The sequence below is a fragment of the Brassica napus genome, chromosome C2 (genome assembly GCF_020379485.1).
Source record: "Brassica napus cultivar Da-Ae chromosome C2, Da-Ae, whole genome shotgun sequence".
Taxonomy (NCBI): Eukaryota; Viridiplantae; Streptophyta; class Magnoliopsida; order Brassicales; family Brassicaceae; genus Brassica; species Brassica napus.
The window spans coordinates 53,867,451-53,990,034 of NC_063445.1; the positions used below are offsets into that span (position 1 = coordinate 53,867,451).

At 38.4% G+C, this 122,584-nt stretch overlaps 16 protein-coding genes, 3 non-coding genes and 1 pseudogene across 32 annotated transcripts; 13 read left to right on the top strand and 7 right to left on the bottom strand.

Annotated features, from left to right (window-relative positions):
- Positions 1 to 3,746: 3,746 nt before the first annotated feature.
- LOC125581860 (E3 ubiquitin-protein ligase ATL31-like) lies at positions 3,747 to 5,295 on the top strand. The gene has a single exon (XM_048747991.1). The coding sequence runs from the start codon at positions 4,042 to 4,044 to the stop codon at positions 5,152 to 5,154; it is 1,113 nt and encodes a 370-aa protein (XP_048603948.1). The 5' UTR covers positions 3,747 to 4,041; the 3' UTR covers positions 5,155 to 5,295.
- An 18,238-nt stretch (positions 5,296 to 23,533) lies between these two features.
- LOC125581862 (signal peptidase complex subunit 3B-like) lies at positions 23,534 to 25,449 on the top strand. The gene is made up of 6 exons (XM_048747993.1): positions 23,534 to 23,764; positions 24,023 to 24,070; positions 24,633 to 24,695; positions 24,815 to 24,868; positions 24,969 to 25,055; positions 25,140 to 25,449. Exons 1-6 carry the CDS (start codon positions 23,639 to 23,641, stop codon positions 25,263 to 25,265), a joined length of 504 nt encoding a protein of 167 aa, XP_048603950.1. The 5' UTR covers positions 23,534 to 23,638; the 3' UTR covers positions 25,266 to 25,449.
- A 129-nt stretch (positions 25,450 to 25,578) lies between these two features.
- On the top strand, positions 25,579 to 27,964 carry LOC125581861 (mevalonate kinase-like). Its single transcript, XM_048747992.1, has 6 exons — positions 25,579 to 25,702; positions 26,078 to 26,214; positions 26,450 to 26,699; positions 26,772 to 27,019; positions 27,097 to 27,504; positions 27,605 to 27,964. The coding sequence occupies exons 2-6, from the start codon at positions 26,082 to 26,084 to the stop codon at positions 27,709 to 27,711; spliced, it is 1,146 nt and encodes a 381-aa protein (XP_048603949.1). The 5' UTR covers positions 25,579 to 25,702; positions 26,078 to 26,081; the 3' UTR covers positions 27,712 to 27,964.
- Positions 27,965 to 28,875: 911 nt separating this feature from the next.
- On the bottom strand, positions 28,876 to 37,801 carry LOC125581864 (pentatricopeptide repeat-containing protein At5g27460-like). Of its 5 annotated transcripts, none has more exons than XM_048747997.1 (4): positions 36,948 to 37,801; positions 36,673 to 36,728; positions 31,303 to 36,088; positions 28,876 to 30,718 (listed from the first exon to the last, which is right to left on the bottom strand). In XM_048747997.1, exon 4 carries the CDS (start codon positions 30,251 to 30,253, stop codon positions 29,369 to 29,371), a length of 885 nt encoding a protein of 294 aa, XP_048603954.1. In that variant the 5' UTR covers positions 30,254 to 30,718; positions 31,303 to 36,088; positions 36,673 to 36,728; positions 36,948 to 37,801; the 3' UTR covers positions 28,876 to 29,368. The 5 variants fall into 5 exon arrangements, with proteins under 5 accessions (XP_048603954.1, XP_048603957.1, XP_048603956.1 ...); XM_048748000.1 differs by having other exon boundaries at positions 31,303 to 31,358; positions 31,929 to 36,088; positions 36,673 to 37,801; XM_048747999.1 differs by having other exon boundaries at positions 31,303 to 31,358; positions 31,578 to 36,088; positions 36,673 to 37,801.
- A 428-nt stretch (positions 37,802 to 38,229) lies between these two features.
- Positions 38,230 to 40,680, top strand: LOC111199959 (serine--tRNA ligase, cytoplasmic-like). The gene is made up of 10 exons (XM_048747995.1): positions 38,230 to 38,379; positions 38,479 to 38,633; positions 38,720 to 38,790; positions 38,874 to 39,035; positions 39,105 to 39,219; positions 39,304 to 39,497; positions 39,571 to 39,674; positions 39,739 to 39,922; positions 40,009 to 40,188; positions 40,279 to 40,680. The coding sequence occupies exons 2-10, from the start codon at positions 38,501 to 38,503 to the stop codon at positions 40,489 to 40,491; spliced, it is 1,356 nt and encodes a 451-aa protein (XP_048603952.1). The 5' UTR covers positions 38,230 to 38,379; positions 38,479 to 38,500; the 3' UTR covers positions 40,492 to 40,680.
- Positions 40,681 to 43,935: 3,255 nt separating this feature from the next.
- Positions 43,936 to 48,938, top strand: LOC106452554 (annotated as a pseudogene).
- Positions 48,939 to 49,225: 287 nt separating this feature from the next.
- Positions 49,226 to 53,026, bottom strand: LOC125581863 (kinesin-like protein KIN-14S). Its single transcript, XM_048747994.1, has 12 exons — positions 52,764 to 53,026; positions 52,581 to 52,664; positions 52,217 to 52,326; positions 52,041 to 52,140; positions 51,701 to 51,964; positions 51,356 to 51,635; positions 51,111 to 51,272; positions 50,815 to 51,030; positions 50,685 to 50,722; positions 50,434 to 50,597; positions 50,232 to 50,345; positions 49,226 to 50,156 (listed from the first exon to the last, which is right to left on the bottom strand). Exons 1-12 carry the CDS (start codon positions 52,948 to 52,950, stop codon positions 49,383 to 49,385), a joined length of 2,493 nt encoding a protein of 830 aa, XP_048603951.1. The 5' UTR covers positions 52,951 to 53,026; the 3' UTR covers positions 49,226 to 49,382.
- A 1,948-nt stretch (positions 53,027 to 54,974) lies between these two features.
- LOC125581865 (protein ALWAYS EARLY 1-like) lies at positions 54,975 to 60,569 on the top strand. Of its 3 annotated transcripts, none has more exons than XM_048748001.1 (18): positions 54,975 to 55,199; positions 55,546 to 55,656; positions 55,819 to 55,917; positions 56,023 to 56,088; positions 56,218 to 56,295; positions 56,573 to 56,753; positions 56,985 to 57,214; positions 57,307 to 57,544; positions 57,720 to 57,791; positions 57,916 to 58,133; positions 58,246 to 58,548; positions 58,626 to 58,801; positions 58,867 to 59,143; positions 59,227 to 59,400; positions 59,491 to 59,613; positions 59,776 to 59,853; positions 59,941 to 60,177; positions 60,254 to 60,569. In XM_048748001.1, exons 2-18 carry the CDS (start codon positions 55,558 to 55,560, stop codon positions 60,416 to 60,418), a joined length of 2,814 nt encoding a protein of 937 aa, XP_048603958.1. In that variant the 5' UTR covers positions 54,975 to 55,199; positions 55,546 to 55,557; the 3' UTR covers positions 60,419 to 60,569. The 3 variants fall into 3 exon arrangements, with proteins under 3 accessions (XP_048603958.1, XP_048603960.1, XP_048603959.1); XM_048748003.1 differs by having other exon boundaries at positions 59,500 to 59,613; XM_048748002.1 differs by lacking the exon at positions 54,975 to 55,199 and having other exon boundaries at positions 55,528 to 55,656.
- An 803-nt stretch (positions 60,570 to 61,372) lies between these two features.
- LOC125574906 (cyclin-H1-1) lies at positions 61,373 to 64,070 on the top strand. 2 transcript variants are annotated; one of them, XM_048748007.1, is made up of 13 exons: positions 61,373 to 61,575; positions 61,723 to 61,773; positions 61,836 to 61,917; positions 62,013 to 62,125; positions 62,223 to 62,296; positions 62,475 to 62,595; positions 62,678 to 62,746; positions 62,974 to 63,015; positions 63,114 to 63,191; positions 63,308 to 63,366; positions 63,455 to 63,539; positions 63,621 to 63,712; positions 63,804 to 64,070. In XM_048748007.1, exons 1-13 carry the CDS (start codon positions 61,516 to 61,518, stop codon positions 63,883 to 63,885), a joined length of 1,008 nt encoding a protein of 335 aa, XP_048603964.1. In that variant the 5' UTR covers positions 61,373 to 61,515; the 3' UTR covers positions 63,886 to 64,070. The 2 variants fall into 2 exon arrangements, with proteins under 2 accessions (XP_048603964.1, XP_048603963.1); XM_048748006.1 differs by having other exon boundaries at positions 61,379 to 61,587.
- A 740-nt stretch (positions 64,071 to 64,810) lies between these two features.
- Positions 64,811 to 69,552, top strand: LOC111203399 (acyl-CoA-binding domain-containing protein 5-like). Of its 2 annotated transcripts, none has more exons than XM_048748004.1 (18): positions 64,811 to 65,122; positions 65,270 to 65,340; positions 65,691 to 65,754; positions 65,843 to 65,914; positions 66,117 to 66,311; positions 66,410 to 66,487; positions 66,634 to 66,744; positions 66,913 to 66,979; positions 67,081 to 67,142; positions 67,380 to 67,519; positions 67,680 to 67,806; positions 67,879 to 67,993; positions 68,144 to 68,232; positions 68,335 to 68,418; positions 68,496 to 68,681; positions 68,789 to 68,935; positions 69,016 to 69,075; positions 69,176 to 69,552. In XM_048748004.1, exons 1-18 carry the CDS (start codon positions 64,958 to 64,960, stop codon positions 69,356 to 69,358), a joined length of 2,016 nt encoding a protein of 671 aa, XP_048603961.1. In that variant the 5' UTR covers positions 64,811 to 64,957; the 3' UTR covers positions 69,359 to 69,552. The 2 variants fall into 2 exon arrangements, with proteins under 2 accessions (XP_048603961.1, XP_048603962.1); XM_048748005.1 differs by having other exon boundaries at positions 66,120 to 66,311.
- Positions 69,553 to 70,698: 1,146 nt separating this feature from the next.
- LOC111203400 (probable histone H2A.5) lies at positions 70,699 to 71,450 on the bottom strand. Its single transcript, XM_048748008.1, has 2 exons — positions 71,191 to 71,450; positions 70,699 to 71,109 (listed from the first exon to the last, which is right to left on the bottom strand). The coding sequence occupies exons 1-2, from the start codon at positions 71,398 to 71,400 to the stop codon at positions 70,864 to 70,866; spliced, it is 456 nt and encodes a 151-aa protein (XP_048603965.1). The 5' UTR covers positions 71,401 to 71,450; the 3' UTR covers positions 70,699 to 70,863.
- Positions 71,451 to 79,399: 7,949 nt separating this feature from the next.
- LOC111203401 (heavy metal-associated isoprenylated plant protein 36) lies at positions 79,400 to 81,067 on the top strand. The gene is made up of 3 exons (XM_022697224.2): positions 79,400 to 79,634; positions 79,734 to 79,809; positions 79,887 to 81,067. Exons 1-3 carry the CDS (start codon positions 79,509 to 79,511, stop codon positions 80,762 to 80,764), a joined length of 1,080 nt encoding a protein of 359 aa, XP_022552945.2. The 5' UTR covers positions 79,400 to 79,508; the 3' UTR covers positions 80,765 to 81,067.
- A 559-nt stretch (positions 81,068 to 81,626) lies between these two features.
- On the bottom strand, positions 81,627 to 82,631 carry LOC106380032 (40S ribosomal protein S21-2-like). Of its 3 annotated transcripts, none has more exons than XM_013819859.3 (4): positions 82,506 to 82,631; positions 82,187 to 82,273; positions 81,974 to 82,106; positions 81,627 to 81,828 (listed from the first exon to the last, which is right to left on the bottom strand). In XM_013819859.3, exons 2-4 carry the CDS (start codon positions 82,234 to 82,236, stop codon positions 81,763 to 81,765), a joined length of 249 nt encoding a protein of 82 aa, XP_013675313.1. In that variant the 5' UTR covers positions 82,237 to 82,273; positions 82,506 to 82,631; the 3' UTR covers positions 81,627 to 81,762. The 3 variants fall into 3 exon arrangements, with proteins under 3 accessions (XP_013675313.1, XP_048603966.1, XP_022551323.1); XM_048748009.1 differs by having other exon boundaries at positions 82,429 to 82,537; XM_022695602.2 differs by having other exon boundaries at positions 82,477 to 82,530.
- A 97-nt stretch (positions 82,632 to 82,728) lies between these two features.
- Positions 82,729 to 82,800, bottom strand: TRNAE-UUC. Its single transcript has one exon. It is a non-coding gene; the product is annotated as a tRNA-Glu (tRNA).
- A 637-nt stretch (positions 82,801 to 83,437) lies between these two features.
- On the top strand, positions 83,438 to 86,132 carry LOC106382567 (heparan-alpha-glucosaminide N-acetyltransferase-like). Of its 4 annotated transcripts, none has more exons than XR_007319632.1 (10): positions 83,438 to 83,731; positions 83,808 to 83,945; positions 84,028 to 84,109; positions 84,395 to 84,471; positions 84,557 to 84,672; positions 84,752 to 84,986; positions 85,075 to 85,315; positions 85,405 to 85,486; positions 85,577 to 85,688; positions 85,810 to 86,105. XR_007319632.1 is itself a non-coding variant. In XM_022697225.2 (10 exons), the coding sequence occupies exons 1-10, from the start codon at positions 83,594 to 83,596 to the stop codon at positions 85,821 to 85,823; spliced, it is 1,245 nt and encodes a 414-aa protein (XP_022552946.2). In that variant the 5' UTR covers positions 83,439 to 83,593; the 3' UTR covers positions 85,824 to 86,105. The 4 variants fall into 4 exon arrangements, 2 of the variants coding, with proteins under 2 accessions (XP_022552946.2, XP_013678054.2); XM_022697225.2 differs by having other exon boundaries at positions 83,439 to 83,731; positions 85,405 to 85,496; XR_007319631.1 differs by having other exon boundaries at positions 83,441 to 83,731; positions 85,577 to 85,720; positions 85,810 to 86,132.
- A 7,632-nt stretch (positions 86,133 to 93,764) lies between these two features.
- On the bottom strand, positions 93,765 to 93,871 carry LOC125582677. Its single transcript, XR_007320133.1, has one exon. It is a non-coding gene; the product is annotated as a small nucleolar RNA R71 (small nucleolar RNA).
- An 8,768-nt stretch (positions 93,872 to 102,639) lies between these two features.
- On the top strand, positions 102,640 to 106,056 carry LOC111203402 (replication factor C subunit 3-like). Its single transcript, XM_048748010.1, has 11 exons — positions 102,640 to 102,880; positions 102,963 to 103,073; positions 103,257 to 103,289; positions 103,538 to 103,706; positions 104,120 to 104,301; positions 104,709 to 104,845; positions 104,950 to 105,048; positions 105,119 to 105,188; positions 105,279 to 105,353; positions 105,518 to 105,563; positions 105,670 to 106,056. The coding sequence occupies exons 1-11, from the start codon at positions 102,797 to 102,799 to the stop codon at positions 105,726 to 105,728; spliced, it is 1,065 nt and encodes a 354-aa protein (XP_048603967.1). The 5' UTR covers positions 102,640 to 102,796; the 3' UTR covers positions 105,729 to 106,056.
- Positions 106,057 to 106,534: 478 nt separating this feature from the next.
- Positions 106,535 to 107,952, top strand: BNAC02G39850D. Its single transcript, XM_048748011.1, has 3 exons — positions 106,535 to 106,769; positions 107,085 to 107,175; positions 107,598 to 107,952. The coding sequence occupies exons 1-3, from the start codon at positions 106,700 to 106,702 to the stop codon at positions 107,725 to 107,727; spliced, it is 291 nt and encodes a 96-aa protein (XP_048603968.1). The 5' UTR covers positions 106,535 to 106,699; the 3' UTR covers positions 107,728 to 107,952.
- Positions 107,953 to 108,404: 452 nt separating this feature from the next.
- Positions 108,405 to 108,566, top strand: LOC125582564. The gene has a single exon (XR_007320021.1). It is a non-coding gene; the product is annotated as a U1 spliceosomal RNA (small nuclear RNA).
- Positions 108,567 to 117,957: 9,391 nt separating this feature from the next.
- Positions 117,958 to 119,883, bottom strand: LOC125582494. Its single transcript, XM_048749240.1, has 2 exons — positions 119,386 to 119,883; positions 117,958 to 119,340 (listed from the first exon to the last, which is right to left on the bottom strand). Exons 1-2 carry the CDS (start codon positions 119,881 to 119,883, stop codon positions 117,958 to 117,960), a joined length of 1,881 nt encoding a protein of 626 aa, XP_048605197.1.
- Positions 119,884 to 122,584: the final 2,701 nt, after the last annotated feature.

The following is a 122,584-nucleotide window of genomic DNA, read 5'->3' on the forward strand; positions in this document are numbered from 1 at the left end:
GATAAACTAAAAACTAAGCCAAAGAAACACTAAGCTAGGACAATGCAAGATACCGCATTAGAATTAGCTAGGGCAACGATGAGCCGATGAAGTTAAATTTTATTTTATATAATTAGAAAAGTATAATACACAAAAAATATTATAGTGCACCGTATAATAAAACTTTACGACAAGGTTCAATCAAAGAAGATTAATTGTGAGATGATAAAGTACTTTGGAAATAACCTTGAGAAGCAACGCGTTTAAGTTTATAAAACTCGAAGCACTGACTTCATTTGATGAGCATACCTCTGTGCGCATGAGGTAACCGCTCTTCTCGTTTATTATAACTCTTTCCTTGTTCCTACACATATCAAAGATTATGCCACAGAAGAGACTGAATAAATCATGACATTAAACTCTTCTTCTTTCTACTCTGTACCTAAGGTAAGCGCCATAGATTCTCAGTTCTGATGTAAGTTGATCTTTGTATATGGTAAACGTCTTCACGCAACAAGAACACGTTTGACACTTTTGGGAATATACTCTGCATTAGGATATACGCAGCGTTTATTTCCCTCACATCATCTCCATAGATGTTGTTTCTTGAAAGAATCCAATGATATACGCTTAGAATATGACGAGAACATTCTTATAAAACCCAGACCCGATATTTGATAGAATATAGTTACTTACTGATTCAAGCGGATAATCTGTGGGAGCATAGGCTGATCTGAAGTAAGCCACCGCGACTGCTTGGACGCCACTGCAACAACAAGAACTCTTTACATAGTTTCCAACAATAGATGCTATAAAAACGGCAATGCAGAAAACTACTTAACAGTTCACAAGGGTTCTGTCCTCTTGTACACGCTCTTCATTTTCCACTTCTTCTAAAGTCTTCGTGATGGTTACAACATTGTGTGTGCTTGAAGTTAAGGAAGAACACAACACCTCTTTGTAAACGACCATGCCAACCGCTCTGAAACAAAGAAACATTCTATCTTTAAACATAAAACCTTCGTAAACTAGGTTGTTGATTCTTGATTCCAGTATTTTTTTATCACAGTCAATAATGTGATATTATTCGCTTTGAACCTAAGCCATCACGGAATTGTTCATGTGAACGAAAAACCCTCATACTAAATAGAGTTAGACTAGACTTATATATTAGATTTTCTTTGGTCTAATATCTGATGTGAGACTTAGATTGCCTACTTATTCTAACTGTCTAGCCCAAGATGATTCCCATAAGGTCGAAGCAATGACCTGCAAACAAGGGAAAGAAGTAAGAAAATGTAACTTTTAGCTTCAGTTTGATATATAATGCAACAAAAAGGACAGATTATTCAGATACAACTACAATAAACCTCCTCAATAACGTACTAGCAAATGTTCTATTTCTTTCCCTGCATCAAGTTATATCGGTGATTATGTGTTATTAGGACACCATTTTAAGATGATTTGTCTATACTTATAACGACACAGATTGAAAGAAGCAATGCCAACGTCGACGATGCAATCATGCATGCTTGACAAGGGTGGCTTTGTCTCTGAAACTTATGCAACCAATTTCTAAGGTCACGAATAGGCTCAGATGGAGTATTTACTCTCTGAAAATGCCTGCTGAATCTGTATGTAGCATTTGAAAACTAATGTTTGATGCAGTATTATGGTGAAGAAAGGTTGAGTTCTCACTCATGCAGATTACCGTATTCCATGCATTACCCGAGCCACTGTAAGAGAGAAGAAGATTTAACATTCTTGTTTCTAACAATGACTATATAACATAACCAAACTTTAGAACACTTGCGTGGTTTGTTTCATGACGCTTATTAATTCGAGTTCATTGCTCGGTGAAGAAAAAGCAGGACTGGTAACAAGAAGATTGAAAATTTTTCAAAGCGCTTACAAGAAACTAATGGATGATTTTAGAACCATATCTTCGATGATAGAACACAGAAGGTAATTCACATTGCTATGTTACTTCACGATTCTTGCTTAGTATTGGTTTAAGCTATGTACAAATGTTAATAAAACGTCATTGGTTTTATACTATAACCATAACGTTAAACAAAGGGAACATTCTTTTGAAAAAGTATTCAACTTTCACATGATTCATCAATTATCATTTCTACATATGAAGTCAAAACTCAAATGGTTTTTTTTTTCTGTAGAGAGTGAAAAACATGGCATACGAACAAACGGCACGTAGTTTTATATGGCGAAGAACAGTGGTTAGTCACGTAACTCCATAGAAAACAATGTGTCGTCTTTCCATTGCAAGTAGAAAGTACGTGATGTTTTTCACTCATGCAAGTCTGGGTCAATGTAATAACAGTTGGTCGCCAGACTCGCCACCGGCGACCAAGTCAAGTCAGCTGCTTCTTGTTCGACTTTCTTTCTCTCTTCACAAGAATGATAATGTTTGACCCAAATATATAACAATATTATCCGTCTTTACTCTTTAATGTTTCATAGATCTTATTTTCTTTACAAATATAATCGTTGTTTCGTTAACTAGGGTGTTTGAGTAGAAACTTAAGTAATTCTCTAGAGAATTAGTACCGAGTACCCACGAATAATTCAACCTTAAATTTTCCAGTAAAACCTAGAACATTTGCCTAAGCTATAGTAATATAGTTTCTCGCATATATAAACTCGATATATATAACAGACAGTCTATTAAAATTAGTTAATGTACTTGTTGGTTTTTACTAATTCAAATCTAAAATGATATGTAACTGTTGTTTTAGAGACTAACGATGGAGCGACCGATGCATATACTTAATAGTTAATACTATGATTCTACAATTTTTTGCTGTTGTAATTGGTTAAAAATTCAAAGAAAAAACTGAACTGCCGAATAATTTTACTCATTACGCCGACTACTAACTAAAGTGCGTAAGTTATAATTAAAAAACTTATGAGTTCGTACTTAGCAGTGGTCGCGATAGACCTAATGAAGCCGCGATGGCTAAGACCTTTCTAGAAGGATGCAAATATCAAATTAAAGTAGGACCTACGAAAGATGGCTACGATTAGTAAAGAGAAAGTTCTCTTTTTTGGGTTGAAAGTTTGGTTTATTCATGTTTGTTTTGTCTTTGCCATCACATTTGATTATCTAATTTCAATTTGATGATCTTTCCCTCCCTTCTGTGTGGCAACTGCAAATTCTTGGTGATAACTCATAAGTTTCTTACCTATTTCTTTGCTTCCTGCTACTTTACAATTTATTTTGATAATTTATTTTGATTCGGTTCATCGTGTGTCTTGTTTTGCAAGCCTTGTTGGTTCATTATTGCTTATATCCAATTTGTATTTCAAGCGTAAACCCTTATAAAAAAATCAGTGATTGAAATTGGATAATTATACTATAAATATTTAAATATTATAATAATTTGAATTTTGTAAAATTGATAAAAATGTTTTTCATAATTGAGATAAAACATCGTTATCATTTCTTTTACTTAAGTTACGTACATATTTTTTTTGAAAAAAAGTGTCATTTAGCTTTTTGTTTAACCAATTTTTTGTTTTAACATAATAAAAACGAAAATAGCATGGTAAAAATGTCACTAACTTGTTCTAAAGCTGATGAAATCTATAAACCATAAGATGCAACTTATTACACTTTTCAAACTAAAAATTTAAAATGTCAAGAGATTTCAGTAACACTATGAATGAACATTGCAAATGCAAGGGTAAAAGAATATGAAATTGACCACTTTTTTAAATGATTCCTTTCATATAATATAGTTGATAAATGAAAATAAGACCATGTCAACCTATTCAAAGTCACCGAACTATTATGACTTTCACTGCCACCTCAATTGGAAAAGTCTCCCTGTCTACGTGGAGCTTAGTTAGTGACACATTTGCTGATGTCATAACCCCCAAACTGGTCCCACCACCTTCTTTGAGTCGTTCCTCCTCTCTTCTTCTCCAAGCCTTCAACTTTTCAAATAATAATACCTCTCTATAAACTTCACATTCTTCTCCTCATAACTAACTTCAATTTTAAAAATAAAAACTTTACTGTGCTTTTGTATTTCCAAAAGCATGAAGCAACCATCTTTACCAATTGCTGTCCTGTTTCTGTTACTAACCATGTCGGAGCTAGCTTCTGGTCAACCGAGCCAATCCGACCCAAACAACCGGTATGACTACGGCGGCAGGTTAAGTCCCGTCATGGCTGTTGTCGTGGTGGTCGTGATCGCTCTTCTCTTCTTCATGGGCTTCTTCACCATCTACCTCCGTCACTGCACTAGCGCATCCGACGGCGGCAGCGTTAACCCACGTGTAGGAGCGAGGAGAGTGATAAACGCGACGGTAGCGCGTGGGCTAGACGCGGAGATGCTCGAGACGTTCCCGACTTTCGTTTACTCTGAAGTTAAGACGCAGATGATAGGTAAAGGCGCGTTGGAGTGTGCGATATGTCTGAACGAGTTCGAGGACGACGAAACGCTGCGTTTGCTGCCTAAGTGCGATCACGTGTTCCACCCTCACTGCATCGACGCGTGGCTGAAGAGTCACGTGACTTGTCCGGTTTGCCGGACCAATCTCGCTGAGCAAGAGCAGACAACAGCTGGGCCGGTCGAACCGGAAGTGGTTACCGAAATTGATCTCGAGTCCCAGCAAACGGTGGTTCCTGAACCGGCGGTGGAAGACGGGAGTGTGGCACGTGTCAAGCTCCCGAGGTCGCACACGACGGGGCATTCGGTGGTGTTGCCTGGAGAATGTACCGAGCGGTTTACGTTAAGGTTACCGGAAGATTTAAGGAAGAAGATAATGGCGAATTGGAAGATGAACCGGTCGAATAGTCTTTTGGTTCGATCGAGGAGTGGTAAACCGGTTGAACGGTCAAGGGCTCGGTCGGACCGGTGGTTGTTCATCAAAACACCGTCGTTTTTGTGGAGGAGCAGGGACGATGGTTCGATTAGGCTAGGTGGTAACGGTAGTGTCAAAGCAAATGCAGTAACAAGTCCAACCGGTGATTCGGTACGAGCAGAACGATGGAATTTTCTTAGAAACCCGTCTTTTATGTGGAGGGGTACGCCGGTTCCTTCGCCGAGAGTTGAAGTTAATAAAGACGGTGAAGGAACATCATCGGTTCAAGGTCAACATACGGGTACAGTTGGTTTATCTAGTGGTTCCGTTAGATTACCGGTTTAGGTGGCTTCTGTCGTATTCTATCAAAAAAAAGTTTGTGTTGTTCATACAAAAGATTTTACGCAATTCTTTTATTTTCTTTTTCCTTTTTTGATGTAAGATATTTAATGTCAATCCCATGGACAAGGAGATTGTATTGTTTTATATTATGTTTTTTTCTTCAGAAAGAAATCAATCATTAAAGTCAAACAAAGAACAATGAGTAGTATTGGGTGGAGCTTGACCTCTCAATTCTTTAAGAAACAAACAAGAAAGGTCTTATTCGTCGACCAAGGGTACATAGGAGAGAAGATATAGAATATACTTGTTGAATAAAGGCTTCCAAAGATATTTTAGTAGTTAGAAATGTAATAGTTTGGTTTGGTAGTGTATCTTAGCAAAATGTAATGGATTTGATTGTCTATTTTAATTTCGTATGCTACCAATATTAGTATGTGTTTTTGAATAGTTAGAATTGTCAGCTTTTAATCATAAATTTCATTTCTAAATAATTAAAAATCACTAACATGATAATTATTTTACTCAACGAATACGATAATTCATAATTAATAAATTTGTTAACAACTTACTTGTTTAATTTTTTTGGGGCTAAAGTGTTGTACACGGATTTAATAAAAAAAAGTGTACTCATGTTTGATCTGAAACTTACTCCATGTATTAATTACAATCATACAATTCATATAATCTTATCCTCACAGAGCTCCGACAATTAATCATTTGAACTTTCTAGTACGAGATTCCCGTTACATGGGGCCAAAAACAGTCGGAGACAATCTTAATCTAATTAAACTTGGAGTATCAAATATGGCAACTTCATTCCCTATGTATGTCATCTAGATAGACGATGACTTTTGACAGCCAAAAAAGATGGACAAAGACTTGGTCGCCGCCTTTATACGGATCCGTAAAGGTAGCTTGTTCAACAAATTGACGTATGAAAATTAATCAAATTTGTTCTAGATTGATAATGTGTAAATTGTTACGAAAGACAAGAAAAGATGAGCCGTTTTCGTTGAAAATATAAAAGATGTGGGGCCCGCTGTACTATTTGTACAATAAATTTCCTTCTATATATACGAACGTTTGCGTTCGTTTGTAAACACACCATCCTTCTCCTTCAATAACACATCATCTCTTCTTATCAGTATTATCTCCTTCGTACGGGTATAAAATTTTGCTTTATTTAAATTCCTGCGATATAATAAAATTCCAGTTCTTTTTATAACACGTTATCAGCACGATCACTCTGCGATTCGGTAAAATTTATTTGTATCATTTATACCCTGTTATAATGGCCGGAATACCGCCTATATTATTTACTATTAATTTAATTTATTTATTGGTCGGCCGAGCCGCCTTATATTCTGTTTATTGTTTATTGGTCGGCCGAGCCGTCTTATATCCTGTTTATTATTTATTGGTCGGCCGAACCGCCTTATATTCTGTTTGTTATTAATTGGTCGGCCGAGCCGCCGTATAATTTATTTTTATTACTCTGCATTGATCGGCTGAGCCGTCGCATGATTTGTTGTCATAACATAAATATTTCATTGCCATAATTTTTACTTTTATGAAATTTTATAGATTTGATTGACTGTTTAATACGATATTTTCAGACTAATTTTTAGTGCACTCGATTTAACCCCAACGGTCACAAAGAAATTTTTACAAAAATTTCCCCTTTCTCCAACGGTCATGAACAGTAATTTTCATCTATAAATACAACTCATTTTCACTCCATTTCATCATCCAAAACATTTCATCTTCTCTCAAAAATTTCAAATCGCTCTCCTCCGATTTTTCATTTCAAGAAAGATGATTCGCGCACTTTTGTTTTTATGTGCCATTTTTATTTGTGTTTCTATTTATGGTTTATTCGTTGGAGAATTTACTCCGAGTGAATTTAAGATGAATATCGGTTTAATTTTCTTTACATCGCTTCTCCTTGTAATTGCTTGCATGATTAATGTAAACGGTTTTTAAATTATGAAGTTCTAATAAAATATTTTATTTTGTGTTTTAGAAATACAAATGGCAAACATCGAGAAACTCCAGTTCCCGGCTCTGAAAGTAACCGGCGAAAATTATGTCAGATGGGTCACAAATGTGAAACCTTATCTTGTAATAAAAAAGATAACCGAAGCGATAGAAGTCGGTAACAAATCGCCACCCGAGCATATAGCCGAAGCGATAATCTTCCTGAAGAAGCATTTAGATGAGAATCTAACTCACGACTATGGAGACGTTGAGGACCCAGCCGTACTATGGCAAGCCTTGAAAGATAGGTTCGATAATCAAAAGGAAATCAATCTCCCTCACGCTCTTGAAGAGTGGAAAACCCTGAGGTTTCAGGATTTCCAAAGGGTTAGAGATTACAATTCCACTATCTTGAGGATAGTTGCACAATTAAAATATTGTGGTAACCCTGTCACCGAAGCAGAAATGCTTGACAAGACATACAATACTTTCCACAAAGAACACAACGTCTTATCCCGAATTTACAGAAAATGTGGGTACACCAAATTTTCTGAATTGATGGTAACACTCATGTTGGCTGAAAAGAACGATGAGTTACTAATCAAAAACCATAATTCCCGACCTACGGGAGCCAAGGCATTTCCCGAAGTGAATGCTACGGCGGTAGAATATTCGGGAAGGAGAAACCAGACCAACCGAGGTCGTGGTCGGCGTTTCAACAACAAACGTGGAAAGCCTTACTATCCTAAAAGTATTAGATCTAACAAATGGGTTAGATCTGAACAACCTCCTAAAGGCAAAGAAACCGAAGAGGATACCACAAAGAAAAGTGAGACTGTATGTTACAGATGTGGATGTAAAGGACATTGGTCATGTACCTGTCGTACTCCCCCACATTTGTGCAAGTTATATCAAGAGTCCATAAAAGGAAAGGCAAAAGAGGTGAACCTCACGGAAAATGTTGAACGGACCTCATACCTTGAATCCTCCAACTTCGCTAATGAGCTGGACTAGATTACTCCTGAAGAGAATCGAAATGCCTATGATAAGAGTATTGAATAGTTTTCAGTATTACCATGTATAATTATATATTTCATGGTTTAAACAAATAATGATGTTTTTAACGTCATCTTATTGTATAATTATTATGTGTTTCCTTATATGAATGAATTTTATGTTTTTCTTTTATTAATATTTATGACAATTTCAGAAATGGATCAGAATACTAATGAAGCAAAATCCAAGAAACGGATTCGTGAAATATGCATACCAGATAGTGGAACAACGCACACTATTCTGAGACAAAAGAGATATTTCTCTGATATAAAACCGACAAAAATTGTCGTCAATACAATATCAGGTCCTGCAGACGTGATTGAAGGAACTGGTAAAGCAAACTTTACTTTACCGAATGGAACAAAATTTTCCATAAATAATGCTCTATATTCTCCAAGTTCTAAAAGGAATTTGTTGAGTTTTAAAGACATATATCTTCACGGATATGATACTCAGTCTGCAACTGAGGATGGAAAGAAATACATGTATGTAACTTCTGAGAAATGTGGCAGAAAACACATATTGGAAAAGTTTCCAGAGCTTCCTTCGGGGTTACATCATACTTATATCGATGAGATCGAATCAAATCTTGTAGTAGAACGGAACCCAGAAGAGTTCACGTTATGGCATGATCGCCTTGGCCACCCAGGAACTACAATGATGCGTAAAATCATAGAAAGTTCACATGGTCATCCACTGAAAATCCAGGAGATTTCTCAAGGGAATAAAATGACATGTGTTGCATGTTCTCTAGGAAAATTGATCGTAAGGCCATCGCCAACCAAAATCGATAAAGAATCACCAAAGTTCCTTGAAAGAATTCAAGGCGATATATGTGGACCTATACACCCACCTTGTGGACCATTCCACTATTTTATGGTATTAATTGACGCATCCAGTAGATGGTCACACGTTTGTCTATTATCATCTCGAAATGTGGCATTTGCGAGATTTCTAACTCAGATAATCAAACTGCGAGCACAGTTTCCTGATTATACTATTAAAAGAGTTAGACTAGACAACGCTGGTGAATTCACATCCCAAGCATTCAATGACTATTGTATGGTAATGGGAATTGAAGTTGAACATTCGGTTGCTCATGTTCATACGCAAAATGGTTTGGCTGAATCTTTAATTAAGCGTCTGCAATTGATTGCAAGACCATTGATCATGAGATCAAAACTTCCAACCTCTGTATGGGGACATGCCATTTTGCATGCAGAAGCACTCATTCGGATCAGACCGAGTGCATACCATAAGTATTCCCCACTACAGTTAGCGTTTGGTCGAGAACCAAACATTTCCCACTTTAGAATCTTTGGTTGTGCGGTATATGTGCCTGTAGCACCACCACAACGTACAAAGATGGGACCACAAAGAAGATTGGAAATATATGTTGGTTTTGATTCCCCATCAATTATAAGATACCTAGAACCACAGACTGGTGACGTCTTTACAGCACGTTTTGCTGATTGTCATTTTGACGAAAATGTATTCCCAGTTCTAGGGGGAGAAAACAAAAATGTTGGAAGTGATATAAAATGGAGTGTACCATCATTGTTATATCTTGATCCTCCCACTAAAGAGTCAGAACTAGAAGTTCGACGAATTATGCATTTACAGAGTATAGCTAACCAGCTACCTGATGCATTTGTAGATACCAAGACGGTAACTAAATCTCATATACCAGCTGCAAATGCTCCTGCTCGTATCAAAATGCCAAATGAACAAGAAAAGGAGGATGACACACGAGAGCCAAAAACACGCCTGAAGCGTGGTAGACCTGTTGGTTCTAAGGATAAGAATCCTAGGAAACAGAAGAAAGCTGAAATATATGATGCACCCAAAATAGCAGAAAATATTTTGGAAGAAATAAATGATAAGGATTCTGATGAATCAGAGCATCATGAATCAGAGCATCATGAATCGAAAGATAATCATGAGATTTCTATTAATTACATCCATAATAAAAGGATATGGAATAGAAATGAACAAAATGACCTTGATGATGCTTTCTCATATATTGTGTCAAGTGAAATAAATGAAGAAATCGATGATCCAGAACCAAAATCTGTCTATGAATGTCAAAAGAGACATGATTGGGAACAATGGAAAAATGCAATACAAGCTGAACTTGATTCGCTTAATAAACGAAAAGTATTTGGATCTATTGTGCTCACACCTGCAGATGTGAGACCAGTTGGGTACAAATGGGTTTTCGTTCGAAAGCGAAATGAGAAAAATGAGATTACGAGATACAAAGCTCGTCTAGTGGCTCAAGGTTTTTCTCAAAGACCTGGAATCGATTATGAAGAAACGTATTCTCCAGTTATGGATGCCATCACATTTAGATTCCTGATGAGTCTAGCAGCTGATAAAAATCTAGAGATGCGTCTCATGGATGTTGTTACAGCTTATCTATATGGATCATTAGATACTGATATCTACATGAAAGTTCCTGATGGATTTAAAATGCCAGAAGCATTAAGTTCCAAACCTAAAGAGTTATGTGCAATAAAATTGCAAAGATCATTATATGGGTTAAAGCAATCTGGACGTATGTGGTATAATCGTCTCAGTGATCATTTAACAAAAGAAGGATATGTGAATGATCCTATATGCCCATGTGTTTTCATCAAGAAAACAATATCCGGATTTGTAATAATCGCGGTATATGTTGATGATCTTAACATTATCGGAACTCAAAAGGAAATACAAAAGGCATCAGACTATCTCAAAGGAGAATTTGAGATGAAAGATCTTGGACAGACACAGTATTGTCTTGGCCTACAAATAGAACATTCACAAAATGGTATATTTGTGCATCAATCCACATACACTAAAAGAGTGTTGAAACGATTTAACATGGATAAATCAACTCCTCTTAGCACCCCGATGGTCGTTAGGTCACTTAATATTGAAAGTGATCCATTTCGACCACCTGAGGAAAAGAAGAGATACTTGGTCCGGAAGTACCATATCTAAGTGCAATTGGAGCGCTGATGTACCTTGCAAATTGTACACGGCCTGATATATCATTTGCTGTGAATCTTTTGGCAAGATTCAGCTCATCTCCAACTCGAAGACATTGGAATGGGATTAAACATGTTTTTCGTTACCTCCAAGGGACCATTGATTTAGGCTTGTTTTATCCTAAAAGTTCAAAAGGTCAAATGGTTGGTTTTGCAGATGCAGGATATCTTTCAGATCCACACAAAGCCCGATCGCAAACAGGATACGTTTTTACGATCGGAGGCACTGCTATATCTTGGCGTTCTCAGAAACAAACGCTCGTGGCTACTTCTTCAAATCATGCTGAGATCATTGCACTCCATGAAGCAAGTAGAGAATGTGTATGGCTGAGATCAATGAGCCGACACATCTGTTCAAGCAGCGGAATTGACGAAAATATAGAGCCAACTATTTTATATGAAGATAATGCAGCATGTGTTGCTCAAACAAAGGACGGATATATCAAAAGCGATAGAACGAAGCATATTCATCCGAAGTTCTTCTCATACACTCAAGAGCTCGTGAAGAAGAAAGAGATTGAAGTAAGATATGTCCAATCATGCGACAATGCAGCTGACCTCTTCACAAAATCACTTCCGACTTCGATATTCAGAAAATATGTTCGTAACATTGGAATGCGTCATTAGAAGGATCTATGACTGCTCATTCGAGGGGGAGCTTACGTAGTTGTACTCTTTTTACCTTACTATGGTTTTTCCCATTGGGTTTTCCTAGAAAGGTTTTTAACGAGGCAACAAAGACGTTAAGCGAGAGCGGATAGTGACACCGGCCCCCAAGGGGGAGTGTTACGAAAGACAAGAAAAGATGAGCCGCTTTCGTTGAAAATATAAAAGATGTGGGGCCCGCTGCACTATTTGCACAGTAAATTTCCTTCTATATATACGAACGTTTGCGTTCGTTTGTAAACACACCATCCTTCTCCTTCAATAACACATTCTCTCTTCTTATCAGTATTATCTCCTTCGTACGGGTATAAAATTTTGCTTTATTTAAATTCCTGCGATATAATAAAATTCGAGTTCTTTTTATAACATAAATTACCAAAACTCATGATAACGGGAACCCAATAATCCCATCCTTCAATTCCAAGGAAGGTTCCGTTGACTATACAATAATTCTAAACGTGAATACAAAATCATCGTTGTTGCCTATATTCTTACTACACGATGACGTGACAAACAAGATATCATTGTAACTCTTTTTAGTATATGTGCTTGCCACTTATTGTAACCTTTTCTCTTAGCATCTTCAAACTCCAACCATCTTTTTATCAAAAACAAAAGTGTATATCCTTGATCTTTCAGTGGAATGTTTATTTCAGTGAAACTGCTGGGGTTGATCCTTCTGTGGAAAATTTTAGTAAGAGGCTACAAGAGTGGTTACAAAAGTGCTTAGCCATGATAAAAGGATATATACATACGAGAGAAACCAAACCAAAATCCTAATAAAGTAAAAGGTTGATTACTCACTCCCCTCCACACTACATGCAGCTTGTTTAGAGATGATCTTATAGTGCCATCCGATCGTTGGGCAATCACAAACACGTCCAGGGTCTGATATATGTATAACCCAATAAATTATTGATTTTGACTTTCAATTTTTGTAGAGATTATATACATAGAAATAAGATTCTAAATTATGATTTTTTCTTTTGGTTAAACTTTTTAATAAATGTTAATTACTTTTCAAAAACCCATATCTAATCCTGAACACAACAATATTTTTATCTTTTTGGTTTGCCACAATGTTGGGGGTGGATTTACATCCTCCCTCAAAGCCCATTAGACACTTAATTAGGTCCACTTCCTTATGAAATCCTAGCCATCTTTATTCTATAAATAAGGAACTATCTCCTTATTAGTGGAGGGTCTTCTCCATTTTACACTAAGAACACATCTTGTAAAGAGTTTATGGATTATTAGATTTACTTTACACTAGTAATCATACTTGTAATACAATCTTTGATCAATAAACTCTTTTATTATCATTTCCCATTTGATTTCATCTAAAGATTTCTCCTAAACCTCAAGAATCTAATTCTCATTCTTAGATTCTTTTATTGTATTGATTCAACCAAAACCACCAACATAAACACCATTTTTAGATCAAACAGTTGGCGCTAGAAGGAGGGGGCTAAGGAGAACTATCATCGAATCAAATCGAACTTGGGAGAAAATCCTATATCTGGTCGGTTTCTACATTCGATCTTCACCAAAAACAACCCAGGCTGTTTGGGCCTAAAAAAAATGTTGTTTTGAAAGCCCAAGTGAAACCCAAGAGATGACGTAATCACCTCGTCCTCGTCATTCACTCTGGCGAGATCCCGACGACGGAGCCGTACATGAACAATGGCCATCGGCTCCAAATCATCAAAACGAGCAGCGAAGACTAAGCGGCAGAGGCGTTATCAGCATCACTCTCGTCGAGAAATCAGCCCTAGCTTGCTCCGCTCCCGATAAAGCCGGAGACTTTCTCGCATTTGATTGCTGCGATGGAGGTCCGGTTGCTTCCTTAGCTCGTGCTAGCTTCAACCTCCATTCGTTCCTCGCTGGGGAGCTAAACAACATCGAATCACCTGGATACAGACCTTGAGCGACTCTCAGCCCAACGGTGACGGAGGCCTGGTAAAACGGCGATCGACAGCTTATTGACGACTTGAGCTATGTTTTTCTAAGATTTACTCTTTACTGAATTGAGCTCCAAAGTCGACAGCTTCTTCTCTCCATCAAGGCGAGCTCAGTGGTGGCAAGGCCCTGCTTCTCCGCTGAAGATCTCGAGACGAGCTTGCCTAATTGGCAAAACCTTCTCGTCGTAAACTCATTGAAGATTGCGGCTTGAGCTTTGTTGTGATACGATGCTCTGTCTCTTCCTTGCGACAAGATCACCGTAACAAGTTCTGTCTCTTTTAATCTCGACAACGAAGCTACGCATTTGGATTCAACGCCGAGCTGTTTTGGGCCTCCATCTCTAATCTCTTTCGCTCCAGCAAGAGCTCTGATGGGGCGATAAACATGACGAGGACGAGGAGCTAAGCGTGCTGAGGAAGATAAATATGATAGAATCAGCAAGGTTTAATCATGACGTACTTGTGTATTCTCTCAGCCACTGCTCCAAGATGAAGAAGTCTCTTCTGTTACTGTCCTTATCCAGCAACAGCTTTACGGATTTTTAAGAAGCCATGAAAGCGTTGCGACATTGCAGAAACCTCTCCACTCTGTTGCGACAATGCAAAAAAGTTTCAGCAAACATGGTGATTCTGCTCGGCAAAAGTGGTGCGATGAGGACTGGAGATCAACTCTTCTCGATCCATAGCTTTCCATCTCGCATCTGGTGATCATAAACAAAAATCAAAGAGATCGCAGAGAACTCATCTATCCAGAGACTTCACTTCTCGGCTTGAGTTTACGTTCAGACTGGTTCGTCGTAATCTCAAGACTGGTCTTGGTGTAACCTCAGCAAGTACACTACCTCGGCAAAAGCGGGGAGCAGTTGGCGTGATCTCCTCAAAACGCCCATCTTGAGATCATGTTCATCATCCTCGTAGCTGTTGCCATGACAGACAAATAAATCTGATGAGATAAGTTTTCTCATCTACTTAGTTAATTGTTTACGTCGTATATCACCGCTTTATACTTTGTGATAGAACAAAATCTTCACTTAATATTTTGTTAGTAAGGTTGATACTAAACGTGATCTCCCATATTAATAATTTATATGCTTGCTTGTGTCTTAAGACACAATTTTCAATACGAGATCAAATTAATTAAGTTTAATTTTCTTTGTATAGTAGAATGAAGTGCTTTTGTACGTGGAGCAAATACAGGAGGTCACAACTTTTCTTGTATCCTGTCTCAGCATGAACAAATTCATATTGTCATCGCACAGACGAGATATGAGCACTCTTCTCTTACACAAGCGAAGTGGAGAAGATGAAGAATATGAGACCTTCTTTGCAACTGGCGCCAACTAGATCACAGTTCTCACAACTCTTGGCGACTTGCCAATCACGAGCTCGCACTCATCACACCAGTGAGACCACGGCAGTCTAGTTTCGATCTCAGCAAACAACTTCTATGCCGACTACACCAGTCACGGCAACGCGCGGATCAACAAAACAACTTGCTCGGCACACACGATCTCAACACGAGACTTCGGGTTCGGTAAACTGGTACTTTAGGCACGAATTTAAATTGAACTTGCTTGTTATTAGGCACAAATTTGCAATCGACTCGCTTATCGTTAGACACGAGTTTACAAAAACTCGTCTTTGGCTAGGCATGAGTTTATAGAGACTCTCCTTCTACTAGGCACGAGCTCTCAATAAACTCGCCTCCGTCTCGGCATGAGTTTAGTAAGCTCGTCTTTCGCTAAGCACGAGTTTAAAGCAAATTTGCTTTTTATTAAGCACAAGTTCAAAGTAAACTCGCCTAAATCATCATAGGCAGGAATGTGTCTAATTAATTGTCTAATAAACCCTATTCGTAAAATTCATAGAGATCGACTTCATCTCTCTCTACGAACTTGGGGGCTTACTGTTAGGGGTGGATTTATATCCTCCCTCAAGGCCCATTAGACACTTAATTAGGTCCACTTCCTTATGAAACCCTAGCCATCTTTATTCTATAAATAAGGAACTATCTCCTTATTAGTGGAGGGTCCTCTCCATTTTACACTAAGAACACATCTTGTAAAGAGTTTATGGATTATTAGATTTACTTTACACTAGTAATCATACTTGTAATACAATCTTTGATCAATAAACTCTTTTATTATCATTTCCCATTTGATTTCATCTAAAGATTTCTCCTAAACCTCAAGAATCTAATTCTCATTCTTAGATTCTTTTATTGTATTGATTCAACCAAAACCACCAACATAAACACCATTTTTAGATCAAACACACAAGACGATAAAGATTATCAATAAACTGATTTCCTAGCTGCAACAATCAAGTTTTAAGATCGAATCGAACTGGATCAGTGAGCATTTATTTATACTCCACTCTCCGCATCAACTCTTACAGTTTTATGTCTAGTTTTGGATTTTGATTGGTAGATCTTTTATAAAAGAATTATGTTTTTTTATCATCCAATTAAACTTTTACAAAACATTTAAAAGATGTAAATGTATAGAATTAAATTACTGTTATGAACCAGATTGTGGATGACTCATAACCAAAAGATTATGATTTGTAATCTTTCCATTTATCTATGACGGTGTAATCTCCTATATAAGGAACATCTATGTTATGAATAAAAATAGACTTTTCCATTACTTTTATAACACGTTATCAGCACGAAACTCTAAATCCCTAAGCTAATACCCAAATCAAAAACCCTAAAACTCTAACCCTAGCCGACGATTCGACGAACCCTAACCCCCGATCGCGTCTCTTGTTCCCGCATCTGTTCCAGCTCGCATCCCCGATCAGCTTCAGCCCAAGGCGTTCCTGATCCTAGCTCAGACGTTCGCGACCCGAGAGCAGCTCAACCATGCGACCTCTTCCTCGTTCGCGACAGCATCAGACAACTCGCGTTCGGCGATCAAGACGTTCCCGATCAAGCAACAAAGGACATCCGCGACCCGATAGAAGCGACTCGATCCATTCCAGCTCGCGTCCCGTTCATGTCCAGCTCGCGGCTCAACTCCTTTGAAATCAAAACTGTTTTCGGTTTTGATCATTGAGATTTTAAATCTGATTGAATCTAATGCTATGCTTCTAGAATTGTTTGACCGTTAAATTGATAGATTTATTTTCTCATCCTGCTTGGTTAATTGTTCATCTGATTTAAAATTGTTTAAACCGACCAGCCAGTTAAAACATTGATTGAATCCGATAGGTTGCTAGCTTGCTTTGCTTATATAATCTGATAGGTTGATAGATTGATTGAGGTTTACTTGTTTAAAATCTGAATGATCTGATTGCATGATTCTTGAGGTTTAATACCATCTGCTAGGATTGATAGTTTTGTAATCTGATCTGTTTTAAATAGAAACCCTAAATAATTCGTATGATAGGTTATATTGATCTGATTTGGATGTCTTTGAGAATTGAGAATCCGTATGCTAGGTTGATAGACTCATGATAAAATCTAATGTCTTAAGGTTTAAGATTGTATGCTAAGTTCGATTAAATTGATTGATCTGATTATATGCTTTTGAGGTTTGATAAATTCAGATACTAGATAAATTATTTACACATGGTTTATGCTAAATACCAATCAGCCTTGAAACTGATTCATTGAAATTCATGTTTGAAATCTATATTCTAGTATTGCTAAAATCAGCATTGAAACTGATTCATTGAAATTCATGCTTGAAATCTATATTCTAGTATTGCTAAAATCAGCTTTGAAACTGATTGAGTGATTAATAAATCTTTTTACTAGTCTTGCTAAAATCCATTGATTGTTAAATCCTAATTGCATAATTAATTGAATCCGTTTTTGCTAGTCTTGATAAACCATAATATTATGAGCACATAGAAATAGTATTGCTGAGACTTGCTATAAATTGACTGATTGATTAAATGCCTTTAATATTAATAGTCTCATTGTCTTCACAAGATTGAAATCCGAATTGATTGTTTTTAAGAGTAAGGCCGCATGAAAATTATACCTAAATATTGAGTGATATATGATTTGAGATGTCGAAAATAAACCTGGATTTTGCTGCCCTAAATCTCTCTGAAGATAATTATTTACGGTGTGCATTGGATACAAAGATTATCCTAAAGTCAAAAAGACTTCGTAAATGTATCATAGAAGGCAATAATACCAATGAGAAAGATTGATACATGGCAATATTAATTATTAGTCATCATCTTATTAAGAGTCTCAAAGATTAGTATATGACTATAGAGAATCCTCTAGACCTTTGGACATAGTTAAAATTCGAGATATGATCACCAAAAAACGGTGTTATTACCAAAGACCCTATTTGATTGGAGGAATCCCAGAATCCAAGACTATAAGTCTGTGGATGAATCTATTGCTGGCTGGGCAAAATAATGGATTACTGATGAGAAACGGTGAATTGAGACCTCATGGATTAACCTCATTACCTGATACCAATAAGACCGCAGAAAAAAAAAAGGTAACCACGTCCAGAATGATAGACCACACGGTCATGGCCGTGGAGGGTGGAAAGGACGTGGCCATGGCCACTATAAAACATTTGGTTGTGGGAATCACTATGGAAGAGGCCGTGGGTATCAACCCAATTTGAGCCATGGTCAAGGCAGTAGCCGTGGTATATCCTTTAAACCACAAAGCTCGACCAAATCAGTATATCATAGATGTAGAATGGGGAACCATTGGGCTAAGATACGAAGGACTCCCAAATATTTTGGTGACCTCTATCAAAGAGAGTCTGAAAGGGAAGAATCTTGAAACTCATTTGGTCTATAAAGATGGTGAAAATAATTTCAAATATGATCAAGATGATCTTATGGAATATGAGTGCCTAAAAGAATCAAGTTGATAATCTGATTTCGACATCAAACTTGTGTGATTGCTTTGCTTGTATGCTTTCTCTGATTTTTATCTCCTTGAATTTATTTCTATTACATTGTCTGCTTAGATTAAATGAATGAATGAGTTTTCTATATGAGTACACTGAAAAACGCCAATGTAAGTACTAAAGCAGGTATCGCCAGTCTGAAAGAAGACTATGGCTAGGCTAATACCCCCTCCGTTTCATAATAGATGATGTTTTGAAGAGTTATTGATGTTTCAAAATACATGATGTTTGATATTTTTTAATTAGTTTAAAAGTCATTGAAAACTGTGTGACCAATGATGTTTTATAGTATTTTTGATGATTGGCTGGATTAGATTTATTTAATATTTTTAGTGTTATTTTTTAGGAAAATGTGTATGTCTTAATTCTTGAGCCTTCATCCAAAACATCAACTATTTTGAAACAGAGGGAGTATATTAGTGCCTAAGGGTATGCATCTAGAAATCAGTGATGCCTTATATTCACCCAGCTCTAAGACCAAGAGCAGCCTATTGAGTTTTAAAGATATAAGAATGAATAGTTTCCATATTGAAACAATGGGCGAAAGAAATAAAGAGTTTCTTCAGATATATGTATAAAATCGCCCATGGCCATAATAAGTCCTAAAGACTATACCTGCATCTTCTACTGACCTAGACTATGCATAGATCAGTATGATAGAGGCTAAAAACCTGCGAAAATATACACTTTATGGCACGACCGGATTGGCCATCCTGGTCCAAACATGATGCGAAAATTGATATTCAAAAGGCACACATTAAAAGATAAGAAGATTTATCCCAAAGAATCTCACGTGTGTAGTATGTACACAAGGGAAACTCATTAGGTCATCACCAGTAAAACGGCTACGAGCCTCTTTTTCATAATAAAGACTATATGCCTAGATAATACTGGTGAATACATGTCCCAAGCGTTTAAATGATTATGGTATGTCCATGGGGGTAAGTGTGGACAATTCTGTGATACATGTCCATACCAAGAACGGCTTGGCTGAAATCTTTTAAAACACAAATAGCTGATTGATAGACCATAACTTATGAGGCAAAACTCCCATTCACAGCTTGGGCCACACGAAATTTACATGCACCTAAGTTAATACGCATCAGGCCATTTAGTGAGCATAAATATTCCCTATCACAATTATTAACGGGTCAAGAGCCAGACATACCCCATCATAAGACATTTGGATGTGCTGTCTATGTACTAATTGCTCCACCAAAGAGAACTAAGATGGGACCTCAAAAGGAGGATGAGGATACATGTTGGATATGATTCTCCCACAATAATAAAGTACTTTGAGCCAACTATGGGTGATTATATTTGAGGCCAGGTACACGGATTATTTTAAGACCAGGAGGAGAAAAATAATAAAGCTGGTAAAAGAATGGTAAAAAAATAGAATGGAATCAACCATCAATGTCTTGGCAAGATCCTCGGACTAAAGAATGTGAAATTGATGTCCAAATATTATACATTTACAAAGCTAGCTAATCAAATGCCAGACACATTTGCTGACCCGAAAAAGAATGACTAAGTTATATATAAACCAGCTTGTAAAGCACCAACAAATTTGATGTCCAAGAAGAGACACCGTCAAGTTACTACAGAGTCTAGACAACGTATGAAACGTGGTAGACCAATAGGTTCCAAAAGATAAAAATCCTCGGAAACAAAAGAAAGGTGCAGAGAATGATAATCAAAATCCAAATCTGAAGTTACTAAGGAAACCATCCCAGACATGGAGATAAGGCCGGCCGGCTCTAAGGTACAGGTACCAAACAATGTAGCTTAGGACGCCAAGCTGCAAAGTATTAAAGGTCCTGATAATAATGAATCTCAATCGATTACATCATGTCTGGAACATAATGGAACCAATAAGGAATGTCGACATAAGATGATTTATTTGCATACAAAGTAGCACTTGAATTTATGAATATAAGCGAGGATCATGAACCCACGTCAATATAAGAGTGCGCACTCGTAGAACAGATTGGATTGAATGAAAACGTGGGGTTAAATAGTTTAAAGAAGAAATGCTTATTTGGCCATATGATTAAGATGTCATATGATGCTAAAACCAGTGGATATAATTGGTCTTGTGAGGAATAAAAATCGTGAGATATAAAGCTGATGTTGCACAAGGATTCTCACAAAGACATGTAATAGATTATGAGGAGACATACTCTCATGTGGTGGATGCAACTACTTTTAGATTTGTCATAAGTCTGGCTATATAAGAGAGATAATTAGACTTGTAGCAAATTGATGTAGTGACTGCATATTTATATGGTCCACTGGAAAACGAAAGTACTAGAGGGTATTGAGCTGAAAGAACAACAAGTTCTCGAGAACAATACTTATAATCATCAAAATATATGATCTGAATATCCGAGGAACCTTTGGATACAATTTCTCAAACAGTTGAATATCTCAAGAACGAGTTTGAGATGAAAGATCTTGGAAAACAAAGTTTTGTTTGGGATTACAGCTTGAGTACATTAACAATGAAATCCTTGTGCATCAAATAGTATATACAGAAAAAGGTACTCAAGAGATTTAATATGGACCAGTCTCACCCATTATCTAGTACACTAGGTGTTTTCCTGCACCATGTGCAGTAAATAATTTTTTAATCTAACTTATATTTAAAAATAAATTTTATTAAATATTATAGATTTTACTATTTTCTTACTAATATTTAATATTGATTTGATATATATTAAATCAATTTGTATAAAACTAATAAAAATGATATAAAATTGTATAACTATCAAAAATTTAGCTTAAACAATGTTTATAAAATTTGTAGGTATATAAAAAACTAATGATCTTACGATTAGATATTTCAAATTTTAAAAAATTGTATGAATTTTTGAAAGCTTTAGTAATACAAATTGGATAATTATACAAAAATAATAATATTTTGAAATTTGAAATGTTATATATGAATATATTTATTTTATAGATGACGTATGAGCTATTACCATATTTAAAAAAAAAAGTTTACCAAAAGGAAATATCAATATTAAATGTAATATATGAATTATTACCATATTCTAATAAGTTTGCCAAAAATATAAATCAACATTAAATGAAATTATCCATATCATATTTTTACGGAAGCCATGTCATCAATTTCAGTAGTCATGTCATATTTGTTTTGTGAAATTGATTGTAGAGATGACATGTGACAAAATCACTTCGCAAATATAGTCTAGGGGATGGGCATGAGATCACTTGTTTTGGACATTGACCCATTCAGTCCAAAGGTGGACGATAAAGAAGTCCATTTAGTCATGAGATAGACGATGCAGAAGTCTTGTTTTAGACACTGATCTGATTAGTCCATAAGAAGGACGATGAAAAAGCCTTTGATTTTGGTTTATTTTATACTAACCAGCCCAAAGAGAGGTTATTTGGTTTTGTTGATTTGTTTTCAGACAGGTTATGTTTTACACATAGTGGTACACGCATATCACAGTAACATCATCCATGATTTCGTGTGTGTATTTGAGGTCGATGACTCAATATTAGGCCTGGGCAAAATAACCGGAACCGAAGAACCGAACCGGAACCGAACCGAAATACCCGAAACCGGAACCGGACCAATACCCTCAAATACCCGAACGGTTCCTATATTTTTATATCCGAAATAACCGAACCGAACCGGAACCGAACCGAGAACCGAACGGGTACCCGAATATATAAAAATATTAATTATATATACATATAACATCATTAAATATATATTTAAAATTTAAAATTCTATTAAAAGTATCTGAAAATAGTTGATGATAACTAAATTATTATAAAGTATCCAAACTACCCGAAAGTATCCGAAAGTATCCGGATAGTTTTATCCGAAATATCCAAAGTAATCCAAAATATCCAATTTTTTTATGTAAATCATCTTAATTATTTGATATTTTACCCTAAATAACCGATATTTTATCCAAATTATCCGAACTACCCGAACTATCCGAACCCGAACCGGATCCAAATGAGAACCGAACTTTTTCCGGATATTTTCCGGTTCCTATATTTACTATCTGAACCGAACCGAACCCAAAACTATCCGAACCGAACCGAACCGAAAATAGGTCAAGTACTAAATGGATCCTCTAGCCCCTATCCGAACTACCCGAAACCCGAAATACCCGAACCGAACCGAACCGATACCCGAAATGCCCAGGCCTACTCAATATGTTCGATCAGATTGTGGCATGGCCAATGGTAAAGAAGAACCAACTATAATGTTCGAGGACGAAACATATTCTGCCCAAGATCTTCGTCACCCACGGATTGCAGAAAATTGGAGAGGTCCAAGGGCCCGTCAGTAATGTCCAAATTAGGGGGAGTAATGTGTGTTGTAATTTTTTTCTTTCACCATGGTTTTGTCCCAATTGAGTTTTCCTGATAAGGTTTTAATGAGGCAACATTAAATCACATTACAAGTTCTAAATAGTTATGACATCCAAGGGGGGTGTTATGAACCAGATTGTAGATGGCTCATAACTAAAAGATTATGATTTGTAATATTTCTATTTATTTGTAACGGTGTAATCTGCTATATAAGAAACTTTTATGTTATGAATAAGTATAGAATTTTCCTTTACTTTTATAACAATTACCGATTATTCGGACAATTTTCCCCAGCGAGACATATCCGATCAATCAATTTTTGAACCGGGGATATTGTAAACAGCAATGCCGGTTTATATCACATCAGTACTCTACGTGGCTTGGCCAATCACATTGCAGCATATCAGTCAGTCAAGGAAATAAATAAAACATTAATTTTGTTTTTTTTAAAAATAAAATAAATAAAAACGTTCTTCTTCTTCTTCTTCTTCTTCTTCCTTCCGAGTGGAGAAACGCTTCGACGAGTGATTTAAAGAAGATGCATTCTTTTGGGTACAGAGCGAATGCTCTCCTCACATTCGCTGTCACGATACTTGCCTTCATCTGCGCGATTGCGTCCTTCTCTGATAACTTCAGTAACCAAGCACCCTCTGCTCAGATCCAGGTAAGCGTTCGTTTTTTTATTTGCATAGATCTCTTAGTGCGTACTGGATCTATATGTGCATGATACGGTTAAGTTGTTTTAGATCCCTAATTGTGTTAGATTCTCTAGCCTTTGTGGTTGGAAACTGTTAAAGGTTGAGACTTTCTGGAAATTTGTTATATGGGTTGTGAAAAAGCTTGAATTTTTATATATGGGTCTGTGAAAAGCTTGAATTTTTATGTAATGGGTGGTGGTTAATGGTTGTGATGTGGTGTGCAGATATTGAATATCAATTGGTTTCAGAAGCAACCCCATGGGAATGATGAGGTTAGGATTCATGATCTTAACCCCTCCTTGTGTGTATTTTCTACTTAATCAGATAATTGCTTGAGTGTACCATCTATGGATCTGAATTTATGTTTTATCTGATCACTCTTGGCGAGTAAATCAATGCTTATTTCATTATGAATACCTGCCTTGTCTTATCCTATGTGAAATTTAAGTTCAGATCTTGTGTTTGTGTTTCGTTTCATACTCTTCTTTAGTTTTGGCCTTCTTTAAATAAGGTTTTATTCGAAGCAAGGAAACCAAAATTTTGGCTATTTTCTTGATAGCTGAACAGGGTTTAAGAGTCATTACCTCTAGTTTTGGTATGGGATTTTATAAAAGCTTAGTAGTATATATTCCATTAGCTTACTATTGAAAATCATAACGCAAATTGTTGAAGTTGATTATTATACCTCAGATGTGATATTAGTTAATAAGTATATACTTTGGTTGATTTTTCAGCTTATGCACACACCACTAGTTTTATCTAGTTCCTCACTCATCAGGCTGCCATTTATCTGTTGCATGTATTGTAAATGCTTACCATTTTATTTGTTTTCAGGTCAGCTTGACAATGAACATAACAGCGGACTTGCAGTCATTATTTACTTGGAACACAAAGCAGGTATAGTATCTGAAGCTTTAACCTGAGGTCTCCCTAATTCCATACTGTCTTGCTGGATACTTCTTTTTGTATATTGGTCGGACCAACACAAAACCCTCATAAACGATAACATTTTGCAGGTATTCGCTTTTGTAGCAGCAGAGTATGAAACCTCAAAGAATACCCTGAATCAGGTATGAATCTACTTTGCTTTACGTGGTTCTTGTGTGTTGATGCCTCTAATGCAAGATCAGGACCCTTTGTTGACATGCCATGAACTTGACGTTTTCGCAGGTTTCTCTATGGGATGCTATAATACCAGAGAAAGAGGAAGCCAACTTCTGGATTCAAATCTCAAACAAGTACCGTTTCATAGACCAGGTATATATACAAAAGAAACTTACAGAACTCTTACTGGGGCAAGATAGTATCTATGATATGTTGTTGTGAATGGGATCTTTATAGGGACACAACCTCCGAGGGAAAGACTTCAACTTGACACTCCACTGGCATGTCATGCCCAAGACTGGCAAGATGTTTGCTGACAAAATAGTCATGTCTGGTTATCGTCTACCGAATGCGTACAGATGATTATGAAAGAGGCGTCATGGATATCATCTAGGAATGAAAGAGAGTTTGTTTGTTCAGTTGTTTGAAACATGGTTTTGTAATGAACTTATGAGCTAATAACTCAAAAGACTTGATCCTTTGGCTTGTCATCGACTCTTTTAGCATTGCTAACTTCATAAAGATTATAGATTTTTTTTTGCAGAAACCATAAGTCCCATAGAACTAACACAAACGAAAACAAAACTGGTACTCTGTTGCGCAATTTATGTCTTCTTGTTTCTCGTCTAATGCGAATAGCCGTTGTTGCTAAATGCGTATGGGATTGTGTGTGTCTCCTACGTTTCTTTCCATTCCAACCTGTTCATCTTTAAAACACGTGTGTGAAAACCAAAATGAAAAGTAAGATTGAGGAGGCTTCTCCAGACAGTGTCCATCTTCTTCTAGGGGTTCTGTTCCAGGTACACGATCTCTCTGTCTGCTATTTTTTTTTGTTTTCTTTTCGCTCAGCTGATATTGTTTTAGCTGAGAAAATGAACTCAAGAGGAAGAATGAATATTAAAGTTTCGTTTTTTCGATCAGAACAGCTTTGATCTGATTCACATTTACCATTTTGGTTGTAAAGTCCAAAGCTTTGGTCTTTAGTTTGATTCAGATCTCAAATATACGAATACCCTTTGGTCTGATTCACGTTTTGTAACAATGTCACTTATGTTTCTATTCTTGAGTTTATGTTCAATTCATAGTTGCTAGAATCTGGATTCTTGGCTCCATTGTTGTTAGTGGTTTTGTATGTTTCCTTGACATTCTGTCCTGTTTATGTAAAATTGATTTAGAGAAATGGAAGTGAAAGCTAGAGCTCCGGGGAAGATCATACTTGCAGGTGAACACGCTGTTGTCCATGGTTCCACAGCTGTAGCTGCAGCCATTGATCTCTACACTTACGTCACTCTTCGCCTTCCTCTTCAATCAGGTTCCCTTGAGATCACCTTGCATCTGCAGGATACTCTTTAGTTTACATTTTCTCATACTTGATTTGGTTCTAGACTTTGGATGTTTCATGTTTCCAAGTAAACGTAATCTTTTTTTGGACATTGTGTTGATGTAAGAGTCTAGAGGCATGTGGAAGAAGAACATTGATGGTTGTTCCCAGTGTTGAAACAACTCTGAAAGCATTTACATTCTCTCGTCTTTTTTTTTTTTGACAGATGAAAACAATGATAGGCTTACACTTCAGCTCAAGAACCTTTCCTTGGAGTTTACTTGGTCTGTAGCAAGACTCAAAGAAGGGATTGCTTACGATTCAAGCAATGTTTCACCTTCAACGCCGGCTTCATGCTCCAGCCAGACACTTAAATCAATAGCTGTTTTGGTTGAAGAGCAAAACATTCCAGAGGCAAAGATCCAGCTCTCCTCTGGGATCTCCACCTTTCTCTGGCTTTACACCAGCGTCCTAGGGTAAAAACAACAACTTGTGCTCAAAAGAGATGTCCCAAACCTTATTTTTTTTAGTCTTGTTGTGCTTTTTAGATTCATTCCGGCTACTGTCATCATTACAACTGAGCTTCCATACGGATCAGGCCTCGGTTCATCAGCAGCTTTCTGTGTAGCTCTCACAGCTGCTCTCATTGCATCTTCTAGTTCAGACAAAACTCGTGGTGACGGTTGGTCTTCTCTAGATGAAACCAATCTCGAGTTGCTGAACAAATGGGCGTTTGAAGGAGAAAAGATCATCCATGGGAAGCCTTCAGGGATAGACAACACCGTCAGTGCATACGGTCAGTTCCAACTCTTAAAACATCTAAACCCCTCTCGTCAAATGAAAACCATTTGTGTGTGTTTGTGATTGTTGCAGGGAACATGATCAAGTTCTGCTCAGGGGAGATAACTCGGTTAAAGTCAAACATGCCTCTGAGGATGTTAATCACCAACACTAAAGTTGGTCGGAACACGAAGGCTCTGGTCTCTGGTGTGTCAGAGAGAGCGGTCAGACATCCAGAGGCGATGAACTCGGTGTTCAATGCTGTGGACTCTATAAGCAAAGAGGTGGCTGCCATCATCCAAACTAAAGACGAGATGTCTGTTACAGAGAAAGAAGAGAGGGTAAAAGAACTCATGGAGATGAACCAAGGCTTGCTGGAGTCAATGGGGGTTAGCCACAGCTCGACTGATACCGTGATACAAACCACTCATAAGCACAAACTTACCTCAAAACTGACTGGAGCTGGTGGCGGCGGATGCGTCCTTACTCTCTTACCTACACGTATCCTTAATCAGAAACTTTCAATCATTCTTTATTGAGGAGTTTGAGTTCTTGAATTTTATTTGTCCCTTGACGCTGTATCCTTCTTTGGTAAATGAAGTGGTTTCAGGGACGGTGGTGGACAAAGTGGTGCAAGAGCTAGAGTCCAGTGGTTTTCAGTGCTTCACTGCTTCAATTGGTGGTAACGGAGCTGAGATTTGCTTTTGATCAGACTGGAGTATCCCTGATGCTTTGTGGTTAACAACATCATATTTGGCTCTCCACCAATCACCATTCTTAAAATTGCTCACTGTCTACTAGAAGGCTGCAACTAGATGTTCAAAGAGTTGATTTTTTTTTTACTATTATGTAAAATGCTTTCTCCCCATGTGAAGTCTCTTCTCTTTTTGTAGAAATTAATGCATGATTATGGACATGATTGGAAGTTGGATTCTCTTGAAAGAAGTATGAACTGACTATGTTTTGTTACGTAAAGATAACTAGATTTTGATTCGCGCTTTGAAAGCACGGAATCGTTTTATAAAAAATTTCATTTAAATTAATAAATATTTGTCTAATCTATATTTTAATAGATTTTATATTTGTTTATAGTCAATTTTTATAATATTGTCTTCTTTATTTTTAATTATTATTATAATAAAAATGTTTATTTGTGTACTAATTAATTAGTTAAAAGATTTTAAAATGGTAAACTTCCACTCAATAAATTTAATCATATTGTGATTATATATTTGCTAAGGTTATTTATTTATAATTTTAACTTATTAAATAAATATTATATGAAAAATGTAATGTCTTCATTCTACATATTTTTAATTAATGCATAAATTTTAAATTATAATAACACAAATATTTCATAATAATTATGTGTTTAAATTGGTTTATAGTTGATTTTAAAAGAAAACACTGTTGGGCTTCGTTTTGGTTAGGATTTATTTTGTTTAGAAGATTAAGGTTTAATAACTTGGCAATACTTATGGTAACATAATATCTTTTATGAGTAACTATTTACCAAGAAATAATATATAATCATCAATTTTGTTACAGTGTTAAATATCTAACTACTGCGTTTTTTGGATACACTGGTGCACAATTTTAAAAAGTATACACTTGTTATAATCATTCGAGAACAACCAAAAACAAAAGAAGTAATTGGAAAAGTCAGGGGCAGAATCGTAAGAGAGATTCTACTTTAATAGTATTGACTAGGCATGGTTCGGGTAGTTTGGTTCAACATAAATCTTACCAATCAACCCAAAATAAAGTTCGGTTCGGTTTTTAAAAATCCTACCAAATTTTTTGATTTCAATTATATTTTGGTTTAGTTATGTTGAAATTTCGGATAAGTTTGATTATTTTCGGTTAAATTTGGTTAGTTTAGTTATTTTGGTTTGAAATTTGGTTAGTTCGGTTTGATATAGTTTGGTTATAATTTCTTTTAGTTTTTTTTTTTAATTAAAAAAACCGAAGTAACTGAATGTTGAACCAAACCGAAAAACGAACTATTTTTAAAAACCTATTGAATCAAACCCAACTCCTTACCGAACTAACCAAAAATTCCAGTTAGGTTCGACAAGTTCAAAATCCCAGCCCTGAAGATAATTATCTATGCAAGGGATGTGAACCTTCCTTCTTTTACGGGGAAATCACATAAAACTCTGAATGTTTTATCTACCGACATTTTAAACCCTCAAATTTTTTTGCTATTTTTTTAAACATTTAAAATGACATTTGTTTCATAAAAAAAACTTCAACGTCCTAACTTGTTCATCAAGTAAGAAGATGACTTGTTGTACATGTAAAAGTTGACTTGCTGTACACGTAAAGGTTTCTACTAAGGTAACATTCTTTAATGTGTGTTCCCTTAACTTTCTCTATCCATTATAATTTTGTCCAACTTCATCATTTCATAGATGTCAGAAGCTGGCCTCTGGACATGTTCAGGCATTCTAAGTAATAATCTGTATAACGGCAAGCTTGCAAGACCTAAACGATGTAAATCTCTAACATATCCGTTTGCTTCATCCATCTTCGCCTCCTTCTCAAAGTACTCAGCAATGGCCATGACAATCTTTTGTGACGGTCTCCAATGACAGTGCTTCATAACTTCGAATGCTCGGTGCATAGCATCAATGGCTTTCTCCATACTCTGGCACTTCACAAACCCCTCCATCAAAATCTCCCAAGTCTTATAGTTTGGAGTACCTCCTCTCTCCAACACACGGTGGTGCAACGCCTCGGCTCTGCGGATATCTCCACCACGCATGTAAGCACCCAAAAGAACATTGGAGACTCTAACATCATAGTTAAAACATGTCTCCTCCCATTCACTAAACACCCTTTCAGCCTCTGCAATATCACCAAGTTTCACCAAGGATGTCAACACGCATATGTAGTTTGCACAAGTAGCCCTGCCGGAAACAGACTTGGAAGCTTCCCAAAGCTTCACAACTCCTTCCTTGTTTCCTAAAGATGCATAGAGTTTGATGAGGAAGAAGTACCCAAGCCTATTGCTTCTATTCAACTTCTTCTCCGCACTCTCAAGCACCAAACTCGCCTTCTCAACAAAACCACCTTTAATATAAACATTCGCTAGAGTACACAAGGAGCTCCACCCAACTTCAACGCTCGTGTCATCAACCATCTCCATGTAAACAGACTCCACACCTGCAACACCGTTTACCTCACAGCACGCGTTCATCCAGAGATTGTAAGAAAGAACATTTCTCGGTATCTTGTTCCCTTTCATCAAAGAAATCACTAAAACTACTTTCTCGTACTGGCGAGTGGGCTTCGTAAAGCTTCATCATCTCGTTGAATGGGTGAGGAGTGACGAGAAACCCCAATCCATTCAGCTTCTCCATGAGAGATTCACCTTCTTGAACTAAAAAAGAAAAATCTAAACATTTTCTTTTGAACTAAAAAAGAAAAATCTAAACTTTATGTATCCAACATCATTGTTGTTTGGTAAAGGGAGAGACTTTCTGTGACACCCGTCACCTCCTATATGGAGGACAGCGTGTCACCCCCGACGCGTCATCATACAACAATGTGACACCCGTCTCCCTGACACTAAGGACGACGGGCCACCAACAATATCTCGTAATATAAAAGCCCATAAACCCGACAACTCTCACCCATGCCCAAATAAAATCCGAAAGAAAAGTCCAATAGCACCAAGTCCGTCCAAATATCACATACTTGTTTGTCTCACCTGAAAAGGGGAAGAGTGAGGGGTGAGCGACAGGGGAATCGCTCAGTGAGGTATAAGATGCCACCCCGAAGTCCATGGACCCGGACATAGCACTCCGAATAAATATAATTTAATTCTAATGCATGTCAAACACAGTACCTAAAGTACTCAGGCAACAAACAATGGTCCTAGCGAGGTGCACACTCGCCGCCCACTAACAGGCCAAAACACTACCGAAAAGGTGCTCGGTTCATACACACACCGAAAAAGTGCTCGGTAACACACGCCCGTAGACGATTTATCGACACTTCCAGTCTACGGCTCAACCGGTCGACTAAAGTTGGCCGTGACCTCCATACAATCCGGCATACAGCAGTCCGTCTCTGTATCCGTCTCCAAGCAAAAACAATCCTAGCTAAGAATTTACATTAAGTGAAACAATCAATGTGGAATCCTCTAACCCCCTAGTTCCGGTTTATGCAAAGAACCTAAAACTAAACAAGCAATGACAGACTCGATTTCAAGCAGACGGAACACATTAGAAATAAATTATACTTATTCGAGGTCCTAAGCCGTGTAAGAGGAGTTCGGGAATAGACCCTCACCTTAGCAATAGAAAAGTGTTTTCTATGAACTCCAGCTGCTCAAATAGACTCCATATCTGAAATCAGATCGAAATTCTGAGTCAGAACGCCTTTCGAACGGTCGAAAACGGAACTGGTCAAGGTTTTCGGAAAAGTCAACCCGCTGGTCAAAGTCAACCCGGTCAAGCTTTGACCAGAAATCGATTTGACTAAACCGACCGGTTTACCCTAACCGAACCGAAATCAATTTAAACCGGCTAACCGATCGGTTAACCGAGTCAACCGAGTTGACTCACTGAGTTGACTCGACCGAGTTGACCGAGTCGCCGACGAGTCACCGGTGTCGGTCACCGGCGGCGACGGCGGTATTCCGGCGGCGGTTGTTGGCGGCGACGGCGGTATTCCGGCGGCAGGGACGGTGGTCCGGCGGTGGCGACGTTTTCCGGCGGCGGCGCGTGTACTTCACCACGCGCAGAGGCGAAACTTCCGGAGGCGCGTGAGGCTTCGTCCGGGCTCCGATTGAGGCGTGGTTGGTGTCTACGGCTTCGTCTCGACGAGAGGAACACGATGGTGGTCTTGAATGCACGAGATTCGCAACGGTTAGAGAGTTATCGGCGAATTAATTAACGGACGAAACTAAGCTTAACTGCATGGCGGTTTCCGGCGATTCTAAGCTGCAGCGAACGGTGGTGACGAGCTCAACGTGGTCTCGAGGTGCGGTGGCTCCGGTGGCAACTCAGGTAAGCTTTCTCCCTTCCTCTTCTCTCTCTTTCTCTCTCTCTCTCTCTTTCTTTCTTCCTTTTAAAAAAAACAAGTTGGCCTTTGGAGATACCTTGGGGTTGGGGTCATTACAATTCTCCCCCACTTACAAGGAATTCGTCCCCGAATTCAAGTCATAAGCTGACATACACAATGTCAGCATAACAAAACCTCGAATACTAATCATCGCTCGGCCTTTCAGGTCTCCTCCTGAGTCTTATCTCCCTCTCAACGAACTCTAACAAACACGGTCGACATTCCTGGAACTGTTTTCTCTTGATGATCCAAAATCTTCAATAGATGATAAGGTCCATAAAATCTTTATGAACTCACTTGACGTCTACTGCAAAATAATTATAGCGCCTTCTCAACTTTTGCAATGCTGTCATATGAACCAAGTCTTAGAAGGCTGATATACTGCTGATAAAGTAACTGCAAGCAACTAATCCAATCCACTCCAGTGCAGGATACAATTCCATGTGTCTTGGTCTAAGCTCCTTTATCTTCGGAGTCTTAGGGCCCTCCTAAAATGTCCTTAGTTTCAGGTATATTAGGTGCCCATATGTAGCTCCAAATCCTTACGGCGCTTAGCTGCATAAATCTTTTGACGTCATGGGCTTCCGAAAGCCAATCCTTGAGCATGTCCTTTGCTCTACTGTCTCTTGAACTATTAATAGTTCTAACTCATATTGCTCCCCCACTTTGGTCCAACAAAGTGGTATACTATAAGGTCTACCATAAATAACCCTCATATAATAATTTTTTTTAATACTCAAAAGATAGCTGTCGATGTAGGCAAACTCTGGTATGGGTAGATGCTTTCCAAAATTCCATCCCACACAATCTCTGAACATATCCTTTAAGTTCTGAGTAGTCCTCTCTGACTGACAATATGTCAACGGGTGATAAGATGTACCCATATGATCTTTGTCCCAAGTGCCTTCCGAAAGGCTCTCTGAAATGTAGATGTGAACTTCGATTCCCAATCCGATACAATGTTGACATCCATGAAACTTCCCAAACTCAATAATGTAGGTCTGCTCCAATTGATTAGCCCTGATTATCTTCTTAATTACGTAGGAAATGGGCTGACTTGGTAAGTCTATCCATGACTACCCTTGTGGCTCCTTTCCATATATGGTGATTTAAAATCCAATAACAATGTCCATAATCACCATGCCTCATTTCCACTCCGGCAAAAGCAAGCTCAAAAATAACATAATAGATAACTGATCCTCTGTCATTGCCCTATAACATGTCTGGCACCGCGACGTAATGTAGTTACAAACATCTTCATACTACACCAATTATAGTTAACTCTTCATATCTTTGTACCCTTTGGTGTTCCCGATGGGTAGAGAAACACGAGTGATATGTTTGTTGTAAGATTCCTTTTCTTAACAACTTATCGTCCAATACACAAACTCGGTTTCGGTACAAGTATATCCTGCTCAAAGTTGTATGATATCCAATACTCTCAATCTCGATCTGTTCAACCAAATCCAATGCTAACTTGTGCTTGCGTATCCTCCATAGCAAAACTGCATGCTCCAATCCTCAAGGACATCTGTCTCTCCATTGATAGTAATGGCACTCAACCTGAGACTAGCAAATCTCCCAGTAAACTCATGAACCTTTTTGGTTCCTGAGATACAGCACATACGCCTACCCAAGGCATTTATCACCTGGTTGTCCTTACCAGATAGTATGTGATATCAAAACTATAGCTTGCTACAAACTCAATCCAACTGCAATGTCCAAGTACAAGTTTTTAATAAATGAAGATAAATTTCACATTATAATAATCCCAGAGAATCTGAACTTCCTTCCCGTACAATTATGATTTCCAAAACTATAACGCAAATACCATTACAGCCTCTATGGCGTGATGCATATGAACGACTTAATCCTCATACCTTAATTTAAATCCAATCCAGTATCTGACACATCACAGTAAGCCTCTGCCTCTGTAGAACCCAAAACTGGTGTCTTCATTAGTTGTGCTTCAATTCAGTGAAACTCCTCGAACAAAAATCTATCCAACCACACTTAACGTCTTTACATGTAGACCGCGTCTTTAACATTACTATACCGGTGAAACCCTTGATGAACTTCCAGTAGTACACTATTAACCCAAAAAGAACGGCAGATCTTTGTAGCGCTCTTAGGTTTCGACCTTCCCGAAACGGTATTAATCTTCTTTGAATCCATCAAAATTCTGCTGCCAAAACCATGTTACCCAAAAATACAACATTCCTCTGCCAGAAGCTACACTTCCTCAACTTAGCGAACAACTGATGCTCTCCAGGCTTATCCAACGCAACCCGCGAAATGCTCACAAATCTCCTTTCTACTCCAAAATAAATCAGGATGTCATCGATGAATACAATCGCACACCTATCCAAATGTTCACGAAAACGTCATTCATAGCTTCATGAATGCAACAGTGCCTTTGTCGACCCAAATGGTATCACTACGAACTCGTAATATTCATGACGGAAATCTGCATTCCGTACATACTCCTCAGCTATAGCAATCTGATGGTATCTTGATGCCAAGACAAACTTCGAGAACGATGAACCTCCATTAAGCTCTTCTAACAACTCGTCGATACGATGGTTACCATGTTCAAGTCTATGTAGTCGATACAAAATCTGAAACTCCCACATTTTTTTTTTTTTACAACAACAATGATGCTCCCCATGGTGAAGTACTCGATCTGATAAATCCCTTATCAAAGAGTTTCTCCAATTGCTTTCTCAACTCAGTCATCCCTGCTCGTGATTGACGATAAGAAACTCGTGAAACCAGTGTTGTTTGCTCCAAACAATTCGCAAGAGTATCTCATGTGTCTTGTAGTGGCCTTTCCAAATGTCACAAATATATCCTCATACTCTGCAATAACCGGAAGATCCTGCAGCACATGTTGTCCATCATCTTTAACCATTGAAATGGTAGCCAAAAATCTCTTTGTTCTTATATCCCATAACTCCTCAGCATGTAGAATTCATGCAATAAAAACATCCATTTGCTCCAGCAATAGGAACTCTTGCCCTCAAAAAAATACAACACTACTCGATGCCGCGACAGCCAATCCATCCCAAGGATAACATCGTAAAACATAGCTCCATCTCTGATGACTATCCGAACAAATCGGCCCTCCAAGCATAACTGGTACACTGCATTGAATATAAATAGCTCTCAACATCCTATGTCAGCTGTCCGAACTGACACATCTCTGAAACGATCAACAATGCCAAAAACTGGCAAACATACCAAAGTGTAACTCCAACACCCACACAACGCAAGCTGCTGCACCCCAATTCAAAAGCGATCTCCACGAGTTCACAAAACAAATATATCTCCAAAATAGTCAATATACTCGTACACACAACAACACATGCCAACCAATGGCTCATACCACACACCACATAATCTCCAGTAACAAAACTCGTGGAACGATTGCTTGAAGTGGGCTGGTGGCAGAAACGTCACATATCCACTCCTGGATATCCTCGAAATCATGACCGAAGAAACTGATAACTCCCGAGAAAACTGGCGAACTTGGACTTCACGCCACTGCTGAACATCTGTCGAGAACCTTGATAGTCGAAGGACGAATGACGATGATTTTACTCATCGTCATAGAAAGAGACATTTGAGTTAGTAATTACTGGACAGAATGGTGCTAAAAGAATTTTGAAATGTATAAATAAATATATATATATTTTTTTTTTTTAAGTTGAAAACCGATGAAAACCGAATCCCCTGACCGCCATCCCGGACGGAACCGGGATGGAACCCGCTCTGATACCAAATTGTGACACCCGTCACCTCCTATATGGAGGACAGCGTGTCACCCCCGACGCGTCATCATACAACAATGTGACACCCGTCTCCCTGACACTAAGGACGACGGGCCACCAACAATATCCCGTAATATAAAAGCCCATAAACCCGACAACTCTCACCCATGCCCAAATAAAATCCGAAAGAAAAGTCCAATAGCACCAAGTCCGTCCAAATATCACATACTTGTTTGTCTCACCTGAAAAGGGGAAGAGTGAGGGGTGAGCGACAGGGGAATCGCTCAGTGAGGTATAGGATGCCACCCCGAAGTCCATGGACCCGGACATAGCACTCCGAATAAATATAATTTAATTCTAATGCATGTCAAACACAGTACCTAAAGTACTCAGGCAACAAACAATGGTCCTAGCGAGGTGCACACTCGCCGCCCACTAACAGGCCAAAACACTACCGAAAAGGTGCTCGGTTCATACACACACCGAAAAAGTGCTCGGTAACACACGCCCGTAGACGATTTATCGACACTTCCAGTCTACGGCTCAACCGGTCGACTAAAGTTGGCCGTGACCTCCATACAATCCGGCATACAGCAGTCCGTCTCTGTATCCGTCTCCAAGCAAAAACAATCCTAGCTAAGAATTTACATTAAGTGAAACAATCAATGTGGAATCCTCTAACCCCCTAGTTCCGGTTTATGCAAAGAACCTAAAACTAAACAAGCAATGACAGACTCGATTTCAAGCAGACGGAATACATTAGAAATAAATTATACTTATTCGAGGTCCTAAGCCGTGTAAGAGGAGTTCGGGAATAGACCCTCACCTTAGCAATAGAAAAGTGTTATCTATGAACTCCAGCTGCTCAAATAGACTCCATATCTGAAATCAGATCGAAATTCTGAGTCAGAACGCCTTTCGAACGGTCGAAAACGGAACTGATCAAGGTTTTCGGAAAAGTCAACCCGCTGGTCAAAGTCAACCCGGTCAAGCTTTGACCAGAAATCGATTTGACTAAACCGACCGGTTTACCCTAACCGAACCGAAATCAATTTAAACCGGCTAACCGATCGGTTAACCGAGTCAACCGAGTTGACTCACTGAGTTGACTCGACCGAGTTGACCGAGTCGCCGGCGAGTCACCGGTGTCGGTCACCGGCGGCGACGGCGGTATTCCGGCGGCGGTTGTTGGCGGCGACGGCGGTATTCCGGCGGTGGGGGACGGTGGTCTGGCGGTGGCGACGTTTTCCGGCGGCGGCGCGTGTACTTTACGCGCGCAGAGGCGAAACTTCCGGAGGCGCGTGAGGATTCGTCCGGGCTCCGATTGAGGCGTGGTTGGTGTCTACGGCTTCGTCTCGACGAGAGGAACACGATGGTGGTCTTGAATGCACCAGATTCGCAACGGTTAGAGAGTTATCGGCGAATTAATAAACGGACGAAACTAAGCTTAACTGCATGGCGGTTTCCGGCGATTCTAAGCTGCAGCGAACGGTGGTGACGAGCTCAACGTGGTCTCGAGGTGCGGTGGCTCCGGTGGCAACTCAGGTAAGCTTTCTCCCTTCCTCTTCTCTCTTTCTCTCTCTCTCTTTCTTTCTTCCTTTTAAAAAAAAACAAGTTGGCCTTTGGAGATACCTTGGGGTTGGGGTCATTACACTTTCGAACCTGGAGTGCGAGATCGTGGCGGTTAGATTTAATGAGGCGGTTGGTGATGAACCGGAGCTCAGGTAACGTGACGGCGTGGCCCGAGTCGACTCGTTGCTGGAGCAGGGAAGGGACGCTGAGTCGTGGACCGTTCTTTCTCAGTATCTCCTCCAAGCTATTATGATGAGATAAGGATGACGTGTCCGTGGAGGCGCGTGTGATACGCTGGTGGTGGAGAAAGTCTTATTTGCAGCAAGACGAATCCTGCTGTACATTGACACTCGAATACGCTGGGGCTGTACATTCTCACATAGTTGAAGAAGAAAGAGACATATTGGGTTTCTCTACCGTATGTTTTTGAGTTTTATTGGGCTCTCAAATGTATCTGGGCTAAGCCCATAAGCAAAATTATCTCCAGGACTAATGTCATGCAACTATGCAAGTGCGTGATATATAGTAAGGTTCCAACAGTAATGTCATGCAAGTGAGTGATATATAATAAGTTTTGTTTATATTTATCTCATGTCAGAATTGAAAAGATTGACGATTAGATTAATTTCAGATTTACATAATTTCACTTCGTTGAATATACTATTTCTCAACCTTGGTAATGCCACGACGTGGAAAAGTTACAATAATATACACCGATTTAATTTACTGAGATACAGTAATTAGACCTGAAGATTGTTGATGGAAAGAAAAGGGTTTTTTTTGTATATATCCGAAAGTTTTGGGTTATTTCCGTGATTTAGTGAAATACACGGGACGTGTCGGTTATTGATTTAAATAAAGAAAATCAATTTACACAAACCCTAGATAGAGTTTCTCCGCTTCAGAGGTAAAAATCATCGCCGCAGAGTCGTCTCCTTCTTCTTCTTCTCCACAGTCCTACGTAAGTTATCGCTTAACGTTGTTGCTTCTCATCTCCAAATCCCTAACTGTTGATTTGAGCTTTTGAGATTCATATCCTCGTTTCCGTTTTCATTCACAGAGAGAAGAACGCACACAAAAACATGTTGGACATCAATCTATTCCGGGAAGAGAAGGGAAACAACCCCGAGATCATCCGCGAATCCCAACGCCGGAGATTCGCCAGCGTCGAAGTCGTCGACGAGATCATCAGGCTCGACAAAGAATGGCGCCAGCGTAAAACCATCTCATCCCCTTTTAATAACTCTCAAGAATCGATCTTTGATTGCTAACAGACGTTTTCTTGGCGTGTGTTGGTTCAGGTCAATTCGAAGTAGATAGTTTCCGCAAGGAGTTCAACAAGCTGAACAAGCAAGTCGCCAAGCTCAAGATCGTTAGTAACTTCTTATATCTAGCTTCCTTGTGTTTATTACTTAGGATGATTAAATGAAACTTTTTGGTTTTTGTTTGGGATAGTCTGGTGCTGATGCGAGTGAGGTGATTCAACAAACGGAGAAGAACAAACGTGATGCTACTGAGAAGGAGGCTGAGGTTCGTGAAGCTTACGCTGCGTTGAAGGCTAAGTTGGAGACTGTTGGGAATCTCATCCACGACTCTGTTCCCGTTAACAACGATGAGGTTTGTTCTTTTTGTCTGCATTGTGAAAGGAGAGTGCTTTATACAAGTGTATGGTGTTTTCATTTGCAGGCGAACAATGCTGTGAACGATGCTTGGGGTGAGAAGCTTGTTGCTTCCCCTGGTTTTAAGCTGAAAAACCATGTGGATCTCGTTGAGCTTCTTGATATCGCAGATACCAAGAGAGGTACTAGCATTGGCTTTACACATTTTGTCACGTCCTGAATCCGTATTGTGGAGTTTCATTAGAATGCTGTTTTTTTGACATCAGGTGCTGAGATTGCTGGAGCAAGAGGCTTTTTTCTGAAAGGAGATGGGTTGCTACTTAACCAAGCTCTTATCAACTTTGGACTCACCTTCTTGAAAAAGAGAGGTTTCACTGGACTGCAGCCTCCTTTCTTCATGAGGAAGGATGTCATGGCCAAGTGCGCACAGTTGGCTCAGTTTGATGAAGAGCTTTACAAGGTCTTACAAAAACATATGCTCTAAACTATGTTGTTATAGCTTTTGAGTCTGAGTAGATCGTTGTTTTATTCAGGTGACTGGTGAAGGAGATGACAAGTACCTTATTGCTACTGCTGAGCAACCTCTTTGTGCATACCATATTGATGAATGGATCCCTCCGAGTGCGCTTCCCATAAGGTAAACATAGCAGCAAGTAGACTATTGAGTTACAACCTATTGACATGATAATCTTGTTGTCCAGATATGCTGGTTACTCGTCCTGCTTTAGAAAAGAAGCTGGTTCCCACGGAAGAGACACACTTGGCATTTTCCGTGTTCACCAGTTTGAGAAGATTGAACAGTTCTGCATCACTGGTCCTAACGAGAATGATTCGTGGAAAATGCTTGACGAGATGATGCAGAACTCGAAAGATTTTTATCAAGCGGTAATGTCAACATTCAAAGTTAGGAAACCTTGTGAAATTTTCATTGTTTTCTAATTAGGCTATTGTATATGATGATTCCTATGCAGCTAAAACTTCCATACCAAATCGTTACCATCGTCTCGGGAGCTCTGAACGACGCAGCTGCTAAGAAGTACGACTTGGAAGCGTGGTTTCCTTCGTCGGAGACTTACAGAGAGCTCGTGTCGTGTTCCAACTGCACAGACTACCAAGCCCGAAGACTTGAGATCCGATACGGTCAGAAGAAGGTACATCTCTCTCTCTGTTCTTTTCTCGTTTAGTTAGCAAAGATACTCGATCTTGTGTAATGTCTTTGATGTGGGTTTTCTTGGATGCAGAGCAATGAGCAGGCGAAGCAGTACGTACACATGCTGAACTCGACTCTTACCGCCACCGAGAGAACCATCTGCTGCATCCTCGAGAACTACCAGCGAGAGAATGGCGTGGAGATCCCTAAGGTTTTGCAGCCTTTCATGGGCGGAGAGACGTTTTTGCCTTTCAAGGCTAAGCCAGTGGCTGCAGACACCAAAGGCAAAAAGTCCAAAGCTTGATTTTGAATGATTTCATTACAACTCTTGATGAAAATTTTCTATCGTAGTGTTTCTTTGATTCTGTGGAACTTTATTTTGGGACTTTTTATGCATAATCAGATTGTTTTCTTGGGGAATGCATCTCCTCAGTTATGCATTCATTGGTCTTAAACTTTGCTTCAAGAATATAAAATTTTCAGTTCCAACAAATAAGAGTTATGTTATTCGTTCTCGTGTTACTTTGATGAAAAATGGCCAAAATTCTTGATTCCATTTTAGTCTAGATATTATAGACAAAGCACAGCCAAAATGACAGATTTAGTGGATACGAATAAAAATCTGATTGGATGATTGGTTTTACTTAAAGATCAGATTTAAAATTAGTGGATATAATTTTAAATCTGATAAATGATCAGTGTTTTACTTTAGAGATAGACCTGATTTAGATTTAGTGAATATGATTAAACATTTGATTGGATGGTCGGTTTTACTTTAGAGACAAATGCATTTTAACTTTTGCAATATAATTTTGAAAATATAAACTTGATCTATATTTGCAGGTTCTCAAATGTCAGCACAAATAGTCAGTAAATTATTTAAACCAAAAAGTATTGGTTTTCTATATAAACCATAAATAACTTCTTTTTTCGTTAGCTATTCATTTAAATTAAGATTAAGTGTTGATCAGACGAGCTGATTCTCCGAGAAGTATTCTCATTTATCTATATTTGATTTATATGGAAAAAAGTACAGTCTTTCGTTATTGTATATATTTGATTTATATGGAAGAAAGTACACTATCTCGTTATTTCTTTTTTGCTAGTAAGTCCGCCGACTATCTCTACCCCGAAGAATATAAGGGGCTGTTATTGGTTTATGAGTATAGAAGAGTTTTGATGATTATTATTATAAAAACAATTTACCAAATTTTAACAGAATTTAGATTTACTTAGAATTCTACCAAGAGTTTTATAGATTAGTGTAGATTTTTAGGGAGGAGATAATTATAAACTTTTGTAGAGTTTATCTTGAAGTATTGCATAATAAAGATAGTATCGTGTTACAATATTGTGTTGCAACGTATTCGTAATTATCCATTATTTGTTGCATTGGCTATTCGTTTTCTATAAATTATATCCATGTGAAGACGCAACAATTCAGAAGCTTCTCCAAAATTTGCAGCTCTGAGGTACATTTATGTCATGTATAATTCTATGATTATATGCATTAGTTCTTCATTCATATTTCATTTATGGTTCTTTTCTAGTTTCGTATGTTGATCTTGTGATATTATTATTATATAATAACTAGCTAATGGGGGATTCACAAAAGAATAAAGAAAAAGGTGGGTATAGTCAATGGAGAAAAGAGGAAACAAAACTTCTGATCGATTTACTTGTTGATGCAATTCATCGAAATTGGTGTGATGCTAATGGTTTAATAAACAAGTTCACGGTGGAACAAAATTTTTTGCATGTTCTCAATGAAAAACTTGGATGCCAAAAAGAACACAAGCATTACCTAAGTAGGATTAAATATTTGAGAGAAAAAAATACCAAAACCATTTGGATCTTCAACGCTGCAATTCTGGATTTGGATGGGATCCTGACACGAAAAAGTATACTGCTACAGACAAGGTGTGGGACGAGAATTTAAAGGTATGTATTTGTCTATAAAAATTTAAACATCATAACTTTAGTTTTCAAAAATATCTTATAACTAAACTGTGTTTATTAAACTGCAGAAACATCCTACGCACAAGCATCTACGGTATGATTCGGTTGAAAAATATGAAGATCTGCAAATCATATTTGGAAATGGCGTAGCAACCGGTGGTTTTGCGATTGGAATGGGTGATAGTACTGACTCTCGCACCTTTAGAGTTGAAGATATTAGTCAAACGAGAGAAAACATAAACCTTCATCAAAGCAGCGATGAAGTCTTTGAATTATCATCTCAACAACCATCAACAGAATGTGGTATGTCAGCTTTTCCATGTACAGGTTCAAAGGATCGTGCAGAAAAGCTTCATCCAAGGAAGAGGTCAAGAAGGGAAGCTGATACCAATGCAGATAAGCTAAAAAATGATCAAGATGATTCTATGATCATAGTTAGCAACAAAATTCTTAGTGTCATACAACAAAGAGAAGAAAGACAACAAAGAGAAGCTGAGAAAAGAGAAGAAAAGCTAAAACGAGAAGTTGAAGAGAAGGAGCTGATAGAAAAAAAGATAGCATATGGGAAGCCATGAAAGAGATTCCTAATTTAGATAATCATACTCGCTTCAAATTTGGTATCAGGTTATGTTTTGGGATTTTCCCCGATCTATATTGATTATCAAGAGATTATCGTCTTTGTGATAGTATTTTGTTTAACATTAACTGACTTGGTATTCATCTAACGTTAACAACGTTGTTAATGTTGTATTTATCAGTCTTGAAATCTTTTGTGTTTGTATTATCATTTGTATTTATGCTCACTCTTCGTGTATTTGTTTGCATTGTTAATTGTTATCATTTGTATTTGCATTGAGTTTGTGTGTCACGTCCTATGTCCGCAAGACCACCATTGATGCGGATGTAACAAAGAGAACAACCTTTGGTTCAGTAACGACTGGAGATTTTGCAAAAGTGATGGGCTGTGTCATGTGACAGATTGTAGTTGTTGTAATAACAGAGAAAACACACAAATGATTGAAAGATATTCTTGCAGGTTTCCGATCACGAAAGCAACAATAACGAACTCTTGATATGGTAAATTGTTTTTATATGGTGTGAGACCAGACTTGGTAGTGAAGGACCACAAAGCAAAATGATTCACTTGGGATGATTTCAGAAGAAACGATGCTGACTTATTATTTAATTATATCTCATCCAGTTTTTAAATTTTTTTTGACAATACATGATTAACTTGCGATACTTTTCTTAGTAGATTTTATAATGAAAAGTATGTAGAATCATAAACTAATAATAACATATTTAAAAACAATGGAAAAGTTATTTACTTTCATTTTTGTTGAATAACACAAGATTTTTGCTGATTTTATTAAATAATGAATCCAATAACTCTAGACTTTTAAAAACTTTTAAAAACTTGTTATAAATTTATAAACCAATAACACCAGAGTTTAACAAAGTTTTAGAAAGTCTTAATTAAATAACACTAGACTCATTGTAACTCTAAAGTCTTTAAAACTCCTTATAAAACACAAACCAATAACACCCCCTAAATCATGTTCGAAGTCCTGATGTAGTCCGTGAAACAACTCAATTTAAACCATAAATAGTTAGATAATATTATTCTTAGAAATAACATTTTATCGACGAAACATTGGTTTAAATATATGCACAAAAAGGAAACACTTTTGCAAAAATGGTAAAATACAACCACATTTTCACTAAATACTAGAAAATGAAAATTTCTTTTTTTTAGAAAAATGATTTATGCGTGGTTGTCAAAAAAGAAAAAAAAAAGAATTACAGTGCTAGTATTTACAGAAACGCCACTAGAATAGAAAGCTTTTTCCTCTCCTCTCCTCTCCTCTCCTCATCGTCACCGCCACATTCCTCCTTCGCCCACACCCAAAAACTCTAGGGTTTTCCAAGAGTTTTCACCCCTTCGCGTCTCCCCACTCACTCTCCAACCTTAGAGGTCATCCCTTATCTCTCGTTTTCGTTACCTAATCTTCGATCTCACCTTACTTTCCTCTCCTCTTTAATCTAACTCGAGCTTACGATTCTCGAGTACCTAAGTATCGAATCGCTAATCATCTGAGTGTATATTGAGAGTCAGTAAAGAATTAGGTTAAATCGTATTTTTTTTTTTTGATTTTGCAGTTTCTTTCTGATGGCGGCTGCTGCTGTTGATTGTCCCGGCTCGCTCAAATCCGTGAGGATCGTTGTGGTTGGTGACAAGGGAACTGGAAAATCGAGCTTGATTGTTGCTGCGGCCACCGATTCGTTCCCTCCCAATGTCCCTCCCGTGTTGCCTGACACCAAGCTCCCTTTTGAGTTCTTCCCTGATGGTATTCCCGTCACCATTGTCGACACTTCCTCCAGGTATGAAGAATGATAAGTCTTCTTGGAAGGATAGTGATGCTAGTGTAGAGACTGTAGATAAAAGAATGGGTCTTATGGTGATGTGGAGAGGGAAGTTAGTTGCCTTATGGCAGATGAGTGACGGGCCCTGTTCGTTTACCTATTTCGTTTTGCTGTCGCGTAACCTGTGATTGGTCACAGTCGCAGGTTGTTGGTGTTCGTTTGATGTTGCGCGACATCGACCAGTCGTAGGTTCTGATTCAAGTCACCCGAAAAAACAGCGACTAAAACTTATAAAAAATTTGGTCGCGCGACATGTAAACGAACATAATTTTAATCGCAGGCAGGTCGTAATCTTAGTCGTAGGTCGCAAGTTAACGTAAAAGGTCGCGCGACACATAAACGAACATAGCCACATTGTGTAGGGTTACTGTTTGCTCATATGTTATCGTTGTTAGTATAGTAATGTACCAAATGTGTATGTTAGCTGGAAAGAGAACTGTTTTATGGTTTGCAGCTTTGTTGATGTATCTTTTGATAATTATGCTTGTGTGGTTCAGGCCGGAAGATAGGAACATGGTTGCCGAGGAATTGAAGCAGGCAGATGCGGTGGTTTTGACGTATGCTTGTGATCGACCTGAGACACTTGAAGGTTTGACTACATACTGGCTTCCAGAGCTTCGGCGATTAGAGGTTTGATTTTAGCCTCTCTGTTTTCAGTTTAGTCATGTCAATCTTCATGTTTTAGCAGGTGTATAGATTCACTCCTGGTACTTAATATCACTGTTCTTTTATAACAGAGTTGTTGTGGACTAAACTTTAGCTGCTTTTAAGATTGGCTTGTGATCTATTTTTTTTTAAACAGGTAAAAGTTCCTATAATAGTAGCAGGTTGTAAGCTTGACTTCAGAGACGACAATAACCAGGTCAGCCTCGAACAAGTGATGTCACCTATAATGCAGCAGTTTCGGGAGATTGAGACTTGTATCGAGTGTTCTGCTCTAAAGCAACTCCAGGTTTCATGACTTCGTTATTCCTCTTGAGATATTATATTTGTCTTAGCTCAAACATGGCACCAAAGTTGATTCGATGTAGCTTAGGCATGTGATCGTCTTACCAAGAAATTCGAAGGACTTAAGTTGTGCCGATTTTTTTGGCTTGGAAGTGGTTACTATCGTGATTGGTTTGCACTTTATTAGGGATGCCTAGTCATAAAACAACTTTAGAATACGAAGTATACACTACATTTTAGTCCTGAACTATGATCCTAATAGAAACGCTTTCCTGTAGGCACAAGAAGTTTTCTATTATGCACAAAAAACTGTCCTTCACCCAACTGGACCTCTGTTCGATCAAGAAGCCCAGGCATTGAAGCCCCGGTGTGTAAGGGCCTTGAAGCGTATCTTTATACTCTGTGATCAGGACAGAGATGGTGCTCTTAGCGAGGCTGAGTTAAATGATTTTCAGGTTCTATTTTCTCTTCTTGTGTTTTGGCTATTTCTTCATAGAATTGGCTCTGGCCTATCCTTCAGGGTTTTAAAGAAGTAATGAATCTCGTATCCCGATGACACATCTAATTGCTGTTTCCAAATAGGTCAAGTGCTTTCATGCACCATTGCAGCCTTCTGAAATTGAAGGTGTTAAGAGGGTTGTGCAAGAAAAGTTGCCAGAAGGTGTGAATGAAAGAGGACTGACAGTGACTGGCTTCCTGTTTCTACATGCACTTTTTATTGAGAAAGGGAGGCTCGAGACAACATGGACTGTACTTAGGAAGTTTGGGTATAACAATGAGATCAGACTTGCTGATGAATTGCTCCCGCCTTCATTATTCAAACGAACACCTGATCAGGTAAATTGCAGTGTTTTTTTTGTATTTATTGGGTTTTGCAGTCATCTGCCACTGGATGAGCTGTATATCTATTTTTTTTTTTCGAATTTTAACAGCAATAGAATGTGGATGCGTATTTGTTTCATTGCTATATTTTTACAGTAACTTGCCTTCTTCGGCGTTGTGCAGCTAATGATTGTGTTCATTGTTTCTGTAGAGTGTCGAGTTGACAGATGTAGCAATTGAATTCTTGAAAGGAGTGTTTATGATGTTTGATGACGATGAGGTACTTTTTTGTTTAAAACTAATGGGTTTAGGTTGCAGTTTTTATAGTTGTCAATTTGTAATAATAAGTTTTCACTTTGCAGGATAATAATCTGAGACCTCAAGAGATTGAGGATCTTTTTTCAACTGCACCTGAAAGGTACCTTTTCCACCTTCAGAAAGCAAAGAACTTGTAATTTTGATTTTGATAGTCTCCACTTCATTAAAAAGCCACAATAAATTATGAATGTCAGTCCTTGGAAAGATGCTCCTTATGATGGCGCTGCAGAGAAAACTGCCCTTGGAGGACTATCGGTTGACGCTTTCCTGTCACTGGTAATCAGTACTCTCCTCTTTCACATATGCTCAACAAAGGAAACATTTTGTATGCATGCAAACACATAATACTCATTCTTCTTTGTTTCGTTTTTGCTTTTGGTTTTTGATTGACAGACTAAATGTCATGCAATTCTTGCTGTCAGTCATAATTGCTTATGTATCTTTATTGTTTGGAACATATACAACTTTATCATTGGATTTTATGTGGTTTTGCAATTTGAGTGGATTTCTTATCATTATTGTTTGGGATCTAGTTTTACCAAGTTGTCCATTGAATCAGGTATATTATGTTTCCTAATCTTTCAATTATATCCTTCCAGTGGTCACTGATGACAATACTAGAACCAGCTAAGAGTGTGGAATATCTGATTTACATTGGATTCCCGGGTGATCCATCTTCTGCCATTCGTCTTACTAGGAGGAGGCGTTTAGATCGCAAAAAGCAACAATGCGAAAGAAAAGTTTTCCAGTGCTTTGTGTTTGGACCCAATAACGCTGGAAAATCTGCATTACTGAATTGCTTTCTTGGAAGGTTTGTACCGAATCTTATTGCATTTCCAAAATATAAACAGAAAATAATATAATACGTTCCATGTTTTTATGCATGGAGACGGTTGCATATAGTTAGAGCAGAGAATTTTCCTCTTTTTTTAGATGACCTCTCCATATGGTTTACAGTTATGTCTCTTCATGATCTAGGTTATATGAAAACCAGGGATCAACCACTGATGAGCGCTATGCAGTAAATATGGTCGATGACTCTGGGGTGAGTGGGAATACTTATGCAATTTGTCTCATTATGTGTGTGTTTGTGAGCGCATAAAGAGATATGTGCAAAATACTGCGCAAGAATAGCAAACCTGAGTGAACAAAAGTTTTCAGACGTGCTACCTTTTTGGCATCTTTTGAGGCTACTTTTTGTTTATTCTCTGTATGTACTTTGCTCATTAATCTGAAAATTACGATTCTCTGGGTGTAGAGTGCAAAGAAAACTCTTGTGATGAGGGAAATTCCAGATGATGGGGCTAAAGGGCTATTTTCATCCAAGGAGTCGTTGGCTGCATGTGACATAGCTGTCTTCGTGTATGACAGGTAATGTTTCTTTCTCTTTGATTGGCTGAGACATGCTCAAGTATATGCCTTTGTCATCCTCTGATTTTGCTTTCCTCCAGCTCTGATGAGTCGTCATGGAAGAGAGCGACTGAGCTACTTGTAGAAGTTGCAACTCACGGAGAGGCCTCCGGATATGAGGTCCCTTGTCTCATGGTTTCAGCCAAGGACGATCTTGATTCATTCCCAATTTGCATACAAGAATCCACAAGGGTAAGGCTCTTATTGACCTCTGAGTCTATTAAGAAAACGAGAATGACTTATAAAGCAATGTTTATGCACACGAATCTCTTTGCAGGTGACACAAGATATGGGAATAGAGCCTCCGGTATCCATCAGCTCGAAACTGGGTGATTTCAACAACTTATTCCGCAAAATCGTAGCTGCAGCGCAACATCCTCATCTGAGTATTCCAGAAACTGAAGCAGGAAAAAGCCGCAAACATTACAACAGGCTAATCAACCGCTCTCTTATGGCTGTTTCAAGTATGTTTACTTCCATGGTCTCTTGAATCTTGACACAATTTTTCTCGCACGAACAAACAAAACCCATTAACAAAAACTTCGTATAACAGTTGGAGCTGCTGCTGTAGTCGTTGGACTGGCTGCATACCGTGTGTATGCTGCAAGAAAGAGCGCTTCTGCCTGAGAAGATTTGAGAATGAAGAAGCCAGTGTCTCAAGGTGTGAACGCGAAAAGAAGATGGCAAATCTCTTGTTCTGAGTTTGTTTATCCTAAGTTTAAACCAGCGTTCTGTTTTTTAGAAGATTAATAGAAAAAATGGGCTTTTCAAGATCTTGTAGGAACATTAAGGGACAAGAGAAAGAAGAGAACATATAGTTACAATAGACATTGTGTTGAGTTTTATCAATAACAAAAGAACTTTTGTCTCCTTGATGTGGGATCTTGTTCTATCAAATGCAAAAATGCCTTATGGATTGAAGAATTGAATTGAGAGAGGTTCTTGCAACCATCTTTTATATATATTTTACAAGTCAATAAACCCAAAGCCTCACTGTTTCATTAACATAACTAGACAAGGGAAGAAGAGCATAGGATTGTGAGTCATTAGTGAAGTAAACACTACGATGTAGTGTATAAACAAAATGAATATAACTTGTGTTATCTGTTTCCGAAGCTATGCACTCTGTTGCATAGTTTCTTCTTACATTTGAGCCGAGGTTTGAATTGCATCCCATATATCAAAGCCATAGCACAAGATCTCTCAATAGAGTTGTAGTTAAACAAATCAATTGAAGAATAATACAAAAAAATAACAGAAATCCTATTTAATGTAAAACACACACTTTCACAAAGACTGTGAATAAAAAGATCACTACTGTTCCCTCCTGACCAAATCGGTAGTAGTAGAAGAAGAAGAGGAAGAAGCTCGCATAGCTATAAACGATGGTCTTCTGTTCTTGAACTTAAGCGGACTCCACACCACAGCCTTCTTCTGCAATGCAACCACCGTGGGATGTCTCGGCTTCCACGAGCTCCCTTCTCCTCCTCCAAGAGGGCTCTTCTTGAATCTGCTACCTTTCATTGCATTTGGAGTGACCAGATTGTGGTCTGGAGAGAAGAGCTTGGAGTATCTCCCCCTTCTCGGGCCACCACCACCACCACGGAACGCAGGACGTGATGGAGTAGTCATGTTCATGTAAGAAGATGACGATGGTTCTGGTCTCAACGTTGCAATAGAGACTCTCCTCCTCGGCTGGAGTGTTTTATTATTACCTGATGCAATAGATGACGGAGGAGGGGCTGGTCTGAACGCGATGGAGCTTCTTCTTGGTTTCATTAGTGTATTTATGTCCATGGATGATGATCTTCTGAGTCTGTTATTATTATTATTATTCTCTTTGCTTGTTGCGTCTGAGAATCTCTTGGCAGGAGGACCCTGAGATGGTTGCTGCGGCATGAAGTTTGTGATTCTTCTGAGTGGCATTCTCATTGATCTTGGGGGAGCCAAAGGTGGCTTTTTCTCTGTGATTGTCGGTAGTTGTCTAGATGCTGTTGTTGATGATGATGATGCAGTCGCTAGAGCTCGTGTCTCCTGCTTGATTCTGGTTTTCCTTTCTTCCGCTAGTTGAAATTCCAGATCACGAACCTGAAACATGATCCACAACTTTAGAAGAAGAGAAGCACTAAACATATCAAAACCTATTAGTTAAAGCTGGACTACCTTATCTTGAAGTCCTTTGCATATATGTTCTCTAGCAGTGAGGCGTAGCTGTAGTGACTGCACATTGTCCTGCAGCTTCTTGGTTTCCTTCTCCTCATGTTTCAGCTTCTCTGTCTGTTTATAAAGGGAGACAACAAAAAGAAATTCAGCTTTAAATATGTTTAAAGCTTAGATGAATAAGAGTTCAGAGGATTCACGTTACCATTTGTTTTAGCTTGAGGAGTTCAGATACATCCGCTTGTTTCCGGGCAGGTCCACTTTCGATTCCGCGAACTCTGCTTGCAAAGTTTAAGGAGCAAAGCGTCTCTCCTTGATCAGCAGAGCTAGGACTAATCTGAACAAACATCAACGTCTTGCAATCTCCACCTATATAAGTGACAGTGAAATGAACACATCATGGAGATGAAAAACAAAATGTCCTATGGCGCATGTAAACAACGGAACTATACTTACCCAAAGAGTTTTGTAGCATATGAGTGAGCTTTGAGTTTCTAGCGCAACAAAAAAGAGAGAAAAGTTTTTCCATATTAAACCAGTGAAGTTCAAATGAAAATGTCTTGACATAGGGGAGGAAGGGAGAAACCTGTAAGGAATGTGGCTTGTTTTGGATGCAAGGGCGGAGATAACATCACCGAGTGCCGAAAGCGACTTATTGATAAACTGAGATTCTTTCAGCCTTTCTCCTTCAACTTCTACCTTCCCTACTCGCTCACTTCCAGCCAAGTCCACCAGCCAAAGATGGCTTCTCGTTTTCTGGCCATTGATTAAATTCTCTCCCTTCACTGTCACTCGCAACAAGCTGCACAAAAAAAGAAAGCTTTGATTGTATGAGTAAGGTTTCGTTTCACATGATTTTTGTTTCCAGACCCTTTTGCATACCAATGAGAGCGGCTGCTTTGCTCGTTTGCAGCTGTTGATCCCACAGATCTAACGCAGTAGCCTCTCTTGAGGAGTTCCCACACTTCGTCTGTGTTGAAAACTTGTGCTTCGACTAATCCAGGGACTTCTTGAGTTCCTTCTGCTGATTGCTTAACTTCCAACCTTCATTAATTCAACACAGACAGAGATAGATACAGTGAGGCTTTTTTTATTCTATTGCCAAAGCAAGAGAATGAAGGACTTACTTTTTAGGAGGATGGCTTGAGTTATCAACTAAGAGGTCCCTTATCTTCTCATTGTAAACCTCCAGCATGCTAACAGATAGCTCAAATTTCATGAGACGGCTTCTACTTTCTGAAGAGCGAAAGAGTTCTTCTAATGTCCTGTAGTTCACTCCTCTGTTCTCTGGTGTTCCCGCCATGGTAAATGTCTTCCCGGTTCCAGTTTGGCCATAGGCAAAAATGCAGACATTGTAACCATCAAGCACAGAAGTAACTATAGGTTTTGTCTGTGCAAAAACAGTCTCTGCACATAAAGGGAACAGTCAGATAAGAAGACTCAATGGTGTAGTGTTCAAAAAGCCAGTTTACCTTGCCCATCCTCAGGCTTGAATACATGGTCAAACGTAAAACGCTTCTTGGAGGAATCGGATGAAAGCAGTTGAAGCTCGTTTTCATGGGAGGCATCAAACTCAACAACAGAAGCACAGCCATTCGCTATGTCAGCTTGGTTTAGAGGCCTGCATCTGCAAAAGACCCTGATATTCCCCTTGAGTTCGATATTTTCATTGTACAATCGCTTCCTCTCTGATGACTCTTCCAAGTAGTGCTTTTTCAGAGTTCCAAGCTCAGTAGCTGCCATTGAAGACACACAACATCAATTAAAAAATAGCAAACAAGCCTTGAACAAAGCTAAAATAAAGGCACTGACTCAGAAGCTGGAGAGCTTTTGACATTTCCGGTTCTACAAAGGAGCAATTCTTGATTTCTTTCACTTGGTTGGACACCAACGCATGCTCATCCTTCAAGACCTATACAAAAAAACCTCCATATTATACTCACTTTCAATTGCAACTCAGAAGGAACTTGTTAAAACAAAGGGAGTACCTTGATTTTGCTACTCAAATCAATAATTTTCTGGAGAATTGGAAGCGTTGGTCCACCGTTAGGAGAAACTTGTTGGCTTCCACTTGTAACAGAGTCCTCGCTTTCTTCCACTGTTATCAGCCAAATCAGTAATGCATCAAAACTCGTTGCCTTACACACAGCCAAATCAGTTTCAGATTCATCAAATAAATTTATAAACCCAAAACCCTGATTCGAATCTTCTAAAGACCTAATTTGATTCAACATGGAAAATAATGGATTGAGATATCTACGACTAGGGATCAAGCAATCGAAATCAAAACTTCAGGTTCGCTTGTGATTTTCTCTGTGCGAAATTCAAAATTCACAACGAGGAAACCATCACCAGCGTCGGGATCGTGATCTTCAGCAGAATACTCCTTCGATTCGCACGGCGAGACACCATCGCTGCAAATTTCTGGATGTTGATCTGACCAAAAACCGTGTTTAATCAGCGTAATCGTTTCGTTTCGAATCAAGAAAACGAATCGAAAGAAACACAGATCAATCGAGAAATTGAGAATAGTACCTTCCATGGCGGATCTGGTTGAGAAACCCAGAGAATTAGAATCGAGAATACTGAAGCAATAGAGGAAGAGAGAGAGAGAGAGAGAGACGAGTGTTAGGTAAGTGGTGGGGGAATTTGAATTTGAGATTAATAAGAGCCGTTGGATGTGAGGAGCTTTGTAACGTTTATATATATCATCGCCGTTCATTCATTTATCGGAGCGTCAGAAAACGGATCCGAATACGGGTTAATCGAAACGGATCCTTAAAGCCATTTTAACTTAGAAAGCTTCACAACCTTCTCCTTTAGCTAGGAGGGTTTCCTTTAAAAAGGATAAAATATTTTTCATAAGTTAATAAAAACCCCCCTTCCAATTAGTTTACAAAAAGATCCCAAGTATGCTAATTGCGATATTACACCCCTATATTTCACTTGTTTAAACAAATGGTGTAACGGTAGGAACATTAGGAAAGTATAAGAAAAAATAAGTAGGAATAAAATTTTGGGAATGATAAGAAATGATGACTTTTTTATCAAAATTAATTAGGAACAAATTTGTTCTACAATTCTCTACGGAAAATGAATGAAAAACAAAAACCATTCTTCATGAATGTCAATTATTTTAAAGAATGTTAAGAAATATTGTAGTGTTCCTCTTCGTTTCATTGGTTACCATTCAAAACCAAAATTTACGTAATTTTCGTTATCAGGATTACTAGAATTTATATAAGGCTTATTCTTCGGTACCAACCTGTTTCACGGCTAATTGTGATGTATCTATTGTCGAGACCATTGATTAAAGTATATTATTTATATATCACTAAATTTTTTTTGGTAATCATCATTTATATAATACTAAATATAACTTAATTATGTAATTAAATTTTAAATATAAAATATTTAGACCATTGATTAAAGTGATACATGGCATGAGATTTTTATAAGTTTTCTAGTCTCATATGAAAAATTATTTATTTCTTCTTATTTTTCTTTCTTTCTTTTTCAAAATATTTTAAATGCTAACTTTTTTTTACAACTACTCATATTGATGTCGTTAGTATATCTTGTTATTTGTTTCTTTAGTTGACCAATATAACCTTTGATTCTGGTTAAATTCATAAATCAACGATGTTTAATTGAAACTTTTGGCCATCTATCAATGTTAAATTTTCTGTTGTATTTTCGTTAAAAATTTGAATTCAAAATTACGATGGTTAGAATCATTACATAAGGCAGTATATTATAGAGTAAGTATGTGAGTTGACAAAGTATAGGTGAGCAATTCAGTTTAATTACAAATTCGGTTTAGTTTATTTGGTCTAAGAAAACTTTAATCAAAGTCAACCTATATTAGTTTGGTTTGTATTTGGTTTGGTACAATTTTAGTTCGGTTTGATTTGTGTTTGATTTGGTTTGGTTTTAGTTCAGTTTTATTTAATTTCTTTTGTTCAGTCAAATTGATTTTTTAGTTTTGTTACGGTTTAATTACAAAAATATAATTTATGATAACATAAACAAATTACCATTTGACAAAAAATCATTATTTTCTTCGTATTTAAACATAAATCTAAACATCACAATAAAAATGTAAGAGATAATCCAATTATTTTATGTTATTATCTTCAAAACTAATATAAATATCTTAGGTAATTTTTCGTTTTTGATGTTAATGCATGAGATTCATACTCTTTTATTTTATTTTAGTTGTGTTTATTCTATTCATTTAGAAGTAAAAATGTATAAACCATACTTAGTTGTTTAGTTTAAATATATTAAATCTTAATATTATTATTATAGTTAGTTAGCCTAACTAAAAACACTTAAGTTTTTCAATTTGGTTCGGTCATAACTGAATATTTTGGATTGATAAAATTTTGAACCAAATAGTTTAAACATATAATTTGGTTTGATTTGGGTCGGTTTGAATTCGGATGAGTCAATTTGGTTTGGTTTGGTTTTTACCCACCACTATAACAAAGACAAAAAAAAAACAAATAAATTTTCCATTTCTCAGCGTCATTATCTATATATTTTTATTTCGAAATAAGGGTATTTTTCAAATATAATCGCATGAAGCCGTTACTACAAACCCTAAATAAACTAAAAAAAAAATCCAACGGTGAATATACATAACGGGAAGACACGTGGTCGTTTAGGATCACAAGCTTCAGATATTCAGAGTGGTAAACAAAATAAATAAACAAACGCCTATTGGCTCCCAAGTATCATCAAGTCGGCCTTTTTATTCAAGTTTCGCGGCAACGCCTCTCTCTCTTTACATCATCTACACGACAATCCTTTCTCTCTCTCTCTCTCTCTCTCTCTCTCTCTCTCTCTCTCTCTCTCTCTCAATCTCTTTCGAGTTTTCTCACCGATCTATCGAAGAAGCTTCTCGAGCTTTTCTCTTCTTCTCTGTGGAGAGATTCAACAACCGATTCTCCTTGAGCTGCGTAATCGGTGAGTGGATCTCCTCTGATTTTAGGGTTTTAACGGAACTAATTGGGATCTCTTTGAACTTCAATTTAATCTGATTTTTGTGAAAAGCCTTTTGTGAAAATTGAATTTCACTTTTTAACTTGTTTCGTTCGAATTTCAAAATTCTCGAAAGCTTGGATGCGAATCTGGTCTACTTTTGATTTTTTGAATTCCTCAAAGTTTGATTCCGATTGGGTGCTGCGAATTTGTAATCAAAGTTGGTGTCTTTATTCAATCGATGCTTCAAATTTCGTTGAAGGGAGTAAAAGTTTTCGTCTTTCTTGGTCAGATCGGTTTAATTTGAACTTCCGTTGCAATCACTGGGCAGATAAACCGGAAGATGGGGCCCAGTAGGACGTCAAAGAGTGTGTACAAACGTTCCAACAAAGAACCTTCTCCTGAGAAAGAGTTAAGGAACTCTAGCAAAACCAAGCCAAGAGTGAGTTTTTTGTTTTTTAAAACCCAAAGCTAGTCACTTTGATGCTCGTAGCTATGTTATTAGGAGTCAAAGAGATCCAAATCTTTAGGGAGACTGAGAGATTTTTTTCCAGTTTTCCTTTGTGCTTTTTTTGTTGACGATGTGTTATTTTTTTTATCTCAGAAGAAGAGATTGACTGATAAGCTGGGACCTCAGTGGGCGAAAGTAGAGCTTGAGCGTTTCTATGACGCGTATCGGAAACATGGCAGAGACTGGAAAAAGGTAAGCTGTGTTGCACAGTGTAGTTTTATAAGACTACTTTCTTAAAAAAATTGTATGACTTCAGAGTCTTAATTAATACTAGTTCTTCCCTGGAAACTGCTTTAGGTAGCTGCTGCAGTGAGGAATAACCGGTCTGTTGACATGGTGGAAGCTCTTTTTAATATGAATCGGGTATGAATACTAGAATATCTCACTTTTCAGCTTCGTTTACCATCGAGATGGGATATGTTATCCCTTGGCTTCATTAAGTTTAACATGAATGCCTTTTTCATCCATTTGATTTTTGTCTTTTCTTTCCAGGCATATTTATCTCTGCCCGAGGGAACTGCTTCTGTCGTTGGCCTCATTGCAATGATGACTGATCATTACAGCGTCATAGTGAGTCATTTATCTTCTTTTTTTTTTTTTGTCAACGAGTGAGTCATTTATCTTATTAACACCTTAAAGTTCATGTTAAATGACTTCCTGCGGTTGCTCAAAAAAAAAAAAAAAAAAGACTTCCTGCTTGAAAATTCAAATGGGAAGTTGAAGCGTAAATTGAAGTTGGGAAATTTTTGTGTTATATTTATTTGTAAACAAGGGAGAGATGTGGCAGATTGTTTGTTTAGTAAAGTTATCTGGTCCAGTTGTTACATGCTTATGGTAATGTTTGTAGGAGGAGAGCGAAAGTGAAGAAGAAGAAGAAGGCCATGGTGCTTCTGGAGTATCGGTTAAATATCAGAAGCGCAAACTTGCTAAACTTTCGTCGATTGATTTTCGACAAGAAGTTATTCCACCACATTCAGTTGCATCAGCGGAAGGCTGCCTCCCATTTCTGAAGCTGACACAAGCTTATGGTACAATCATTACTTCCCGCAACTAAGTTTTCTAAACTTTATTGTTTAAAAGATACTTAAACAAATGATTACTATTCGGTTTGAATTGTTGAGTAAATAAACAACAAGCTGCCTTTTATCTTAACTCTGTTTGCTCACAATATTTATAGGGTAAAGATATGTGGCAGCGTAACAACTACATGTAAATGGACATGTTAAAGAGTGCGTGGTTTGTTACTTTGCGTTATGCAGGAATAGAGCGACGTGCCGCTGGTAAACGTACACCTCGGTTTCCTGTACCAAGTGAATACGAGAGGGAAGAGAGAGAAGGTTGTATGCCACCAAGTAAAAGAGCCAAGAAGCAACTTGAGGCCCATGACGATGATACACTAGCGCTAGCAATGGCAAATGCAGTGAGAAGAGGAGAAGGATCACCATATAGAAGAGCAGAAGTCAATGGCAGCACTTCAAATGGAAAAATGGTATCTTTCTAGCTCTAACAACTTATCATCTCATGTCCTTCTTGTCATGATTCATTAAAACAGACTATTCTTTTTCTTTTTGCGTTTGCCAGTCACAAGCAAAGGAAGCTCAATCCAAGCACGGTGCAAGCTCCATGGTTAGGAATGTGGTGAGAATAAGCCGAGACAGAAGGCATATAAAGGCAGCGCCTGGTGGAGCTTTGTTGGTGAATACGGAAGGGGCTGGTACCGTGGAGAAGGGGAAAAATGTGAGATTCGAAGAAGCAGAAGGAGCTGCTTCTAATGACAGCGGAGAAGCAGGCAGTGCCAATGAGGGATTCAAATCTGGAGGTAAAACGCGATAATAAGTTCATAGGTTCAATAGTGATCCTGTTTTATAGTTTTATCATAGTGATATATTGATAACTTATCTATACCGCATTGTCTTATTAACTTGGAGAGCTTCATCTTTTGAGAATTCAATATATCAGAATCTGAAAGTTATTGCTTGTCTCTTCCTGCGTAGATGAATTTGAAGCTCTGCAAGCATTGGCTGCATTGTCAGGTTTACTGTCTCCTGACGAGTTGAAGGAATCAGGTGAACAACGAATGTTTTTTTTTCCCGTTAACAATTTATATTGTCTGTGTTTAGAAGAAGAGAGCTTTCACATTCTACCATACACATCTCTTTAATTATTTCTAATGTTTTGTGTTAAATCTAGAATCAAATCCACAGTTGAAAGAAGACAGAATAGGTAATAACGTGGATGAGAAACCTAACACTCCGGAAACCTTTGTCAGAAGCTATCACAGACGAAAATCAAAACAAGCAGCACCAGAAGATAGTCTTATCCTTCCAGTTTCACCTGCTGATGCTAATGCTGTTTCCATAGGGGAACCTGGCACTTCAAAAAGAAAACGTAAAACTCTACATGATAAGGTATTTGCTTGGGTTTAATCTTACTCTGTGATCTGTAGGGTCCTTAACAAAGTCTTTCAATCAAAAAGCTTATGGCTTATGCCTAAGTAATTTTCTGTTCATTGCAATGCAGGAATCGGCTGAAGATGATAATTTGAAGACTATGTTCAAAGCGAGACGTGCTGATCAAAGTCCACCAAAGCGGCTGAAAACTGCAAAAACCGCGGAAGAATCTTCTTCACCTAGTGATAAGAAAATAACTGAACCGGATGCAGTAGTGTCAGCTACACAAGTTTCAGGTCCGGGTCCAGCGAGTTTGCGGCAGAGACCACCAAACAGGCGTAAGATGAGTTTGAAGAAGAGTTTACGAGAGAGAGCTAAAATTTCTGAAACCACTCATGAGAAGCCACATAGTTGCAAGAAAGAGTTATTAAAGGTGGAGTTTCTAACTTTTATTTCTCTTAAGACGCATTCAAAAATCTGGTAATTTTATTTACTTTATTCCATTTACAGGAGCAAGTCTCGACTTGTCTGTCGTGTCCATTGGTACGTCGAAGGTGCATATATGAATGGTTCTACAGTGCAATTGACTACCCCTGGTTTGCAAAGATGGAGTTCATTGATTTTCTAAATCATTTGGGGATTGGTACTCCAAGACTTACTCGTCTTGAATGGAGCGTCATTAAAAGGTTTGCTCAAGTTTTTAATATGTAAAGATTTGCAAAAGGTTACTCATTCTGTTGTGTATTTTCAGTTCTCTTGGTAGAACTCGGAGGTTCTCTGAGAAGTTCATACAGGAAGAGCGGGACAAACTCAAACAGTATCGTGAATCTGCGAGAAAGCATTACACAGAGCTACGCACAGGTGCAAGGGAAGAGCTTCCTAGAGATTTTGCTCAGCCTTTATCAGTGGGGAACAGAGTCATTGCCATCCATCCTAAAACACGTGAAGTTCGTGATGGCAAGATTCTTGCTGTTGATCATAACAAGTGCAACGTTCTGTTTGATGACTTGGGCGTCGACTCAGTTATGGTAAAATCACAAAATGTTGACGCAAGTCACTTCTTGTGGACTTTAAGATGGTTTAACGAATCCTTTTTGTATTTATTTGGCAGGACATTGATATCATGCCTTTAAATCCGTTGGAATACATGCCATACGGTCTGATGAGGCAAATCGAAAGCAAAGAAGTAGAGCTTAACAGACACCCAAGCTCTGATAAATCTGCTCTGTTCCCTCCTCATGTACTTGAAAATATCGACTTTTCCATGCTTCCTCCTGAGAAACAGGTACACACTGACGTTTCGATCTTCCTTTTCGATCTTCCTTTCTTTTTTTTTCAGAACGTTTTTGGTAAACTCTATGCATGATTCAATAAGTCTCTACAGAATGATAGGGACAAGCGAGTCAAAACTGATCAATCATATAACATAGCTAATGACAACGCAAGACAAGGTGAAAATCAACGAGCTCTGATGTTGGAGTATGCTTCAGATGCAGAGGTAATGACTGTGTATGCCTTATTTGTGGCTATTGGTAACTAAATAGTCTCAAGTTAATGAATCTTGGATGCCCGTGGAAGCTTGCCTTTAGATTGATAACTATAAACCTTTTTTTTTTTTTTTGCCAAAATGAAGAATATTGTTTTTAATTCTGCTTTTCAGGAAATGGAGCCAGAAATGCTTGGAATAGTTAGTGGTTCAAGGTCAATAGCACAAGCAATGGTGGATGCAGCTATGAAGGTAGTTACGATCAACTATTAGAGTAGTATCCAAATAAATACAGAGAACTCAAAAGGCATACAAGTCTTACCTTATGTGCTGTTGTAGGCTGCATCTTTGGTAAAGGATGACAAAGACAAAAGGAATGTGGTTCTACAAGCTTTAGACTCAATGGATGAACATCATCAGGCATTAAATTACTCCGTAGTGTCTGGTATAAAGCATCAAGACCAAACCAATGGCAGCTTTGAGCCTCATCATCAAAGCTGGTCTCCCTCAAACACTGAAGGTTTGATGGCTTCAGAGCTTATCGCCTCTTGTCTTTCAACTTGGCTCATGATTCAGGTAAAACTTAAAAAAGGAAAGTTTAAATCCAAATCACTGTTTTTACATATGACTGAAATGGAAAGAGAGCTTGCAGAGGTGCACAGAGAAGCAGTACCCACCAGCTGATGTAGCTCAGGTGATGGAGATAGCAGTGAGAAGCTTGGAGCCAAGGTGTCCCCAGAACATGCCCATCTACAGAGATATTCAGACTTGCATGGGGTGGATCACGAATCAAATCATGTTTCTTGTAAAAACATGAAAATTTAACTTTTGAGTTCTTTATTTGTACTGTCTGGATGGATGGTAGATGTTAGTTTAGTTTTAGTTAGGTAATAACTGAACAGTTATTCTTTTATTGGGTCAGTTCGGGTTTCAAAAGCCTTTGAAATAAAATTCACTCTCCTCTGAAAGCCGAACACTATGTAGTAAACTAGTTTTCTGCATATAAACCGAGAATACCAAAACCAAAACTGAACCCAAGTTCTTTGAATAGTTTCTAAATACTCGATGTTAAATACTCGATGTTTTGGGTATACTTGAAGTTTTGGGTGTATACATAAGAATTAAGATATACATTTTTTCCTAAAAAGTAACATTAAAAATATAAACTAAAATTAATTCAGCCAATCCTTAAAGATAAATATAAAACATCATTGGTCACACACTTTTTAATAAAACTAAGATTAATATAAAAATTCAAAACATCATCTATTTTGAAACATCAAAAACTTTCCAAAACATCATCTATTTTAAAACGGAGGGAGTATATTTTTAGAACTCAAAAACCAAAATCGAAATCGTATCCGAACCCAATGATTATCCAAACATTTAAAATACAGTTTATATACTTAAAAATATTGATTATATTTAATTTTAAAATTATTTAAATATTTATAAATACTTATAAACCAAAATATCAAGAAAAAAGAACTGATATACATGAATATTTTTATTTTAGATATTTAAAATTATTCAGTTTACCCAAAAAAAATAATAATTACCCAAATAGTTTTGTTCAAAATACTTGTTTGAATCATCCGATTTTTAATTTCAAGAAACTATATAAAAAAAAAATCTAATTATTCAAAAACTGGAACCAAACTGAAACATAATTACAACTGTAAATTTTATCAGATATTAGTTTTATAATTATTATTCAAACCAAACAAAAAAATAAAATAGAAACCGAGTGTCAGACATAATAAATAAACCCCTTCTGAAGAAATTACGTTATTTAAAAAAAAAAAAAATTAAGATTGAAATTGAGACGGTGGTTGGTTCATTCTCTTTTGTTCCGAGAATCGTCTCGTCGTCGACAGCGTGTCTGAATTTGATCGGCGTGAACTGTTATTAGTAATGGCGGATTTCCAGACATCAACTCAACGAGCCAAGTGGATCTTCACTCCCCAGAAACTAGTAAACCATATAGTGAATATATTCTTATTGCTTCTTGTTTTCTTTTCGATTCCCGAGAAAATCATGTGAAAATTGAGTCTGTGATTGTTGTTCTATCTCTATGTAATTGTATTGCAGCAGCTAAGCTCAAGTGTTGTTTATTTGTAGGAAGAGAGATATAAAGCTGCTAACCAGAGGGCAGTGCAATTGCTAGAGAAGGTGAGTTGTTACTTATGGAACTTTATTATTGATTTTTTTTAACTAATTCTTTTTATTCTCAGTGTGGAACGACCCAAGTTGAAGTAGATGCTAGTGGATCACTAACTTATCCCACGCAGAAAGTTGATGCAGGAGGAGATCAAGGTAAGTTTTTTTTTTTTAAAATTTTATTTATCATTATGGTTTTTTGTTGGTCAAGTTTTTTTAATGATGTTTTTTTTTTATTTTAACTCTCTCAGGTGATAACAAGCTTAAGCCTTTGAGTGTTGATGAAGAACGGTTCATGAGAGCTTTTTATGAGGCAAAGGTCCAAGAAGTTTGCAGTGCCTTTGAGTTTCCTCACAAGATTCAGGTGTGATGACATTTGCTCTTCTTTCAAATATAAAAAAAAAAAAAGCTTAGATCTTTAGCTCTCTAGATATCTTGTTCTAACTTCTAATCTTTTGCAGGCAACAGCTCTCCAATACTTTAAAAGGTTTTATCTGCAATGGTCTGTTATGCAACATCATCCCAAAGAAATAATGTATTACTTCTTCACGCACATGCTTTACCAATTTGCTTCCCATTGGAAAAAAACAAAATATGTTTTGGAAGTGTTTATCGAATTTGATTTTTTTTTTTTTTACTTCGGAGATGCTTAATTAGCTGCCCTTTGGTAGAATGATGTCATCTGGACTAATTGATACATTTCATTGAAACAGGTTAACCTGTGTGTATGCAGCATGTAAAATAGAGGAGAATCATGTATCTGCTGAGGAGATAGGGAAGGGGATTAAACAAGATCACCACGTCATTCTCAAGTATGAGATGGCTGTTCTTCAGGCAACTTCCTTATGTCTATACATCTCTCATGTCCTATTTTCTCTGCGTTCTTCTGTTCATATTGGATTAACTTTATTTGCAGAGTTTGGAATTTGATCTGATTGTCTATGCACCATATCGTGCAATCGAAGGCTTTGTCAGCAACATGGAGGTACATCTTGGCTGTCTAATCCTAGGTTTTCTTGTGTGACAGCTTGGTTTTCTCTGTTTACATCTTTATAATGATGAGAGTCGAAAGGCAATTTTTGTTGTTGCTTGGGGAACTTTAGTAGGAGAGTTTAAGCTTTTCAATACTATATTATTTGGTGTGTGTGTAGTTTATCATCCTTGTTTAACTTCAAATTGTCTCCAAAAGTGACTCATCTTATCACCCTCTAGGAATTTCTTCAAGCTAGAGATGATGAAATCCAAAAACTGGAGGTGATCTCTCTTCATAATTGCAAGTCTCTTCTTTTTTTACTTAATTGGCCTTCCTGAAGTTTCATTTTCTCATACTGGCATAACATTTTACTTTGCAGAGTTTGCTCAAAGCAGCAACAGCAGAAGCCGATAAAGTTATGCTCACAGATGCTCCACTCCTCTTTCCTCCTGGCCAGGTGGGTTTCTTTGTCTCTCCTAGCCTTTGTTTTTTATCAGATTGAAGATATTTAAATAATTTAAAGCTGTCAAAAAGTCTGGTTGAACGCCTTCATGGTTCTGTATTGTTTCTCAGTTGGCGTTGGCTGCTTTGCGTATTGCAAATGGGGTTCTTGGAGTGGTTGACTTTGATAGGTTATTATTCCCTCTTGGCCTCTCTCTGTTTTTGTTATATGAAAGCTTGTAGCAGTTGGATTTTAAACTAAAACTTCATTTAGTGCAGGTACCTAGAGAACATTGTTTCTCAACCGAACTCTGAGCACACGACTTCAGAGCTCATAAAATTACTTGATGAAATTGAATATTTGGTATGCACTAACTTCTTAAAAATATTTCCATCATAACCATGAAACTTCGTTTCTAAAATGTTATCCTTTTTTTTTTTGCAGGTAAAGAACTATAAGTACCCAAGTGAAAAGGACATGAAGCATATCAACAGGAAGCTAAAATCTTGTCTAGGACATAGTTCTTCACATGACGAGTACTAATTAACCTTCCTGCTTTTAACCACTTAAAATATTATACGTTTTTGCTGCTTTAGTTGATTCTGTTCTGTGTTCATTTTCTCTCAGGAGTAAGAAACGGGAGAAGAGATCGAAGCACAAGTCGCATAGGAACTCCAGTGATACACCAAAGGGTCCACCGATAGGTTGAGTTTCTCGTTTTGCCATTAGCATTTGGTAGTTTTAATCTTATTGAATGTTCAAATCCTCTTTATACTTTTTTGCCGTGTTGTTAAATTTGAGCATATCTGAATCATAAACTGGCATTTTGTGTTATAGAGACAAAAGCTGTATCTGGCAACAAATATTGGCACATAATTTGTTTATTCGGAAGAAGATGCCATTGAACACCTTCAAATACAAAACTTACCATTTTCCAAGTTTTTGTGAAAATTCGGTTACTTCAGTTTAGTCGGGTTGATTAGTTCGGTTTTTCGGTTAATTCAAAGTATGAAAAGGTTGCTGAACTGCGCATGAGTTTGTTTAATCATGTAGTATTTTGATAGAACTTAAATCTAAGTAAAATCCACCATTCGAATGATGATTGTAAATTCTAGTGTTATTGGATATGGTATTTATAAATTTAATTTAAAATCTCGTAGTATCCAATGAATGATTTAAATCCATTTTTAAAAATCTAATGTTATTTAACTTCAAATGATTTAAAAAAAATTATAAGTAAAATTGATTTCAAATCATTTGTGGTTAATTCTCATGAACAAATGATTGAAATCAAAATCTAAGTTATATTGAATAGATTTTAGAATTTATTAACTAAAAGTCATGTTCGAATTTAAAATTTTAATTGTTTACAAAACTTAATAATTGATGATTGAATAAACAAAACTAGGGTTCGTTTCACTTGTAACAATTTTATTAGTAAGAATTGAACCGCCGTATAAGATTTTTCGGTAAAATTTGATTATTTCCAGGTAATAATTAGTTTAAAATTAAAAAAGAACATTTAATCGATGGTCGAATTGAACCGATAACTAAATTAATTTAGAATTTCGGTTCGGTTCGGCATGTTTGGTTTGGTTTAAACGGCATTGCCTATATAAACACGCTGCATCTATCCCATTCGTAATTAAACAACTAAATTCAAATTGATCCGAAAGCCTCTCTTTTTTTTTCTTGATCCGAAAACTTGAACCCGACGGTTGTTGGCTCTTCCTCCTCCTCCTCCATCGTCTCTCGAATCAAATCAACGAAACGAAAACAAAATGGCTAATACGGCGAAGCAGAGCGCTACCCTCGCTTACCCCGACAGATTCTACGCCGCCGCATCGTACCTCGGCCTCGACGGATCTGCACCGTCTTCCGTGAAACAACTCAGCTCCAAATTCTCCAACGACACCGCGCTGCTTCTCTACGCGCTTCACCAGCAGGTCCGAAACAAATTATCTATTTCGAAATTCCACTAGATCTAGTGATCTAAACAACACACGATCGATCGTATTGCCTTGTTAATTGATTTGCGACTTGGCTTGTTCATCGTTGTTGTGATAAAGAAAAGGCTTTACATGTTTAATCAGGCCACTGTAGGACCTTGTAATACACCAAAACCTAGCGCGTGGAATCCAGCTGAGCAAAGCAAGTGGAAAAGGTTTGTCTCCCACCGTAAGGGATCCTAATCCTAAGCAATGTATAAGATAAATGGGCCAGGCAAATCCACTTATCACCAATTGGTTTTAGGTTTGGAAGCCCATCTAGCTTAAGAGCTTCGTAGTATGTTGGAGAGTAGTTTTAAATGTGGTACTTTTGTTTACATCCATGGGGAATAAATGAAAAAGAGTTGCATTTAACTTTGGTGTGTGTACTGTATGCAAAAATGATGGTCACATGCCGTGGGAAAGTCATCTTAGAGATTCCCATTTTGCAAATACAAACCTACTTCGTTACCTTAGGATAATATGGTACTTGTGTGATTTCCTAAGAGATGTATATGTTTACTAGTTGGCAGGGGCTTGGAACCATGCCCTCCATTGAGGCAAAGCGTCACTTTGTGAAAATTCTGGAGGTAACCAACAGAGAATTTTTTATGCCCCTTTTGCTTAATTTGTGGATCATCGGCTAAATTCGGCCTATATTCCTCATTTTTAAAAAAGGAAGGAGATTCTAGTTGGTATCCAAATCCACCGAACTCTGTCCCAGATCCTGCTATAGATGTCCAAATCAGTGTGAGTTTTAAATCCCAAATTAAGAAATTTCACTTCTTATACATAGTATCAAGTTTCAGTTTGTGCATGTATTGCTTAGCAAATGCCAGTTCCACGTCTGAGGTGTATTTAACACCATTCCATGTTTAAGTTCGGACTTTTCATTCCTTTTCCTAAAGAGATGTATCTTACTCATTTAGTAATTGGGATTGATTCTCTGTAGCAGAGCACAAAGGCCGAGCCGAGTGTTGAGAATGGAGGTTCTTTTGGTGAGACAATGACGACCGCTACAGAGGATGGGCGGTTGATGGAAACCCAAGATAAAGATGTAGTTTTGGAAAACCCAAATACTATTTCTGTGTATAACCAGTGGACGGCACCACTTACATCAGGCCATCCACCAAAAGCTCGGTATGAGGTATTATTTTATCTAAACATCTTGTGGAACATCAAAGAAGAGTATCTCTTCGTGTATCTTCTCTCTTTTCTAACTCTTGTTTATTAAACTCGATTCAGCATGGAGCAGCGGTTATTCAAGATAAGATGTATATGTATGGTGGAAACCACAACGGGCGTTATCTGGGTGATCTTCATGTAAGCAACTTATAGCATTCTTCGAAAAGCATTAGCTGTATCTAATCAGAATATTTGGTTTCAGTTTTGCCTACCTTCAGGAATCTTCTCCTATTATTTTTTGTGGAATAAAAGCATATTTTCTGTAAATGGTGTTTGAAATACAGGTTTTAGATCTAAAAAACTGGACTTGGTCAAGAGTTGAAACCAAGGTTGTGACTGAATCACAGGAAACATCATCTCCAGCAACACTAACTCACTGTGCTGGCCATTCGTTGGTTTGTGTTCTAACTATTATTTTTTTCTTTGGTTTTCTAGCCTTGATATATCAAAGGCAAGGTTGGAAGTACAGTAATCTCCTCATGATATCCACATGCTACTAGTTTATAGCAGAAAATAATCTTGAAATACGTTATTCTCACTGGCCTTCCCTTTTTGTTATGTAGATACCATGGGACAACAAGCTTCTGTCTATCGGTGGCCATGCAAAGGATCCCTCAGAATCAATTCTAGGTAAGAGTTTAAACACTTATGAAGTTGCTAATTTCAGGTAAGTTATAGTTTTGTGCATACTAATTTTGTATATCACTTTTTCTTCTGTTTTCTCGTCACAGTTAAGGTCTTTGATCTGCATACCTGTACATGGTCAATCTTAAAGACAGATGGAAAGCCACCGGTACATCATCTTTTCTCCTAAGTTTTTCTGATCCTTATATGGGAAACTTTTCTATCTAGTAACCTAGTAAACTTTCCTTATATGAAAATTGGCTCTCTTTCTCCCTTCTTAGTATTCTCTGGTGTTAGTGTTAAGTTGCATCCGAATGCAATTTATTGATCTTCTTTCTGATATTTGAAATGGAGTATGTAGTTTGGCTTCTTCGACACTATGTTTATCACTCTTTCTTGCTTGCAGATTTCACGTGGAGGCCAGTCAGTGACTCTTGTGGGAAAAAAATTGGTGATATTTGGCGGCCAGAATGTAAATAAATCGCTTCTGAATGATTTGCATCTACTTGATCTGGATACCATGACCTGGGATGAGATAGATGCCGTGTAAGATCCTATGACGTTTCTGCATTTTATTCAATTTTTTTTAAGAATTCAAGTTATTTGTTTAAAAACTAGATACAAATTCAGAAATTGAAGGAAATTTCACAAATCCGCCAGTTATCAACTTTCCGCAGTTCAAAGTTAAACTTCTGTCAACTTGCAGGGGTTCCCCTCCATCTCCAAGGTCTGATCATGCTGCTGCAGTGCATGCTGAGCGCTATCTTCTAATATTTGGCGGAGGATCACATACAAATTGTTTTAGTGATCTGCACGTCCTTGATCTGCAAACTGTATGTTAAGCTTCTCTTTTTCTCAACAACGCTCTTTGTTGGCTTCTTAACATATGTGTTTCCATATTATAGATGGAATGGTCAAGACATGCACAACAAGGTGAAGCCCCAACTCCACGTGCTGGACACGCCGGTGTGACGATTGGGGAGAACTGGTTTATCGTTGGCGGTGGAGATAACAAGAGCGGTATGTTTTGCACTTTTCCCTTTGAGACTCTTAAATCTTCCCAACAAGCATGTGTTACTTTTTACGTTACATCACTGGAACCTTTCCTGGAAAAAGAAAATAACTTTCTAGTGTGATTAATTGTGATGCTTGCTGGTACTTTTACCGCAGGGGCATGTGAGACTGTTGTATTAAATATGTCAACTCTTGCGTGGTCAGTACTCACAACAGTCCAAGGAGGTGCACCTCTCGCTAGTGAGGTAGTTTAAAGTCATTATTCCATAAACATGAAACTTGAGTAAATCTCTTGTGATTTCCTTTCCATTCTTCCAGAATTGAGCTGAAAATGTTCTTGATAACAGGGATTGAGTTTAGTTGTGAGCTCATATAATGGTGAAGACGTAATCGTTGCTTTTGGTGGATACAACGGACGTTACAACAACGAGGTACTCATAGATACATTGTCCTGATTTGTGTTTTTTTTTTCAACTCGGTTGTTAACTCTGTATTTTGCCAATCACAGGTGAATGTTCTTAAACCAAGCCACAAATCAAGCTTGAAATCAAAGATTATGGAAGCTTCTCCTGTGCGTGATAGTGTTTCTGCTGTTAACAACGCCACCACCAGAGATATTGAGTCTGAGATCGGGGTGAGCCAAGAAAGCAAAGTACGGGAAATTGTCATGGATAATGTTAACTCCGGATCAAAGGTATCTTCCCGCATAACGTTTCCCTCCTTAAAATGTGAAAATATTGAAGAGATTTGAAATTTTATCTCTGTTTTTTATTTTGTCATTTTGAATATGAAAATCCATAGGTTGAAGGTAAAAGCGAGCGCATTATTACATCCCTTAGATCGGAGAAGGAAGAACTGGAGGCATCACTGAGCAAGGAGAAGATACAAACTCTGCAACTGAAGGAAGAGTTAACAGAGACAGAAACGCGAAGCACGGAGTTATACAAGGTAATATACTAATATGTAATACTATTGCCTTCAAAAATTAGTTCCTAATCAGTCTTTCATTTTTTGTATTTGATGTATAGGAACTTCATTCTGTGCGGAGTCAACTTGCAGCGGAACAGTCAAGGTGTTTCAAGTTAGAGGTAATTAGATTCTTTACCAAGAAAGTTACTTTTCCTTCCTTTTTGAAAACGTATTGCAAGTTCCGGGTTGATTATCTGAACTTCTCTAAGTGCCCTTCAGGTTGAAGTTGCAGAGGTAAGACAAAAGCTTCAGACAATGGAAACACTTGAAAAGGAACTCGAACTACTCCACCGTCAAAGAGCGGTTGCGTCTGAACAAGCCGCCGTCAACATGAATGGCAAACCACAAAGCTCTGGTGGCGTCTGGGGATGGCTTGCTGGAACTCCTCCGCCAAAAACTTGATTCCCCCCCCATTAAGTTTTGTTTTTTCCATTACCAGCCTCTTCTTCTACATCTTACTTTTAGAAATCATACAGAAATTTTGTTGGTACACTTTGTCGGAGTTGGTTCTTTACTGAAAATAAGGTGTAAATGGGTGTATCTACAATCGTATGATTGAGCTTTATTATTATTGCCATTTTGAAGATTTTTATATATGTATGTATATATGGTGGTGAATTGTGCTTGGATTAAGATACTGTTATAGAGTGTAACATGATTTATTGTACTAGGTGTACTTTCTCCGTTATGTGGATGCACCCTAAAGGCTAAAGCCAAGCATCATGATCCAGAAAACGCAAAGGAAGATGATGAACTGCAGAGCCAATGGCACCAGCCACAACCAACACCAAAACATCAACCTTGAATCCTGCTTGAAGAAACCACGCGATGAACCAAGCACTAGTAGCAACCATAAAATGTTTTTTTTTTTTTAGTATTCAGGATGTGGTGATATATAGTATGTTACATATTACTCAACTTTGTTATTTTGATCATGTATTACCAATTTACCATTCATAAGGGATCTCTCTATATACCCCCCTCTTGCTCTCGTTGTTTCAGTTTTCGTGTTTTAATTTTTACCTCTACAGGCCCATGCACTGATAAGGTTGGTCTAAACAATACCTAGCTTTCTTTTCTTAAATTAAAAAAGGTAATTATTATTACCTCGGTTTTTTATACGAGTCATGCGATCATCACGAAGGATTCGAACTTCGAAGAATCAGAGAGAGAGAGAGAGAGATGGGTACCAAAGCTGCTTCGAACACTGGACCCCAAGTGGAAATGACATAACCACAACCAACTGGACCAGGTTCGCTTTGGTGCCTTTGTTCCTATTGTCCGAATCTTATTACTTAAAAATAAAAAATTTGAGTGGCCAGTTTAATTACTAGATGAAAAACAGTAAAACACTCGATCAACTTTAAATCTTTAATTAAATGTTATACGAAATGAAACCATTTGTAAGTATTTTTGTTTTAAATGACACGAACAAACATAGGCCGACTTACCTCCGTTGTCAAATAGGAAAGCAAATACCCATTAAATCAAAATAAAACAAAACCCAAGTAAAGCAAAAAATCAACTGCAGCTGAAGTAGCTACATCGCACGCTGATGAGCAATTTAAATGGGTCTCTAATGAGGCTCTTCAATCAGGCACAAATAAAACCTAATACAATGATACATCATTTATTCAGCTAAAACAGAAATTAACGAACTACTTTGATTAATACTACTAACTTTGCCATAACTCTACATTCAATTTCTCAAGTTCAATCTTTGATGAATAACAAGAATGAGATCCAGAAAGATATTTTATTTTTTTTATTCGATTAGACAGAAACTCAGAAACATAACCAGAGAAATTAGTTCCTTCATTACAAATGTATAAAAACATAAATCTTCAATAGGTTTCACAAACCAAACATTAAAGAGAAACCCTAAACAAAACAAAGCGACACCGTTTTCAACCCTTCTTGGGAGACTTCTTAGCCGGCGAAGAAGCTTTCTCTTTCTCACCGTGAGACGAACCAGTAGTCCTCTTAGGAAGCAGAACCGGGTTGATATTCGGAAGCACACCCCCACTCGCTATCGTCACACCGTGCAACAGCTTCCCCAGCTCCTCATCGTTCCTTATCGCCAAACAAAGATGCCTCGGGTTTATCCTGTTCTTCTTGTTATCCCTCGCCGCGTTCCCAGCTAGCTCAAGAACCTTTAACATAAACAGATAAAGATGATTAGAATCAAGATCCGTAAAAGATTTCAATCAGAGAGATCTACGGAAAATTATTACCTCGGCGGCGAGGTACTCGAGAACGGCGGCGAGGTAGACCGGAGCGCCGGAGCCGTACCTGATCGCGTAACGGCCTTTCTTTAGGTAACGAGCGATGCGGCCGACGGGGAACTGGAGACCGGCTTTGACGGACTTGGAGACGCTCTTCTTGCGGTCTCCTCCTCTTCTTCCACCTCTCGCTGCCTTGGTTGCTGGTGGTGATGACTCCATCGGATCTAAAGATAGTTAAGAGTACTGTTTGTGTAATGAGGACATAAGCAACATGTATATGTATATAAAATATCATGTTTATGCCACGCTGGCGATCCTAGTGTTAGTGAAGTTAACGGTTCAGATTGTATTTAGCTGGTTTTGATCCAACGGTCACTCTTTACTGTCAGAAAACAAGAGTATGTATTAATCTTTAGGTCCAAGACCTTCTCTTTATACAAGGGTTTCATTCCTAAACTAGTTTTACAAGATATATGAAAATTAATGACAATATATTCTAAGAGATATATATAGATATGTCAATATCCGAATAGAGATGGTAATCATGGACTTAGACCACGGGCCTGGCCCATAAAGGATTGTCGCGGGACGGTATTGGGATGAGGTATTCTAGGCCCGTAAATTTACGGGCCTCGCGGGACGGATCTTTGCGGGACCGGGCTTTTTGCGGGATGGGCCGAAACGGGTCATGCGGGATTACATGGATCCGCATTTTTTTCATTTCTTATTTTACATGAAAAAACAAGAGAGAGTGAGAAGAAAGTGATTCTTGTGACTTTTCCCCCAGAAAACATAAGGAGTTCCGGTGATGATGATTCGAGATCCGGCGATGACGATTCGAGCTCTGGTGGTGTTTTGATTTGGTTTTATCTTTTTATTACACACAACTATGAATTGCTTTATTACAATGTGAGATTTCTTGTTTAAGTTGATTGGTTTTGTTTTCAATACTATGAAATGGTGTTTTTCTTAAATTAAATTTGGTTACAATGATGTTGTCTAGGAGAAAAGTTAGTTGTATATCATGTCACTTGTATAATTTGACAAAGTGATTCACGGTTTTCTTTTCTTTGAAATCCAAAGAATTACAAAAGAGATGGTTTGATGAAGACATACAACACTTAAGCCAAGTTATTACAAAGACAACAACTCAGTCAGATTCAAACTTAATAAAATCTTATGCTGATAACCAAAAAAAGGCTTTTAACTCAAGAACGCAAGCACAAACAGAGCTTTATGGCATTGATTTTGATAAGGCTTTAGTGAATCTTAATGAGCTCTCTTCAACTCTCTTACACAACTCTTCCACTTGAACATTCATGAAGGAAACTGTAGTAGGCGGTTTGATAAGGAAGCATCCCGCGGGACGGCCCGCGAAGGTCTATATGTTCTGTGATACGGGTTTGGGCCGGCATTCTGAGGACCGCAGCCCGCGCGGGACAGGCCCGTTGTAACCCGCTCGATGACAAACCCGTCGTGGTACGAGACCAGACGGGATGGATAAACCTTTTTGACATCTCAATATCCGAATACCCTCCTTCAAGTTGGAGAGTGTAGATTTTGAACTCCCAACTTGATATGAAATGCTCCAAACTCTTTCTTCCCAAGAGCTTTTGTCAATATATCAGCCAGTTGCATCTTTTTGGAGACATGCTCCGTTGTGATGAAGCCTCTAACTATCTCGTCTCGTATAAAATGATAACTGACACCCACATGTTTAGTCTTCTCATGACATACCGGATTTGCCGTCATATAAATCGAGGAGATATTGTCACAATGAACCGGTATAGGGGCATCAAATCGAACTCCAAGTGTAAAAAGTAGATTCCTCAACCAAAGCAACTCTTGAATTGTATCAGACATCGCTTTATACTCCGCTTCCATCGATGATCTTGACACTGTGTCTTGTTTATATGTTCTCCATGAGACCGGAGAATTTCCCATCTGTATAAACCGTGGCACCGTGCCATCAAAGATCGTCTAGTAAGAGGACATCCTCCCCAATCTGCATCACACCAAGCAGTAAGTGTAAGGGGCTGACCCGCCTTCAGCAACATGCCTTGACCAAGATTCCACTTCAGATATCTCACAACTCTCATAGCAGCATCCATATGATCCTGTTTCGGAGTCTGCACAAATTGTGAGAGTATGTGGATCGCGTATGACAACTCTGGCCTAGTCAGTCGTAGATAAATCAATCTCCCTACAAGTCCTTGATATCTTTTTGGGTCAGAGATTGTCGCACCAGTCGCACGAGCGAGTTGGTGATTCTGATCCATTGGAAACGACACAGGTTTAGCTCCAAGCAGTCTTGCTTCAATGATAATATCCAGAGCAAACTTCCTTTGGCACAAGTATATACCTGATGCACTTTAGCCACTTTAATCCCCCAAAAATACTTGAGAATTTTGAGATCCTTCATCTTAAAACATGTACAAAAATAATTCTTGAATGTCGATATTACCTTAGAGGAATTACCAATAATAATCAAACCGTCGACATAGATCAGTACATGAATCTGAACTCCAGCTTGATTATAGACAAATAGAGAATAATCTGGAACAGACTGAATAAAGCCATAGTCTATCAATGCTTTAGACAGTTTAGCAAACCAACACCTTGGTGTTTGTTTAAGCCCATAGAGAGACTTGTGTAACTTACACACTTTGCTTTGATCTTCCGCTCGAAAGCTCGGTGGTAACTGCATGTACACTTCCTCCTCTAGATCTCCATGCAAGAAAGCGTTATGCACATCCATCTGATGTACCTCCCAATCATGTGAAGCAACAATCTCAAGAAAACATCTTATGGTTGTCATTTTCGCAACTGGTGTGAATGTTTCAGTGTAGTCCTCACCTTCCACTTGGTGATTCCAAACACAACCAGTCGAGCTTTGTACCGTTCGATAGTTCCATCAGCTCTGTATTTTATGCAATATACCCATCCACATCCGAGAGCCTTTTTCCCAGTTGGTAACGTTACCACAGTCCACGTTCTACTATCTTCAAGTGCTACTATCTCATGATTCATAGCGTCTCAAAAATGTTCATCTTCCACGGCCTGAGCGTAATGCCTTGGAATTGTATTAAAGGTAATAGCTGCAAGAAAACATATGCGATCAGCTGAAAACCTGTCACATGACACAAAGTCTTCGATCGGGTAAAAAGATGTTGCATGAACTGTATTTCCAACAAAATCTCTCAATCTTGTTGATCTCATTTTTGTTCTATAACCTCGGCCCAGAGTTTCTGCCTCATTGCTAGTATCTTCTGTAACTAACGCAGAGTCAGTAAGTCCTTGTTCCACACCTTCTAAGTTAGGGACAATACTTATTTCTTCAACTCCATCTAACTCGGTTGGAGAAAATTCTGTCGCACTCTGTCTCAGGCTCTGTCACAGCCCCTGCCTCGGACTCTATCCCTGCTACTCCTATCTCAACTGAATGATCATTATCCTCCACAATCAATTCTACTGGTGGAGCTAACATCTGATTCAGGTCCGGCTCTTCCACCGGATCAGCCATCTGCGCAGGTGGCTCTGTGTTCTTGATATCCTCTTCTTCCACTGTCATACTAGAAGAAAATGGGAATTCATCCTCCATGAAGACCACATCGCGAGATACAGAGATTTTTTTGCCCTCAAGATCATACACTCGCCATCCCTTCTTCCCAAAAGGATAGCCAACAAATATGCTTCGCTTACTTCTGCTCGCAAATTTGTCTCTTCCATACTTTTGTTCATGAACAAAACACAAACAACCAAAGGTTCTCAGATGCTGAATCGGTGGAGGTCTCTGATACAACATCTCAAAGGGAGTCTTCCCTTTCAACACTACAGATGGAGTACGATAATCAAGTAACCCGCAGCTAGAGCACATTCCCGCCCCCCCCCCAAATTGTATCGGAAGAGATGCATGGAATCTTAGTGCTCGAGCTATAATTCAGTATGTGTCGGTGCTTCCTCTCAACACGGCCATTCTGTTGAGGAGTGCCAACAAAAGATGTCTCATGAATTACGCCATTATCTCTGAAAAATTCGGTCAAACAAATGAACTCACTTACATTATCATATCGCAAAGTTTTGATTCTGGTATTGAACAGTCTTTCAACCAAGGAGAAGAACTATCGAATTTTCATCGGTGCTTGTTGTTTGTTTGGCAACAAATAAAGCCACAAGTTTCGCGAGTAATCATCTAAGATCGTTAAGAAATATTGTGCTCCGCATAAGGCTGGTGTTCTATAGGGTCCCCATAAATCGCAGTGTATTAATTCAAAAGGAGTAGTAGTCTTATTCGAAATCAATGGAAATACATCACGAGAATGCTTAGCGCGGATACATACTTCACACGCTTTATTATTAAAAACACTAGAACTAGAAAAACCAGATATGTGGAGCTTGTCTACAACTTTATGAGATGGGTGTCCTAGTCGTCGATGCCAGACATCCTTCGACAAACGATCCGTACGTCCAGCCATCAACGTCACAGCTACATCCATGCTCCTAAAGAAGTATAATCCGCTCAGCTGCTCACCCGCACCAATCAGGGTCTTCGTGATGCGGTCCTGAATCGTACAAAGCTTATCAGACATCTGAATACTGCAGTGACTATCTCGAGTCAACTGAGAGACTGAAATCAAATGACAATCTAAACCATCAACCAAGAAAACATCTTTCAACTCAATATGTGATCCCATCTGAGCAACCCCTTTCTGATTCGATATAGTAAGTCTACCATCAGGAAGCTTAATCTGTATATGAGTCATACACCGAATATCAGTGATGTAGTCTCTAGAGCCGTTCATATGATTTGTGGCTCCACTGTCAAGTATCCAAGATTCAAAGAAATGATTACCCGTGAGGCGGTTTGGTGGCGGTAGCTTCCTTTCTTCCAGCATAGATACCAGTGTCCTTCACTGATTCTCATTCAAGCCACTGAACCCCACACGGTCTGCATCCGAGATCATCGAAGAGTTTAATCCCTGAGACAACACACCTTGTCTCCCCATCGCATTCACAAACGCCATCTCCTTCCCTTTGTTCTTTATCTGATATGGCCCACTTCCATTGTTTGCTTTGTTTCTGGGTCGATCTCCCCACAAAGAAGGCTATCAAATCTGTCGGAAACAACTATCTGATCCATGACCCTTTCTCCCACAACTTCCACAGATTGTTCTCTTATCACGTTCATCTGATGATACTATCCCTCTTGGTTGCGTTTGCACGGCAAAACTCACCCCTCCGGTTTGTTCCATGTACGTACGCGATACCACTCTTGAGTCTTCTTCCTGTGTCAACTCATTATACACATCATCAAGACTCGGGAAAGGAACCCGTGACAGGAGAGCTAATCGTGTAGGAATGTAGATTTCATCAAGTCCCCGAAGAAATTGATGAACTCGATCTTCATCACGCTCTTGTTCAAGCGCCACGTTGAGTTCACAAGTACAACTTCCACACTTACACCTCTTCAAGGGCCGATAGTCAGTCAGAGTTGTCCACAGCTTGTTTAGGTAGCCAAAGAATGTCTCAATCGGCTGTCCTTTCTGCTGTGCTATAGCAATCTCTGTCTTGACCCTCTGGATTTTAGATCCATTCTTCATCGAGAATCTCTTCTAAATATGTTCCCATAAGCTACGAGCCACATCATGATGCGACAGATTGGTGTGTATGTTTGCATTAATCGTTAGCTTCATCCAAGAGACCACCAAAGCATTGTTGGTCCACCAATCTTCCAAATCAGGCGAGTTTTGTCGTGGTTGGGGAATCGTACCGTCCACAAAACCAAACTTCTTTCTCGAAACAAGAGCAAGTCGAAGATTATTTGCCCACTCATCATAGTTCAAACCTCTCAGCAACGGTTGGGAAATAACACTTCTCGGATTGTCACTGGAACTCAAATCATAAGGAGAGATGGTTCTCCGCTGAACTCCACTCGTCTCCTTCACTTCTCCAGCTTTGACCAAAGCTCCATCAGTCTTCATTTCCTCAGACATCTCAACTCAACATAGTTTTGACTTTGATCAAATAAGAATGATGATCAATATGCCAGAACCAAACGACAATCAAGAAAGAGTGATGACCGGCGCGAGTAAAGAATTGAAACCCTAGTAGGGTTTTGATACCATGTCAGAAAACAAGAGTATCGTAAAAGGTTTTCTGTATTAATCTTTAGATCCAAGACCTTCTCTTTATGCAAGGGTTTCATTCCTAAACTAGATTTACAAGATATATGAAAATTAATGAAAATATAATCTAAGAGATATATATAGATATGTCCATATCCGAATATTTACACACCATAATGATGATGTAATTGATGATTATGATGATGAATTTGTTGTCGACGTATTTAGTTGCTACACGTGGGAGCCGCAAAGGAAGGAGGGTATAAAACACTCAGAGTAATCTCAGCCGTTAGATTCACCCCCCTCGTTAATTAAACGAGGTTTATCTTGATACCATGTTAACAAAGGTTGACATTTTTCATTCCTAAGAAGCAGTCCAGAAAACTACATTAGGCAATAACAAGTAAAAAAAATAGGTCAAATGCATTATAAGCTGCAACCTTCAGTTTTTTTTTTAAAAGAGATTTCAAATTTAAAAAAACATAAACATACAAGGTATGGTTTTATAACTATAAAGTTTTAGAAAGTACGATGAGACAAACCTCATATTTAGCCAAACAATAGCTTAGAAAGAGAAAAGCTTATAAACATAAACTTAGTGAAACAAGACAAGAAGGAGAAAACACTAGGGAGTATGGTATCTGCAGCCTCGACGACCTCGTTTACATTTCTCTCAGACTGTTGTCCAATCCATATATATCTTGAAATTTTTAAAGTGATTTAATTGGCTTTCTACTTCTTGACATGCTGAGATTTGTTGTAGCATCACTTAAAAATCCATCTCGATCATCCTGTTTGGTTTGCTGATTAGTTTGATTATGAAGAAGTTGTCATGTATAGGTAAATGCATAAAAGCCAATGAATTGTTCCTTGCATAGCCGGTCCTGAGTAGAAGCAGACCAAGCCCATGTTTCCGACCGCCAAACAATAATGATAAAAATCAAAAGTTTTTTTAGCTAAGTTGGTTATTTAATAACCTTACACTATTAAAGGTAACGGGTTCGAAAGCTTTCCTCCAAACCAGCATATGATCAGTGCCGTACTTCCTTTATGCCAAAAGAAACATTGGCTTAGGGCATCACTTAAAAAAACAACACTTAATCATGTACTTAATTAATTACTAATCATAATTAATAAAAATATATATATGTACGTAAATTTAAGATTGCTAAACAGTCAAACATGGGCCATAACTAAAAAGAAGTTTATTAGTCCATTACTAGTTTACTAATAAGATACTTAACAATCTTTTGCAAAATTTGCTAGTCTAGTAAAAATTATGGCAGCAATCCGATTGTCGACTTAACACCTTCTTCTACTACGATCACTTCCAAAAATTGAATATTTTTTATTGACAAAGCCTTTTATCTCACTTTTTCACAAATCATTATAACTAAGTTAATATTCTTTTTCTTTCGTTACTTTGTTATTTACTTTTATTTGCTTGAATATGTTTATATGGTTGTCAGATCAGATTAGTTATCATAATCTTAAATGTTGCTAGAAAAAATGTCAGTTTTGGTACATTTGTCGAAAAGAAGTTTTCAAAACTGAAACTGATAAAAAATTTATAGTGAATATGTCGTAAGAAAAATTAAGCGATTTGGCTATCTTATCTATTAAATTACAATTCTAAGAAATAATAATTTTTAAAGTCTTGTCAATGAGTTTATAGGAAAGAAATGAAGAAAAAATGTTCAAAAATATTATTTTTGTTTCTAGTTTTTTTTGTAACAATGATATTTCTAAGATATTTTTTTCTGAATGAGGGCATAAATTTTGTTTATCGCTTATGTATACAATTTGTGCTCGCACGATATGATATATGCAACTTTAGTTCTGTTGTTAGCATTTGAAGTACTTTACATGGAGCTGCAAACTTTATTTATATATTAGCTTTAAGCTGCACATCTCACGTTCTACATATCAGCATCAAGTGGAAAATAACAGATTAGTTTGCTGAATAGGGCGAGAGGTTAGTATATGGTTTAATAAACTTTCTATAAAATAAAATAAAAAAGTTTGTACGAACAAAAGTAGTATTCTATTAGAATAAAGATAAAGGATAGTGGAGAATATTATCTAGGAGGACTCCCCAAAAAAATATAGAAGCCAATATAGACGCCATCATTATGTGTTTATATTACATATGAAGTTGCATAACATCACTTTCCCTCTGCTTGGTTCTAATTCCTCTCTCCAATGGACCTTGGAACACAGATAGGAACACAGATAGGTACAGAGATCGGGACAGAGATCAAGGCAGAGACACGCCAAGAAGATCAGAGACATGTTTTTCAAGAATACCAAGAACCTCTTAGATACACCGTAAGATCATTCACAACACAGTCAATTCTTCTTATTGTCACCTTTATTTTCTTTCTTTAAATATAATCTTTTCCTTGTTTTTGTTGTTGTTGTTGCAAGACATGGGTTTTGAGAGTTTCTATCCACTGCGAAGGATGCAAGAGAAAAATCAAGAAACTATTGAGCAAAATCGAAGGTGAGAGACATCATCATCTCTTCATGTTGTGTTTCTTTGTTCTTCATAGACATCAAGAGACGTTTTCTTGTGGTTAGGTGTATACACAACGAACATCGACGTGAAGCAGCAGAAAGTAACGGTGGTCGGAAACGTGGAGCCGGAGCTTCTGATAAAGAAGATCATGAAAGCTGGTAGACACGCCGAGCTATGGCCGACTTCGATGGATAATAACAACAACAACAACCAGTGCAACTACCAGAGAGAGAAGAAACCAAAGAAACCTAAAAACGATGATGAGGACAGCAGCGAAGATGACGAATACGACGGAAACAACAACAACAGCGGCGGGATGATGGACGGCGGCACATGCATTGGCGGGCCTCCCGGAGGCGGCGGTGATCAGGTGAAGCAAGTTGTGACGTTTGTCAACGGTCAACCTCAGCCACCGTCTGGAGACGGAGCTCCGAAGAAGAAGAAGAAAAAGAAAAAGAAGAAGAAGAGCACCACGGTGGTGATGGAAGGAGGAGGCGGTGGTGGTCCTCCGCCGCAGAACGGTGGACCACCAGAGACTGTGATATACTCTGCTCCACCACCAGATCAATACCATCCTCCTCATCAGCAGCAGCAGCAGCAGCATATGTATCCTACGGCTCACAGTCCTCCACGTCATTACCAACACCAAACGTACGGTCCTCCTCCCCCTACGTATTATCACTCGCAGCCTCAAACGGCGCCGTCTTATACTGTGAGCTATAACACGGCGCACGGGCCGGGTCAAAATGGGCCGAATAATGGCGGGAATGGTAATGATACGGCGTCGTATTACACGGCTCCTCCGTTGTATTATTCGTACGAGTACGTGGACACGGGATACGAATCTCCACCGCCAGAATTTTATTCGTATAGATCTCAGCCGTGCGAATCGTTTGAGGCACTCAGCGAAGGCAATCCAAACGCTTGTGGCGTCATGTGATTGGTCTAAAAGTTCTTAGAATCAAATGATATAATTGGCTTTGAAATGGCATCTTGTTAATGCTGAACGAGTTGTTACTAGAGTGGTATTTTCATAAACAATCACTAAAAACAATCTCCATTGGTAAAATTAAATTGAATCAAATATGTATACCTTGAATAAAAAGATTTCTACTATGGAAATTTGAGGTTTCATGTAAGAGACATATATTTTGTATTTTAGTAGATATCTTATTGTAAATGAAATGTGATAAATTACGACTCTACAAAAAGAGTTGTGAAAGTGATGTACTATTTTCGAATATGCCATTTTGTATTTTGTGTACAAAATTTAGAATAGATGAGCTGAGAATATTTGGACTTTGAGAAGGAATAAATCTTTTTACAAAAGAAAAGAAAAGAATAAGAATACTAGGGAAAGAGAGATAAATTTGAAATGAATGGATGGCTTTTGAGATGCGCATATCTTGATGATGAAGAATTTTATGTAATAGTGTGCGTCAGGGAATCGTATTTTTGGATTGACTCTTACTTGATTGATACAAAATAACTATTGTACTTTTCCATATAAGAAAAAGCAGTCATTTTTTTAACGTATGGAATCTAAAACATACGTAAAACATTTCAGTTATTCTTTAATTCCTCTATAGTTAAAAAGAGAACCGACCGAAGATGAGAATCTGATTCTAGTTTTATAAACCAATTCACGTTAACATACACTGATGTTTAAAATCATGCATGAGTTACATTAACTTTTTCTTCTTCTTATAGTAATGTTTATCGTAATAAAGGCTTTGAGATTAATTGCAACCTTATACATTACTACTACTAATCTAGGACTTGTTAATAAGATAGGTTGGAAAAATTGAAGTTATAATCTTACTAGCGAATCAGAAGAAACAAGTTCACCGATTGCAATAAAACAAAAGGTCAAGCAAAAAATCATTACTTCAGTGTATGTCCGAGAACGATAAAAAAAAAAACAGCTTTATAAGCTCTTTAAATCTGTTTGGCTTCGACCTTCTGCTTCTGCCATAGCCTGTCCACACCACTGTCTGCATCTCCCTGCAATATTAGATCATGGTTTGATTAATTAGTCATGCTGTTGAAGAATAATTAACCAAAGTTAAATCTTACTAACAAAATGCTAAACCGGGCGGAACCAAACGCGATTGAGAAACCAAGAATCAAGAGTCGTGTATTCACAAACCTGGGCACGAACGAAACCGCAGAGAGCAAAGGTAGTGAACTGTCCGGTGTAGATACCATCAGCATCTAAATGACCAATGTTGAGCTGCACAGAGGCATGGTCCTTCGATGTGATCATCCGGTTAGTAGCAGAGCTGCATTATGTAAATATTTGTCTTTTGAGAGATGAAAAAATAAAAATCAAAATAGACTCAGAAGAAAATGTTGGAATTACCATTTCCTAGGAACGTATAACTCTGTGATCTGACCCTCTTCGTTTTGCATCTTGGAAGATTAGCTAAGACTATTCTAAATCCAAACACTATTAAAAAAAAAAAAAAACAAAACAAAACATGTTATGTTAGACTCTAATAGTACGAACACATGTTATAATTCTTATGTTAAGCAGCACATGACAAATAACATCTTATCATGAAAAAAAAAAACATCTTATCATGAACACAGAGCAAAACATACGTAAATGCGAGAGAGAACTCTAGGATTCACCAAAAGCTACCGATTCACCTATTCTCGTGGAATGTGGGAAAGCTTACCTGAGGGAGGAGAAGCAAAAGCAAGTGCGGCGACGGTAGAGAAACGACTAGACGGAGGAAGCTCACAGGGTTTATACGTTTGCAAAGAACCCTAAGTTTTAAAACGGGCCTGGCATAAAAATCGTCATACTGTTTGGTCTATTAAGGCCCATGTTGCTATCTTTTATTTAACTTTAAAAAAAAAAATTCAGTATTTTTGATTAATATCAAAACTAAAAAAACGCTCCGATGCCGGGAATCGAACCCGGGTCTCCTGAGTGAAAGCCAGATATCCTAACCGCTGGACGACATCGGATTTGGTGAACACTCATCAGCGTACATTCTAATTTGCAATTCTAACATACGAATGTAAGTTAACTTCCGACCTTTGGTTATAGTTTTGTAAAATATGGAGGTGATGTTAATTAAGCGGCCACTGTTTGAATTTGAGATGTAGCGTTAGGAGAGTCTATTATATGTTTCTGCATATTGTAAAATTTGTGTGCGAAGGAACTTTATTTTTGTGTTAGCTTGTAGAGGTCAAGAATGGATAGAGTTACAATGGGCATTTAGTAAATTGTGATTCATCTGCGTGAAGTAGTCTATACTAAGTTTCCTCATGTCTAAATGATGCCTTTTTTCAAACAGAATCATGATAAAATGGCGATTAGTGGCAACAGAGGTAAAATACACCACTAAAACTGTCACAAAATTCTAGTTTTACTAGATTATATCAAAAAGCTTTAATTCTGCTACAAAGCATATATATATATATAATAAAGCTACGTTATACTGTGTTGTGAAAAAAACAGGAGCAGGTCATGGACGTACGTGGTTGATGCAACCAATTAAGAATGTAGAATAAAACCAAAACTTAGACAAGTGAAGATCTTTTGATTTGCATTGTGATTGGTCTTTTTTTCTTCTATATAATGTGTTTCCTTGTCATTAGACAAGTGAAGATCTTTTGATTTGCTTTGATTTGCTTCTGTCAGATGACAAAAGAAAAAAAAAAAACTAAAAATTAGATATTCTATAAAAGAAATTCTTACAGAACAGGAACCAGTGGCTTATGTTTCAGTAGAGAGAGAGAGAGAGAGTTGAAAGTGATGTCGGAAATCAAAGTGGTGGATGTCATGAGTCACGATCAAGGCCTCCTCGTACACGAAGAAGCTGCTTCTACTCCGAACCTCAACGAAAAGAGACGACTTGCTTCTCTCGACATCTTCCGTGGCCTCACCGTAGCCGTATCTTTCTTCTCTCTCTATCTCTCTACTCCTCCTCTGAATTTTCAAACTTAGAAGCTTTTACTTTCTACAACAGTTGATGATCCTCGTGGATGACGCCGGAGGAGACTGGCCTGTGATTGCTCACGCGCCGTGGGAAGGCTGCAACTTGGCTGATTTCGTCATGCCTTTCTTTTTGTTCATCGTTGGCGTCTCCATCGCTCTTGCCTTCAAGGTTTGAGAGCTCTCTTTTTGTTCAATTTTCGTATTCTGATGGCTCAAACATACACAAAAAAAAAAACGTGTAATTTTTTCAGCGGGTTTCGAACAAGTTTGAAGCTTGTAAGAAGGTAGGGTTTAGGACATGCAAGCTCCTCTTCTGGGGTCTTCTACTACAAGGTAATGATGAGGTTCTATTGTCCTGTAACTTTGTAGCCCTCAGAACATGATAAACATTCATGTTTGTTCAAGAAATCGCTAGACGGCAATTAGGCCTTTTTTTATAGAGGATAATTGACTTGATAAAAAAATAGAAGATTATTGATTGTACAGGCGTCTAGACCAATTTTTTTAATGGTATAGATTTTTTTATGAAATTGTTCAAGAAAAATCATTTTGTTTAGGTCCGGTGGGCGCATAGGCCTGCACCGATTTCTAGAACACTTCATTTCTTTTGATGTGTAGGTGGTTTCTCTCATGCTCCTGATGAATTAACCTACGGTGTTGATGTCACTATGATGAGGTTCTGTGGGATTCTCCAGGTCTTATCTCAGACTGCTCAAGATTCATCTTGTGTTTATATATTACTCACGGGTCTTAAAAGGTTTCATGTTTGTTTCTGTGCAGAGAATAGCACTATCCTACTTGGTAGTAGCATTGGTGGAGATTTTCACAAAGGACTCACATGAGGAAAATCTCTCAACTGGGAGGTTCTCAATATTCAAATCATACTATTGGCACTGGTAACATAACATTTGATTTTATTTAGAATACAAGTTCATAGAAAAAGAGTTTCAGATTGTTATTCTTTTACATTCACAGGATTGTGGGTGGATCAGTTCTTGTGATTTATCTCGCCACGCTCTATGGAACTTACGTTCCTGATTGGGAGTTAGTTGTCTCTGATAAAGATAGCATTCTCTATGGGAAGATCCAATCCGTATCATGTGGAGTGAGAGGGAAGCTAAACCCTCCTTGTAACGCTGTTGGATATGTTGATAGACAAGTTCTAGGGATCAATCATATGTATCACCATCCTGCCTGGAGACGATCCAAGGTTACAATAATACTCAATTAATGATCTATGTTTTCATGTCAATGGACTTAATCTCTCTAATGTGTGTGTTTTTTTTTTTGAGAGTTAGGCTTGCACTGAGTATTCCCCTTACGAGACACCTTTGCGCCAAGATGCACCGTCATGGTGTCATGCTCCGTTTGAGCCTGAAGGAGTCCTAAGCTCTATATCTGCTATTCTTTCTACAATCATCGGAGTCCATTTTGGACATACCATCGTACACTTTAAGGAGCATTCAGCTCGGCTGAAACATTGGATCTCCACCGGTCTAGCTCTCCTTGCTCTAGGACTAACTCTACATTTCACACACTGTGAGTAACATATATAACGCATTGTTCTTTAATCCAACTCACAAAACACTCTCTTCTCTTTGTTCACTTACATATATTAATGTTTGCAGTGATGCCTTTGAACAAACAACTCTATACTTTCAGCTACACATGCCTCACCTCCGGCGCAGCCGCCCTCGTCTTCTCCGCCTTGTATTCTCTGGTGATTCTTGTTCCACCACACTGATAAAACACTAACAAAACAAGCTTCATTGTTTTTTTCTTTGTTCCCTGGTTTTGCAGGTGGATGTATTGGAGTGGAAGCACGTGTTTCTACCTCTAGAATGGATAGGGATGAACGCGATGCTGGTGTACGTGATGGGAGCTGAAGGCGTTTTAGCTGCTTTCTTCAACGGTTGGTACTATCGCCAACCGGGCAATACACTGGTAAAAGTCTCTTAAAATGAGTCTTGTGTTCTCTTAGTGGTCTAGTTGGAGTTTAGTAACAAGTGTTGTTTATGGTGCTTGTGTTTTAGATAAATTGGATTAAAGAGCATGCTTTCATCAGAGTTTGGCATTCAAGAAGAGTTGGTGTTCTGATGTATGTTATTTTTGCGGAGATTCTCTTCTGGGGTTTGGTTACTGGTGTTTGCCACAGGTTCAAGATCTATTGGAAACTCTAAGGAAAGCGTGTAAAAGAAACAGAACTCTATGAGAAGCTGTAATACTTATAGTTAGGAACTTAGGATATGTACAAGTCAGATTCTGTTATAACTCTTGTATATTTCTCCTCATAACTCTCTTTGTAATGAAAATAGATAGCATTTGTTGATATGCTAGCCATGGGCAAATTTATCTAGAACGAGAGGTTTGGTCGGGGGTAAGATTCTATCAATTAGCCAAACGGATCCTGCATTTCTAGAACCAACAAATTGAAATGGAACTGAACCGTAAATCGAATGAGTACCCAAATTTCTATAATATAGTTTATATACTTATAAATGTTATCTATATTAAATTTTAGAATACTCAGATAGTTTAAACCGACACACCCAAAAACTAGTACCATATTTATTTTTTGAAATATTTTAAATTATCCGAATTATCTAAATTTTTATCTGAAATTCCAAAAACAAAATGATAGTTATTTTCAAAATTTTGAATTTCCTGATTTAAACCAGAAATAACAAAAAACCGGAACCAAATGAAATCCAAAATTATTTCGAATATTAGTCGATTTCCAATTTTGTTATCCAAACCAAACCAAAAATCGAAATAACTGAATCGAAAATGAAATAAACTTTCTAAATATGAACGTATTCTAAACTTTTAGAACCGAAAAACCAAAAAATCGAAAGAAATAAACCGCAACCGAACCGAAGCGAAAACGGAAAGCCATGTGATGCAACTCACAAACAAATACCCCGCTATTTGGGATCTATTTGACCCGTTTTTGTTGTACGGAAAAGGGAAAATTCCATATTAATACACAACTTTAATTATAATTTCCAACTTAATACACAAAGTTATAAAGTGACCAAAATAATACATAATCTAAATTAATTTAGTCTTTTAATACATCTACTAAAGCCCATGTAATCAATTTACTTGGAATGGTTAATACAATTAACGAGAGTATAAACACCGTAAACAAAACGTTAAATTAATCATTTAGTTCTAAACCATGGTTAAAACTAATATTTGTCTAAAACGGTGTCATTTAGAATGGTGATTTCCCCAAATTAAAAATCCTAATTTCTGAAATCTTCTCTTCGCGAAAGCATAACGAATTAGAATTATCTTCTTCCTCTGTCAAGAGATTTTAGCTGTGACTCTGTGAAGACTAGCGACAACTTGCAACTATGAAAGAGAAGAAGACGATGATGCGACAAGAACTTGAGACTGAAAACATGTGGCTATAAAAGAGAAGTAGACAATTTTACGACAATTTGTATTGTGTTTGTTTCGTTGGTCATAAGTGTTGTCTGTCTTGTTGCTCTTATTTGTTTGTATCCTTAGTCATAACTCATACGCTTTGTTATAATATGAATTTGTTCTCTTGTTTTGTGTTTGTAAAAGCAGACAAAGTTTAACCAAAAAATATATATTAGAAGTGAACATCTGAAGACAAAGCATGATACCTAGAGTTTTGAAACAAAAGACAACGAGTGAAATTCGAAAACAGCTTCTCTACGTGTTTGTCTACAAAAGACAGAAGACTTTAGGTAGAAATCACACATTCATTCCTTAGAAGAAGAGCCTATAACTCTTGAACTCTCTCCATAAACTTCAAATACTATATTTGTAAATGGACTTATGTAGACTCCATGACCCCTAGGAACGACCTCTCTACGTGCTTGTCCTTTTCCTGGAGGACGTCCACGGCCACGACCAGTAGAAGGTGGTCTTGTTGCTGCATCAGTTGATATAGACGAGGATGGTCTTGTTGATGCCTCAGGACATGAAGAAGTAACAACATGTGTGTTGATGGAAGATTGGGATTGTGTTGTTTTTTGTCTCTTTGGTTGCTTTGGATTTGTTTCTCCATCGGCCTGTTATGTTAAATAAGAAACATAAGTGCTAGCATGTACATATTCAAAGGAAATATTGACTATATACTCACATATATCTTCCACGGTCTTCCACGTTTGCGTTTTGGACCTTCAACCACATAAGCCGCATTCTTACAAGTGAGCCGGTTATGTCCAACCTTTCTACAGTTACCACATGTGATTGTCCTGCCATCACGAGTTACACGGTTGGGCTTTGTAGGTGACTCATGCGCTGCTTTAATCCTGTTTTTTTTAGGACGGCCTGACATCTTCCTATAACCCGGAACTCCAATGGGGTCTTTACCAGTCTTCTCCCAAAATATTTCTCCATTAACTGGTTTTATGTTGTTCCTGTAAGTCTCAATCCAAACCTGCCTCTTGTAATAATAATCTACATAACTGCATAGAAAAATTAACAATTTTAATAACAAAGGAATCAACATGATGAAATAAAATATTTAACAACTTACTTAGCTGAATCATGGTTGTTGTCGTTGATGACCCGAACTGCATGTGAGCAAGGGATGCCTGTGAGGTCCCACTCCCGACAAACACAGGTTTTTAGGCGCAGACTGACTTCAAAGCTGCAACTGTACAAAATAACTTCATATAAGTTATCACTACTCCTGTAGATGGTACAACGATTGCTTGTTTTTCGGTTCGTTTCCAAAGTATCAGCTACTTTTTTTGGAAAATCCAGAAGACATCGGTTTGCCTTCACCCACCTGCGAGAAATGCGAGTCATAGCTTGCCTCCTTATTGTTTCCAACATATTAATCAGTGGCAACTCTCTCGCTTTTCTAATGGTCCTGTTGAAACTCTCAGACAAGTTGTTGCAAACGTTATCAGAACGTGCTGTGTTAGAGAAGAAGGCACAACACCAACTGTTTGGCTCAGCTGCCTTCAAGTCGTCATGTGCTTCTCTATCAAATGCACGCAACTCATCCATCCGTGACTCATATTCTGGAACTGTTCGACTGTAAGCCACCTTCTAGAAGAAAGGTCTATAGTCTTCATTGTTGTAAGTCTTCTTCCAGTTAGCATATACATGCCTTGCACAGTTCCTATGTTCTGCATTTGGAAGAATTGTTGCTAGAGCAATTTTTAAACCCTGAAAAAAGCAATACCAAATTAGTGAAAAGTGAAACATAGAAGTGTTTAAGTCTTAAGAAACAAAGACATACCTTCTGTCTATCTGAAATAAAAGAAAATCCAGTTCCTGATCCCAGTCCCAAGTCTGTTTGCAACTTCTTAATAAACCACTCCCATGAATCTTTGTTCTCTACTCTAGCTACAGCCCATGCTATAGGATAAATCCTATTCTCTGCATCTCTCCCTACAGCTGCTAATATCTCTCCTTTTAATTCCCACTTTAAGAAAGCACCGTCTAGTCCTATCAAAGGCCGACAATATTTTCTCCAAGTTGTTCTGAGTGTTTCAAAGCACACATAGAACCTATCAAATACCTGCCTCCCGTCCTTCTCAACCGTTACGATCTCAGTGCTACAGTTGTTATTAGATCTCTTTAACTCAGCTTCATAATCCCATAACTTCGCAAATTGTTGTTTTTGTGTTTCTAGCACCATGTCTAATGCAATCCTTCTTGCTTTTCTGCACTTATATATCGAAACTGAGACATTGTATTGGTGCATCAACTCATCTTTGATATCAGTGCTTCTTATTTCTGGTCGTCTTCTTGCTTCTTCTTTGAAGAGTTTCGCAATGGTACCTTGTTTCAGCATTCGCACTCTTCCTGTTGGCAAATGGCATTGAATGTCTTCATAAACTTTAACCATCCACTTACGAATTGGTTTCTCTAGAGAGCAATATATCCTTCACTTTCAGTTTTCATGTGTACACACAGCTGCTTGCTTCGTCGACTCCCATCTATTAAGCTTGACATCATACTGTGTCTTCAAAACATACCTTAGCAACTGATCTTTGAACTCATCACCATTGTTAAATGTTTGCATAAGCCACATGTATGGAGGCTTATCATAGTCTGCACGACTTCTCTGTGAGTTTGCTTTCTTCTTCCTTGTTGTTTTCTTGTCTTCTTTGTGAAAATTAACCCATTCTTCATCAGTTTCAACTAGAGAATCTGGATACTCATCTCCTTGAAGAGGCCTCTCATCTTCACTGTCGGTTTCACTTTCTTCAGCATGAACATGATTTAGATGTGTAGCATGGGTCTCTTCAGCCTGTGAAAACAAACGTTGGAATCAAACATCATCAGCTTTTTGACCCAAAATTTGCTCTTCATCTTCTGATTGATGACCACTTGCAACTTTTTCTTGTTCTTCTCTAATTTCAGTTTTCATGTGTACACACAGCTGCTTGCTTCGTCGACTCCCATATATTAAGCTTGACATCATACTGTGTCTTCAAAACATACCTTAGCAACTGATCTTTGAACTCATCACCATTGTTAAATGTTTGCATAAGCCACAGGTATGGAGGCTTATCATAGTCTGCACGACTTCTCTGTGAGTTTGCTTTCTTCTTCCTTGTTGTTTTCTTGTCTTCTTTGTGAAAATTAACCCATTCTTCATCAGTTTCAACTGGAGAATCTGGATACTCATCTCCTTGAAGAGGCCTCTCATCTTCACTGTCGGTTTCACTTTCTTCAGCATGAACATGATTTAGATGTGTAGCATGGGTCTCTTCAGCCTGTGAAAACAAACGTTGGAATCAAACATCATCAGCTTCTTGACCCAAAATTTGCTCTTCATCTTCTGATTGATGACCACTTGCAACTTTTTCTTGTTCTTCTCTAATTTCATTCTCATTGGTTTCTTCTTCATCACTGACTTCTTCTCTGTTTTCATCATCACTCTTCTCCTCATCTTCACTCTTCTCTTCATCCTCACTCTTCTCCTCATCGTCATTCTTCTCTTCATAGACAATGTAGAAATCAACTTCGCTAAGGACTTTAGTTTCTTCACACAACTTCCTAATCTCAACATCTTTGTCTTTGCATATTGATCTTGCTGTAGATATATCTTCATTGACTATCTTATACCAAACCTGCTCCACCTTACTCTTGATTCCTCTGTCTGCAATAAAATCCTCGAAAATTGACCACGTAAGAAGATCGGGGTCGATGGACAAATCTCTGACATAAACTCCACCTGAGTACGAAAACTTCCCTCCTTTATATGACATTGAACCACCATAGCCAATGTGCATCCTCAAACCATCAATTTCACTGTAAACACAAAACAACAACTATGAGCACAAAATCAAAATAAAGCGACAACATTAACGACGGCTCCGAGTCATACCTTATCTTCTCAGGTTTCTGTTCTTCACGGAGTCACAGCTGTCATCTCTGACAGAAGAAGAAGATTGTTAATTTCTTATGCTTTCGTGAAGAGAGGATTTCAGAAAGTAGGGTTTTTGATTTGGGAAAATTACCATTCTAAATGACACCGTTTTAGACAAAGATTAGTTTATTAACCATGGTTTATAACTAAACGATTAATTTAACGTTTTGTTTACGGTGTTTATAGTTTCGTTAATCAAGTCAACCGTTGCAAATAAATTGATTACATGGGCTTTAGTAGATGTATTAAAAGACTAAAATAATTTAGAGTGTGTATTATTTTGGTCACTTTAAAACTTGGGCAAATCTTGATATCTTGTGAATTTACATGTTTTTAACTTCTTATTCTTGCATGGTTTGGTCATTTGGAGCATCATTTAGGCACATTTAGGTTGCATATCATTGCATTTGTACATATCAGGTGTTGGAGAGCACCATGGATGAGTTAGAGGACCATTGGTGGGATTTTGAGTGCAATTGGAGTCCAAAAGAAGTGTTAAAAGTGATCATTGAGCGATCTCCCTATCAGAGCGACCTCACGCAGCGAGGTAGCGTACCCGCTCCATATGTAGAGCGACCTGGTGGAGCGGGGTCTGTAGCTCGCGCGTGTTATGAAGAAACGAAGCAAAACATTTGGAGCGGGGTTTGGCAGCGAGGTGGCGTACCCGCTCTGAAGCCAGAGCGTGAAAGATGAACACGGATGAAGGCCTTAAAAATCTCTTCTGAAGCTCAAAATTTGTGGAGACACTGGAAATTGAGTTAGCTTTCCAATAGAAGTGGTTTCAAGTCATTTGAAGCTGTATTAGATAAGCTATGATCGATTTACTATAGGTGTATCAATCCTTGCCGGGGACCACTTGAAAGTTGATGGGATTAACCAACTTCCCACTTTCTTCCACCCACCTTTCCTTTGCACGATTTTTCCTACTTTTCTGTATAATATTTGCTTTCTTATTATCAAAAGGGTGGGCAAGAAACATTATTATCCAACTTTGTAATAATTGAACTTGTCAAAACTCTCTCTCTTTGAAATATCATTGTTCTTAGTGTTCTTGAGCTGTTCTTCAATTGTTCATCATCTGTTCTTGAGTTTTAATTTCGTTTTGCTTGTTTAAATCCTTGTTTATCTTTATTCTCTGTTGTATCCACTTGAATATGCTTCAATCTATTATGAGATTAAGTGTTTTCATGGAGATTAGTGAGTAGTTTCCTTAGGAATTCATGGGTTAGGGAGATTAGAGTAACTTAGTGAAGATCTATGGTGTTATTGTATTAGATCCTTGTATGAACTTGCTTGTTGAGTATTTTTAATGCTTGTTTAGTCTTGATCACTCTAAACCTGATTTCTAAACACTTCTCATCAGACATGATTAGATGAAGTGTTTGAATCAACTCAACTAAGCTCTAGTGAGATTAGCCAAGGACACTTGATGTTAAAATTGCTAGATAGTTATTAAACTTGAACTTAAAGATTGCTTGATTGAATTAAGCCAAAGACATTTGATGTTTAATGATTTCTAAGCAAATGGACATTTACCTAGACATAGGACCTGTCTAAAATTGTGTTTAGACTTAAGAGATTACTTTGATTGAAAGCTTGTCACCTAGATTGGATCTTAGTTACTTGAAGTCAATTCCCAATACCCATGGATTCACTTGTCTAAATTGATTAAAACCTTGTTGTATTGCTCTGTTTGCTATTGTTACTTGTCACACACTCACAACTATTGAATCTGCTTAGCTTAAGAAATGACTTGTATTCTCACTGATTCACATCACTAGGACTGGTTCGACATTCACCCCCCTATACTACAACATTTGCAATAGGCAGAAAAACCTATTACCAAATTGGCGCCGTTGCCAATCCTAGTCTGATTGTGACATTGCGTTTGAGTCTTTGCTTGAGACTGAGTTTTACTTTGTTTTTAAGTTACTAATTATCTATCTTCATATATATTTGGATGACAGGTGCATGAACTTGAGAAGCAAAGGATCAACAAATCTTGCACCAAGAGTGGACAACATCAAAGCCTTAGAAAGAGAGTTGGGAAGACAGAGAAGAGAAAGAGAAAAGCAAGCCCACTTACATAGATTGGGGCTTGAGATGGAGAGAAACCCGAATCAACCGGAAGGTGTCTATGAAGTTGATGATCATAGACAAAATGTCCAAGAAGTTCCTCCTGGAGCTGCTCAAGAGGGCAATGGTCAAGGAGCTGCCAACCTTCGACCTAGACAACCACAACGCCAAGCTAGGGCCATCGGTACATATGATCAACCTAACATAAATGGGAATAGGTTGGGCATTAGGGGACCGCCAGTTGCCAACAACAATTTCGAGATCAAGTCCAGCCTCATCAACATGATTGAAAACAACAAGTACCATGGACTTGCCTTGGAAGACCCACTAGATCACCTTGACAGATTTGATAAATACTGTGGCTTGTCAAAAACAAATGGAGTTTCAGAAGATGCTTTCAAGCTCAGATTGTTTCCTTTCTCTTTGGGAGACAAGGCTCACACGTGGGAGAAAAACATCTCAAGTGATACTATCACCACTTGGGATGAATGCAAGAAGGCCTTCCTCAACAAGTTCTTCTCTGCTACAAGGACTGCAAACCTTAGAAATCAGATCTCTGGTTTTCAACAAAAAGGACTTGAAGGATTTTCAGAGGCATGGGAGAGATTCAGAACTTACTTGTCTCAATGTCCCCACCATGGCTTCAACAATGAGAGCTTGCTAAGCACATTCTACAGAGGAGTCTTGCCTAAATTCAAAAGCCAGCTTGACACTGCAAGCAATGGAAACTACTTGGGGAGGACTGTCGAAGATGCATTAGAACTCTTGGAGAACATGGCACAGAGTGATTCTGTCTACAATGACGAATATGACAGAAGAGACAGAAGTGGGGGAGGAGAAGATATGACCACAAAAAGAGAACTGAAAGCAATACAAGAAAAGATTGACATGCTACTATCAGAAAAGAACAAGAAGGAGGAGTTACATATGGTTTCTGAAGCTGATGGAGTAGAATGCCAAGAAGATATGTACTATGTCAACGCTCAGGGTACATGGTACAAGAAGGAACATGACTATCAAAACCAGAACAACTACCAACAGAAACCCTTCTACAACAACCAACAGAAGCCATTCAACAACTACCAGCCAAAACCATTCTACAACAATCAGCCTAAGCCATTCTACAACAACAACCAAGGTGGTTACCAACAAAAACAGAACTTCCCTCCTGGATTCTCACCAAAACCAAATCAACCTGCACAAGAACAAGCTGGATCATCAACACAACCTCCACAAGAGAGTAGTACTGAAGCGATGCTGAAACAATTATTGGAGGGACAAGCAAGAAGTGAGAAACAATTAGGGTATGAGCTGAAAAATCTCCACAACAAGATTGATGGGAATTACCATGATCTAAACAACAAGTTCAAAAACTTGGAGAACCAGTTTGTCTCTATGACAGCCAGTTCAAGTCGCCAACAAGGTACACTACCTGGAAAGGCTGAACAAAACCCAAAGGAGACAATGAAGGCAATCACCCTGAGGAGTGGAAGAGAGTTGCCTCCTAAAGTCCTCATTAAGGATAATGAGAAACAAGGTGGGGAGGTGGTCATCAATGTAGATGATGATGTGGTGATTGTGGATGAGAAAACTAATGAGGAAATATTGGAGAAGATAGTTGAAGCAAGGGCAAGAGAAAGATTGGAGAGGAGAAAGTTGAGAACAAAAATGAGGAGGCTACATCAACAAAGGAGAAATTGTTCACTCCTCCTCCCTATGAGCCAAAGCTTCCCTTTCCTGGAAGATTCAAGAAGCAACTCCTAGAGAAGTACAAAGCCTTGTTTGACAAACAGATCAGTGAAGTTCAGCTCACCATGCCCATAATTGATGCATTTATGCTGGTTCCACAATACAGCAAGTTCTTGAAAGATGCTGTAGAACAAAAGAAGAAAAAGATGGAAGGGATGGTGATTCTTACTCACGAGTGCAGTGCCATTATTCAGAGACTGACTGTCCCAAGGAAGCTAGAAGACCCTGGTAGTTTCACCCTGCCATGCGCCATTGGACCTTTGACATTTGAGAAATGTCTATGTGATTTGGGAGCAAGTGTCAGCCTCATGCCACTATCCATTGCCAAGAAGCTTGGGTTTACACAATATAAAAAGTGCAAGATCTCTTTGGTGCTAGCTGATCGATCTGTCAAGCTCCCCATTGGCATCCTAGAAGATCTTCCTGTCAAGATAGGAAATTGTGAAGTGCCTACTGACTTTGTAGTGCTTGAGATGGATGAAGAGCCTAGAGATCCTTTGATCTTTGGAAGACCTTTCTTGGCAACTGCCGGAGCAATGGTGAATGTGAGAGATGGCACAATTGATCTCCACCTTGGAAAAGATCACATTCTCCATTTTGATATCAAGGAGATGATGAAGAAGCCCACAACTCAAGGAGAAATATTCTACATTGATGAGATGGATGCCTTGGCTGATAATTTCCTTGAGGAGTTAGCGATTGAGGACTCTCTTCAACATGCCCTGACCATTGAAAGAGAGACCCAAATGATTGAAAACAAAGAGAGTGATGAGCTAGTAAGAAGGCTAGATGTTCACCTTGAGGAGGATGGAGAAGATGAGTTCATGGAGTTGCCACAAATGACTCAACATGCTGCCTCAGCAGACATTCAAGAGAACCTCCATGAAGCTGATTGGAGTGAGCTCAAGGCACCAAAAGTGGAGCTTAAACCTCTTCCCCATGGTGTAAGGTACGCTTTCCTTGGACCTAATGAGACATATCCTGTCATTGTGAGTAGTGAGCTGACTGAGAATGAATTGTCTATGCTTTTAAATGAACTTAAAAAGTATAGAAAAGCACTAGGATACTCACTTGATGACATTAAAGGAATCTCACCATCTTTGTGCATGCATAGGATACATCTAGAGGATGAATCTAAAACTTCAATTGAACACCAAAGAAGATTAAATCCTAATTTGAAAGATGTTGTTAAAAAAGAGATAATCAAATTGTTAGATGCTGGTGTGATCTATCCTATCTCTGATAGCAATTGGGTTTCACCTGTGCATGTAGTTCCTAAAAAAGGTGGCATAACAGTTGTTAAGAACGAAAATGATGAGTTAATACCAACAAGAACAATAACTGGACATAGGATGTGCATTGACTATCGAAAACTGAATGCAGCCTCTAGAAAGGATCATTTCCCTTTACCATTCATTGATCAGATGTTAGAGAGGCTAGCTAACCATCCTTATTATTGTTTCCTTGATGGATACTCTGGATTTTTCCAAATCCCTATACACCCAAATGACCAAGAGAAAACGACATTCACTTGTCCTTATGGTACCTTTGCATATCGAAGGATGCCATTTGGACTGTGCAATGCACCAGGAACATTCCAAAGAGCAATGATGTCAATCTTCTCTGATTTTATTGAGGATGTAATGGAGGTGTTTATGGATGATTTTTCTGTATATGGTTCTTCGTTTGCTACTTGTTTGTCAAATCTTTGCAGGGTATTACGGAGATGTGAGGACACTAACCTGGTGCTCAATTGGGAGAAGTGTCACTTCATGGTCAAGGAAGGGATTGTTCTTGGACACAAAGTTTCTGAGAAAGGAATTGAAGTGGACAAAGCCAAGATAGATGTCATGGTTGGTCTAGCGCCACCAAGAACGTGAAGGATATAAGAAGCTTTCTGGGTCATGCCGGTTTCTATAGAAGATTCATTATGGATTTCTCAAAGATAGCTAGACCATTGACCAGGCTGTTATGCAAAGAAGCTGCATTTCACTTCGATGAGGAGTGTATGGAAGCTTTCAAAAACCTGAAGAATGCACTCATCAGTGCACCCATAGTTCAACCGCCAGATTGGGATCTCCCCTTTGAGATCATGTGTGATGCAAGTGACTTTGCTGTAGGAGCAGTCCTAGGCCAGAAGAGAGACAAGAAGTCACATGTGATCTACTATGCAAGTAGAACACTTGATGAAGCTCAAGCTAAATACTCTACAACTGAAAAGGAGCTATTGGCCATTGTCTTTGCATTTGAGAAGTTCAGAAGCTACTTGGTTGGGTCAAAGGTGACTGTCTACACTGATCATGCTGCATTAAGACACCTCTTAGCCAAGAAAGATGCAAAACCAAGACTGTTGAGATGGATTCTGCTGCTACAAGAGTTTGATCTTGAGATCAAGGACAGGCCTGGAGTTGAGAATGGAGTAGCTGATCACCTGTCCAGGTTGAAGGTGGAGTGTGGAATCCCTATTGATGACAGACTTCCAGAAGAGCAAATGATGGCTATTCATGCAGTGGTAGCTGTTTGTGAGACGGGAAAGAAACTTGAAGAGGTGAAGGCAGCTGATGAGAAGGGTCCTTGGTATGCTGATATAGTCAACTACTTAGCTACTGGAAAAGAGCCATTGAACCTTGAAGGTTATGCCAAGAAGAAGTTCTATAAGGATGTGAAGAGATATTATTGGGATGAGCCTTACCTCTACATACTTTGTAGAGATCAACTCTATAGAAGGGCAGTGGCTGAAGAAGAAATTGATGGGATCCTTACACATTGTCATGGATCATCCTATGGAGGCCACTTTGCTACCTTTAAGACGGTTGCAAAAGTCCTACAAGCTGGATTTTGGTGGCCTCACATGTTTAAAGACACCCAAGACTTTGTCTCAAGGTGTGACTCTTGTCAAAGAAGAGGAAACATCACCAAGAGGAATGAAATGCCTCAAAACCCCATCCTAGAAGTTGAAGTGTTTGATGTCTGGGGTATTGACTTCATGGGGCCTTTTCCTTCCTCTTATAGCAACAAGTACATACTGGTGGCTGTAGATTATGTCTCTAAGTGGGTGGAAGCAATTGCAAGTCCAACCAATGATGCAAGGGTGGTTCTAAAAATGTTCAAGAGCATAATCTTTCCAAGGTTTGGGATTCCAAGAGTTGTGATCAGTGATGGAGGGTCTCACTTCATCAACAAACTGTTTGCAAACCTCCTTAAGAAGAATGGTGTGAAGCACAAGGTTGCAACTCCTTACCACCCCCAAACAAGTGGTCAAGTTGAGATTTCCAACAGGGAGATCAAGTCCATTCTGGAGAAGATTGTGGGGGTTACACGGAAAGATTGGTCCATCAAGCTTGATGATGCATTGTGGGCTTATAGGACAGCTTACAAGACACCTTTGGGGACTACACCTTTCAACCTTCTCTATGGAAAATCTTGCCATCTACCAGTTGAGCTTGAGTACAAGGCACTATGGGCAGTCAAGTTGCTGAACTTTGACATCAAGAGCGCCAAGGAGAAGAGATTGATCCAGCTGAATGAACTTGATGAGATAAGACTTGAAGCTTTTGAAAGTTCAAAGATCTACAAAGAGAAAACAAAGGCTCTCCATGACAAACATATCCTGAAAAGAGACTTTAAAGAAGGAGATCAAGTTCTTCTATACAACTCCAGACTGAAACTGTTTCCAGGCAAGCTCAAGTCAAGGTGGTCTGGTCCTTTCAAGATTAAAGAGGTTAAACCTTATGGAGCAATAGTTTTGTGGAGTTCTGATGGAAGAGAGTTCACCATCAATGGACAAAGGGCGAAGCTTTACTTGGGAACCAAATCGGAAGACCTGGGAACTTCGGTTCCACTTTCCGATCCAACCACAGTCTAACCTAAAGGAGGCAAAGTCAAGCTAGAGACTTAAAACAAGCTCACTTGGGAGGAAATCTCAAGAGTATCCTTTGTATATATGTGTGAATGTTTTTAATAAATTGTGTGAACTATCCTTGTTTGTGTGTTTGTTTGTGTGAATTGTGTGTCATTTCAGTTTGGAAGGTGCTCAGAAAAAGGAAAGGATTCAAAAGAGGCTAGGAAAGAAACACAAGTGTTGTGGAGACATGCTCATAGCGACATATCCATAGTGACATGCTCAAGTCGCTACAGTCACAAGGTAAGTACTCTAATCCGGTTTAAATTCTCTCCACATCTCTAGTAATTTTTATTTTACTTATCATGTAAACCACTCCAAATTCAAAGTCACACAAGAGACTGTGTGATTCGAGTGTGGTGGGGGTACTATAAAAACTGATCATTTTGCTTGTTTTTATTTGGATGATTTGCATTTGACATATCAAGCACTTTGCATCTGTGTGGATTTTAATGATTTGCATTTTGGATTTTCTTGTGATTGTTAAAAAAAAAAAAAAAAAAAAGAGTTGTGAGTTTTGAATTATGCATAGGGAGCCATGATTGAAATTGCCATGAAAAGAACATATCTACAAGCATCTCTTGAGCCTTGAAAACTCTTTTTGAAACATGTTGCTCATATGATATTGACATTGTTCTTGAAACCAATTACAAACTGAACTTGATCATAATGAATTTAATCTCTCTTGCATATGGGCACTTGCATACTTGATCATGGATTTCATACACATTTGGGTTATCTTATTCCATGTCTTATCCTTTCATTAACCCAAATAGCACTCCCTTACCCTTGAACCCTTGCCATTCTTTGAAACCAATATTGATTTGTTGAGTGAGGTCTCTTATTGATAGCTTGTCATGTGCAAAATCTTGAGAGTATTGGGAGCGACATATGTTTGTTCTCATCTATTGCTAGCATAAGATCCTCATTTGAACTAGCATCTAGGATGGTGAGTGAGTTTGTGTGTTTTTAAGTTGTTATATCTTGGGTTTGAGAGAAGAGAAAAAGATCAAAGAATGTCAATAAGAAAAGAAAACCAATAGGAACCAAGAAAATAAAAGAAGAAAAACTCTTAAGTGTGTCAATTAGAATTCCCCAAAGTAAAAAAAAAAAATTAATGAAAGATCATAATGGGGAAAGAAAAAGAGTGTCAAGTTCTTAGTTGGTTGATCATGTAAATAAAAAAAAAGAGAGAGAGTTCACTTGGTGAGAAATGTGAGTGAAGTGTATATGCTTGGGTTTTGAAATATAAAAGATGGGTAGAAATTGTAATCACTTAGGAAGAAGAGTAGAATGATGAGAATGAGCTATGTATGCATGAATTGCTCCTAGTCTTAGATAAATTTTGCATAATGATCATGCTCCTTGTTCTTGAGTGATTGCCACCATTAAAAAGATTGTATTTGAACCTTTCTTTTCATTCATAAAAGACCATTAATCTACCAAGCCAAGTGATTGAGATCATGTGCCCATTTGTGAGAATCCACCTTGTGTGTGTGTGTGTGAATGAATGTGAGAATTGGTTGAAGTTACTTGTTGATTGATGAGCATTGCACTTTGTATAAAGAAATAAAAAGAGTTTGATAGGCATTGAGAAGCTAGACTGATAGAAAAATGACCAATGATTGTTTGCTATGATCATTTGGAATGTTGTAGAAGAGCTAGGATGTGTGTCTTTTGGCTAAGAGCTCCATTTTTCAAACTTCTTCCTTCTTAGGACTTGAAACTTTACTTGAGGACAAGTAAAGGACTAGTGTGGGGGAGTTGATATCTTGTGAATTTACATGTTTTTAACTTCTTATTCTTGCATGGTTTGGTCATTTGGAGCATCATTTAGGCACATTTAGGTTGCATATCATTGCATTTGTACATATCAGGTGTTGGAGAGCACCATGGATGAGTTAGAGGACCATTGGTGGGATTTTGAGTGCAATTGGAGTCCAAAAGAAGTGTTAAAAGTGATCATTGAGCGATCTCCCTATCAGAGCGACCTCACGCAGCGAGGTAGCGTACCCGCTCCATATGTAGAGCGACCTGGTGGAGCGGGGTCTGTAGCTCGCGCGTGTTATGAAGAAACGAAGCAAAACATTTGGAGCGGGGTTTGGCAGCGAGGTGGCGTACCCGCTCTGAAGCCAGAGCGTGAAAGATGAACACGGATGAAGGCCTTAAAAATCTCTTCTGAAGCTCAAAATTTGTGGAGACACTGGAAATTGAGTTAGCTTTCCAATAGAAGTGGTTTCAAGTCATTTGAAGCTGTATTGGATAAGTTATGATCGATTTACTATAGGTGTATCAATCCTTGCCGGGGACCACTTGAAAGTTGATGGGATTAACCAACTTCCCACTTTCTTCCACCCACCTTTCCTTTGCACGATTTTTCCTACTTTTCTGTATAATATTTGCTTTCTTATTATCAAAAGGGTGGGCAAGAAACATTATTATCCAACTTTGTAATAATTGAACTTGTCAAAACTCTCTCTCTTTGAAATATCATTGTTCTTAGTGTTCTTGAGCTGTTCTTCAATTGTTCATCATCTGTTCTTGAGTTTTAATTTCGTTTTGCTTGTTTAAATCCTTGTTTATCTTTATTCTCTGTTGTATCCACTTGAATATGCTTCAATCTATTATGAGATTAAGTGTTTTCATGGAGATTAGTGAGTAGTTTCCTTAGGAATTCATGGGTTAGGGAGATTAGAATAACTTAGTGAAGATCTATGGTGTTATTGTATTAGATCCTTGTATGAACTTGCTTGTTGAGTATTTTTAATGCTTGTTTAGTCTTGATCACTCTAAACCTGATTTCTAAACACTTCTCATCAGACATGATTAGATGAAGTGTTTGAATCAACTCAACTAAGCTCTAGTGAGATTAGCCAAGGACACTTGATGTTAAAATTGCTAGATAGTTATTAAACTTGAACTTAAAGATTGCTTGATTGAATTAAGCCAAAGACATTTGATGTTTAATGATTTCTAAGCAAATGGACATTTACCTAGACATAGGACCTGTCTAAAATTGTGTTTAGACTTAAGAGATTACTTTGATTGAAAGCTTGTCACCTAGATTGGATCTTAGTTACTTGAAGTCAATTCCCAATACCCATGGATTCACTTGTCTAAATTGATTAAAACCTTGTTGTATTGCTCTGTTTGCTATTGTTACTTGTCACACACTCACAACTATTGAATCTGCTTAGCTTAAGAAATGACTTGTATTCTCACTGATTCACATCACTAGGACTGGTTCGACATTCGCCCCCCTATACTACAACATTTGCAATAGGCAGAAAAACCTACTACCAAATCTCCAAAATATCACCTTTCTAAGTTTATATCCCAAAAATAGCACTCAAAAACTAAAATGACCAAAATAGCACCTTTCTAAGTTTATCATTTGAAAATTTTATTTTTTTTATTTTTCAAAATTTGAAATCTTATCCCCAAAACCTCATTTTTCAACTCTAAACCCTAAACCCTAAACTCTAAAATCTAAACCCTAAATTCTAAACCCCAAACCCTAAACCCTAAATCGTAAACCCCACCCTTTAACTCTAAAGCCTAAGTTTGTGACTTTTGATAAAACATTAAGTGCTATTTTTGTGACTTTTGACCTTGAATGCTAGTTTGGCAACATAAACTTGATTTAGTGCTATTTTTGTCTTTTTCTCTTAAAACTTTGTGTATTAAGCTGCAAACTATAATTAAAGTTGTGTATTAATGTGGAATTTTCCCTGCCGATAAATAAAAATTTCGAAGTTCTATGTTAATTCTCTAACACTCTAAACGAGAAAGAGGGTTCGGTTTGTTAGGAGAGACGTTTCACTAAGAAGAAGCTGCTGAGTACGGGGGGAAGACGAAGACGAAGACGATACACGTGTTTCCATCGCCTTCCCACAAACTTCTCCGGTGGTGAGGTAACATGTTGTGGGTCGACAAGTACAGGCCGAAATCGCTAGATAAGGTCATCGTCCATGAGGATATCGCCCAAAATCTCAAGAAATTGGTACGCCTTTTTTTGGTTGCAAAGTTTTCTTCTTTTAATGTTTCGATGCAATTGATCGATGATTTTTTGATTATACTCTTAGGTAACGGAGCAAGACTGTCCGCATTTGCTGTTCTATGGACCGTCTGGTTCGGGTAAGAAAACCCTAATCATGGCGCTTCTCAAGCAGATATATGGTGCCAGTGCTGACAAGGTATTGTTTTTTTTTTTATGGGTTTGGTTTGGTGATAACAAAAGATGAAGACTTTGAACCTTGTTGATGTTGAGCAAAGTGTTTTTTGGCATGTGGAGAATCTCACTAGTACTAACTCATTGTTTTCTCTTTAGATTGATGTTTATCTTCTGATTGCTACATTTTTCAATTTTCGTTGTGCAGGTGAAAGTGGAGAACAGGGCATGGAAAGTTGATGTGAGTTGTTACATGGTTTTCTGTTTTTTTACTTCTAAAGTTCTCTCTGCTTGAAATCAATATTCGTGTTGTTGAATCACTAGTTTTGTTATCTCTAACTTTTAGTATAGAAACCTACTAAGCCAAACCCGTTGAAGTCTTGGGCTCCTTCGTTGTCGCTCTAGTACTATGTGTTACCTTGAATTATTTTCTACCTTTTAAAGTTTTTTTTTTTAATGGTTTTGTTATGTTATCTTTGAATATTGTAGGCTGGGAGTAGAACTATTGATCTGGAGCTCACTACGTTATCAAGCACCAACCATGTGGAGCTTACTCCAAGTGACGCTGGCTTTCAGGACAGATACATCGTTCAAGAGATCATTAAAGAGATGGCCAAGAACAGACCTATTGACACCAAAGGAAAGAAGGGATATAAAGGTAAATAATTTGTGTTCTCCTGAATATTTCACTGCATTGTCAAGTTGTGGAGACATTTTGGATGTCTGGGTCTCAGAATAGTTGTTTGAATAGTGAGGCTTTTATAAGGGCATTTGATGTCATCTTCAATGTATATGCTGCTGTGGTTGACTTGGTCTACATTTTATGGTTCATAATATAAGTTTTCTTTTCTTTTTCATGGTCAGATTAGGTGGTTACCTCATGTTTGTAGATTTTAGGCTTCATGTTCAACTGAATGTCTTCATTATACATTTAGATGGTTCTATGTTCTCGGCGATCAACTTATCTTTAGTCTCTTACATCGTTTATTTGCCTCCATGTCCTGCCCAATTAGTTCAACTTATCTTTAGTCTCTTCATGATTTATTGGTTTTTCTTTCCTGGTTTTGGCAGTGTTGGTACTAAATGAAGTTGACAAGCTCTCACGAGAAGCGCAACATTCTCTGCGGAGAACAATGGAGAAATATAGCTCATCATGCCGTCTCATCTTATGCTGTAACAGCTCTTCAAAGGTTACAGAAGCCATTAAGTCTCGTTGTCTCAATGTGCGGATAAATGCTCCTTCACAGGAAGAGGTACATAAACTGTTTCCCTCTGTTATTTTTCGAATATTCTCTTATATAATCAGCCAAACAAATCTTCTGTAAAATGCCCATCTTAAGGAGATCAACTCATTACAGAAATTATTTCTTACATATTCATGCCCTCTTACTGTGTACTTCTCACTTAGATTGGTAAAAACACAACTTGATATACACTGAAACTTTTATCCTCTATGAGGATATCATGACTACCTATCTTGTAGGCTTTTCTGTGATGTGCAAGTTTGTTCATGTGGTTTGAAAAAATATAATTTAAAGAATATGTAGTTGCTAGCCGGAAGATGGCATAAGATTCAGTGTTTGCTTAGTTTGGCCTATGCAAAGTTTCGTGCAAAAAACTTGTATGTATTGTTTACAAAAGTGTAGCTCTATGTTTACAGATAGTGAAAGTGTTGGAGTTCGTTGCGAAGAAAGAAAGTCTGCAACTTCCCCACGGTTTTGCTGCTCGAATAGCCGAAAAATCAAACCGCAGTCTTAGAAGAGCTATTTTGTCGCTTGAGACCTGTCGTGTCCAAAAGTGAGCTGCTTCATTAACTGTATATATGCACACAATCAATGAGTCTGATTGATTCTTTTAGTTTTTTTTTTTTTTGAAAATAACTAAAATATTTTTGTTTGTAGCTATCCATTCGCAGATAATCAAGTGATATCTCCAATGGATTGGGAAGAGTATGTTTCTGAAATATCAACTGACATGTTGAGGGAACAGAGCCCTAAAAGGTCACACACTTTAGTAAATCATTTAGCTTTACAATTTGTAGTTCTAAACATCTCTTGTGTGCTTCTTCAGTTTGTTTCAGGTGCGTGGGAAGGTATACGAGCTGCTAGTTAATTGCATTCCACCAGAAGTCATACTGAAGGTTTCAAACAAAACCCAATTCTGTTTTTCAGTTTTTATATTTGTGTCCCTATCTCTTTTCTTTTTACACAAAGTTTATACTTTTTTTCAGAAACTTCTTCATGAACTGCTGAAGAAACTTGACTCAGAGCTGAAGCTTGAAGTCTGCCACTGGGCCGCATATTATGTAAGATTATTTGTATACTGCACTTGTGTCTTAGCTTGAGAATTTTATTTCTCCTCAGCATTGTTTCAACATATGTGTTCACTTTTGAGACTTAGCTACTATGGTTCTTTTGATTTGATTTGATGGCTTTCTTGATGATAAATGTCATTGGCTCTTGTTATCAGGAACATCGGATGAGATTAGGTCAGAAAGCCATATTTCACATGGAAGGTATATAAACTCTTCATATATGTTGCCGTTAGAAAGAAAAAAGAAACCATCTTCTTACAAATTTGTATAATTGATGTTGGTGTTGTTGTGTGTTACACCACTGCAGCATTTGTGGCCAAGTTTATGAGCATATACAAAAACTTCCTCATTTCAACATTTGGGTAGACAAGGAAGGCTCCAAGTCCAGGAAAGAGGACAGGCTTGCTGTGTTGTGTTATTGTCTAATGCGATGATCTGATGTTCTGAAACTAAGGTTGTTGAGTGAGTTTTTGTAACTTGGATTTTTTTTTACCTCTACGTCAGATTTTGAACTGTCTTGTTTTCACTAACCATGGAAGCGGTTTGTTTGTTTCATCAATGTCAAAATGAGACTTCTGGATCAATTCTGTGGGGTCAGAATACTTCTGTATAATTATGTAAACGGTTTGTTTTCAATAACTATGTAAGACGACAGATACGTGGCAATACGTGACTAGTCTAGATCACTTTTGTAGAGACATGTAAGACCATTTCTGTATAATTAAAAAAAAATTAAAATGAGGCTTCTAAAAGTAATGATTTTTTATTTATAAACAGTGACACATGATCATAACAGGTGTTGCTTAAAAAAAGAGAGATTATAACAGGTGTAATACTAGGTGCTTCCGCCGTAGTTGAAAGAAGAATGGTTTTGAATTGACTAAACCAATTTTTGACTCGTCTCAAAAGTTGGTCAAAGCTAGACTCTTGGATTAATTAATTATATCTTAATTATTCAGCTTTTTTTCTGCTAAAATAAATAACACGAGTTGGTCTACTAAATATTTTCTAATTGCAAATTTAATACGAAATTGTTCTATAATCTAAATTCTTTGGTAAATTTGTTGTTTAAATTCGTAGGATATTAATAATAATCTATTGTGTTACAAACGAAAAATTAATAAAAATCTATTGAACGAAAAATAAGTTTTTATTTAATTACAACTAACTGCGTATATAGCGGGAATGTAGCGCAGGATGGCAAAATTGGGGTTCTCTTTCTCAGAATTTTCGGCCTTGGTGTTTGCTTTAAAACCACCGCCACACGCACATTGTTTTTCTCATTACAATCGTTTTTATTTTTCTTCCGAATATATTCTTTTTTGGGTTGTTCATCAATGGCGGAATCAAAGACAAAGTTTGCAGAAATCAGGGAATGGATCGTCGAACACAAGCTTCGTACCGTTGGTAAATCATTCTAATTCTCCTTTTTTTTTTTTTAAATTCCGTCTGTTCATCAAAAATGTTGCTCCTGGGTGGTTTTGGCGTTATTATAGATCCGAGGTTTATGTAGTATTCATCTGACCTGATTTTAATATCTGAATCTGTGTTTTTTTTCCCCTAAAATATAATTTTCCTATTTGCTTGACATTGTCGGTGCTCCGATGTGCTTCGGACATTATTGGTCTCTTCGGTTTCGTAACATTCGAAACGCGTTTTTGCGTGTGTGTGTTCTGATGATATATATATATATATATATATATTTTTTTGTCTTCTTGATAGGTTGTTTATGGCTGAGTGGTATCTCTGGTTCGATCGCCTACAACTGGTCTAAACCTGGTATGAAAACCAGTGTCCGAATCATCCACGCCAGGTACCATTTATTTATTAATCAAACTTTTCCATTTGACAAATATGGTTTGATTAATCAAACATTAGCTTTCCATCATGGTTGCTTTTTTTTTTATCTTTGTGTGTCTGCTTGAGATTCTCCAAAAAAAAAAAAAAATCTCTAGTTCCCTTTGTTTCTTCATTTTCTCACTGGTTAGATGTAGAACACCAATATGTAGCATATAACACCATCCTTGCCAGTATGCCTGTTTTGTAATTGTAATTGAAAAATCATATATTGATCACAAAACATTTAGAATGTTGGAATGTATCACAAATGCTCGGTCACGCTAAGTCTTTTAATTCATCTAAGATTGTTTCCTTTAGCATGCTTTTTGATGATGGAGCTTTGATTCTTCTTTTTCTACATTACATCTCTCACACTCTTTTTTTTTTCGGATTCAGGCTACACGCTCAGGCCCTGACATTGGCCGCTCTGGCTGGAGCAGCTGCAGTGGAGTACTATGATCACAAAACTGGAGCCACCGATCGTTACCCCAAATTTCTCAAGCCTGATAACTTGAATAAAGACTAAAAAAATTCTTACCACATAGCTGATGTTGCCTAGAACTATTCTTAGGCATAATTTAGCTACTGAACTTTTTTTTAATGTTTCTTTAATCCTTGTTCCCGTACCTTGAAATGGATTTTGAGTATGGTTATATAGCCTCTACGCACTGCAGATTGTTTGCAAAATACGGGATGCTAATCTGTAAGAGATACACATTCAGAAAAATAATGCATATTTATATTCCGTTTTTATGAGACTTGTCTCCCTATCTCTAATTTCAAATTATTCACTACCTCTGTGTGTCCCTGGTCGTAGATTGGCGTATGTCAGTAATACATTTAATTTATACATGAACTCAAATGTTCTTACTATGTAAACACAAATCAGATTCTATATACTTTTGGTAAAGAAAGTTTGGTTGGTTAATTGTTGATGCTAGCATATGTAAACAAGTGTCCAAAAAAAAAAAAAAATATGTAAACATATTCCCCAACTATGCATGTAATAAGCTTTTTACCAACGACCAACTACGAAACACTTAACTTGGGCTTGTCGTGTCCGGCCCATGTCTAAAAAACCCAACAATTTTGCCGTTTAAAACTCGTGAATGAGAGATGTGTAAATTGTCCCACATCGGTTACGTTAAAAGGGAAGGACTCGCTTACCGTAGTATAAAAAGAGAAGGGGAGCGAACAAGCAAATCACTTACCTGGACGGGGTCAACTCGTGATCAAGAAGACGAGTGGCCTAGGCTAGTGACCTCCATTGCACTAAGGAGGGGCGCTTAGCCTAAGGTCTCCCCAAGTGGGAGAGCCTGCGTCATTATTTGTGGCAGAGGGAGCCTGCGTTCGCGCGGCTCCCACCATTCACTCTTAGTCTAATCTTTTCATTCAAAAATTATATATGGAATATAAAATTTTATTGTCACGGGTTTACTAAAGTCGGCAGACCAAACCGATTCATCTGGGCATTCGACCCATTAGAATACGTGGGCCATTTCAAACGAATTGAATCGATCTCAAAACTCCAAAAAGACCTAAACGCAATTTATTCTCTTTCAAGATCAGAAGACGCTGCTCGTCGTTTCGTATAACAAGTAAAGGCTCTTATCGTCCCTCCTTGTAACTTTTGAATAAATCTTTTTTTTTTCCAAATTGAAATTCATTCATAACTGAAAAACGACATTTCGATACATAAACTAGAGGAAACGAAACATCCCCAGAGACAAAAGCCCAAAGAACATGCAGCTAGAACCCACACCTAGGCTACTAAAAAACCATTGAAATACTAAACTTGATAACCTGAGAAACTGAATATTCTAAGACAAAGAAGAAGATGAAACAGACCAAAGACCTTAGACTACCGGAGGCTTCAGGGGACAGCCAAACGAAACGAGGACAGGCCTCCGATCAGGATAGACCAACAACACAAGGACTGCAAGACAACCAACCCGAGAGACAGAAAAGGTCCATCCGCTAGAATTCATAACAGAGCGAGGAAATACACCTCAAACCAAACCTTTTCACCGAAGAGAAGTCGAAAGCATCACAAGGAACCTCGGGACGCTTCACTGTTGAAGAAAAAATCCATTGCCACAAATATCTCCAAGCAAAGCCAGAACCACGTAGAGAAAGTCATAACCTTGAAAGCACAACCTGAGAATTCAACAATGGAGGAGAGAATCCAAACTCGGAATAGAAGCATTTGAACATGCCACGCATACACCCAGTCGAAACAACGACCCAACAGAGAATTGAAATCTCTGAAGCCACGGTGAGCAATAAAGGAGCTAGAGTTGAAGAAAGCCCAGAAACGACGTCAGCGAAAGCACCTACAATGCTCCAGCAGCTATGCCGCACCGTCAACAGGTCCTCGACCTGACATATGGCGCCAGACTCGTCTCTGAACCCAACTCTCCAACCAAAACCTTACCTGAACTAAGCAGAGAGCTGGAGACACTCCTCAACAAAGAGACCCAGACTAGCAGAAGACACAAAAGGGAGCGCACAGAAAATCAAATTGATTAAGCTCCAGCTACCACCACAATTGTCTTCTCTACAAAGACTCATTCAACGGATAGAGACTCAAGATACACAAACTACAGATCATCCTCGGAGTGGTCACAAACGGGGAAGACAAAGGCTCGAGCTTGACCGCTAACCTTCAATGTCTCTGGAACCGGTTTGAACATCTCACCACTACCCCACAGAAGCCGACGAGCCCACCACCTAGCCAATCTCCCACCGAGCCAAAGAAAACCAGAACCGAAACCAGACCATCGATTCCCCTCTTAAGCCCATATCTGAAACCACTAACAAAAAGGATGACCTTTTCCGAAATTAAAACCTTAGATTTAAAGCCAATGAGGATACGGGACCGCTCCCGACGGCGATGAGAAGCACCGACCGCCGGAGCAGCAGCTGAGCAAACGAAAAAGTTCTCTTTAGGATTTGACGGCGGCGCTTCTTTTTGGGGGTTTTGCTCTTTTTTTCACCTTTTAAAAATGACTTTTGAATAAATCTTTCCACAGAATGTTCTGTATAATTGTTTCAAACTGCCGAGAAATTTGAAAAATGATAATGAACGATTATATATAATCTTTTGCTGCAAATAAAAAAGGGTAATTGACGAGCTTAGATTATAATAATTTGTCGTATAATTATTGCGAACGTTACGAATGGTCATACGTTTTTTGGACTGTAGTGGTGAAAATGAGTCGTGGAAGTGCAGCAGCTCCAAAGGGGAAGAAGAAGGGAGGAGTTTCCTTCACCATTGATTGTTCGAAAATGACAAGATCATGGAGATTGCTTCGTTAGAGATGTTTCTTCAGGAGAGGATTAAGGTTGGTGGTAAAGCAGGTGCACTTGGTGACTCTGTCTCCATCACTCGCGACAAGGGCAAGATCACCGTCACCTCTGATGGCCAATTCTCCAATAGGTATAATCTTGATGAATAGTTCTGGTAATTGTTAGGTTTACGTCTTGCTGCTAAGATCTTGGTAGAATTGAATGTTAGAATCTTGAATTTGTCTTGAGCTCATTGTTTGTTTAATGTATTTGTAGATACCTAATGTACTTGACAAAGAAGTACTTGAAGAAGCACAACGTGAGGGACTGGCTCAGAGTGATTGCAGCGAACAAGGACCGTAGCCTCTATGAGTTGAGGTACTTCAACATTGCTGAGAACGAAGAAGCTGAGGAAGAAGACTAAGACCAATATTTTTATCTTAATTTTGGTTTGATTTTATCTCTGTTTTGATAAATAGATATTATCTATTTTGATTGAAGTGATACATTTTCTTTTGTTATTGCACACTAGGAGCTTCCATGAAGAAATGTTATTCTCAGTTCTCGGACAGTATTGGGTTTAGGTTCCATTTGCTTATTATTTTGATTATTGTTCAGTACCTTAGAAACATATTGTGTCGGCCTTGACTAAATTGTAGGACTTGAGAGGGTCAAAACTAAAACAAATACTGTCACTACAAGAAAACATCACCTTAACGAGGGCGGTTTTCCTCGTTATTTCGTCGTAAAAGAGGCTTTACGATGAAATAGCGAGGAAGCGCGTTTGCTCGTTACTCGTCCGTCGTAACACATATTTCCTCGCTAATTCGTCGTAACTTAGTGAGGAATATATTTCGTCGTAAAGACGAAGTAGGGCGATTCGTCGTAAAGACCACGTCAATATTCCACGCAAAGACGTCGCTACAATTCCTCGTAAATACCTCGAAATGAGTTCCTCGTAACCTACACGTAAATACCTTGAAAGAGTTTCCTCGCAAAATACACGTAACAACCACGAAACGATTTCCTCGTAAAATACTCGTAAACTTTTCCTCGTTATTTCCTCGCAAATGTTTCCTCGTAAAATAGTCGTTAATTTTTTCTCGTCATTTCCTCGTAAGGTTTCCACGTAAAGAGGTCGTACATTAGCTACGAATTTACTTCGTTTTTATTATTTTTACAGAATTTAAAAATATAATTAATAAATAATTAAAATTATTTAATTTAATAATAAATTAAAATTTAAAATAAAAATAAATCAAAATGAAAATATTTTATATATAAATAAGTTTTGAATTTATATAATACAACAACCAAAAAAAAAACTAAGGGTCGTTCATCGCCCGGTAGAATTCATCACTCCTCCTCGTAACATCTGCCTCGTTATGTACGTCGGATGACTCGCCTTGAATGGGATGTTGTTGTCGCATGTTCCTCAACATGGACTCCCATTCCGGATTTGTGGCCGCAATAACGTCCAAGAAACCCTCGACTCCACCCATACGAGATTTTGTCGCGGTCAACTCGTTACGCAGCTGAGCGGACTCTCTACGCAGCTCAGTGACTTCATCATCCCGTCGCTGACCATAAGACGATGTCGCTCTCGGAACATCGTTGACGGAACCAATACCCAACGTCCGTCCCTCTTTTTTAGGGACAACCTTAAAAACAAAAAAATAAATATTGTAAGTAAAAATTTAAAGTTAAATTAAATGAATAATAAAAAATTAATTTTTTTGAAAATTTACCTCCTCGTAAATCTTATCCACGTCAAGTGTGGATAAGGTGATGGGTAATCCGTCGGTAGACTGCTGGGTCAGCTGAGTCTGGCGGTCTTCAACCCGAGCAACTACGTCGTTGTAGATTTGCTCGGACTTGCCATCTACAAATACGCCCGCCTTGTTCTTGTGGGTCCTCTCGTAAAGTTCCATAAGAGAAGGGAGATGTCCCGTCTCTTTGGCCAAAAAACAATTAAGAAAGTTAGAATAAATTAATATATATATTAAAAAAAATATTTAATAAAATATTTAATTACCATTTCCAAACGGACACCGGCGTGGGGTTTTTGGCCCGTAGTGTGAAGCATCGGCCCGTTTCCGTGCTCATCGACCGTGTTACGGGAGTTAGAGCAAGCCTGGGCGATTCTAATAGAATCAGGAAGGCGCCAATAACGGATGAGGCCATCCCACACATCCGTGGTGAGCTCAGCGGGTTTGCCACGCTCATACCCCTTCACGATCCAGTCACCCTTCCAGTTGGAGACCGTGTCCAACAAGCGAACTTTCGCCTTCGCGTTAAACTTCTTCCTCACCCTCTCAGTGATCCTCAAGGCCCAAGTATATTTTTGCTGTTGGAAAAATAAATTAACAATTAGTTTTTTAGAAAGTATATATATAAATCATGAAAAAAATAAAGTATATATAATTAATTAATAGAAAATTACAGCGTAAATTTTGAATCACGTCTTTCTGACGTAGTGAGGCGTCTTACTCCAGTTTGGATGTGGTATGGAGAAGTAACCCTTGATCGTGTCGGTTACGTCCGATGCAAGACATCCGTCAACCCCCCACCTGGAAAATACAAATTTAAAATATAAATTATTTTTTAATGTTATAAAAGAAATTTAAACGAATTAAAAAAAAAATTAATGCAACATACCACAAAGTTCCGTCCGGTCGGTCTGGGTCGATGACTGGTAAACCTTCTCTGCCTGGCATACTGAGAATGTCCTCTACAGTGTACTGCGAGTAAGGAGCACTCGGAGGCACCATCAAACATTATATTATTCATAAAACAAACTCCCTCATCTTATTCATAAAACAAATACATCAATCGGATACATCGACATTCTCGTCATCACTAGAAACATCATCATTTTCATTAAACTCGTCTTCAACAGCTTCGTCTGTGGCATCATCGGTAAGATCTTCGTACTCGTGATTATGCGGATCAATGAGAAGGATATCATCAATTTCTTGTTCAGGTTCCTCAACTTCATTTATCTGTTCTTCTTGCAATGGTGGTTCTTCTCCACTGATGATTCGTCCTCGAGGTGTAACTTTGATTACTGCTAACCAATTTATACCCGAATCTCTCATCTGAGGGTATGGAAGGAAGCTAACTTGGTCTGCTTGTGAAGCTAAGATGAAATGCTCGAATTTGTTGTACCTTCGTCCACCGTTGACATCAACTACACCGAATTTGTTAGACCGAACACCTCTGTTGACGACGGGGTCGAACCATTCACATTTGAAGAGGACGCATTTCAGTTTCAGTATCCCTGGAAATTCGACTTCAATAATCTCCGTCAAGATCCCGTAGAAATCTGTTTCCCCTTTCACACATATTCCATAGTTACTGGTCACCCGTTGTCTACCATAGTCATATGTATGAAAAGTATAGCCTCGTGTGAAATACATCTGTGATGTGGTGACCTTTACAAGTGGAGATTGAATTACTTCGTGTAACCACTTAGGATAATCTCCATCGTCGTCGTCATAATCAACCTGCAAAAATAAAGAGAATGTTAATGAAATACAGATAATCTATGAATTTTTTTTTAGTTAATACCTGATTCCGCAACCACTTAATGAAGTGTTGATCTTTCCTTTTGTCTACGTCACTTGTGGATATACCAGGAAATATTTCTTCGACTTGAGAAACAAATAGGCTGTAAAATCACATTTTATAGGAATGAATCTCTCGCAATTATACAATTAATTATACTTATATGTGTTTCGAAGTGTCAATATATGTTACCTTTCAAAATAACGAATCAATGGATCTTCGCAATTGAGTAGAATATAGGTATGTGCACTATGAGCGTCTTGTTCACTCGACCACCAAACCTCTTTAGACTTCCCACCGAGTCGCCCAATCTGGCTAAAGATGTCTGGAACACCAGCAACTGCATATGTTGGCGCAACACCACCATCATCATATCTTCTTGGAGCTCTTCTCCGTGTACGTACTTTTGACGCAAAGTAGTACGATGTGAAGTGAGAAACTTCTTCCGTCAAACTTCCAGCTATTATAGAACCTTCAACTTTGGCGAGGTTCTTTACTTTTCCCTTCAAATATTTCATGGCTCGCTCATATTGATACATCCATCCGTAATGTACAGGTCCACGAAGCAATGCCTCATATGGGAGGTGGACAGCTAGATGCTCCATGACGTCAAAAAATCCGGGAGGAAATATCTTCTCCAAGTTGCACAATAAGATGGGAATGTTCTCCTGAAGCTGTTCCACAACTTCTTCTTTAAGAGTGTGTGTGCTCAGATCCCTGAAAAATGCTCCAATGCCTTTTATATTAAAAAAAAATTAAACACATTGTTAGTCATATATTATTTTGTAAATTATTGTGATATAATACACTACGTACCTGCAAGTGCTTCATGTACGTTTGTTGGAAGTAGCTCCGCAAATGCAAAGGGCAGTAGTCGTTGCATAAATACATGACAATCATGACTCTTCATCCCGGAGAACTTTTGACCCTTTTCAACACATCTAGAGAGATTCGAAACATACCCATCGGGGAACTTCACTTCTGATGCCACCCAGCTGAACAACACCGACTTTTTTTCTGAAGATAATCTGAATATCGGAACGGGAACTTGTCCATTGCTTTTAATATGTAACTCGCTTCTTGAGCAAATATCCGGCAAGTCCAACCTCGATTTTATGTTGTCTTTTGTCTTCCCTGGGACATTCAATATTGTATTCATGATGTTCTCAAAGAAATTCTTCTCTATATGCATCACATCGAGGTTGTGGCGCAGAAGAAGATCCTTCCAATATGGCAACTCCCAAAATATACTCTTCTTGTGCCAGTTGTGATGAACACCGTAAGAATCTGGCATATTACGAGGGACATGCCAATTACCACCCCAACGAACTGTTTCGTTAGCTCCGTAGTAGTCGATTTGCGCTTCAATTTGTTCTCCAGTTAGATATGGAGGAGTGTCTCTCACAACCCTTTTGTGCCTAAACAAATTCTTGATTCTTCGGTAAGGATGGCCAATCGGAAGAAATCGATGGTGACAATCAAACCAACTTGTCTTCCTACCATTTTTCAGTTGAAACGCATCTGTCGTTCCATTACAATATGGACAAGCTAATCTCCCATGTGTAGTCCATCCAGACAACATCCCATAGGCAGGAAAATCACTTATGGTCCTCAAAAGCATCGCTCGCATCGTAAAATTCGTCTTCGTTGAACAGTCATACGTCCTCACCCCTGTTGACCACAAATCCTTCAACTCTTTTATCAGTGGTTGTAGGAAAACATCGAGGGACCTTTTTGGATGGTTCGGACCATGTATTAATATGGTCAAAAATAGTAACTCCCGTTGCATGCACATCTCCGGTGGCAGGTTGTATGGAGTAAGAAAGACTGGCCACAATGAATATTGTCTCCCTGATATTCCGAACGGACTAAATCCATCTGTGCATAATCCGAGATACACATTCTGGATATTGCTAGCAAAATCTGGATGTACTTTGTTGAAATGTTTTCAGGCTCTTGCATCTGATGGATGAGTCATCTCACCATCCGTCTGAGTATGCTCGGCATGCCATCTCATCTTTCCAGCAGTCTGCTCTGATTGATACAATCTTTTCAATCTATCTGTAATTGGTAGGTACCACATCCTTTGGTACGGTACCCTATTACGTCCCCGTCCTTGCGGCTTGAATCGTGGCTTCTTGCAGAATCGACATTCTTCTAGCTTCTCATCATCTCCCCAATAGATCATGCAGTTGTCGATGCAAACATCTATCATCTCCGAAGGCAACCCAAGACTATAAACCAGTTTCTGAATCTCATAATAAGAATCAGCAGACACATTGTCTTCCGGCAAGTACTCTTTAAACAAGTCCGCCCATTCGTTCATGCAACTTTCAGGTAGATTGTGATCAGTTTTAATATTCATCATTCTAGCAGCTAACGACAATTTAGAGAGATCTTCTCTACAACCACTGTAAAGTGGTTGATTCGCCGCGTTTAACATTTCGTAAAACTTTTTTGCATCTATATTAGGTTCTTCATCTTCATCATGAGCTACGAATGCATCAGCTACCATATCATGAACCCTATCATAATCTACCATCTCCTCCTGATGGTAACTATGTTCATTATGCAAATGATGATCAACCGGTTCTTTTTCCCGAAAATTGCTATTACTACTACTTGCTTCATTCTGATCATAATTAAAACATTCTCCATGTTGAAACCAGATATAGCAATTTGCCGTGAAACCTCTATTTATTAAATGCTTCCAAACATTTTCACGATTTGCCAGATTCGAATTGTTGCATTTCCGACAAGGACAGAACATCTTACTACTTTCTTGGACGAGCGGTGTTGAATCTGCTTGATGCATAAATGTCTCCAGACCCGCAAGGTATTCTTTCGTCACTCTCCCATTAGCATCTCTATGCATATACATCCACTTCCGCAACTCGTAAATAGTCCCGGAGCCAGCCATTTTTTTCTTTCACATTTTTTGTTGTTGGTGTGTTTAAAATGATGTTCAAACATCCATATTTATAGGAAAATTCGAATCTGGTAGGTGTAATTTTGCTATGAATTTACGACGAAAATTAATTAGGTGGGCAAAAAAAACGTGTAACACCTATAAAGTTGGTGGATTCAAAAATTTCCTCGCTAAATACGCGTAAACTATTACCTCGTAAATACCATGCAAAGTTTACGTCGTATTTACGAGGAAATAGTTTTTCCTCGTAAAATACTCGTAAAATTACATCCACTTTACGACGAAACAGTTTTGTCGTTACGTTACGAGGAAATAACGATGACTTTAGTTTTTCACGTAAATTCGTCGTAAACTCGACGCAGCATAATTGTTAATGCAATCTTCCACGTAAATTCGTCGTTGGAGGATTATTTTTCCTTGTTAATTTTCGTAGTTAAACATGTGTTTTGTTGTAGTGTGTGGTTGATCTCATAATAGTTAGAATGTGATTGGTAGTGATTCAAAGTGTACGAACTATATATTACAAATCAAAATACAACTTCAGTTCCATGACTCCATCTATTGTCGTGTCTCTATTTTTACCGCAGCATAATTGTTAATGCAATCTTCCAATGCATGTTAACAATTGCGAGTTGAATACAATAATAGTAACAAATACTATTGAATACACAGCATTTTCACCCAGCATTGTTGGTTAAAGATTATTGCATCGTTTCAAATCACAGATGCAAGATTGTTTTTGGTATGGGGGCATGTAACCATTTTCTTGCAACTAATATTTGGTTCAGGTGTACTAAATAAATTTAACACTAATTACTGTGGAAAAAAGTACTGCAACTATTAACTAATCTATAATTAGTCAATTAGATCATCGTCCACTATCTGATCACTGGAGTTTATCTACTTCGAATGTCTGGTTTGTTTTTTTTTTTTTTTATCAAACATTCATTCATTCATTAAAGCTAAAGAGTCTTACATTCCATTGACGGAAGATTCGTTAAGCAATGAGAGGGCTGATTTTGCCACATCATCAGCCTCCACATTACACAACCGGGGAACATAATGAAACAAAACAGAATCAAAGGTAGAGCTAAAATGATAGATATCAAACACAATTCCAAACAAAGCTGGGATGGACCTCCTTTCCTTCAGTAACTTGACCAGGGAGAGGGAGTCAGACAGAATCATTAGGACTTTAACATTTGATGATGCAGCATACATGACCGCAGAACGGATGGCGAGGGCTTCAGCCATTAACGCCGATGAGATATGACTGTGTGCGCCGCTGCGAGGACTCGATAGCGGGTAGGTATTATCACCTGAAAAGATTGCTCCGGTGCCACAATTGCCTGATCTCTGATCCCACGCTGCATCAACATTACATCTTACAGTGCGGGGAGGGCCATCGCTTAGTAAGGCAGAGTTGGGTCGGGCCGTTTGAGGGCCTGAGATAAGCTCTTGCGTCATCTCCTGGCTTTGAGCAGATTGCCACTCCTTGGCATCAGATATAGCTTTTGCAATGATTTCCATACTAGAAAAAGTCCTGTTATCGAAATAGAGCTTATTACTAGTTTTCCATAGATTCCACAAGATCCATGGCCATAGGGGTACCGTAAGACCAACAGGGGGTAAATTCGTATGAAAGGGAGCATTAGAGATCAGTGATGCCATGGAGGAAGGTCGAGTAGATAACGGAGCCAGATCCCATACCAGTTTCACCACCTCGCAATTTAAGAACACGTGTAAATCATCCTCTCTTGCGTTGCACGTCTTGCAGCGAAAGGGTAGAATTCCCCTGTTTTCCAGATTGGCACTCACGGGGATAGCTCTACGGACCACCTTCCACAAGAAATCTTTCAGCTTTGGAGCGGTTTTAACGTTCCAGATGCTTTTAGTCCAATTAAAATCAAATTCAGGAGGGGCCAGATCATCAATGTTTAAGCCCGCTCTGTAACCTGTTTTCGTGGTATATTCACCAGATTTGTCCAGGAGCCAAGCTAGCGTATCTGGGGCCGGAGCACAACTCATGATCAGACACAGAATGACGTCTTCATACCGAGGTAAGAACCTCCTTATCTTGTCAATGTCCCATGCGTTCGAGATTGGGCAGAGGAGGTCGCTTACCATGAGATTAGCTTCTGTTCTATTAGGTGGTCCTATCGGAATCATTGGAGCTTCACAAGATAACCATGGGTCGCTCCATACACGAATCTTGTCTCCGCTTCCTACTGTCCAGCTGAGGCCTTTTTTCAAGATCTCTCTCCCCACCAAAACACTTCTCCAGCCATGAGAGGCAGTAGACGGTGCTTGACAATCCAAGAAGGATGAGTATCGAGCGTATTTTCCCAATAGAACCTGAGCAAGCAAAGAGTGAGGATCCTTGAGTAGCCTTCAACCCACTTTAGCCAGCAAAGCATCGTTGAACGTCTCAATGTCTTTAAAACCTGGACCGCCATCATATTTTGGTAGAGTGAGAGTGTTCCAAGCTACCCAACACATCTTACGTTTCTCCGGATTCGCATCCCACCAAAATCTCGTAAGAAGAGATTGAATTTGCTTACAGAGAGATTTTGGGAGTTTAAAACATGTCATAGAGTAGCATGGAATCGCGGTGAGAACGGCCTTCAACAACACTTGCTTACCCGCGCCAGAGAGAAAGCGTGAGGTCCAGCTTTGGGCTTTTCGTCTAATGCGGTCTAGAATCGATGCAAAGATATCCCATTTCTTCCTCCCGAAGTGCTCAGGTAGTCCAAGATACTTTCCTAGCCCACCTTCAGCATCAATACCTAAGGCCACTTTTACCCGAAGCTTAACCTCTGAGGGAGTTCTAGCAGAGAAGGTAATGGCAGACTTTGAGAAGTTTATACATTGGCCCGAGAGACCTTCATATGTGCGCATTATCCTCAGTAAGGTAGAGACACTAGAGGGGCTGGATTTGCAGAAAAACATAGTGTCATCCGCAAATAATAAGTGGTTAATTTGTGGGGAGCCACGGGAAACTCTGATACCCGGGAGTGAGCCGTCTAGGAGCGCCTTATCACACATGGATGAGAGAACCTCTGTGCAAAGTATAAAGAGATAGGGGGATAGGGTATCCCCCTGCCGTATTCCACGGGAAGGTTTAACTGAGCCCATCGGAGTGCCATTGATGAGGAAGGAATACGAGACCGATTCGACACAGCTCATAACCCAAGAGATCCATTTCGCATCGAAACCCATCTGAACCAGCACCGCGCGAAGGAAGCCCCATTCGATTCTATCATAAGCTTTACTCATGTCCGTCTTTACGGCCATAGAACAATATTTCTTAGCTTCCGAGGTGCGAAGGAAGTGAAGGGTCTCATGGGTGATCAGCACATCATCTCCTATTGCGCGACCCGATACAAAGGCGGACTGTGATCTAGAGATGAGGCCAGGCAGGAGTGGTTTCAGCCTTCTTGTCAATATCTTCGCAATGATTTTGTAGTGTGTATTGCATAAAGCAATGGGGCAATATTCAGCAACCTTCCTAGCGCTTGTGATCTTTGGGATCAGTCGGACATGAGTCTCATTTTGCTGCGGGTGTAGACTACCAGAGACGAAGAACTCTCGGATGTCTCTACATACGTCTTTCCCGACGATGTGCCAATATGCATGATAGAATTTAGCAGAAAATCCATCTGGTCCAGGTGCTTTTCCACTATTGATGGAGAAGGCGGCTTCTTTTATCTCTGAATCACTCGGTATAAGGGTTAGTTGGCGGTTAGTTTCCTCCGAGACTTTGCAGCTGAGAACCCCAAAGGTATTTCCAAAATCTGTGTTGCTGTTGGTCTTAAAAATATTATTGAAATATTCTGAGATCACAGTACATATTTGCTCTTCTTCATATACCATCCTTCCCTCATCGTCCTCTATTACAGATAAGGAATTGATCAGCCGGCGTTGGCGAGTTGCGGCGTGAAAGAAGCATGTGTTACTATCCCCACTTTTCAACCATTGAATGCGACTGCGTTGTAACCAGAAGCTTTCTTCCTCCTTGTAAGCAGTTATGAGGGAGTTGGTTAGTTGGTCAATGAGTTCCTGATTCGAAGTTGCTGCAGAAAGCGCTTCTTCTAGGGCCTCTTGATTCTGGAGGATGATCTGGTTGTTCTTAAGGTTTTGTTCTCGAGCCCACTGAATAATTCCCCTTCGACAGGAGTTTAGCTTGCTGATAACCGAAGCCAAAGGAGAGCCATTCCATTCGGACTCCACCACTTCCTCCACCTCTTTCTTGTCTGTAAGTGATCTGTTGAATCTGAACATCCCTTTTCGTTGTGGTCCCGATTTGTTGAAATAAGTTACAAGAGGGCGATGGTCAGAGCCCTCGAACCTCAAGTATCGACATCTTCCCAGAGGAAAGAGCTCATTCCAAGAGCAGTTAACCATGGATCTATCAAGCCTCGATCTCACATAGTGAGTGTATCTTGTACCTCTCCAAGAAAGATGATTGTCGGAGTGCTTTAGATCCCACAGTCCATGTTGAGATACGAAAGTCCGGAAAGCAGTGAAAGACCCCTTCTAGCTAGCAGGTCCCCTCGTTTTCTCTGAGTTGTTGAGGATGTCATTAAAGTCACCGGATATAAGCCACGGTGAATCTCGGTCCCGTCCAACTTCAGATAACTTGGCCCAGAAAATTGCTCTGTTTTCCATAGCTGGGGCTCCATAGATGAAGGAGATGAATGAGGTAACACCTTTGTGGGTAACTCTAGTATCAATGAGATTCAGAGACGATTCCAGGACTGATACTTCTATGCCATCCTTCCACAATAAACATAAACCTCCACTGAGTCCAACCGGAGGCACTGAGAAATAATGAGGATATATCATAGAATCCGTCTTACTTTTGATGAAGTCATCATCGTGCTTTGTCTCCATGAGAAACATTATGTCAGGAGTTATACTTCGATGTATCTCCCGCAAACGACGAATTGTCAGGTCGCTTCCCAAACCCTGACAATTCCAGCTCAGAAGAGCTAAGGAAGAGGAGGAGGAGGAGGAGGGTGAAAATCCTGACCCTCCGTCCTGTTTTGGCGCTGCGATCGCGTGACCAAACTTCGTGGTATAACACTCGGACCAGCCTTATTACAAGGTAATGTGTAATCTTTATCCTTACAGAGTCTCCTTCGTGCAGGGACTTGAGATTTAGCAATAATAGTCTTCTTCAATCTTAAGCTTTGGAGCGGGCTTCTTGGGACCTTTTTCCTAGCAGACGGGACTCTGCGCTTGCCTGCTGACCTCTGCAGGGAGGCTGGGATAGTGATATTAACATTGACATTATCATCCATTTCGGATTCCTGAATACGGAGAGTGGCTGAGGCCCGAGGAGCTGGCACAACCCTCCCCTGCGAATCATCAATTTCCATGTTGTAGGGGGAGCTAGATTGAAGTTTGTCTCTGAGGTCTGGCTCTGAGATTCTGGCCAGTGCCGATCGACGTTCCCTTGAAGTAGACAGTGTTCTTTCTGAGCTGGGCTCAATCGGATACTCTAGTCGTTCTCTCAAAGGACGCGGTGGTGGGGTGTGAGATGACTGAGAGCCAATAAGCGTGGAGGTATTATCACCTGATGTTCCTATAACAAGAC

Excerpts from the sequence above, each read along its gene's own strand:
- LOC125581860 (XM_048747991.1), top strand. The coding sequence starts at position 4,042 with ATGAAGCAACCATCTTTACCAATTGCTGTCCTGTTTCTGTTACTAACC.
- LOC125581862 (XM_048747993.1), top strand. The coding sequence starts at position 23,639 with ATGCATTCTTTTGGGTACAGAGCGAATGCTCTCCTCACATTCGCTGTC. Across the intron at positions 24,869-24,968 it reads CAAAGAATACCCTGAATCAG|GTTTCTCTATGGGATGCTAT; the intron begins GTATGAATCTAC and ends ACGTTTTCGCAG. Across the intron at positions 25,056-25,139 it reads AGTACCGTTTCATAGACCAG|GGACACAACCTCCGAGGGAA; the intron begins GTATATATACAA and ends GGATCTTTATAG.
- LOC125581861 (XM_048747992.1), top strand. The coding sequence starts at position 26,082 with ATGGAAGTGAAAGCTAGAGCTCCGGGGAAGATCATACTTGCAGGTGAA. Across the intron at positions 26,700-26,771 it reads CTTTACACCAGCGTCCTAGG|ATTCATTCCGGCTACTGTCA; the intron begins GTAAAAACAACA and ends TGTGCTTTTTAG. Across the intron at positions 27,505-27,604 it reads CCTTACTCTCTTACCTACAC|TGGTTTCAGGGACGGTGGTG; the intron begins GTATCCTTAATC and ends TGGTAAATGAAG.
- LOC125581864 (XM_048747997.1), bottom strand. The coding sequence starts at position 30,253 with ATGAAAGGGAACAAGATACCGAGAAATGTTCTTTCTTACAATCTCTGG.
- LOC111199959 (XM_048747995.1), top strand. The coding sequence starts at position 38,501 with ATGTTGGACATCAATCTATTCCGGGAAGAGAAGGGAAACAACCCCGAG. Across the intron at positions 39,036-39,104 it reads TTCCCGTTAACAACGATGAG|GCGAACAATGCTGTGAACGA; the intron begins GTTTGTTCTTTT and ends TTTCATTTGCAG. Across the intron at positions 39,923-40,008 it reads CGAAAGATTTTTATCAAGCG|CTAAAACTTCCATACCAAAT; the intron begins GTAATGTCAACA and ends ATTCCTATGCAG.
- LOC125581863 (XM_048747994.1), bottom strand. The coding sequence starts at position 52,950 with ATGAACGGCGATGATATATATAAACGTTACAAAGCTCCTCACATCCAA. Across the intron at positions 52,141-52,216 it reads ATTTGAGTAGCAAAATCAAG|GTCTTGAAGGATGAGCATGC; the intron begins GTACTCCCTTTG and ends TTTTTTGTATAG. Across the intron at positions 51,273-51,355 it reads TCAAGCCATCCTCCTAAAAA|GTTGGAAGTTAAGCAATCAG; the intron begins GTAAGTCCTTCA and ends GAATTAATGAAG.
- LOC125581865 (XM_048748001.1), top strand. The coding sequence starts at position 55,558 with ATGGGGCCCAGTAGGACGTCAAAGAGTGTGTACAAACGTTCCAACAAA. Across the intron at positions 56,089-56,217 it reads CTCTTTTTAATATGAATCGG|GCATATTTATCTCTGCCCGA; the intron begins GTATGAATACTA and ends TTTTCTTTCCAG. Across the intron at positions 57,215-57,306 it reads GCACTTCAAATGGAAAAATG|TCACAAGCAAAGGAAGCTCA; the intron begins GTATCTTTCTAG and ends TGCGTTTGCCAG.
- LOC125574906 (XM_048748006.1), top strand. The coding sequence starts at position 61,516 with ATGGCGGATTTCCAGACATCAACTCAACGAGCCAAGTGGATCTTCACT. Across the intron at positions 62,596-62,677 it reads ATGAGATGGCTGTTCTTCAG|AGTTTGGAATTTGATCTGAT; the intron begins GCAACTTCCTTA and ends CTTTATTTGCAG. Across the intron at positions 62,747-62,973 it reads GCTTTGTCAGCAACATGGAG|GAATTTCTTCAAGCTAGAGA; the intron begins GTACATCTTGGC and ends ATCACCCTCTAG.
- LOC111203399 (XM_048748004.1), top strand. The coding sequence starts at position 64,958 with ATGGCTAATACGGCGAAGCAGAGCGCTACCCTCGCTTACCCCGACAGA. Across the intron at positions 65,123-65,269 it reads TCTACGCGCTTCACCAGCAG|GCCACTGTAGGACCTTGTAA; the intron begins GTCCGAAACAAA and ends ATGTTTAATCAG. Across the intron at positions 65,915-66,116 it reads CTATAGATGTCCAAATCAGT|CAGAGCACAAAGGCCGAGCC; the intron begins GTGAGTTTTAAA and ends GATTCTCTGTAG.
- LOC111203400 (XM_048748008.1), bottom strand. The coding sequence starts at position 71,400 with ATGGAGTCATCACCACCAGCAACCAAGGCAGCGAGAGGTGGAAGAAGA. Across the intron at positions 71,110-71,190 it reads TCGAGTACCTCGCCGCCGAG|GTTCTTGAGCTAGCTGGGAA; the intron begins GTAATAATTTTC and ends TTTATGTTAAAG.
- LOC111203401 (XM_022697224.2), top strand. The coding sequence starts at position 79,509 with ATGGACCTTGGAACACAGATAGGAACACAGATAGGTACAGAGATCGGG. Across the intron at positions 79,635-79,733 it reads AAGAACCTCTTAGATACACC|ACATGGGTTTTGAGAGTTTC; the intron begins GTAAGATCATTC and ends TGTTGTTGCAAG. Across the intron at positions 79,810-79,886 it reads ACTATTGAGCAAAATCGAAG|GTGTATACACAACGAACATC; the intron begins GTGAGAGACATC and ends TCTTGTGGTTAG.
- LOC106380032 (XM_013819859.3), bottom strand. The coding sequence starts at position 82,236 with ATGCAAAACGAAGAGGGTCAGATCACAGAGTTATACGTTCCTAGGAAA. Across the intron at positions 82,107-82,186 it reads TTATACGTTCCTAGGAAATG|CTCTGCTACTAACCGGATGA; the intron begins GTAATTCCAACA and ends TACATAATGCAG. Across the intron at positions 81,829-81,973 it reads GCGGTTTCGTTCGTGCCCAG|GGAGATGCAGACAGTGGTGT; the intron begins GTTTGTGAATAC and ends CTAATATTGCAG.
- LOC106382567 (XM_013822600.3), top strand. The coding sequence starts at position 83,594 with ATGTCGGAAATCAAAGTGGTGGATGTCATGAGTCACGATCAAGGCCTC. Across the intron at positions 83,946-84,027 it reads CCATCGCTCTTGCCTTCAAG|CGGGTTTCGAACAAGTTTGA; the intron begins GTTTGAGAGCTC and ends TAATTTTTTCAG. Across the intron at positions 85,497-85,576 it reads TCTCCGCCTTGTATTCTCTG|GTGGATGTATTGGAGTGGAA; the intron begins GTGATTCTTGTT and ends CTGGTTTTGCAG.
- LOC111203402 (XM_048748010.1), top strand. The coding sequence starts at position 102,797 with ATGTTGTGGGTCGACAAGTACAGGCCGAAATCGCTAGATAAGGTCATC. Across the intron at positions 103,707-104,119 it reads AGGAAAGAAGGGATATAAAG|TGTTGGTACTAAATGAAGTT; the intron begins GTAAATAATTTG and ends TGGTTTTGGCAG. Across the intron at positions 104,302-104,708 it reads ATGCTCCTTCACAGGAAGAG|ATAGTGAAAGTGTTGGAGTT; the intron begins GTACATAAACTG and ends CTATGTTTACAG.
- BNAC02G39850D (XM_048748011.1), top strand. The coding sequence starts at position 106,700 with ATGGCGGAATCAAAGACAAAGTTTGCAGAAATCAGGGAATGGATCGTC. Across the intron at positions 106,770-107,084 it reads ACACAAGCTTCGTACCGTTG|GTTGTTTATGGCTGAGTGGT; the intron begins GTAAATCATTCT and ends TCTTCTTGATAG. Across the intron at positions 107,176-107,597 it reads GTCCGAATCATCCACGCCAG|GCTACACGCTCAGGCCCTGA; the intron begins GTACCATTTATT and ends TTTCGGATTCAG.
- LOC125582494 (XM_048749240.1), bottom strand. The coding sequence starts at position 119,883 with ATGCGCACATATGAAGGTCTCTCGGGCCAATGTATAAACTTCTCAAAG. Across the intron at positions 119,341-119,385 it reads ACGATGCTTTGCTGGCTAAA|GTTCTATTGGGAAAATACGC; the intron begins GTGGGTTGAAGG and ends TTGCTTGCTCAG.